Source organism: Monodon monoceros, unplaced genomic scaffold (genome assembly GCF_005190385.1).
Source record: "Monodon monoceros isolate NGI ecotype Baffin Bay Population unplaced genomic scaffold, NGI_Narwhal_1 Super_Scaffold_8, whole genome shotgun sequence".
Lineage (NCBI taxonomy): Eukaryota > Metazoa > Chordata > Mammalia > Artiodactyla > Monodontidae > Monodon > Monodon monoceros.
Window position 1 is genome coordinate 54,011,542 of NW_021703785.1, and position 141,177 is coordinate 54,152,718.

A 141,177-nucleotide genomic window follows, 5' to 3' on the forward strand; every position below is an offset into this window, starting at 1 on the left:
AAAGACGATCAGTAAAAAACAACCAGCCCTTGGGGACTTCCCTGGTGTTAAGAAACTTGTGGTGTTTAAGAATCTGGCTTCCAATGCACGTGACGTGGGTTTGATCCCTGGTTGGGGAACTAAGATCCCACATGCTGCAGGGAGACTAAGCCCATTGCCACAACTACTGAGCCCACAAGCTCTACAGCCCATGCGCCACAACTAGAGAGAAGCCCACACTCTGCAACGAAAGATCCCGCATGCCGCAAAGAAGATCCTGTGAGCCGCAACTAAGACCCGACACAGCCAAAAAAAAAAAAAAAAAAAAGTCCTTTTAGCATAGGGAACAAGATTATCATCTTGAGGACTGAAAACCGTGACTAGTTTGCCTGGGTCCTGGTCTCCTAGTTTGCCTGGGTCCAGGTTCACCACGCTTCGAGGGCAGCCAAGATTTCGAGATTTTGACCCATGTTGTGTGAAGTAAATTATGTAAAAATGTGTTTCAATCCATAAACATGGTACAAATCTGAGGAAGACATTCTAATGTCCCCTAACTGATGTTCTCATAAGCTTCTGTGTGCTTTTTTTCCCACCCGCCACCCCAGTGTTACCTGCAGACTCTCAACACCCAGCCACATGCTAACAAGGTGGCCTCTTCACATTAGAGTCCTGAACTAGAAGCAGTGAGGTATTGGTCTGTGCGGCTATCATGCCGTAGCCTCCAGACGCCTTGTGTGAGAACCTCCTCGGAGGCACTGTTAGCTGTGTGACATCCAGATTACACTGAATTTCATTCCCAAGAAGCATGCCCAGGAGACCCAACATTTGAATAATAAGAAATCCAGAAAGTAAGAACTGAGAGGGTGGAAAGAAAATACTATTTTTTTTCAAGAAAATCCCTAAGAAATTAAAAACATATATCTAAGTGGAAATGACTGTCAGTCATTTACAACGACATATACCAAGGAAGTTAAGAACACCAGTAACAAAGAGAAAATCCTAAGAACTTCCAGAGACAAAAATAAGCAAGTCGGGGCTTCCCTGGTGGCGCAGTGGTTGAGAGTCCGCCTGCCGATGCGGGGGACACGGGTTCGTGCCCCGGTCCGGGAAGATCCCACATGCCGCGGAGCGGCTGGGCCCGTGAGCCATGGCCGCTGAGCCTGCGCGTCCGGAGCCTGTGCTCCGCAACGGGAGAGGCCACAGCAGTGAGAAGCCCGCGTACCGCCAAAAAAAAAAAAAATTTAACCTCCCAATAAGCCATCAGAGAGCTGCTTCACCAAGACAGAACTTCGGTGAGTAGTGAAGGGAATCCAGGCTGAGGAGAGAGGTCTCCATGTGACCACAGGCAACAGGCGTGGATACCAGCGTGGACTGGAGCAGGAAGAAAACAGGCTCCACGAGGGAGCCCTCCAAGAAAATAAAAAGTGGGCCTAGTAGGTTCCTGGAGCACTTCAAGTTTTGAGAGGAAATTCACATTTCTTGCAGAGGGCTTAGGGGATGGATTAGTGATGAGTAGCTAGAAAACAAAGCAGCAGGGAATATGAGAGTTATTAACGCCAACAAAAATTATAAAACAGATGGCTCCATTTGGAAAAATACATAGTCTTGTCATGATTGTTAATTTAACTAAATTGTGAGATAATTGTATGGGAGGATGGAGAGGGAGAAGTGGCAGGGCTCGGAGCAGAGGAGAGATGGGAGTGAGGGACAGCAAGAAAGCTAAATCCTCATCTTCCAAGGAGAAGTCAAAAAATAATACCTAAACTCTGATACTGAAAAATCAAGAAATAATAGTTGAGGGAATTCCCTGGTGGTCCAGTAGTTGGGACTCGGCACTTTCTCTGCCAAGGGTGTGGGTTCAATCCCTGGTCGGGGAACTAAGATCCTTCAAGCCGTGTGGTGCAGCCTAAGAAAGAGAAAGAAAGAATAGTTGAAGCAAGTTATTTAGAGATAAGGATTTAAAAAAACAAGAAGAAACAGTATGAGCAGAAAGTAGCGAGTAGGGAGGAATGAGGTGGAGCAAGGGACTGATTTTTTTTTGCTATAATCACTAATTAATCAACAATTTAAGCTATGCTATGAAATACTTTGACTTCTTTAAAAAGAAGCTTGTCCAGGCCACATTCAGCACAGTATGTGTAGTATATCCTGTCATTCTTTTAACCCTATGACAAACACGCACGGAGCACCTACCTGCGAAATGCCAGACACTGTTCTCAACACTCAGGGTGCAGCAGTGAGCAAACTAAAATAGAGCCCAGCCAAGCTCTCTTGGTGAAAAATTAGCAAGTAAGATAGATGGTGATGAGTTCTATGGAGAAAAATAAAGCAAAGAAGGGGGCTGGACATACCAGGGTGTGGGTGTAGGCTTAAGTGTGCTCGTCAGGGAAGGCCTTTCTGATTTTGACAAAATGACCTTTGAGCAGAGACTTAAAGGTGGTCAGAGATGAGCGCTGTGGCTGTATGGGAAAGCATTTGAGCAGAGGAAACCGTCAGCGCAAAGACTCAAGGGGAAGCATGCCTGGTTAAGGTTGCCAGGTAAAGTACAGGATACCCAGTTAAATTTGAATTTCAGATAAAAGAGGCACAATTTTTTAGTATAAGTATGTCCCAAATTGCATTAGGGATATTTGGTGTGGGAAGAGTGTAGTAATCAAGATAGAGAAGGAGATGAGGTCATCAAGATAGTGAGGGTCCAGCTCCTGAGGGACTTCCCAGGACATTGTAAAGACTTTGGCTTTTCACTCTGAGAGAGATGTGGAGCCACTGGAGGATTCTGAGCATAGGAGAGGCATCATCTGACTTGTTCTAGAAAGATCACTCTGACGGGTGTTAAGATTAGACTGTAGGCTGGCCAGTTTGGAAGCGGGGAAGTCAGTCAGCATGCTGCTATAATAATTCAGTCAAGAGATGGTGAGGGCCCAGATCAAGGTGATAACCATGGAAGTAGTGAAAAGTAGACAGACTCTGAATGTATTTTGAAGGTAGAGCCCATGGGATTTGCTAATAAACTGTACATAGAGTGTGAAAGAAAGAAAAGTCAAAGACGAGGCCAAGGTATCAGCCTGAACCACTGGAAAGATGGAGTTATTATTCATTTGTTGAGATAGGGAAGGCTGTGGCCATAGGAATAAATTTGGGGGTATTATTCTTGGGTAGGTGGTTGGATATATGGGTCTGAAATTCAAGGGAGAAGATATGTCTGGTGGTATAAATGTGGGAATCATAGTTCTAATTATCGGAACCATTCCTTTGTCTTCTCCTGAAATGGTTAATTATTACCAAGATAAGGCTGCATAATAAACTAACCCAAAACTCAGTGGCTTAAAATAACTACCATTTGCTTAGTTTAAGCTTTTGTGGATCAGCAATTTAGGCCGAGCTTAGCTGGTCAGTTCTGGTCTTGTTTCATTCTGGCCAGGTTTTCTCGTGCATCTGCGTCAGCGGGCAGGTCAACTGGCTGTTCTAGGATGATCTCAGCTGGAATGACTCACCTCTACTCTGCTTGGTCTCTCATCTCCCAGCAGCTAGCCCAGGACCATTCTGGTGGAGGCAGTGTTCCCAGAGAGAAGAAATGCTCAAGGTCTCTGGAAGCCTAAACTTAGGACTGTCACACTGATGCTTCTGCCACATTCTCATGGTCAAAGCCAGTCACAAGGCTGCAGGTGGAGGGGCGGGCAATAGACTTCATCTCTCTCTCTTTCTTTTAACAAAGAGGTTGTTTTTAAATATTTATTTTATTTTTGGCTGCGTCAGGTCTTCGTTGTGGCATGCGGGATCTTTATTGCGGCACGCGGGATCGGATCCTTTTTGTTGTTGTGGCGCGTGGGCTGTTCGTGGCAGCATGTGGGCTTCTCTCTAGTTGTGACGTGGGCTCCAGAGCACGTGGGCTCTGTAGTTGTGGCATGAGGGCTTAGTTGCCCTGAGACAGATGGGATCTTCGTTCCTCGACCAGTGATCGAACCCGAATCTCCTGCATTGACAGGTGGGTTCTTTACCACTGGACCACCAGGGAAGACCCTAGACTTCATCTCTTGATGGCAGGAGCTACTGAGTCACATTGCCAAGGGCAGGGGTCCTGCTGGGCCATTGGGGCCATCGTTCATTCAATTTACTACATGTCCCAACTCTGAAACATTTTCAACCCAGCCATATTGAAGTCTGGAGTCATCTTTTCTCTCTAAGAAGGACTATAAAAAAGATCTGCCTGTGATAGACAGGAAATAAGTGAGGTTGGTCCAATTTTTGGCTTCAGTTAGAACTTCGGGGGGAGGGAGGCAGTTTCCAAGAATATCAGGACAGAGTGAAGTGAGAACATCTATTTCGAGGACCCAAGCATGAAGAGGAAGGAAACAATACTCTGTAACCCATCATGAGGCCTGGAGAAGCCATCAACCACAGGCTGAAAGGCCACCTGTCACCGCGTGCTTTCATGCAGCACCTTGCCTCTATGAAGGGACATGTGAAAATCTTTCCAGAATGATATCCAGCTTTGCCACATTAATCATCCCATAAAACCTTGTTAGCAAGTCATGTCAGTGCCTGATAGCCTGGTGGAAGTTAGGAAATTCCTCCTTTTTCCTATCATAAATCCCTCTTTCCACAGCACTCTAAACCTGGGTCTCCTTAGATCTCAGATTCTCAGAAAGGAGAGGACAGCAGTATTTGTTGCCTTAAATGTCTTTAGCATTATCCAACTAGGTGTTCATTCTCCGTGTCGACAAAAATTAATCTGTCGATCTAAGAAAGAACTGGAAAATTTTATTCGAGCCAAATTAGAGGATTATAATCCGGAAAGAGATTCTCAGAAAGCTCTGAGAACTGTTCCGCCCATCAGAAGTCAAGATGCAGTTTATATACGCTTTTTGAGAGAGAGGGCTGTGCATCAAATGAAGTATTATTGACAGTTTGCACAATCTAGATCTATTCGCCATTTTGGTGGGTCATTACTCCCACCCCATAAGCTCAAGAAGGAATGTTATCTTTAAGAAGTCGTCAATGCTAGGAGAACGTTTTTCTTTATGGTTGAGCAGGTATTTCTGCCGATGGGAGAGGTTTGGTCAATGCATACTGCAGATACAGAATGCACAGTAGGGGGAAGAGAAGAGGCCAAAGGGCAGAGAAGAATTGTTATGTTTAAATATTTCTCCTCGGGCTTCGCTGGTGGCGCAGTGGTTGAGAGTCCGCCTGCCGATACAGGGGACGTGGGTTCGTGCCCCGTTCTGGGAAGATCCCACATGCCGCGGAGCGGCTGGGCCCGTGAGCCATGGCCGCTGAGCCTGCGCGTCCGGAGCCTGTGCTCCGCAACCGGAGAGGCCACAACAGTGAGAGGCCCGCGTATCGCAAAAAAAAAAAAAAAAAATTTCTCCTCTTGCCACAGAATATGAATTTGATTCCATCAGTCCTTGGACACATATTTTCCATCCTCCTCCCAGTCTGGGCGTCTGCAGGAAGGGCTGTGATCCGGCGTCTCCATCCCCAGGTGCAACAGCATGTATGAGCCTTTCATGCACCTTTCCAGCACTTCTTCTAGAACCAGGCCAAGAGCAAAGGCACTAGCCTTCAAGACTGGGATCAAGTTTGCATTTTTTTTTTTTTTTTTGGCTGCACTGCGCAGCATGTGTGGTCTTAGTTCCCTGACCAGGGATCGAACCCGGGCCCCCTGCGTTGGAACCGCAAAGTCTTAACCACTGGACCACCAGGGAAGTCCCAGGCTCACCCGTTTTAAAGTGACATCTAACTACTTGTTAACCCTGAGTGAGAATCTCGGAGTGGCTCAGACAAGTTTTAATAAAGAAGCAAAGGCTCTAAAGGCTCAGGAAGTATAAATGTATAGAAGATGGAAAGGACCTAATCATCTCATTTTGGATGATGGCTCTGTGGCCTTGAGGGTCTGGGCCAGCACCAGAGCCAGGACTCATGGCTCCCCATCCAGGGTTTACTCCACAGACCTGTGTTGCCAGCCGTCTCCCAAACCACTAAATGTGTGATGGCAAGGAGATTTTGAGTGAAAATAGGGATTGAGGGCGTGACCAGGCAGTATGCATATGAGCTAAAACAATTCTTGAAACATTTTCTCAGGGCTACATAAAAGAGAATGTGAATGGGCATCCTGTATTTTGCACCTGATTCACAGTAGAGACCAGAATTTAAGAATTTCTTATGGTAAAAAGACTCCTATGACAGCCTCCATTTGCTGAACCAGCCAACAAGGTATTAGTCTCCCTTTTCTAGATGAAGATACTAAGGCCTAGAGAAGTTAAGATGTTGCAGTTCTCACAGTTAGTAAGTGGTGGGGCTTTAATTAGAGCCCAGATTTCAAAACGTCACCACCGCACTCATCCTACACGCTTTCTTCCAGAATTTGAAGTAATGACTTTTTTCTTTTTTTTTGACATTTTTCTTATGTTTGCCAAATGGATGCAAAATGGTATCATCTTTCATTTATTTTAGCAGAGCTAAAATGGAATTTAAAAAAAAGAAAAAAGAATTAAGAAGGAAACCGTGTACAGCACAAATCAGATGCTGAAACATCTGGTGTGCAAAGTGAGAAAATATTATCACAATGTCAGTTCCTGCATGTGCAGCCAAAACCCAGCTGCACCCGTGTCTGCGTGGAGCATACCTGGCTTGCAGCGGCAGTCATGAAGAAAGACTTAGGAGTTTCAGCTGGTAGAAAGCTCAAAATGAGTCACCTGTGTGATATTGTTAACCGCACCCCGCTCCAAATGTAAGTTTAGGCTTCATTAAAATATTATCGCATTAACATAGCATGTGAAAAATGAGGCCAAGCCCCCTGCAGAAATGCAAAGCTCTCAGGGCACCTTGGTCAAGATGGCTGTAGGTTGAGGGCCCTGAGCATTGGGCAGGAGCATTTGTTGACTTTTGAGACTTCTTTCCACTCTGGTGCTTTATATTTTGTTCCAGCAAGAGGGTGGGAACCGTGAGCCAGCTGTGTTGGTTGTTTCCCATTTGGTTATCTAATGAAGTCATTTCCTGCCCATAGTTCCTGCTACAGGAGTGATTCCTTAACCCCTAACTGGTGGCAGAATCTCCAGAGGGACTTTTAAAATGTAGACATTCTGATTCAGTAGGTTTGGTATGGGGCTTGGCATTGTAAAAAACTGAATTCATGGGCTTCCCTGGTGGCGCAGTGGTTGGGAGTCCGCCTGCCGATCAGGGGACACGGGTTCGTGCCCCAGTCCGGGAAGATCCCACATGCCGCGGAGCGGCTGGGCCCGTGAGCCATGGCTGCTGAGCCTGTGCGTCCGGAGCCTGTGCTCCGCAACAAGAGAGGCCACAGCAGTGAGAGGCCCGCATACCTCAAAAAAACTGAATTCATTTAATGAGTAGGTAGCACATTATTCAAAAATTACAAAATGTATGCCGTGAAGAGCCTCCTTTCTGGAGTGTTTCCAGTTTCCTTCCAGAGATTTTCTATCTTTGTGTATCCTTTAGAGACCTTCTATGCCCATGTTAGCAAATAAGTTTTTTTTGTTTTCCTGAACACACTATTCTGCACTTTGCTTTTTCACATAAAAATATTTTTTGGTGATTATTTCGTAGCAGTACACAAAGAGTTCTTCATTCTTATGGCTGCATAATATTTCAATATACAGAATATTTCAATCTACATAACACCTGCTATAGATTGAATGTTTGTGTGTCCCCAAAAATCATATGTTGAAATCCTAACCCCCAATGTGATGGTATTAGAAGTGGGCCTTTGGGAAGTGATTAGGTCATAAGGGTGGAGCCTTCATGAATGGGATTAGTGCCCTTATAAGAAGAGACCCTAGAGAGCTCTCTCACCCCTTCCACCGTGTGAAGACACAGTGAGAAGCTGGCTGTCTACAAACCAGGAAATGGGCCCTCACCAGAACCCAAATATGCTCCAGCCTCCAGAACTATAAGAAACAACTGTGTTGTTCAAGCCACCCAGTTTATGGTACTTTGTTATAGCAGCCCAAATAGACTGAGACAATACCATAATTTATTCAAACAGCCCTCCATTGCTATCACAAATTATACTTCAGAGAACAGCTTTCTGTACACATTTGTTCATTTGCAGTGATTACATAAATAGATTAAATTCCTAGAAGTGGAAGGACCTGGTCAGTAGTTACATGCATTAGTGACGTGATGTCTGGGGGTGCTTGTTTCCCTGCAGCCTCCACAGCAGAGGGGTAGCAAAATGTTTTATCTTTGCAATTCGATAGATCAGAAATTATAACAGAGTGCAATTTTAACTTGTATTTCTTGTATTCTGAGTGAGATGGAGACTTTTTTCTGTGAACTCTCTGATTATACCCCTTGCCCATTTTTCTATAGGATTGCTGTTCTTTTTCTTATTGGTTTGCAATGTTGGAAAACAATTCTCCATGAATTTCTTTATTTTTAAAATTTTTTAATTTTTAACACCTTTATTGGAGTATAATTGCTTTACAATGGTGTGTTAGTTTCTGCTTTATAACAAAGTGAATTAGCCATACATATACATATATTCCCATATCTCTTCCCTCTTGCGTCTCCCTCCCTCCTACCCTCCCTATCCTGCCCCCTAGGTGGTCACAAAGCACAGAGCTGATCTCCCTTGCTATGTGGCTGCTTCCCACTAGCTATCTATTTTACGTTTGGTAGTGTATATATGTCCATGCCACTCTCTCACTTTGTCACAGCTTACCCTTCCCCCTCCCCATATCCTCAAGTCCATTCTCTAGTAGGTCTGTGTCTTTATTACCATCTAGCCCCTAGGTTCTTCATGACCTTTTTGGTTTTTTCTTAGATTCCATATATATGTGTGTTAGCATACGGTATTTGTTTTTCTCTTTCTGACTTACTTTACTCTCTATGACACTCTAGGTCCGTCCACCTCACTACAAATAACCCAATTTCCTTTCATTTTATGGCTGAGTAATATTCCATTGTATATATGTGCCACATCTTCTTTATCCATTCATCTCTTGATGGACACTTAGGTTGCTTCCATGTCCTGGCTATTGTATATAGAGCTGCAATGAACATTTTGGTACAACTCTTTTTGAACTATGGTTTTCTCAGGGTATATGCCCAGTAGTGGGATTGCTGGGTCGTATGGTAGTTCTATTTTTAGTTTTTTAAGGAACCTCCATACTGTTCTCCATAGTGGCTGTATCAATTTACATTCCCACCAACAGTGCAAGAGGGTTCCCTTTTCTCCACAGCCTCTCCAGCATTTATTGTTTGTAGATTTTTTGATGATGGCCATTCTGACTGGTGTGAGATGATATCTCATTGTAGTTTTGATTTGCATTTCTCTAATGATTAATGATGTCAAGCATTCGTTCATGTGTTTGTTGGCAATCTGTATATCTTCTTTGGAGAAATGTCTATTTAGGTCTTCCGCCCTTTTTTGGATTGGGTTGTTTGTTTTTTTGATATTGAGCTGCATGAGCTGCTTATAAATTTTGGAGATTAATCCTTTGTCAGTTGCTTCATTTGCAAATATTTTCTCCCATTCTGAGGGTTGTCTTTTGGTCTTGTTTATGGTTTCCTTTGCTGTGCAAAAGCTTTTAAGTTTCATTAGGTCCCATTTGTTTATTTTTATTTCCATTTCTCTAGGAGGTGTCCATGAATTTCTCATATTCCTTTATGGTCTGGGTCTTCTGACAAAAGGGCATATTTGGTGGGGTTTTTTTTTTTAATTGAAATATAGTTGATTTACAATGTTGTGTTAGTTTCAGGTGTACAGCAAAGTGATTCATATATATTTTTTTTTCTTCTTTTTCATATTCTTTTCCATTATGGTTTATTACAATTACAGAATATAGTTCCCTGTGCTATACAGTAGGACCTTGTTGTTTATCTGTTTTATATATAGTAGTTTGTATCTGCTAATCCCAAACTTCTAATTTATCCCTACTCCTCCCCTTTCCCCTTTGGTAACCATCAGTTTGTTTTCTATGTCTCTGAGGCTATTTCTGTTTTGTATATAAGTTCACTTATATTAGTTTTTAGAATCCTCCTATAAATGATATCATACAATATTTGTCTTTCTCTGTCTGAATTCATTCAGTATGATAATTTCTAGGTCCATCCATGTTGCTGCAAATGGCATTATTTCATTCTTTTTTATGGCTGAGTAGTATTCCATTGTGTGTGTGTGTGTGTGTGTGTGTGTGTGTGTGTGTGTGTGTGTGTGTACACTGCATCTTCTTTATCCATTCATCTGTGGATGGACATTTAGGTTGTTTCCATGTCTTGGCTATTGTATATAGTGCTGCTATGAACATTGAGTGCATGTATCTTTTCAAATTAGAGTTTTCTCTGGATATATGCCCTGGAGTGGGATTGCTGGACCATATGGTAACATTTTTAGATTTTTAAAGAACCTCCATACTGTTCTCCATAGTAGCTGCACCAATTTTTTACATTCCCACCAGCAGTATAGGAGGGTTCTCTTTTCTCAACACCCTCTCCAGCATTTATTATTTGTAGACTTTTTTTGAAAGGTTTAAATTAGTTTTCTTATTTATTTATTTATTAACTATTATTTTTTGGCTGCATTGGGTCTTCATTGCCGCACATAGGCTTTCTCTAGTTGCAGCGAGCAGGGGCAACTCTTCGTTGTGGTGCATGGGCTTCTCATTGAGGTGGCTTCTCCTGTTGTGGAGCGCGGGCTCTAGGTGCGTGGGCTTCAGTAGTTGCGCCATGCAGGCTCAGTAGTTGTGGCGCATGGGCTTCGTTGCTCCGCAGCATGTGGGATCTTCCTGGACCAGGGCTCGAACCCGTGTCCCCTGCATTGGCAAGCAGATTATTAACCACTGCGCCACCAGGGAAGTCCCTGTAAACTTTTTGTTTTGTTTTGTTTTTGTTTTTGTTTTGTTTTGTTTTGTTTTGTTGTTGTTGTTGTTGTTCTTTTTTCTTTGCGGTACGCAGGCCTCTCACTGTTGTGGCCTCTCCCGTTGCGGAGCACAGGCTCTGGACGCACAGCCTCAGCGGCCATGGCTCACGGGCCTAGCCATTCCGTGGCATGTGGGATCTTCCTGGACCGGGGCATGAACCTGTGTCCCCTGCATTGGCAGGTGGACTCTCAACCACTGCGCCACCAGGGAAGCCCCCCTGTAGACTTTTTAATGATGGCCATTCTGACTGGCATCAGGTGACACATCACCATAGTTTTGATCTGCATTTCTCTAATAATCAGTGATGTTGAGCATTTTTTCATGTGCCTATTGGCCACCTCTGTGTCTTCTTTGGAGAAATGTCTATTTCAGTCTTATGCCCATTTTTTGATTGGGTTGTTTGGGTTTTTTTACTATTGAGTTATATGAGCTGTTTGTATATTTAGGAAATTAATCCCTTATCTGTTGCATAGTTTGCAAATATTTTCTCCCAGTCCATAGGTTGTCTTTGTTTATGGTTTTCTTTGCTGTGCAAAAGCTTTTAAATTTGATTAGGTCCCACTTGTTTACTTTTGCTTTTATTTCTATTGCCTTAGGAGACTGACCTAAGAAAACATTGTTACGATTTTATGCCAGAGAATGTATTGCCTGTGTTCTCTTCTAGGAGTTTTATGGTGTCATGTCTTATATTTAAACCTTTAAGCCATTTTTAGTTTATTTTTGTGCGTGGTGTGTGGGAGTGTTCTAACTTCACTGATTTGCATGTGGCTGTCCAGCTTTCCCAACACTACTTGCTGAAGAGACTCTTTTCTCCATTGTATATTCTTACCTCCTTTATCAAAGATTAATTGACCATAAGTGTGTCGGTTTATGTCTGGATATTTTATTCTGTTCCATTGATCCATGTGTTTTTGTGCCAATACCATGCTGTTTTTATTACTGTAGCTTTGTAGTATTGTCCTAAGTCTGGGAGGGTTATACCTCCAGCTTTATTCTTTTCCCACAGGATTGCTTTGGCAATTCTGGGTCTTTTATGATTCCATATAAATTTTAGGACTATATGTTCTAGTTCTGTGAAAATGTCATGGGTAATTTGATAGGGATTGCATTAAATCTGTAGATTGCCTTGGGTAGTATGGCCATTTCAGCAATATTAATTCTTCTAATCCAAGAGCATGAGATATCTTTCCATTTATTTGAATTATCTTCAAATTTGCAAAGGATATATTTAAATAACACACATCCTTGGAAGCTACAGATAAGGTATCCCTTTGAAGAGATTTAGAGATGTACCTCCTCAGAGACACCTCAGAGCAATAAACTAGAGATACCTTCCCTTTTTCCCCAGAGATTTGCCTACATTCCAGGTACATGAATAATGTGCTTATCCAGAAGGAAGGATGGGCAGATGTGTTAGCAGCCTTGTAAGCTCAAAGTTTCCTAATTTCAGGGTTCCTCTGCTATAGTGCTCCCACTGCAAGTGCAGGAAGCATCTGGCCCTCAGTATGTCACCCTGTGGGGGGTGGTGGTGGGACCCAATGCAAGATGCTGCTCTGGCTGCTGTTTTTGCTGTGAGGTTATCTCTGACCTAGAGGTCTTATGTCTTCTCATAAAAGGTATATGGAACTATGATAAGCTAACTTGTTAGCTTGAAAATAGGATAAAATCTCAGATTCTTTACAGTTTCTAACTTGACATATAAAAACTCCTCTGTCTGTAATGTGGTGTGCAAAGAATTCCATCTGTATTTTTAAAAATCATACCAGGTAATTCTGAAGTGCGACCAGGGATGAAACAAGGGTGTTACATTTTTCCAAGACTCAGCAAAAGGCCACATCTCCCACCATGGAGTCGCACATCGGACATAACTTTGGAATCTAGAGTAGGATAAGAAAAAGCCCATCATGCAGTGGCAAATGCAAAGAGCATTACAGTTAACTCTAGACCCTAGAGAAAGCTAAGCATTTACAGACATGAGGTGCTCTGAAAAAGAATCATTTCACCATTAAGGCAGAAGAGAAGCATTTTGCATTCTTTGCGATTAGGTACCTCAGCCTTTGACTCAACTAGCAAACTGCCGGGACCGGTGACTCGTGCGGAAAGCACTTCAGGTAGAAGATACTGCTCTCTTTCAGACCAAACATTTTTTTTTTTTTAACATCTTTATTGGGGTATAATTGCTTTACAATGGTGTGTTAGTTTCTGCTTTATAACAAAGTGAATCAGTTATACATATACATATGTTCCCATATCTCTTCCCTCTTGCGTCTCCCTCCCTCCCACCCTCCATATCCCACCCCTCCAGGCGGTCACAAAGCACAGAGCTGATATCCCTGTGCCATGCGGCTGCTTCCCACTAGCTATCTACCTTACGTTTGTTAGTGTGTATATGTCCATGACTCTCTTTCGCCCTGTCACAGCTCACCCTTCCCCCGCCCCATATCCTCAAGTCCGTTCTCCAGTAGGTCAGACCAAACATTCTTGTCTGGTTACCCACTTTTCCAGAATTAGAGACTGCATTTGAAAACAGGAGCGGCACAGGGAAGTGTGGTTCAAAGTACTTCAGGAACTCGTGAAGGCTCACGATTTACTCCATCAGCAAATCCATACGGAATGCCATCGGCAAAGAAGGAAGACTGACAAAACCCCGCTCCTTGCTTTCAGGAATAACAGTGACGCAAAGAAAAGGAATTCAGTGACTTCAGTAAAGCGGGAGAGGGTGGATGCAGAAATCAGTAAACTCTTCCAAGATGAAACGCAGCGCAGTCCTGTAGAAAAGAACGACACTTTCGTGCAAAGAGTCAGAGTCACGCCACCTGCGTTCCCCCTGGCAGCTGAGGGAGGATGGGAAGGAGAGGCAGGTAAGCTTGAACAGGTAAGCAAGTGGCCCAGCTATGAAAGGTTTTGTACAGAATTTCCTTAAAACTTTATGTTGAAGGAAATAGTGTGTTCCTTCAAAAACAGCTTTCCATTTGCACCTTCCCAAGTTCTACACCCAGATACAAAGTAGAAAGAGTAAATGCACAGTGGCCGGCTGGCAATTTGGATACACCCTCTTGGTGAATAACCCTATTGAAATTCCCCATTGGTTATTCCATCAAATGGGTCATTCCTGGGTTGTGTGCTCACGGGCCTTAGCCATGATTTAGCAAAAACCAAAAATCTGTGTCTGGGATGTGAAGGCCGGTAGAGTGTGCTCAACCTCTAAAACCCTCCTGTTCCTTGTAAGACTGCAGCTATTCTCACATTTCTCCCTTGGAGAAGAGGCACATGTCGAAATCCACCTAGTCAAAGCTCACATTTGCACTTTTAGTCCACAGAAGCAAATTTGATTATATGTTGGTCAGCTGCCTATTATGTGCACAAGAGGACAAAATTCACTGGGGCCAACAAGCCGCCTCCATTTCTCCCGACCAGCTTACCCTGCTCCGCTTGCCACCGATTACCGGCCTCTAACAGTATACTCGCCTCTCCCTTCCGCCCAGGCATGATTACAGGCAGATCGGGTGGGGGGAGTGGGAAAGAGCTTCAGACAACCTGAGGGGGTAGAAGAGAATATTCAGCAAGATTACCAGAGGATATTGACAGAGGAAGGCTAGCAGTAGCTGCAAGGGGTTTTGCACAACTCTCATCCCCATGAACCATAGGGTTTAGTAACTCTCTCCGAAAAACAAGCCTCCACGTGGCTCTTGGGATGCTAAAATCTCTGCTGCTCCCACATTCACACCCAGTCCTGCCCCCGCTTGTCTGTGGAGCAGAGAACAGGTGGCACATTACTTAACCAATTTTCAAAAGCTTAGTCACTTCTGCTTTTAATAGGTGCCAGCAGTTGGTATTTACCGTCCCGCTGATATTACAGCAGCCATCAAGGGTACTGCCACCCAGCCCGTGTTCCACTTGACACAATCCATCCATGTGGAGTTAACACAATGGAGGAAGCTTAGGCAGGATGGGGTGCTTGCCCGGTGATGGAGAAAGACATTATAATGCATCACACCAAGAGTTGAGTTGACCTGGCTTCCAGTTTTATACTTGCCATCTGCTGATAAACATTATCTCACCTCCCTGAGGTAGTCAAAAGGGGCGTATGTTTTCTTTCTTTTTTTAAAAAAATTTATTTATTTATTTATCTTTGTCTGCATTGGGTCTTCATTGCTGCGCGTGGGCTTTCTCTAGTTGCGGCTAGCAGGGGCTACTCTTCGTTGGGTGCGCGGGCTTCTCATTGCAGTGGTTTCTCTTGTTGCAGAGCACGGGCTCTAGGTGCGTGGGCTTCAGTAGTTATGGCACATGGGCTCAGTAGTTGTGGCTCACGGGCTCTAGAGCGCAGGCTCAGTAGCTGTGGTGTACGGGCTTAGTTGCTCCGCAGCATGTGGGATCTTCCCGGACCAGGGCTCGAACCCGTGTGCCCTGCATCGGCAGGTGGATTCTTAACCCCTACACCACCAGGGAAGTCCCGTATGTTTTCTTTTTAACTTCATGGGCAATAATTGTCCTCCTTTCACTTGCCAGTTTTTCCCCCCGGGTTGAACATCAGTTTGGGTATTTGACTCAAACTATAAATTGGCAGTTCTTGAGGGAGACTTCCAAATTAATGTACTCAAGGAGAAGGAAATTACATGTATAGCTCTGTTTTGAATAGATGTCCACCAAATACCAACTCTCTGTGATTTGCCAAATTTCTACCAGCTGCTCAGGGAATGGAAGGTTATGAACTTGGTGGAATAATTTTATAACCCTGCACTGTAGATGAGGCCATAGCAAGCTGCGTTTGATAATGAACTAGGGTTTCCTGCTGTCTCTACACGTGAAGAAAATGGCCAAGTACACGACTGGATCTCTAGCGTCATACTAAATGTTAGAAACTCAGGACTGAATGACATCTAGTAGCTCTGTGAGGCTATTTAAAATACTATAATCTTTATCATTTTTTAAAATTAATTACTACTGGAGTATAGTTGATTTACAATGTTGTGTTAGTTTCTACTGTACAGCAAAGTGAATCAGTTATCCATATACATATATCCACTCTTTTTTAGATTCTATTCCCATATAGGTCATTACAGAGTATTAAGTAGAGTTCCCTGTGCTATACAGTAGGTCCTTACTAGTTATCTATTTTGTATGGTGTATATATGTCAATCCCAATCTCCCAATTTATCCCTCCCCCCGACATCCCCCCTTGGTAAGCATAAATTTGTTTTCTATATCTGTGACTCTATTTCTGTTTTGCAAATAAGTTCATTTGTACCATTTTTTTTTAGATTCCATATATAAGCGATATCATATATTTGTCTTTCTCTGACTTATTTTACTCAGTATGACAATCTCTAGGTCCATCCACGTTGCTGCAAATGGCATTATTTTGTTCTTTTATGGCTGAGTAATATTCCATTGTATATATATAAATTTTAAAATTTTATTTATTTATGTTTGGCTGCATTGGGTCTTCATTGCTGTGCACAGGTTTTCTCTATTTGCAGCGAGCGTGGGCTACTCTTCGTTGTGGTGTGCGGGCTTCTCATTGTGGTGGCTTCTCTTGTTGCGGAGCACGGGCTCTAGGCACGCAGGCTTCAGTCGTTGTGGCATGCGGGCTCAGTAATTGTGGCTCGTGGGCTCTAGAGCACAGGCTCAGTGGTTGTGGCGCACGGGCTTAGTTGCTCCGTGGCATGTGGGATCTTCCCAGACCAGGGATTGAACCCGTGTCCCCTGCGTTGGCAGGCGGATTCTTAACCACTGCGCCACCAGGAAAGTCCTCCATTGTATATATGTACCACATCTTCTTTATCCATTCATCCGTTGATGGACATTTAGGTTGCTTCCATGTCTTGGCTATCGTACCGTGCTGCAATGAATATTGGGGTGCATGGATCTTTTTGAATTATGGCTTTCTCTGGATATATGCCCAGGAGTGGGATTGCTGGATCATATGGTAGCCCTATTTTTAGTTTTTCAAGGAAAATACTGTTATCTTTTGACTGTCCTCTCCCAGAGAACCCCTCAAGTGAGTCACCTAGTGTTTGAATTCTCATTTCTCCTAAATGGTGACTCACACATAAAGAAGCACTGCATATGGTGTCCCCCTGTCCCCCAGTCTCCTGGTCCCCACTCTACCTCAAAGCTCGGAAAAGAGCACCGTGCATTTATAAACGAAAGCAGATGTCAAGTGTATCCTGGAGTGGGAGGGGGGAGGTCAGTCATTGAGGGAATCATCGAGCAAGCAATTACTTTGGAAAGAATCCCCACCCAGGCTCATAGTTGGCAATTTTCTCACTGAATTGTGTGGACTCCTGCAAAAACCACATCCATGTGAGGCTCTCAGGGCTCAGCGTAAGGAGAAATCTTAAATGTACGAAACCACGTATAGTAGCACAAATCCGCAATGTACAAGCTCTCAAACAAACTGGAACGTGCTGGTAGTTGAAAACATGCCCGCACAGTAGTGGAAATCTGCTTTGGACAGCCAACAAGCATGCAGTCCAACGTACCACCGCTGAACTAAGGGATGGACTTGGAGGACTTCAGTGGGATAAATATAAACTACCAGCATTATTATCATTTTTAACTTTATCTGCAAACTCTAAGTTTAAAGAACCTATCCTATTTGAGATGGCTGTCATAACAGCCGACTTCAGAGGGACTTCCCTGGTGGTCCAGACTCCGTGCTTCCAATGCAGGGGGCGCGGGCTCGATCCCTGGTGGCGGAACTAAGATCCCACTTGCTGAGTGGTGCAAGGTATCTCTCCAGGTAGATAGTGTCAGAACTGAGTTGAATGGTAGGACACCCAGGTGGTGTTGCAGAGCTGCTTGGTGAGGGGAAAAACATACACACATTTGGTGACCAGAAGTGGAGTACTGAGTGTAAAGGAGACACACAGGAGTGCTTTTCCTTTATTTATTTATTTTTGGCCGTGCTGCACGTCCTGTGGGATCTGAGTTCCTAGACCAGGGATCGAACCCACGCCCACTGCAGTGGGAGCGTGGACTCTCAACCACTGGACTGCCGGGGTAAGTCCCTCCTTTAAGATTTTTAAATTCGCAGCCAAAAAAAAAAAAAAAAAACAATTCAATGAAAGGTGTAGAGCATCCTTTACTTGTGTATGTTAAAGTATTTCAGTCAAGAACTTCTCCTTTGGAATAATGCAATATTAAATGTCAACAAAAGAACCAAATATACAAAGAAGTAGCTCCCGTTTTTATGCAGCATCAAAAGAAAACTTTTTCAATGAAGTGATTTTTAAGTATGGTCCACAGCCCCAGAGGACCATAATCTACCCAAAAACCAGCAAGTTCGGCCCTCAGTTTTTATGGACCAAGTCTCTGGAAACACTCACCAGTTCCTGCAAAATGAGCTTTTGCAGGAATGTTTGTGGCCCATGAGGGCGTCGTTAGCCAGACTTTTACCATAGAACTAAGAGTTGTATAGTATGACCTACTAAGTGCAAGTCACCAGTCACTAAGATGTGGTCTCTATTAGTTCAAGTCCCCCTGGCTTCAGTTCCATTTTACTGAGAGTATCCTGGCTACTAGCCCAGGTCACAGCCCCGAGCACATGCGCACACAGATGCTCAGAACTTTACAAGGAGGTTTTGTTGTCAGGCTTTGTTCAAGTTGGTTAAGGTTTTTGCTACTCTTCTTGCAATTTTACCAGTATAGTTTGTAGTTATTGGATAAACCCTGCAGTTCAGATGGAATTTACTGTCCGTGCACTATTTACTAGTGATCTGATTAGATTTTAAGAAAAAATGTCTGATGGTTCAAATGAGTCATTTACACTGTTGCTCAAGCAGATGCACACGTATCTTGCATCTTGACGTTTCATGGGCAATATGCTCCCTGTGAGTTTGCTGTTCTCGAGCCGATCTTAATCAGGCTTTCTTCCCTACAACTCAAACCAAACACCTGTCGAGTCCACCATTCTCGGTGCTCATCTTACTTGACCTGCTCACAACAGGTAACCCTGTGGACTTGCTTGCTCCTTCCGAAAATGCTGTCCACTTGACCTCCAGGCCTCTCCCTTGGTTTTCCTACCTCAGGGGCAGTTCCCTCGTAACCACTCTGTGGGTTCATCGCGCTGACCAATCTATGTTGGAGGGCTGAGTCCATCCTGCCTAGGTGACCTCACAGTTCTAGCCTCAGATGTCATGCATTGTATCTTCCCAGCAGATATTCTTCACTTTACACCACTTCGCTTTTACAAAAGACCTAGCTACACTGGTACTTGATCCCGCTAATCAAGAGAAATCCGAAGAGAATTTTCCCTTTTACGAAAAAAGGGCGAAAATTGAAAACGGCATTCACCATTTCTTTTGCAGTGAGGCCTCAGAGGCAGCGTGCACCCCAGGCAGCTTCCCCAGAACTAGTCAGCATCTGTATGAAGCTACCGTAGCTCTGAGCTGTGTCTGAGCATCTGTGTTTATCTCAGTTTATTTTCTGTATCCATTAGCAAGATGTGTCCCTAAGGTAATTGCTTCTTTGCTTTATACCATTTCAGCTTAAGAAAGGTTTCATAGGAAGGTTCTTTCAGATGCTGGGGAAACCTGTATCTCTTAAATTCTCTAATTCTCCTCCTGACTGCTTACCTAGTTCACTTCAGTCAAGAGTCAGCATCTCAATTTAGCTTATCCAAAACTGAACTCTTGATTTCCTATCTTCAGTCTTCCCCGTCTCAGTGTTAACTCCTTTCTTCCAGATGCTCAGGACAAAACACTTGGCATCACCCTTAAATCCATTCTTTCACCTCATTCAACACATCAGCAAGTCCTGTTCTCTAATTTCCAACCACCTCAAGTATCACCCTAGACTAAGCCACTATCATCTCTCACCTAAAAATATTATACATCATTGTTCTCTTTGCTTTTACAGTTACCCAACAGCCAAAATGACCTTTTAGGTCAGATCATGTCACCCTTCTGTTCAAAAGCCCTCTGGTGGCTTCCCTGCCTGATCTGGTTTCCTCTTTTCCTGTGTACTTACCTCAGCTTTTCCTCTTGCCATCTTGGGTCCAGCATACTGGCCACCTTTTCAACTGAACATGTCAACCACACAACTTCAGAAACTACATTTGCTCTTTGGCCTGTAATGCTCTGCCCCCAGATATCCACATAACCTCCTTCCTTGCTTTCAGCTTCCTATTCAAGTTATCACATTACAAAAGCCTTCCTCAACAATACTGTAAGAGTCCTTTCTCCACCTGTTTTACATACATGTAGCCCAGAGCTTCAAGTCCACTAGGAACGTACCTGTTTCAAACTAGGCAGCAGTGATACAAACACATGCTTTCTGAGAAGTACTCACCGCCTGTTATTCTTGCACAAAATACCTTAACCTGGCTCTAACTGGGAGTTAACTAGACAAAGATCCAAAATAAGCATTCTTAGGCAACTACCAGAACCTACTCCCTATATGAAGCCTCTGCATTGCTATTCCTGTTCTTCCAGTCCTTTCCACGCGAGCTCACTGAATCAGGCTGCAGCTTACCTCAAGACTTCTCCCACTACGAGATTATCCTCGCCTCCACAGCACTGACCACTGCCTGAAAATTCTCTTCCGATAGTATGTTTCAGAGGCAGGCAAGTGGCCTCCTGGATCACTGGTGCTCAAAACCACCCTCAGCATGAGTGCAGTTTCCAGTAGTTGGGTATGCTTTCACCAGTCACCAGGGGGCACTACCAACCTGATGAGCATTTGTCTTAGGCTCTGAACCACACCTCCGTCTCTTGAAGTCACTGGCTGCACCCTGGGTTCACATAAAAGCATCACTGGCTTGCCTTTAGACTTAACCCTTATGCTTTTAAGAGTGAAATCAGAAGGCAAGGGTGTAGGGGAATAATTTTCCCGCATTTTTCTTGTAAACTCTTATGAATTCTTCTTTGGAATCTTGGAGGCTTTTACTGTTATTTGTGAATTGCGATTTTCTCCCTGTATTCTCCCTTTCAACCTGAACTGCCACAACCGGACAGAAAGTGCAAGGACTTCTTTCTTGCATCTGTATTGGAAACCTTAGCAGACAGTAACTGCTCCAGGCATGTCAAATAGATGCATTTTCATATCCTTGTTCTGATACCCACAGCCTTTTCAGATACAATTTGACTAGTACCTGCTTTTCCTCTGCCCACCAAGTATCCCACACTCCATCTGTAATTTTATCTTTAAAACAGGGGCCAGCAAACCTTTCCTATAAAGGGCCACATGGTTATTTTAGGGCTTGCAGGCCCTTAGATCTGTCACTAATCTCTGCTCTTGCAGTGTCAGAGCCAGCCAATACATAAACAAATGGGCATGGCAGTGTTCCAATAAAACTAGACACAAACTGAGATTTTGTATTTTTTCACATCCCGTAAGCTATTTTGAACCACTTAAAAATGTAAGCACCACCTTAGTCACACAAAAACAGGTGGTAGGACAAGCCAGTTTGCCAACCCTGTTCCAAGAAGTTTGACACAAGTATTCCAGGAGACGTCTAGATTTCTCTAGAACTTGGCTCTACTTGCTTTGTAAATAAGCTGAGACAATACTTTGCTTCCAACTGTGTTAAGTCTCTTTTTATTCTTTTGGCAATTTCTTCCAGAGTTAACTACTTCCATTTGTAGGTGATGAAATGTGTAAGACATCCACTTCAAATGTTGGCACTGCTATGAACATGGTCTTTCCCCTTTATTTCAACTCAATTACTGTTGATTCTTGTTTATATTCCAAGTCCCGGAAGTGGTTTTCATTGCAGAAGTTATCTGAAGATGGTCTTATGCTTTCTAGTAGTGGTCTACAACCAGGTTCTAGCTTCTCCAGGAAGGCTACACAGGATGGATTCAGATATTACATATTAAACTAAGAGGCATTCTCTCAATTGAGTTTAAATGCATTTTATTTTTAGACAACCTACATGACATGTTTTTTTTCCTCAAAAACAATGCCTCCGCTCCAAACAAATCAACATCAAAACGAAGAGCTCAAGATGACATCAGTCCCATTTGTCTAAGTCCTGGTGTTGTGTGGATGAAAAGCAGCAGCCAGCCAGTTATGACGAGCAGGTGATAGATCCAAACAGCCAAATTTGTTACTGTAAAAACAAGGAAGACCCCATTAACACCTTTCCAATATGAAAATATTTAACGTTTCTAGGCTGCAAATGTATTCCCCTATTCAATCTGGGCTGCCACAAAGACAGACAGAAAGCGCAGGGATTTTTCTTTTGCATCCTAGTGCAAACCAAAAGAACAACAGCGGATTGTTCAAGGTCTATCAGTGGATGCGGAAATGTCTCATTCTGAGAAAGTTCCACTCACTTTGTTCTAACAAAAGCCTCACACATTCTTTGAGTCCCTTTAGACATTTTTGTTCATTGCTGCCCCAATCCTGTTTAGTGTAGCCTTAAATTTATCTTACTAATTACAAAAGCCCCCGAAGGCTAGGATAATGAATGCCTTCATTTCTATATTGCCTCTCGCAATTCCTTCCATAGCAGACGTTCAATTTTAGTAAAGCAATTGGCATACTGGATCAGCAGCCAACTCTAAACTGTACTTACTAAAAGCTAGTAACATCAAGGCTTTCACGACCAGCTGCCAATTATCAGTAAATAAGGGTGAACGGTTTCTTTACAGAAAGGTTTTAATACTCATGTATATGTGCAGCAAAACAGGAGAAAGGCAGTCTGATTTCAACAAGCCATTTCTATAGGGAAGATAAACAGAGTGTTATCTCTGATCTCTAGAGCTCAGGATTTAAGCTATGCTTTGTAATGTCACCTGTAAGTTTTCTGCAGATAAAGACTCTAAGCCTTTCTGTACCATAAAAATCTTTTACATGTGAAACACCCTCTTTATGCCCCTAAGAGAATTAAGACCTAGAGCCTCAGTTAAAAAGGATCCATTTTAACTATCCTAGTGGCAAAACAAGGAGGATTATGCCTAGGATATCTCCATTTTTACATTAATGATTCAACCCACTTCTTTATACTTACACATTTTTCCATTTCTAGACCATCCTTAAAGAAAATCATATACGGGGTCACACCATCCTCACGGTAGTCCAGCAGAGCAACCATGCCATCTGGATTCATGTTTTCACCAATAAAGAACTTAGGAAGCAAACAAATACTCAGAATTAGATTACGCACGGATGTGTTGTATCAAAACAATAAATCAAAGGATGATTCAGAACACCGCTATTTAAGTCAAGGGATTTCAGCAACTAAAGGCTCTGATGCCTAGGAGAAAAAATGCTCACTAATCCAACTTCAGTTCACTCAAAGTACTAATAATAACCAAATAAAAGTACAGAGCAATCCAGGGACACAAGGCTTTCAGGAAACTTACTCAGCCCCACACATCCATTTCCAAACCCTACAAACAAGGCTTTTTACATAGTCAAGCACAGGGAACATAAAGCTAGCAACGAGAGCATGTAACATGAGAAGTTATCTTATGGCCAGAGGATGTATGAAAACCGGAAAATTAAAGAGCCAGGTTGTGTTCATTTTTTTTCTTAGGAGTAAAGGAAAGTCACTGAAGTTTCTCAATAGGACAAGCTCAGATCAGAAAGGGCTTCAGCGGCAACAAGACACACTGGAAGTGGAAAGAGAAAACTGGAAGACCACTTGGGAGTTAACAAGCAATTCAAGAGAAAGAACTGGGAAATGTATGTTATCTGAGTACAGATAAGATTCTGGAACCAGAAGACAAGATCTGGAAACATGCTTAGGAGCAGAGAAAGCTATTTCCTACAGCCTAGACTACTGGAGTTGAATCTATGAAGTATTTAAACTGTTCAAAAGACCGAGAAAATAACCACAGCTTAATTACATCAGAGATTCATCAAGCAACTCATTTTTTGCTCAGTTAAAATTGTACAATCCTTCGGTCCAAATATTTAAGTTATTTACCTGATAGTTTTTGAAATTAGCAAGGATATGCTTGATTTGTTCTGCAGCCCCTGTCATAAAAGGTTTTACTCTTTCTGGTCTCTGTTCTTCAAGCTTCCCTTTGATTCTAAAACAACATTTTATTGATAGGTTATTCAGTTCTGAGCAAAATATATTTTCATTAAGTAAAAATTACAAACTGAAACCAGCTGTCACTGAGCAAAATAACGTGGCGCACGCAATCAAGAAATTACTAGTTCACAGGAGGGATGTTTTAATCCACAAGACTGTTTCTAACTTGGAATTTCATGTCAGCTTATCTCCACAGTACTATTCTAAAAAGGTAAAACCAACCACATGCTCCAGTATGCTCACATTATTTTACTTATAGAAAAACAACCACCCTTCTGAGCTCATTAATAAAAAGACCTCTGACAAGCACGCCTGCCACTAAAAATCTCAGTTAGCCAACCCCTAAATCCTATAGGATTTTCAGACCTCGACTGGGGTGTGCCGGTATCACTTACGACTTCATGTAATCTTTGATGTACTTCTTGTAGGCTTCTTTTGTGAAGCTGGTTTCCTGCAAGTGATGGTTCATGACAATATCCACACCAGTGATTACCGTGCTTTCGGTACCTTCGCCCTCGGGGCCTTCAGCGGAGGCATTTCCACCAATGAGCGAGTCATCAATGTTACCCTCTGTCCTACTGACCATCTGCATTAACAAAAAGTTTAGTTGGTAACACATACTCGACTTTACCGTAAACGCATCCAAAAAATCTATGCTGGCACCTCATGTACCCGTCATCCTTCCACCAAACATTTAGTTCTTGTCGAATACCATGAACACGTTATGGGGGAAAAGATTCTAAAATCGATTTCCTTAAACACCTCAGCTCAACAATTCTTTGTTGACCGTAACGGAAAGAGGGTCATTTACAACCCAGTGGAAGTTTTGCGTGGGCTGTCGGGTTGAAGAGCCAAGTAGGGATAAGGCAAACGCCGAAGGACTTGGGGCTCCCAAACCGGAGACAACCTGTCCGGGACCGCCTGGGAGGAGGATGGGCGCCGAAGCGGCGGACCTATTTCCAGGCTCAGCTCCGCCTCCACTTTTCTAGAAAAACCCGAGCCCGGAAAGAGCGTCTCCTCCGCCAGGAGGCAACGGCGAGGATTGCACAACCCCGGGCGGGGGAGCGGCGGAAACCCGAGCCTACCCGGCCCCGCGCCGCGACCCAGCCGACTCACCTTCCCCTCCACCTCCAGACACAGCCCGTCCGCGACCTCCCGGATCTTGTAGATGTCGGAGAACATCTCATCATCTGTTCGGGGACATATACCCGCCGGTCACGGTACGCCCGAGGCCCGAGCGGGCGCCATTTCCCGCGCCGGCTTGCCGCACGCGGCCCCCGCCCCTCCCCGGGCGCTCGAAACCCCGACGCGCGCCCCAAGCACCGACCCTCCTCGCTCCCAGGAAGGCGCCGGCGTCCCCCAGGCCCACGACACGGCGACGGCGGCCGCCTCCCCGCCCCCACCCACATCCCCGTCCCCCGTGCGCGGCGTTAGGGGCAGTGCAGTCCCGACTCACGGCTGATGAGGTCCCGGTAGATGATCATGATGGCGACTGGAGAGAGACAACGGTGGCACTAGCTTAGGAGCACGGAGCTCAGAGCGAGCGCGGTGCAGCCAGAGCGGCGCTCGGGGGGAGGGGGGAGCGGGCGGAAAAGGCCGACTCTGTCGCTCCCCAACCTCATATAGAGGGCACGTCCCCCTACGTCATCTCCCGCTGCGCCTCCGGAAGCGCCGCAAGCGGTGACGTGGCACGCAGAGCCACGCGGTGGGCAGGGCCACTGCGCGGGCCGAGGGGAGGACAGGCGGGCATCCGGGGACTTGGCCCCGGGATACAATGCTGCGCGTTCCGCTGGGGCGCGGGGCGGCCGAGGGAGAGGAGGCGGGGAGGAGAAGGGAGAGGAGGAGGCAGAGGGAAAATGCCTGAGGGCTTGGCGAGGCGGGGGGATGGAGGGGGAGGAGCGCGCGGCGGAGGGAGGAGGAAGGGGGTCCCGGGCCCTTAGTGTTGAAGCGGCGCCTGGGGCCCTGCCCGTCTCGACACTTCAGGGTGGCTCTAGAAGGTGCTGGGCTTAGGTGAGGCTTAGATGAAGTCTCTTCAGGTTTCCGCACCAGGCTTCGCCCAGCGCAAGCTCCCACCCTTTCTGGGAGCAAAAGTGTCCGCTGCTGTAAAGAACTTTGCATTTACGGAAGGTCCCCTCGACGTCTGGAGACCGCGAGGCTGTCCACGAGGATGCGGTCAGGGGACTGGGCTTACGATCAGCCTCTGTGATCTTCGAGGGCCTCGGAGAACTTTTCAGCGTTTGCCCCCAGGGCTCCCCCACCTCGAGTTTTCTGACGCCTTCTGGGGCAGAGCCGAGTCCGAGTTGTGGGATCCAGGTCGTCCCGCCTGCCCCCTGGGAATAATCGTAGGGGGCGTAGAGTCTGTGGGAAGGGACTTGAAGAGGAAGCAAGGTGTCAAGGGAGTTTGCACAGGTTTCCCTTCTCAGTTTGGTCCCATATTTGGAAGTTTGCCGTTCCTAAGACAGCTATAAAATCTTAATGTTTCTGTTTTGCACTTGGTTTAGAATTAGGTCCTTTGTTTGAAAAAAGGGTATGTTGTCACTTTAAGGTGAAGTGGAAATTATAACCCAGGCGCTAGAGGGTTAAATATAAAAGGAAGGAGCTTCTCACCGGCCGAAATTTATTCGGGCTTTAGACCCAATTACTCGGTATAAAAAAAAAAAGCCTGGTTTAGTCACGTCTTTGGTTTAAAGGCAAAGATATATGCCAGTATGAAACCGGAGAGCTTGTTCCGTTCCACAACTGTATTTGTGCTCTACTGTGTCCCTAGCACTGGGTTTTGCACAGAGGTCCCAATTGTGAACAAGTTAAATCCAGTCCTACCCGCACAAAAAATTTCATTCTAGTAAATCAAAAACAGGCAATTACAACACATTAACAATTTACCCCAGATCCAACAATAAAGCATTGCACACAATAAGAGAGCGCAACCCTTGTGAAAGAGCAGGGCACAAAACAGTGAATTGAGATTGATGGAGAAGTCAAAATGAAAAAGAGCCCGGAAACGGGATCCTCCCTGGAAGATGGGGTGTGGGGCTGTACTGGACACCCCAGGAGTCACCGGATGACTGGAAGGAAGCTAAAAATGGGATGAAGAGGATCTGAAAACAAATGGACGTCTTCTGAGAGATGGTCAACTAAGGATCGCTCAAACCTTTTATTTCTGGGATGTGTGAATGAAACATTATTATCCCAGGCATATCACAATTTAGTTATTTTCCTCAACTTGAACATTTTCAAATTATTCAGAAATCCTCCCATCACCCATGCAGTACTGTCAAACATTATTCCCTCGACTCCTCTCCAGTTTTATGTTCAGTTGAAAACTTTTTTTCAAGTTTTATAAGATAGGCACAGTGAAAAAGAGTACTGAAGTTAGAATCAAAGCACCCTAGGTTGAAATCTTGGCTTTATCTGGTACTAGTCATGTGACCTTGGGAAAGGCAGCCTCCCTAAGCCTAAGTATAAAATGAAATTTTTGTGAGTTAAAAGGGTTTTGGGGAGTTAAATAAGATAACGAAAAAATGCCTAGCATCCTCAATAGGTTATCAGTAAATATTAGTTGAATTTGGGTGCATAATTCTCCCCAAATTTTAATACTTTTCAAAATATTCCTGAAGCTATTCCATTAACTCTCTGTTATTTGGAAGTATTTGGAGGATTTAGTTGATAGATACTGTACTAAAGACGTTCTTCTATTTAATCACAACGCTCATAGTGGATCCCTGAAAGAATTCAACTTGTTTCCTTAAAAGATTTCTGTCTCAGGTTCATATTTGATAGCTCACGATAATTCTGTGACTAGACATCCTAAAAATAAAATCTTAGGAAAATCTGATTTAAATTTCAGCGTATTTCATAAACTCTATCTTGTGGTCTAGAAAATCTGTGCTGTACCTTGAAAATATCTACTTAGAACACAAGTGATAGCAATAGCTGAGGGGACAATAGTCACTGCTTGCAAGCCACTGACAAAATTGCAAGGATTTGGCTTTTATCCAGGCTGATTGACTTTTACTTAGGAATCACTTGAATATTTTTATTACATTTCTTTCCTTACAGTCATTGATTTCTAACAAAATCTAAGATTGTCCTAGATTTTACAGCTGAATATGACTTGGTATCTCTTACAATTAAAGAGATTTCAAAGACAGTGTCTTCTGGTCTCTTCACACACAAGTCCTCACATGAGAAAAGCAACTCAGGTGGGCTCTCCATTTTATCAGTTAGGGATTGACTACATGGCTTAAACACATAAGGGTTTATTCTCCCTTATAAAAAGAAATTCAAGGGTGTCGACTGAAAAAAAATGCACCACCTAATAGTTGAGAATTAGGTTTTATTTGGCGAACAAAACTGAGGACTTAAGCCTGGGACACAGCCTCTCGGACAGCTCTGAGGGACTGCTCCGAAGATGTAGGGGAGGAGCCAGGATATAAGGAGTTTTTGCAACAAAGACCCGGGTAGATTTCTGTTAGTTAAAGAAGCCATGGATCTCAGGTTAAGGAATATAGCGCTTTTCTATGTATGGGAAGATGCAAGAGTCTGGGCTCACTGAAATCATTCCTTTGATCTGCACCTCAGCTCTCTGGGGCCAGTATCCTCAGTACCCTCTGCTTTCTCATCCTGAGTCTCCTCAGGGTGTATCACTGGGGAGGGAGAGCGGGGTTGGAGGGCTGCAGTGACTGAGAGCTTGGCAGCGGGCAGCCCGTTTGTCTCCATCCTGAGTTCCCTCTAGGCTCACCGTCCAAGGTGGCTGTAGTGGCTTGATGGCTGCAACATCCTTTGTTTACTGATGTGGCGGGCAGCATTTTTTCATTGATGGGGGATGCAGTCAGACGGAAGCTATGAAGCCGTGTGACTTCATGGGCATCGCAAACCCAGGATCTTCCTTTCTTCTCCATCATCCGTGAGATCTGTAATAGATGCTGGAATTCCAGCCATCACATCCATCTTGCAGACAGCCAGAAGAGGGGAAGGACCATAGGGGTGCATTCTATCTGTGTGTTTCCTTCTAAAGAGCTATTCTAGCAATTACAGGGACAGCAGCAAACTGTAGTCGGCTTGTTCATTGAGATAGGCTCATTACCACCCTAGTAATAAAATCAGGATCTTATTACTAGGGATGAATAGAGGCAGCTAGAAGCCCCTGTTGTACCCACAGTGCAAAGGGCCTGGTTCTCAGCCTAGAAGTGTCCACTTTGCTCACTGGGGGTCAGGTTCAAGCTCATAACAGATTGATTTGCCACCCAGAATACTGTTAATTTAGGATGAGAAATTCCTCGCTGGTTAGGTGTAGTGTAGAAAGTAGTTATGTTTCAGAAAATGTGGTTTGATCAATAAGGAATTAAGCAGAGGGGGTTGGAATGCAGCACATGGTTGTGACAGAAGGTGATTAGGAAAGAACCAGCCAAGCTGGACTGTTCTTGGTGTGTGTGGTCTGAACCCCTTCCTCTGGAGATGTGTTAATGAATTCTTAGTGCTCTTTTTTCCTAGTCTTCATACTCTGCTAACAAATCATTGCTTTAGTCAAGTTACAAGGCAAGGTTCTTTGCTTTAGAGTGGAGCTGTCCAAAAGAACTTTATTGGACAAGGAAATGTTCTATATCTGCTCCATCCAACACCGTAGCCACTAGGCCACAAGTGGCTATGTGCACTTGAACTGTGGCTAGTGTGACTATAGAGCTGAATGTTTATTTCTATTTCGCTTTAATTAATTTAAATTTAGGTATCCGTGGCTAGTAACTTTACTGGGCAGCAGAGCTCTGTAATGTAAGTTCTACGAGGTCATTTGACACGAGGTCAGTGACACGAGGGATGTCATTTTGTTAACTGCTGAACCCCAGGAACCAGAACAGGGCCTGACTTAATAATTATTGATCAATAAGTGGAAGAGATGACGTTTTCTTCATTTCTCTTAATTAGATTAAGTCTAATTCCATCTCAGTTGATTAATTGGATTTAGCATACTGTATATCCAAAACCTGGTATCACAGTGCTTTTCAAACTGAGAATTTAGTGAATAGTGACTAACTTTATTAAAAATGAAATAGGATAAAAAAAGAACATAGACTCACGTGTGGTAAAGATGAGTATTGTTTCATGAAGCTTTTGTCTTAGATCTATACGTGTATATATGCACTGGATCTCAATGTAAGACGTATTTCTTCATGTGGCTCTAGGCCCAAGAGGTTTGAAATCATTGATTTAGGCAAATTTTCTCTTCAAATCTATTTCTTGGCAGCATCAAATGTTCACTTTGAGTGGAATGCGCCCCAAGATTCAGTGAACACTTATTTTTGACTTTGTTGCCCTTTTGGACAAGGTTCTTGTGGCCTTATGTTCTGTGAGATGTTTATGCTCAACAGGGGAATACCAAGGCCAGCTCCTAGCAACGTCTAGGCCTAGCTCAGAGTACAGGTTCCTATCCTCTTAAGTGAAACCAAGCAACATAACTAATGTACCTTTCACTGGTGTTTTTGATGAATGTAAAGTGATCACTAGAATCTAAGATGTTTTCAGATGTTTGAATATTTCTTTTAGCTTTGAAAAATAGGATGTTTTTCTGATTATAAAAATAATAATACACATTATAGAGTATTTATAAACCATAGAAGAAGCCACCGATAACTAGTATTGACGTCTTAATATTCTCAGTTTGTAGATTTATAAAAAGGGGGTGTGTGGAATCCCGCTGATGTTAAAGCGACTTCTCCATCATAAGACTTTAGGGCATTGGTCTGTTTTGTTTTAGGCTTGCTCTAAGAGGAGAGATCTATGAACAAGCCAGTTCAAAGATCTCTTGGTTGGGGGACTTCCCTGGCCGTCCAGTGCTTAAGACTCTGCCCTTCCAATGCAGGGGGCACAGGTTCAATCCCTGGTCAGGGAACTAAGATCCCGCATGCTGTGCAGCATGGCCAAAATATAAATAAACAAATTAAAATTAAAATTAAAATTGTCCCACTTCAAAGATCTCTTCTTTGGGACTACTTTTAATTACTTTTAGACTGAAGTTTTTAATATCTCTAGTAAAAGATTATTAGGCAAATCAGTGAGCTGGGTAGGTAACTCCAGCTTTCCCATTCTAAATCTCTCTTAGGTCTATCAGAAAATTGCTCAGGTATTTTTCATTTATTATGAATATTTTCCCATATCAGTAGCTCTTCATCTAAAATGCCATATAAAGTTATTATAAATATTCCAACTGATGAATGTACTATAATTTATTTTTAAATTATACATCCAAAAATTGGGAAACAGAGATGCACAAAAATTTTTTTTAAATATATATTCAGATACCCACCAACCACAATAAATAACTGCTAACATTTTTTCATATTTGCTTAAAGTTTTTTTTTTTTTTTTTTTTTTTTTTGTGGTACGCAGGCCTCTCACTGTTGTAGCCTCTCCCGTTGCAGAGCACAGGCTCCAGACGTGCAGGCCCAGTGGCCATGGCTCACGGGCCCAGCGGCCATGGCTTACGGGCCCAGCCACTCCGCGGCATGTGGGATCCTCCCAGACCGGGGCACGAACCCGTGTCCCCTGCATCGGCAGGCGGACTCTCAACCACTGCACCACCAGGGAAGCCCCAAAGTTTTTTTTTTTTTTATAAAAATATTACAGGGCTTCCCTGGTGGCACAGTGGTTACGAATCCACCTGCCAATGCAGGGCACATGGGTTCAATCCCTTATCCGGGAAGATCCCACATGCCGCAGAGCAACTAAGCCCGTGTGTCACAACTACTGAGCCCGTGTTCTAGAACCCGCGAGCCACAACTACTGAAGCCCACGCGCCTAGAGCCCATGCTCCGCAACAAGAGAAGCCACTGCAATAAGAAGCCCGTGCACCGCAACGAAGAGTAGCCCCTGTTCTCCGCAACTAGAGAAAGCCTGCGCGCAGCAACAAAGACCTAACACATACAAAAATAAATTTTAAAAAATAATTACAGATAAAATTGAAGTCTACTTTATCCTCCTTTATCTCCTTCCAGAGGTCCTTCCCCCTCCCCACCAATACCCCCTTCAGGTAACCACATTCCAGTAAGAAAGGAATAAGCAGAAATCGGAGGGTCTACTCCTTCCCTTTGGGTCCTGACCCAGCAGTTGCACATATCACTCACTTCTTTTATCTTATTTCCAGAACCTAATCACAGAGCCCTCAGCTCCGAGGGTGGCTAGGAAATATATTCTTTATGCTGGTTGGAAAATGGATAGGGAGTTGGAAGAATGAGCAGTCTCAAACATAGCCATATTGGCACTTCCGTGTTCTGTGGCATACGGGAGGAGAAACAAACAGCACAGAATTAAGTCAGAGGAAAATTTAATGGTTATGAAATAGTGGCTGACTTTTCCCTCAGTTTTTCCATCTTGCGTCACAGAATTAACGTTGGCTATAGAAGTACTTTGTCATCATGAATGAATGAATGAATGAACAAATGAATAAACAAATAGTAGAGTTATTTCCATACTTATTGCTGTCTCCCTTCCAGATCACTAACTTGTTGTCCGGCTTACTCCTCTTTTCATTACATGACCTCTCCTTTCCTGGTGCATCCTGCCTGTCTGCCCATCCCTCCCCATAATAGTCATGGAATTCAGCACATAGTAGGAACCCAATACCATTTTTTTTTTTAATACCATTTTAGAATATCAAAATTTGGGATTTTGAAATAAAGGGCCTGAAGGTAGTAAAATCTCATTATGAGAACAAAATAAGTTACAGAGTAGTATAAATAGTATCAGTATCCCTTTTAGGAAAAGAATATCTCTTTGCACCTGTATAAAATTTTTCAGGTGTTTCATATTAAACTATTAATAGTGATTACTATGGGAACTGTGATTGGGATTAATGTGGAGAAGAGTTAGAGTTTTATTTTTAATTTTATACCCAGTAGTACTCTTTGAACCTTTAACATGTATATGTGGTACTTTTATAATTAAATTAAAATATTATAGTGCAGTGCTTCCCAAACTTTGGGAGTTTATGTACCAATAACATTTCCAAGGGATTCCCTGGTGGTCCAGTGCCAGGACTCGGCACTTTCTCTGCCATGGCCCGGGTTCAGTCCCTGGTCAGAGAACTAATATCCCACAAGCTGCACAGCACAGCCAAAAAAAAAAATTTCCAAGAAATTTGAGTCTCCATATAAGTTTGCCAATAAAGCCATTAAAAGTATAACCACGACTGTGGTCTACAATTGCCATTTTATGAATCAAAGGGCATAGTCTCTAAGTAATGGGTAATCCTCTAAATTGAATACACTTAATTCTGTGAAAAATTCATTACGTTGTCCTTATTTTTCTCATTTTTGCTTTGGATCTTTTAAAAAAACTTTGTAGTTTGGGTTTCTTGACATTTTTATACTTGGCACAGATAGGACGAGTGATTTGCCCAAGGACAAACAGCCAGTGGATAGCAGAGGGGAGGGATCCAGCTTTATGGACTTCTGGCTCCCAATGGAGGTCCTTCTGGTTGAATAAACAAATGAATAAATGCTTGAATATGGCTAGACACTCTGAATTCTGACACCAGAATTCAAGCTTTTTAGAATGAATTAACTCAACACTTGTATTAGGAGAAGGGCAGCAATGAAAAAAAAGTGAAAATCCAAAACAGGATGTTTTGGAGACAGTATTTAACTGGTCTAATTCATATTTGAAATTTATCACATAGTTGAGACAAACGGGGAAGAAAACAATAGTAGACCTCTTCATTAAGCTGTCGGCATGGCAACAGTAATTTTTCAAGGCTGCCTTAGCTGGGGTCACTGGAATGTTAACAATGAAATGAAATTAATTTTTTCTTTAGAGCTCATAGGGCACACTAAGGCATAGTAATTTATAAGTGCTTTTAGAGCAATTTAATGCTATTTGAAATATCAGATATGTAAAAATGTATTCAAAAGTCCAAGAACTAAAATTATAGAAATGTATATAGGAATATATATTATGTTAATATAATATAAATATATTTTAAATATGTAACCTAAAATGAAATATTATAAAAATAAAATAAATATATCATATATATTCCTATACATAAATTATATATACAATATAAACATATTTATAGAAATATATATGACCATGAATATATAATTCTTTATTGGCCCATTTTTGTCCTACCCTATATTGTATATCCGTTAGTATAGGTATAGAAGTTGACACCATTCTCAAAAACTGTTCCAAAATGACGAGAATTAGATTTGTAACAAGTAATTCTATGTTGATGAGGAAATATACTTGCAAGTAGTCTTTCTCATCACAGTTCTGTGAAGGTGTCTAGGGGAAAACACACTGTGTTTTCCTTTACCCTTATATACAATACTTCAGACACCAGATGTGTCGGGTTTTTCCCATACCAACCAATTCTCCAACACCAGCAGGATGTCCTACGGTTCCGTTCAATTCTGACACTAACTATCCGGGTCCCACAAGTTAAGGGCTCAGTACCACAGGACTCAGATGCACCCCCCTTCAGATGCCAGTTGCAAGTAGTAGGGCCCCAAGCTACCCACAGCTTCTGTGCAAATTGGCTACAAATTGGAGGTTCCCATGAACCGCTCCTTGGGTTCAGTCATTGGCTAGAACAGCTCACAGAACCCAGGAAAACAGTTTACTTACTCTTGCTGATTTATTTACTCTCAAGAAAGGTGTGAAACCTAATTGTCGTCTTTATGACTCTAGAGTGCAATGAAGCACATAGTAGCTACTCAAAAAATTCTTTTGTGTGGTGATCATTTTGAAATGTATTGAAATATCAAATTACTATGTTGTGCACCAGAAACTCACATAGTGTTGTAGGTCAATTATACTTCAACAAGCAAACAAACAAACTCATAGAAAAAGAGATCAGATTTGTGGTTACCAGAGCTGAGGGTCGGGGGTGGGGGGGAGATTGGATGAAGGTGGTCAAAAGGTACAAACTTCCAGTTATAAGATAAATAGGGATGTAAAGTACAGCAGGATCAATATAATGAACACTGCTGTATGTTATATATGAAAGTTAAGAGAGTAAGTCAAAAGAGTTCTCATCCCAAGGAAAAAGTATCTTTTTTTTCTTTTATTTTGTATCTGTATGAGATGATGGATGTTCATTAAACTTACTGTGGCAATCATTTCATGAGGTCTGTGGGTCAAATCATTATGCTATACTCCTTAAACTTATACAGTGCTGTATGCCAATTATATCACAATAAAATTGGAAGAAAGCAAATTCTTTGGGGATGAATTGACATTTCAGCCAAGTAATTTCCACAATAACCATTACCAGTGCAGCACTCCAGTGTCTTTTTGAGGACATTATTAAAGACGATACATATTTCAAAAAAAGATAATATATTGGGAAGCACTTTGCAAAAATGTGAAGTAATGTACCAGGAATTAAGGAATAATTAGTAGTAGGAGCAGCTGCCTGATTATAGGACATCTCAGTCTTAGTTTCTGGCTGAAGTAGCCTTCAATTGGAAACCTGTGGTCATTTGTTAAACACTAGAGCCAGTGGCCTGTAAAACAGTGGTTCTCACCCCTGGCTGTACGTTAGAATCACTTGGGGGACTTCCCTGGCGGCGCAGTGGTTAAGAATCTGCCTGCCAGTGCAGGGGACACGGATTCGAGCCCTGGTCCTGGAAGATCTCACATGCCACGGAGCAGCTAAGCCCGTGTGCCACAACTACTGAGCCTGCGCTCTAGAGCCCGCAAGCCACAACTACTGAGCCCGAGTGCCACAACTACTGAAGCCTGTGCTCTGCAACAAGAGAAGCCACCGCAATGAGAAGCCTGCGCACCACAGCGAAGAGTAGCCCCCGCTCACTGCAACTAGAGAAAGCCTGGGCAGCAACGAAGACCCAAAGCAGCCAAAAATAAATATAAATACATAAATACATAAATAAATTAAAAAAAAAGAATCACTTGGAAAACTTTTTTTTTAATTTATTTATTTTTTGTTTATTTATTTTTGGCTGCATTGGATCTTCATTGCTGCATGTGGACTTTCTCTAGTTGTGGTGAGCAGGGGCTACTCTTCATTGCGGTGCACGTGCTTCTCACTGCAGTGGCTTCTCGTTGCAGAGCATGGGCTCTAGGCACACAGGCTCAGTAGTTGTGGCACACGGGCTCAGTAGTTGTGGCTCGTGGGCTCTAGAGCGCAGGCTCAGTAGTTGTGGCGCACAGGCTTAGTTGCTCCGCGGTATGTGGGATCTTCCCGGACCAGGGCTCGAACCCGTGTCCCCTGCATTGGCAGGCAGATTCTTAACCACTGCGCCACCAGGGAAGCCCTGGAAAACTTTTTAAAAATCCCGATGCCCAGGCCATTCTCCAGATCAAAGAAATTAGGTTCTCTGTGAGTGGGACACAGGCGTCAGAATTTTGTAAAGCTCTCCAGGTAATGCCAGTATGCAGCCAAGGCTGAGAACCTCTGTCTTAAGGCATTTTAATAAGAGAGTTTTTCAAAATAATGGTCAAGAGAAGCAAGTTGATATCTTTTAAAAGTACAAGTGCCTGATAAAGGAAGCCAGAAGGAGAAAACAGCTAAGTGGTTTTGGAGCTTGCTGTCTGCAGGCTGACAACAGAGTATGATCATCCTGACCCCTCAGAAGAGAATTGCTCAACAGTCAAGTTTTGGAGGGTGAGCCAACCTTGGGAGGGCTGAATGATGAGAAAGAGATTGCTGAAAATGCCTCACTTACTCCTTTTCTCTCTCGCTGAAAAAGAAGCTACTAACTAACTGTCTACACAAATTAAAGGTACAATTGGGCTGAGATTGTCACCTTCTCCACAGGCCTTCCAAAGGCCACCCTGTTTAAAATTGTAATCTCTGATCTCCTCTTGGAAATCCCCATTCTTCTTTTCTCTCTAATTTTTCTCTGTAGCACTTATCAACAACCAACATACTATTTCTTTTAATTGGTTTTTATCTTCTGCCTGCCCTCAGGACACCAGAGCGATAGAGCTTGCCCTTTTTGCTCACGGATGTCTCCCCAGTGCCTAGAACAGCGTAGACACCCAGTCAATAATTGGTCAAAGAATGGATCTCAGATCAAGACTAATAATAGTAACTAATATAGGTCTAGTCTTATATTCCAGCGCAGCAGCCCTATGAGGTAGTCACATTTCTGTTATCAGCGTTTCTGAATCCCTTTATGACCTGCAATTTAGGTTTTTGGCAGCGCCATTGACAAAAGATAAAGATGGAAGAACAGCAGCTAGTGGCTAGAGGAGGCTGTTTGGATAAGTTAACCTAGAAAAGAGCTCTTCCCTTGAAGCAGGAAAAGTGCTCTAAGACATACCGTTCGGGGAAAAATGCAAGCGGTAGGAGAGCAGGACATGTGCAGCAGAACGCACATTTAACACCCAGACGCACATAATATACCCAGCACATTGCTATAGATACGTGCATGTGTTTGCAAAAGTGTAGATGACAGTCCAGGAGGATATGCAGCAAACTGATAACAGTGGCTAACTTTGGGAGGCATCGGGGTGGAGGAAAAACACGGTTAAGGGGAGCTTTGGTGCTCATTGTGTTGCTTGGATTGTAATGTACCACAAGAATGTTTTCACATATAATTTCACATTTAATTTCTAAAGCATTCTTTGTCTCCTAGATACCAAACATAATGATACATTTGTATTATTTATTTAAAGTATGGGGGAAATACTTATATTATTTATAGACAATGTATGATGAAAATGCATTACAGAAAGAAGAAGCATATGTACCTAGAAGAGCTAAGGGCTCTCTATTCCTGAATTGTGCAGCGGGAGGCAGTGCGTTTTCAGATCACTTAATAGGCATAAAGCGTGTGTCTGTGTGTGTGTGTGTGTGTGCGTGTGTCTGTGTGTGTGTGAGGGTGCGTGCGTGCGTGCATGTGCTAGCCTGATTTTGATCCAAAAAATTGACCCATAAATTACTTTGCTAAAAAACGGCAGCAAGGGGCTTCCCTGGTGGCGCAGTGGTTAAGAATCCGCCTGCCAATGCAGGGGACATAGGTTCGAGCCCAGTTCTGGGAAGATCCCACATGCCGCGGAGCAACTAAGCCTGTGTGCCACAACTACTGAGCCTGTGCTCTAGAGCCTGTGCGCCACAACTACTGAAGCCCGCGCACCTAGAGCCCGTGATCTGCAACAAGAGAAGCCACCGCAATAAGCCCATGCATCGCAACAAATAGCACCCCTCACTCGCCGCAACTAGAGAAAGCCCGTGCGCAGCAACGAAGACCCAACACAGCCAAAAACAAATAAATTAAAAAAAAAAACAAACCCGGGAGCAAGTACTTATTAGGGAGCAGTGAGGGAGGGGTGGGTGGAGGCTTGTCAACATGCTGCAGGAGGAAGATAGCTTATCTCTGGCTTTCCATTCTTTCAAGCCAAGAGCACACTGGCGTGGGAATTAGAGATAATATAACTTGGAGAGTAGATTCATTTCTTTTCCTTACACTTTGACCTGCTTGAAAAATTACCAGTAGCAGCTTGTAGAGTTCTGTGTAGCACACAGCATCTTTAAAAATGAATGAGGCAAGGGCTTCCCTGGTGGCCCAGTGGTTGAGAGTCCGCCTGCCGATGCAGGGGACACGGGTTCGTGCCCCGGTCGGGGAAGATCCCACATGCCGCGGAGCGGCTGGGCCCGTGAGCCATGGCTGCTGAGCCTGCGCGTCCGGAGCCTGTGCTCCACAACGGGAGAGGCCACAGCAGTGAGAGGCCCGCGTACCGCAAAAAAAAAAAGAAAGAAAGAAAGAAAGAGGCAATAAGTGCAAACAGAAAATGAGAGTAAGACAGTAAGATGAAGCCACGGGTAAGGATGCTGTCAAACTGAGTGTCAGTCATCAAGCTCTGTACAGTCATCAGAGGTGGCCTCAAAATTTGGTCAGGAGCTTTTAGCAACCAAAAACAGGATGGAGGGAGAATCTAATTAGTTATAAGATCTACCATCATTTTTTAAAATTAATTATTTATTTATCTTTTTTTTGGCTGTGTTGAGTCTTCCTTGCTGCTCACGGGCTTTCTCTAGTTGTGGCGAGCAGGGGCTACTCTTCGTTGTGGTGGTTTCTCTTGTTGAGGAGCATGGGCTCTAGTTGCGCAGGCTTCATTAGTTGTGGCACGTGGGCTCAGCAGTTGTGGCTCGTGGGCTCTAGAGCGCAGGCTCAGTAGTTGTGACGCACGGACTTAGTTGCTCCGTGGCATGTGGGATCTTCCCGGACCAGGGCTCGAACCTGTGTCCCCTGCATTGGCAGACAGATTCTTAACCACTGCGCCACCAGGGAAGTCCTTCCACCATTGTTTTTGTATTAAAAAAATCATTTTTTCTAGGAAAAGACTTTTTTTTTTTTTTTTTTGCGGTACGCGGGCCTCTCACTGTCGTGGCCTCTCCCATTGCGGAGCACAGGCTCCGGATGCTCAGGCTCAGTGGCCATGGCTCACGGGCCCAGCCGCTCCGTGGCATGTGGGATCTTCCCGGACCGGGGCATGAACCCGTGTCCCCTGCATCGGCAGGCGGGCTCTCAACCACGGCGCCACCAGGGAAGCCCAAAACCTTTTTTTTTAAAGCGTCCAGTAATGAGACACACAAGGCATTTCTCCCATGAGTCCTCATCAGTAAATATCCCTACAGTAAATCAGTACATGTAGTAATGGGTTATTCATATGGTTTTTGTTTGTTTTATTTTTGCCACACCACGTGGCCTGCAGGATCTTAGTTCCCCAACCAGGGATCGAAACCGGCCCCGGCAGTGAAAGCGCAGAGTCGTAACCACTGGACTGCCAGGGAATTCCCTATCGCTTATTTCTTATAGCCTCCTTCAGTGCAGTCCTAATGTTCAAACTCAATTCAGTAGAAATAATTCTACTAGCAGGTGGAACAAGGGGATCCCGCCTCTCAGCTTTCTGAGGTCTGGACTCATTCAAAGATAAAATTATTGTATGATCTGCAATGGACAGAATATTCTTCAAGCAACTTACCACACGTATTGTTTCTGTAACACATATGTCTGCTGGGATCCCCTGTCCCCAGGAAACCCAGATAAGGCTGGCACGTACCCTCTGAGGAAATCCAAAACCCTCCCCAAGATTTCTGGCGATGTGTATATCATCCTCATAGTCACTGGCAAAATGTAGGGGAGAAAAAGGGTGCATGACCTCCCAGCACTGCAGCTTCAGACTACACTCTGGGGGTCTCTGTTGTTAAAATATCCTTAGCCACCCACTCCGACTTCCCTCATCCCCCAGCACAGACCAGTTCCTGGCCCTTCTCTCTTCTCCACCCCAATCCCCCACTTCCGGCATCAGAAGAGAAAAGAGAGAGAGAGAGACAAATCCCTCGTTTTCTCAGTCAGAGGCAGCTTAACTATGTCTTTCTCCTTCTTTCAATGTCCCTCACTCTTATTACAAGACGATTTGTTAAAGTCTTTTCCCAAAGGCAGTTCTTTTCCAAGAGGAAAAAAAAAAATTATTAGCATGTGAGCTTTTGGGGAGACTCAAGTAGTATTAATTTTTTATTTGTTCATTCAGCACATGTATATGGAGCAATTACTCTGTGCATGGCAGGCAGCTACCTGCTAGATGGACCACGTGAACAGGACAGAGTCCTTGCTCTGGAGGAAAAGGGGGGCAGACAGGAGATTAAACATGCAAATTGTAATAGTGTCCTAAGCCTCACTGTAGGGGAAGGTCAGAATGCTGCTGACAGCATCTAACTCAGATAAAAGTCAATCAAAATAGCAATTGGAATTCCCTGGCGGTCCAGTGGTTAGGACTCTGCGCTTTCACTGCCGAGGGTGCGGGTTCAATCCCTGGTCACGGAACTAAGATCCCGCAAGCGGGACTTCTCTGGTGCGCAGTGGTTAAGAATCTGCCTGCCAATGCAGGGGACACAGGTTCGAGCCCTGGTCCGGGAAGATCCCACATGCCGCGGAGCAACTAAGCCCGTGCGCCACAACTACTGAGCCTGAGCTCTAGAGCCCGTGAGCCTCAACTACTGAAGCTGATGCGCCTAGAGCTCGTGGTCCGCAACAAGAGAAGCCATCGCAATGAGAAGCCCGCGCACCGCTATGAAGAGTAGCCCCCGCTCGCCGCAACTAGAGAAAACCCGCGCGCAGCAATGAAGACCCAACACGGCCAAAAATAAATTATTTATTTAAAAAAAAACATTTCTTTAAAGAATATCAGAACTGTCTGCAGATAACACTCAAAGCAAAGTTTATAACTTTTAGACTACGTTTAATAACTGTCTTTTAGCAGGGATCTAGAATTGCTAATATTTATCTATGTGACCATGTTGGGATCTTTGAGGGGGCACAGTGATGATGCCCTTCTACCTCATTGGGGTTCAGCATCAATTAAGATGTAAAGTCAAGGAGTCAGCAAGTGGAGACCAAAATGTCACCTTTATTGCTGACAAAGGCCCAGTTGGAGGTCAGAGATTCTGTCTGTGGGAGAGAGACTTCCTAATACTTAACCCCAAAATGAGGCCAACTTGCTTATAAACCACACTACGTAGAGAAGACTGGTAGGCCAGGTTCCAAGAGGAAAAAAAAGAGGAAGGGGTTGGACCGCATATGTCCAGTGTACCCTTCCAAACTCACCAAGTGGGTGAGAAGAGGGAGAGGCGGGGCAAGACGATTCCCACAGCAAACAGAGTATGCCTTTTGGTCCCTTCCAGCAGGGGTCCCCAACTCCTGGGCCGCTGCCCAGCACCAGTCCTCGGCCTGTTAGGAACGGGGCCGAGCAGCGGGTGAGCAAGTGAAGCTTCCTCTGCCATTCCCCATCGCTCCCCACCACTCCCATTACCACCTGAACGTCACCCTACCCCCCCAGCCCCCCGTGGAAAAAGTGTCTTCCACCAAAGCGGTCCCTGGTGCCAAAAAGGTCAGGGACCGCTGCCTTACAGGATGTCTGTGAAGTTAGGGTAGCTAGTGCCATATCTGAAGAAATTTGACTTGCCACTTTAATTTGAATTGGTTTGAATAAGAATGCACGTGGGATGAGAAGGGAGCTAGTTGGTACCCATCCCTGGGCCTGTGGTCAGGGAGGAGGCCTAGGGTGACTGTGCTACATATGCTGGGAGTGGTCGGCGGGATGGATATTTTTGTTCTTGGGGATAAATCCGCTCCAGGTGGCCATGAACCTACTAAGTGTGAGCCTGGGGTGACAGAGGTTGGAAGCAAGCAGAGGTCAGCTTTTGAGATAGGGCATGGGTGGTCTTAGGTCAGATCTGTGATTCTTATCCTTTATTCTTTTGGACACCTGCTTGTGTTTCCAGTTGCTTAGAGACCTTTGCTTGGCTGTAGAAGGAATGCATCCTGTTCAGAGAATATAGATCCTTTCCTTGGTGTGCTTTGGGAAGTTATAACATGGTGATGGGAGCCTCACCCACAAGCTCTCGTACGAATTCACATTTAATCCTTGCCCCATAGGCCCAGAGTCTGAAAGAAATTAGCCAGACCATGAAAAACAAGGCTCTGCACCTATGAACATTTTAATTAACATTTTAAGCATGCTATGTGTCTACCACAGTGGCTCTCAAGGTGTGGTCCCCAAGATCTTTTCAGGAGTCTAATACACCAAAACTATTTTCATAATAATGCCAAGCTGTTATTTGCTTTTTTCATTCTCATATTCTCACAATGTTCCATAGAGTTTTTCAGAGGCTACATTATGTGTGATATTGGAATAGATTTAATGCAAAAGCAGGTATGAACTCAGCTGTTAAAGGTATTTGAAAAAAATGTAAAATAATGCCTCTTTTCTCACTAACTTCTGTTTTGGAAAATATAGTTATTATTCATAAAATGCTATTTATCTTAACATGTAATGGGCTTATTATTGTTATTTTTTTAAATATTTATTTATTTGGCTGTGCTGGGTCTTAGTTGCGGCATGCAGGATTTTTTTAGTTGCAGCATGTGGAATCTTTTAGTTGCAGTGTGTGGGCTCTTAGTTGTGGCATGTGGGATCTAGTTCCCTGATCAGGGATGGAACCCGGGCCCCCTGCATTGGGAGAACAGAATCTTTTTTTCTTTTTGAAATAGAAGTACCGGCACACCTTGTTTTATTGCACTTCACTTTTTTTTTTTAATAATTCTTTTTTAATATTTATTTTTTGGCTGCGTTGGGTCTTAGTTGTGACACGCAGGATCTTTCGTAGCGCGTGGGCTCTGTAGTTGCGACACACAGCCTTAGTTGCCCCGCAGCTTATGGGGTCTTAGTTCCCCGACCAGAGATCAAACCCACACCCCCTGCAGTGGAAGCACGGAGTCTTAACCACTGGACCACCAGGGAAGTCCTGTTATTTTAATACTTTATTTAATGTATTCTATTTAATGTATTTTATTTTAATGTATTTAATGTATTTTATTTAATATATTTTATTTAAATACATATTTTAAAATTTCAACATCTAATATAGTAAATATCCAAAGATATAATCTGCATAAACAAAGGCATTCAGAGTCCTCAATACTTTTTTTAATCGAAGTATAGTTAATTTACAGTATCATATTACTTTCAGGTGTACAGCATAGTGATTCAGTATTTTTGCACATTATACTCCATTATAGACTATTACAAGATAATGGCTATAATTCCCTGTGCTATACAGTATATTCTTTTTGCTTATCTATTTTATACATATTAGTTTGTACCTGTTAATCCCATACCCCTAATTTGTCCCTCCCTCCTTCCCTCTCCCCTTTGGTAACCACAGTTTGTTTTCCTCAATAATTTTTAAAAGTGTAAAGAGTTAAGTTCAATGCATATTGTATCTTGGAACAGAAAAAGCACATTAGTGGGAAAACTGATGAAATCCAAACAAAATCCATAGTTTAATTAATAGTATTGGATCAATTTAATTTCTTAGCTTTGGTAAATGTATTGTGGTTACATGAGATGTTAACATTAGGGAAAGTTGGGTGAAGGTTATATGGGAACTCTTTGTACTATCTTTCTATTCTTCTGTAAATCTAGAATTATTTCAAAGTAAAAATTTTTTTTTAAAAAAGTGTAAAAGGATCTGAAGACCAAAGAATTTGAGAACCACTTACTTACCACATGCCAAGCCCTGTGCTGGGATCTGGAAATATAAAACTAAATAGGGGGACTTCCCTGGTGGTGCAGTGGTTAAGAATCCACCTGCCAATGCAGGGGACAAGCGTTTGAGCCCAGGTCCGGGGAAATCCCACATGCTGCGGAGCATCTAAGCCCATGCGCCACAACTACTGAACCTGTGCTCTAGAGCCTGTGAACCACAACTACTGAGCCCATGTGCCACAACTACTGAAGCCCGCACACCTAGAGCCCATGTTCCGCAACAAGAGAAGCCACCGCAATGAAGAGTAGCCCCCGCTTGCTCCAACTAGAGAAAGCCCGTGTGCAGCAACGAAGACCCAACACAGCCAAGAATAAACTAATTAATTAAAAAAATTTTTTTAATAAAAATAAAACTAAATAGGTTACTGACTATGCACTCACTAACTGTGCAGAAAAGCAGGGTTTAATAAAAGCTGACTTGTGAGGAACTAGTCTTTTGTGTATGGACAACGTCTTACAACTGTTCCTGTTTCCCTCTTCACTTTGACTACTAGGAAGCTCAGAGCCAAATTTGGGCTTATTTCCAGCAATAGGATCTATGGGAATGCTTTTATGTTCTAACTAGTTCCTGTTTACACCCAATTTCCCTCCTTTCATTTTCCCTTTGTCCTGATTTCCTCACTTTGTATTTTGAGGATTTTTCTTGTGTGTATTGTAGTTGATGTACTACCATATGCACCTCTGCAAGCCTCTTTTGAAACAAGGCAGGACACTAAAAATAAATATTTAAGGTTAGGGTCCATGGCATTTTAAATCTTTTAAAAAATGTATTTTAAAATCTTGAGGGTGTGTTAGATACCATCTCTGTCTTTGATGAGATTACAAGCTATTGCCACATATGCAAACAGCTACTAGAAACAATAGAATTTGATAGGTTACAAAGGTAGTACAAGCAAAATAGGAATTCAGGAGAAGAGAGGCCCATTCCTGTCTTTATGGGAAAGTTGCGGTCCCACTAGTCCTTGAGGTATGGGTAGGCTTTGAAAAGGTAGGAATGGTGGGCCTGTGTAGAACAGATATATATGTGCAGTGTCTATACATATATGAAATTTGAATACTCAAACATATACACATATATGGTGGAAGAAAAGCCACAGTTGGAACATAGTTTACTAGCCTTTTGGGCATTTTTGATTACTTTAAAGCGAAAATGAGTTGAGCTTTCACTATCTCACTTTGTTCTTTGGGCCACTGCTATTTCTGGACTTTTATCTCCCTTTGTAAACTATTCCAGATTTACCCCTGGTTATCCAGTAAACAGTAGAAACTTTAAATGAGTACCTCAATGAATTTTAACTTTGTCTCAGAGGAAAAAGTGTTTCTAATTCTAATTTTATGGCAAACTTGAGTAGAAAACACTGTAATTGGAAAATGGCTTGAAGAGAAATTAAAAACTGCATATTATCAATACTAAGGTGATTTTTTTGTGTGTGTGTTTTTGTTTTGTTTTGTGTTTTTTCTATTTTTTATTTTTATTCTTTGTGGATTTTTTTGTTTGGTTGGTATTGAGGTGGGGATGGGGTTTTTGTGCCTCTTTTTTTTTACTTTATTTTTTTTTTAATCTTTTTTGGGGGCATCTTTTTTTTAACATGTCTGATATTGAGATGCATCTTACAGTATGTCATGGTACATGGCAGCATTTTTTTTCTTTCTAAGTGATACGTAAAATAATGATGCTTCTTATGATTGATGATGAAAGCCAGTATTAATCCAAAGTAAAAAAGGATATACTGTCGATAAATTACGTGTGGCAGGCAGGCTGAAGGGAGACCATCACCCGTTGAATGGAGAGCAGCGAGGGCCAGACTTACGGAGGAGATGAATCCCTTCAGCTTCCACTTCTGGGTTGCAACCTCCAGCTGCCTCCACCTCAAAGACTGTGCCCGGCTCAGGAACTGGGGCAGCCCTGCTAACGCTTTATCTGACTCTAGAAATATTCTCACCTCCCAGGCCACCTTGGCTTAGGGCTGAAGAAATCTCTTCCCCTTTCCTGTGCAAGGCAAAGATTGACATTTTTCAAAAGTAACTTAACCAGAAAACAAAGGAAAAACAAATACAAAGAAAACACAGCAGCGTGGGAGCATGACTTTCCAAGCAGACTTAACTTTCTTACCCTCAGGGACGTAAGGTAGAGACACAGATTTGGTACAGCTAATAGAGATTCCTGGCACCTGTCCCTTCCCCTTGAACCTGTCAGGGAAGTAAAGGTGCAGAGCGGGCTGTTGGCTAAGGTGGATTTGGGATGGCACTCGGACAGACGTGCTGGAATTCTGGGTCCTGCCCAAACCACGTGAGGTCCCCGACCGGCACTTTGCTACCTGGGTCAAGCTGTCTCCAGCCGCCTTGTTCCTGAGGCCCTGGAAGGGGAGCCAGCTCCCCGGCTGGTCCCTCAGATTCCTCCCCGGCTCCCAGCTCTGATCGCCATCCTCCCCGCAGGATCCGCCTGTAACTGCTGAAAGGCCGGTTTTCACCCATTGCCTCTTTTCCTGTGCTTCGTTCACTTGCCTGAACAAAACAAATGTGCGGTCGCGGTTTCTCCCTGTAGGCGTGGCTTAGTTTCCTCTTCGGCTCTTGTCAACTAGAATCAGGGATAACCTTACTAGTAGTCACGTGGCCTGTGGTGGCTGCTCCGTCTCCTGGAACATCTACAGGCAAGGTCAGCTCTGGGCGGGGTTAGCACATACTTCCTGGGGCAGGCAGTGCGGTCTAATGGAAAGAAAATGGGTTTTGGAACCAGCCAGGTGTGTTTTCAGATCCAGGCTCAGCCACTTACCAGTCACGTGACCCATGAAGCCTGTCTGAACTTTAGTTTCCTCGCCAGTAAAATGAGGTGTGACTTTCTGGGTGATTGTAAGGAATGAGTGCTTTCAAAGCAGGTGGAAGCGTCTACCTCACACCCAACTGGATGGCTCTGCTATAATAAAAAAAAACTGAAAATATGTTGGCGAAGACGTGGAGAAAAACTCTTGTGCATTGCTGGTGAGAATGTAAAATGCTGCAGCCTCTGTAGAAATCAGCGTGGTAGTTCCTCAAAAAATGAAGCATGGAATTACCATATAATTCAGCAATTCCATTTCTGGATATATATCCAAAGGAACTGAAAGCAGGGGCTTGAACAGATATTTGTACATCAATGTTCATTGCAGCATTATTCATCGTAGCCAAAAAGTGGAAACAACCCAAGTGCCCATTGACAGATGAATGGACAAACAAAATGTGATACAGACAGTTAATGGAATATTATTTAGCTTTAAGAAGGAAGGACATTCTGACACAGGATAGATACAACATGGATAAAGTTTGAAACCATTATGCTAAGTGAAATAAACCAGTTCCAAAGGATAAACTCTACATGATTCTACTTTTTTTTAGGAACCTAGCAAATTCATAGAGACAGGAAGTAGAATAGAGGTCACCAGGTGCTGGGGGTAGGAGGGAATGAGTAGCTATTATTTAATGGGTATGGAGTTTTAATTTGGGATGATGAAAAAATTCTAAAGATAGATGGGGTTGATGGTCGCACAGCAATATGAATGTCCTTAATGCCACTGTACTGTACACTTAAAGATGGCTACAATGGTAAATTTTATGTTATGTATATTTTCACACACACACACAGCTACACAGTGAGTGAATTTGCATCTTTGGATCATCCACTGTTTCATTTTATTGACTAGCATACAAAGGAACAGCGCACATCATCCAAAAGGTGCTTTGGTAAAGCTCATTTGTAAAGTTACAAACACTGAGGTGCCTTGAGTCTTGTACACTTTCATGTCTTTCTCCCTTTAAGTTGCTAATTCTGTCCTCTCCTTCAGTAGAACCGTTTTCCAGAACATCATATCTATGGTGGAATAATGCTTCATAATTACAGAGAGGCAATTTTTCACAGGGAAGGGACATCGTCTTCTTACAGGTTACTTGTTTGACTGAGAGACAAACCTCGAGAGACTTGGTATTTCCAAAGTACTTTCTGGCCAGGGAACTGGAGCAACTGAACCAATATTCCCAGGGAACAAGAATCACCCCTTCCTTTCCAAGCAGCCTGCTTAGGCTTTAGGAATCAAGGATGGTAGTTACAGTAAATCCCATTAGGTAAATACTTCTTCCAGAGCATCTGTAATCTCAGAGTTAATAAGATCAGAACGTTTAAGGTGAAATTCCATTTAAGTGCTAGTTTTCCTTTCCATTAGGTCAATAAAAAATAGGGTGATGTATGCTTTGTGGGAATACTGGAGCCTATAGCTCAAAGATCATTATTACAACAAGCATGAGGTAGATACCCTTTCATTTACATTCTCTTCAATCTCCCCTCTTCCTCCTCCCTCCATTTCTTTTTTTTTAAAATAAATTTTTTAATTTTTATTTAATTTTGGCTACGTTGGATCTTTGTTGCTGAGTGCAGGCTTTCTCTAGTTGCGGCAAGCGGGGTTTACTCTTCGTCGTGGTGCGTGGGCTTCTCATTGTGGTGGCTTCTCTTGTTGCAGAGCACGGGCTCTAGGCGCACGGGCTTCAGTAGTTATGGCTCGTGGGCTCTAGAGCTCAGGCTCAGTAGTTGTGGCGCACGGGCTCAGTAGTTGTGGCTTGCGGGCTCTAGAGCGCAGGCTCAGTAGTTGTGGTGCACGGGCTTATTTGCTCCGCGGCATGTGGGATCTTCCCGGACCAGGGCTTGAACCCGTGTCCCCTGCATTGACAGGCGGATTCTTAACCACTGCACCACTAGGGAAGCCCTCCATCTCTTCTCAGAGTGTGCTATGGGTGAGATTTCCTTCAACTCCCGTCTTGGATCCATTCATTGGAATCCAACTCAGCAGTCAGCAGCCATGGCTATTCTCGGATCCCAGGCCGTGGGCCAGGATGTGGGTGCTCCCAGGCCCAACACGTCAGAGTTGTAGTCACCACGGTCTCCCTCACCAGTCAGGAACAGGCGAGCTCATGAGTCAGGTCTAATTTCCTTTCATGGATAATTAATGAGTGGAAAGGACTGCGATTCCAGTTCTACATGTCGGTATTCATTCTTTTAATTTTAACAACCTAAATAAGGATTGGGGAATTCCCTAATGTAGAATCTTAAGAGCAGAAGCAACTTTTTTTAAAAAAATAAATTTATTTATTTTTATTTTTGGCTGCGCTGGGTCTTCCCTTCTGCACGCAGGCTTTCTCTAGTTGCTGCGAGCGGGGGCTACTCTTCGCTGTGGGGTGCGGGCTTCTCATTGCGGTGGCTTCTCTTGTTGCTGGGCATGGGCTGTAAGCGCGAGGGCCTCAGTAGTTGTGGCCTGCGGGCTCAGTTGTTATGGCTCGCAGGCTTCGTTGCTCCAGGGCATGTGGGATCTTCCCAGACCAGGGCTCGAACCCGTGTCCTCTGCATTGGCAGGCAGATTCTTTAACCACTGTGCCACCAGAGAAGTCCCAGAAGCGACTTTTAATTTTTTAGAAATGTTTTTGTTAACATATAATATACATGCAGAAACATGCACATTTTATAAGTGTACAACCCAATAATTTTTCAGAAATGGAGCACCCAGATCTATAAAGAGATTGTTACCAGCCCTGAAAAGCCCCCTTTGTGTTCCCAGAAGGGCCTATGAGAAGTTATTTTATACATTCACCTGTCTTTAAGTAGGCCCACGCCTAAATCCACCTACACAGATGAGCAAACACTCTACCTTTTTATTTTATTTATTTCTAAGTATAAAACCACATCTAATTCATTTTAGGAAACGCATAAATGTTGCTGTATCATATGTGCTTTTTGTGTTAGCAGAATGGTTTTCTTCTTTTTCTTGGTTCTCCCCTCCCCGCTCCTCCTCCCTGTGCTATGGTAATCTCAGCAAGCTGCGCTGCGAACACCTTCCTAATCACAGGAACTAGAAGAGTTTTGAGCCACCCCAAAAGTTGCCCCTTGTGCCCCATCCTCATCATTTATCCTGCCTTTCTATAGGAATCCTACCCTGGCTAACCACATAATAGATGCGGGAAAGTGTCTTTTTATGAAAGGGTTCCAGTAAATACATTTTTTTAAAATAAATTTATTTTTGGCTGCATTGGGTCTTCGGTGCTGCGCGCGGGCTTTCTCTAGTTGCGGCGAGCGGGGGCTACTCTTCGTTGCGGTGCGCGGGCTTCTCATTGTGGCTTCTCTTGTTGTGGAGCACGGGCTCTAGGCGCGTGGGCTTCAGTAGTTGTGGCGCACGGGTTCAGTAGTTGTGGCTAGCGGGCTCTAGAGCACAGGCTCAGTAGTTGTGGTGCACGGGCTTAGTTGCTCCGTGGTATGTAGGATCTTCCTGGACCAGGGCTCGAACCCGTGTGCCCTGCATTGGCAGGCGGATTCTTAACCACTGCGCCACCAGGGAAGCCCAGTAAATACATTTTAAATAAGAAATGGTAGAGTTTCTGTTTGGGATAATACAAAAATTCAGAAATAGATAGTGGTGATGGTTGTACAGCATTGTCAATGTGGTTAATGCCACTAAATTGTACACTTAAAAATGGTTAAAATGGTGAATTTTATCTATGACTATTTTTACCAACATAAAAAAAGAAATGGTAGGATAGAAATCACTATTTTGCAGCCCTCAAATTAATCCTATCCCACCTCGCCCCTGCCTTTTCCGCAAAGTAACCACTCTGCTGATTTTGTAGTGATCACTTCCTTATAGTTTTTTATAGTTTTATCAGCCAAATGGCATGCTTACACATAGTCTTGCATTTTAAAAAGATTTGATGGGTCTTCTAAAATTTTTTTTAACCTATAAGTTCTCCTCTGTTCCTTTCTTTTTTTTTTTTTTGTTTTTGCGGTACGCGGGCCTCTCACTATTGTGGCCTCTCCCGTTGCAGAGCACAGGCTCCGGACGCGCAGGCTCAGCGGCCATGGCCCACGGGCCTAGCTGCTAGGCGGCATGCGGATCTTCCTGCACCGGGGCACGAACCTGTGTCCCCTGCATCAGCAGGCAGACTCTCAACCACGGAGCCACCAGGAAAGCCCTGTTCCTTTCTTTTTGTCTAACTCATCTGTTGGCAAATTCAGATCGTTCGACCTTTTTCCTTCTATAATAATTTCTCAAGTTGATCTTTCATTTTCACGAATTCTGTTCTTGGCTGCATCAATTTTATCATTTATCCCATTAATTCTGTTGTTTATTTCAATATTATGCTTTTCATTCTGATTTTTTCATTTGAAGTATGGTTTCTGGCTTTTGTTGGGGGTTGGAAGGAGGGGTAGTGAGATAAATGAGGGCAGATACCCCTAGGGTGGAAAGTTCCAGGCACAGAGGACTACAGTCTCACTCCTGAATCAAGATCAGGGCTTTCCCTTAATCCTCCCAGGTAGAGTACTGAGGGTTTTTTTTTTTTTTCTTTTAAAGCTTTATTTATTGATTGATTGGTTAGCTGCATCGGGTCTTAGTGGCAGCACGTGGGAGTGTGCAGGTTTTTCATTGCAGTTCATGAGCTTCTCTCTAGTTGTGGCACACGGGTTCCAGAGCACCTGGGCTCAGTAGTTGCGGTGCGTGGACTTAATTGCCCCGCAGCACGTGGACTCTTAGTTCCTCAACCAGGGATCGAGCCAGCGTCCCCTGCATTGCAAGATGGATTCTCAACCACTGGACCACCAAGCAAGTCTCTACTGAGAGCTTTAGAAAGAGGCTTCCCTTAGACTATAATCCCCCATCCTGTCCCTGGATGGGAGGGTGGAGAAGTGAATCCCTAGGTCTGATCAGTCCCACCTGTTGACACAGCGTTTCACCCACACCTGCCTCTTGCCCTGCATGGATTTTCCTCTTGAGCCTGAGGATCCCTGTGTCTAACTCACCTGATGAGGAGGCAAAGTATCAATTGTCTCAAGCAGGACAAGACTCCTTCCCCAGCCACCCTCTCCCACCTGTACTCACAGTTCCAAACCACTTCCTCCCTCCCAGGGGCTCCTTGCTGCCTGTTGTGATCTGTTACCTCTCTGGCTCTCTGGGTGACATTGAGGAGGAAGCCAGGAGTCCTGAGCTACTTCTGCGTGGAGCTACGAATGGAAAGCAGAATGTCCCATTTGAGAAGACAAATTCACAGTTGACTTGTATTAACCTAGTTATTTTTTGTTTCTTTGCTGTATCCATGATATTCAAAAGGTGGCTTGTTTGCCAGCCACACCAGCATCACCTGGGAGCTTGTGAGAAATGCAGCATCTCTGTGGCCACCGCAGACCTCCCAAATCAGAAGCTGCGTTTTAACAAAATCCCCAGGTGATTCATATGCTCATTAAAGTGTGAGAAACCAATTCTACAATAAATATACATTTATAATTAAGAAAATGACAGACTTTTTTTAAATGGCAGACTTCCCCAATGACTTATTTACCCTGTTTCTGGGCTGTCAGGCTAGAAGCTGGAGACTTCTCTGCACAGAATTGCACCTCCCTGTGCGATTGTTGGGCCTTAGGGTGAAGAGTTATCTTTCTCCCTACTATGGGGACAAAAACCTCTTAAACATTTAGAGCAGCGATTCTCAAGCACCCAAAAGGGATGTGAAAGAGAAAAATTTAATCAGCATATTGATGAATGAGGAGATTATTATTACCATGGGATTATGGGGATGAAATGATTGCTAAAATCATAATGGCTTCTCGGGGGGGATATAAAAAAGCAGAAAGAGAGGTGGGTGAAATTAGGGTCAGTGGCAGGGAAAGATAAAAAAAGGAAAACCACCGCAGGAAATGACAAGACTATGACTCATAATACCTTAGTCCCACCCATCCTGAATGCTTCTCCCAAAGGTTTGTGGGCACCTGCACCTGAGCTGGCACCCTGTCCACTCCTCTGTGTATCCCTGTGAGCCCAACAGGAGACTGAGGGGTTACAGGAAAGTGTTGAGACATCTTTCTATTTCCCGGTGTACTTACTACTTCCTAGTATAGAGTGATGGATGGGCTTAGACAAGCCTATGGCGCCCTACAAGCTAGCCTAGACTTGGTACTGACCGCTCTGAGTCTGGGCCAATTCCTCCCCTTGTGTAAGGAAACAGCAAGGAGGTGTCTCCCTTTTTCAAAGGATCTAGGCTGTGAGTCCTAGGCTGCTTTTGTTTTGTAATTTCATCCTTCCAATTGGCTCTCTTTCCCTGTCTCTGTCTCTCTCTCTCTCCCACCTCACCCCCTTCTTTTCTCAGATCCAACCTCCAAACGTTGGAGTTTCTGAAAGTCTGGTCCTTGGAACTCTTCTCTCCCAGGGGAACAGCATCCATTTCTAAATAGCACCTATTAGGCTAAAGACAACACATTTCCATTTCTAGCCTAGATGTCTCCTCTGAATTTCAGAATGAGGTAAATGAAGAGTTCCCTTTTACACACATTAAGTTTGAGAGGCCTGTGATTTTTCCCACTTGACTGTTCACTTAGATGCATCACCGCCATCTCAAACGTAATGTGTGCAAAACTGAACCCTCCTCACTGTCCTAAACATGCTCCCCCTTCCGTGTCAGTTAGTGGCCCATATTCCAGTTTACTGAGCTTGGGCACAGTCTTTCACCGCTTCCTGTCCCACGGCCCACACCTAGTCTGTCCCCAGTCCTGCCACTTCCATAGTAAGTCCTCTCCCCTATCTCCACTGCTGCCCACCTTGTCTGAGCCACCTTTGTCCCTGAAGGGGGATGGCTGAATGACTGAACCTGTGTCTTCCATCTTGTCCTCTTTCTACTCTTGCCTCCCAATCATCCATTATCCATTTAGCACAATCTTGTTAAAACAAAAGAGATCGCTCAGAACCCCTGTTTAAAAGCTTACACGGAGGGCTTTGCTGGTGGTGCAATGGTTAAGAATCCGCCTGCCAATGCAGGGGATGCGAGTTCGAGCCCTGGTCCGGGAAGACCCCACATGCCGCGGAGCAACTAAGCCCGTGCGCCACAACTACTGCGCCTGCGCTCTAGAGCCGGCGAGCCACAACTACTGAGCCCGTGCACCCTAGAGCCCGTGCTCCGCAACAAGAGTAGCCACCGCAGTGAGAAGCCCGCGCACCACTACGAAGGGTAGCCCCCGCTCAACGCAACTAGAGAAAGCCTGCGCACAGCAACGAAGACCCAACACAGCCAAAAAAAAGCTTACAAAGATGTCTTGTTATACTTAGAATAATAAAATTCAAGCTCCTTTATCAATGCACAGAGGCAGTAGAATATTGAGGCTGGGTGAAGCTGTACCGCTGTGTTTGCCGCCTACTATCTACAGAAATAGATACCTCATCTCAACTCACACCCTCACACCACGCCCTTACTCAGGATGCTCCTGGCTTCCTTTGCCTCAAATGGGAGCTCCTTAAGCCACCTGGAATCCCCTCCCTGCTTTGTGTGGCTCATTCCTTCTCAAATTTCAGATCTTAGCTTCAAGTGAGCTCCAGAGAGGACTTCCTTGACCATCCTTCCTAGAATAAGGCTCTCAAAACCTAGTTCTTTCCTTCAGAACATCCACACCATTTGTAAGTAGATATTTATGTTTGTTTATTTCCTTAATACCTGTCTCCATCACGAGACTATAAACTCCACGAGCAGAGAGTTGTTTATTTATTTATTTATGTCTTGTTTTGTGCTAGAAAAGTGCTTGGTATTTACTAGGCATTTAATACTTGTTGGGAAAGATTAATGAGTAAATGAGTCAAGTTTGGGCAACTACCAGGGAAGCAACTCTTTACCAGTGGTGCCCAAAACTACTGAATAAACCATGTATGTACCCGCCTCCCCTGTCCGCCCCCCCTCCACCAAAGCATGTGGTTAGTATTGTTCTAACTAAAAGCAAATTCTTAATTCATTTGTTCATTCATGAATAGAATATGATCATTATGCGTTTTCTCGGTCAGCTGGTATTAGTAGTACTCACGTCCACATGACGGTGGGGAACTGCATTACATTTTGTGATATTACAAAGGGACTGGTGAGCGCACCTGGAGCCCCTGTATACATACCCCTAGGGTAGTTGGTTGCACTTTAGATTTTTACCGCGTGTCCAGCAGAAGGCGCTGCGGAGACACAGCTGCCGCGGGCGCAGGCGCAGCCCCGAGGGAGGGGCGGGGCGAGAGTAGAATGACGTTCTAAATGACGACAGTGAGAAGCGTTAGCAAGGTCTCCGGAGGCTTTCTGAACTGCTGGGCGGCCAGTATCATGCAGCGGTTTCCGAGTCCGGCTGCGTATCACTGGTATCCGGAGAGATTTTGAAAAATATCTGATTTCTGTATGGCCCTCCCAAAAGTTTCTGGTTCAGCACGATCTGGGCGGACTCAGGACCGTCTTGAAGATGTTCCCGCTGATTTTGATGATCAAGAGATTTGGGACCCATTGGTGGGCATTCCCTGGGCCAACTCGGGGAGCCGAAGGGGTAAGGAGGAGACAAAGCCGGTTTCCACGCCCAGCCCTGTTGCTTTTTAGCTGTGACCTTTCAGAGTACTCCACCCCCCTTGTAAACTGGAGTTAATAAAGATGGAGTAATAATGCATACTTTGTAAGGTTATTTTAAGGACAAAAGGATATCCAGGTGTAAAGAATGCTAATAATAAGTGTTCAAAGTAAGGTAGTCTCTGCTCTGAGTAAAAGGCAGAAGAGGCATTCTGGTACCTCTCCTGGGTCTTTCCATCGGTAGGAAGGAGGAGACCGAGCAATTTAATCATTTGGGAACTGACTATAATATTTGGCTCTAGAACCTCCAGGCCACCTCTGTCTCTGCCTGTCTTTAGTTCATTCACTTTTCCTCCAGAAAGCAGGCAAGAACAACCTATGAGGAGATGAAGGACGATGTTTCTAGAAGTTAGAAGGGATCTTATGCAACATTTAGTGAACCCCTGTATTTCTCAGATGGGGAAACAGGTTCAGAGAGGTTGAGAGACTTAACCCAAGGTCAATAGGGTCCTTATTACTGACTTATCCAACAGATCAGATTTGCAGCAAAAGAGGAATGATAGTAATAGTGATAATAACAAATGCCATTGTTAAGTTGCCTGACACCCTCCAAAAGCTTAGGCACATCATCTCATGGAATGCTCATCTTATCCTACTCATGCATTCATCAACGACTGATTAAGACTTCAAAGTGTTTCAGGCATGGGGGTACCACAACGAGCAAACAAGCTCCCTGCTCTCGTGCAGCCTGCATTCTGCTGAGAATTGAGAGAGACTGACAAAGACAATCACACATCTAAGATGATTTCAGAGAGTGTTGAGAGCTTTGAGAAAACAGAACACGTGATGTGATGGAAAGTGCCTGGGAACCAGGGAACTGAAACTGAGCAGGACCCTGCGGGGCCCTCCCCCATACAAAAGCCCCTCTGTGTCCCTCACCCCCCTTCTTGTTTGTAGAAAAAGGCTTAAGTTTCCTAGGCCTTCTGGGAGTTCCAAAGAGCACACTCAAGCACTTACTAATTAGAGTGAATGCAGAAACAGAGGGAAAGCGGTCAAGAAATGATAGCTCAGGGATAAAACCAAGTCCTAGTTCCTCCTCAAAGGGTATGCATAACAATCTGATACAGATCTTTGAGTTGTTTTTCAGGGACTAAGGCCCCCATCCAGGTGGAGGATGGTAACTACCTGCTGAGACCCTAGACTGGTCAGAACCAGTAGGTTCCAATTGAGATTCCTGGTCACCTCACCACCAACCCGAAGAAAGTCATGCACCCTTCAGCCCTCACCCCAAATTTTGCCTTTAAAAAGTCTTCCTTGAAGCCATTGGGGAGTGCAGGTCTTTTAAGCCCAAGCCACCTGTTCTCCTTGCTTGGACCTGCAATAAACCTTTCTCTGCTCCAAATTCCATCATCTTGGTTTATTTGGCCTCACTGTGTGTCAGGCACATGGAGTTGGGTTCAACAACAGAACCAAAGGCTTGTGGGTCCAGAAAAGCCTCTCCAAGGAGGTGACATCTGAGCAGAGCCCTGGACAATGAGAAAGAGCCTGCCACGCTAAGGTCTGGGAGGAGAGCTTGCCGGCCAGTGAACAAGGCAAGTCATCAAAAGTGGCTTGGTGTGTTCATTGACCTGGAAGGAGGCGGGTGAGCAGTAACAGAAGCCAACAACAGCTGGAGGGGAGATGCATCTGGAGAAGGTGGGGAGGGCAGCTCTGTGATGGTCCAGCCTGCCTGTCCAGCCCCTGCCCCAGGACATACCCTTAAGCAGGTAGTTACTTCCCTTCCCTTGGGAAAAATAGTGCAGGGAGGACTTTGGGGGAGGGGTAATGGTAGGCTTTTGGAAAATAGTGGCATAACTTTAAGAGGTGAGTATTATTTAACTTGTTTCACACAGGAGGCCCTGAGCCAGGGCAGGTTGAATGATGGCTTCTGTTTCCTTCCAAACCGTGCCTCTCATTTTCTCTCATCCATGCCTTTCGGTATACGAGAGGCTTACCCTCCTCTCAGCCCAATCCTGCCCCTCCCCAGCTGTCGCAGGGCCCCCCCCTCCTCTTTGAGCCTCTCGGAGCTCAGAGCTGAGCTCTCAAAGGGACTCTGGTAGTCGGCCTTGTTCTCAGGTCCCTGTTCCTATTGGAATTAAAACCCACTTCCTTTCGTGTACATGTCTATCGCTAGTCTATGCCGAGGCCCTTTCTCTTCTCTGTTTATTAAGTGACACCATCTGTCTTCCAGGTTGTCTCTGGGCTCATGCTACCCCCTTGAAGGCTTCCCGAGGGGCTGCTGGGGATGAGGGAAGGGCCTCCTCACCTTCCCAGCAGCCTATATAGTGACAATAGCCAATTAGGAATGTATTTCACTCTGGATTTTACAAGTAAATGACGTCAGCTTTGGTTTCTAAAGGAAAGAAACGCAAGACACTTCCCTCTGGGACTTGGTTGATGGTCATGTCCCTCACATAGCTTCCTACTCTCAGCCTGGGAAAAGAATTCCCTCATCCAGTCATACATTTACACAAGCCCTACTACATGCCAAGCCCGGGGACTAGAATTCAGCCTTTGAACTTCATGGAGTCACAGCAGAATAATAATGTCGGGCACAGTCTATAATAATGTTACCCTGTGTTCCTTCATTTGATGGTCATAATCACCCTTGGCGGGTGGGGTAGCTGTGGGTATGGTGGTCTCCTTCTGTGTGTTGTCCAAGGTCACAGCAGGTTCCTGCAAGAGCTGGGTCCAACCCAGGCCTCTCAACTCTGTTTTTATTCCCCTGGAACCTTAATCCTTTCGACTTTAGAATGGGTGAATTCAGAACATTGGGGGTTAGGTTTCAACATACGAATTTGGGGGAGATGAGCGTTCCGTCTACACCACCATCTCCCATCACTCCATTTCTAGCCACACTGGCCCCCTCGCTGTTCCTCAAACAACCGCAGCACACTTGCCTCAGGACCTTTGCACTTCCTGTTGCCAGTGTCTCAAATTCTTAGGTGCCTTCTTCCCTTTGCCCTTATCCCAGATGTGTGCAGCTTGTGCTCTCATTTCATTCAGTCTCCTCTCAGATGTGCCTTTGCCTGGCCATTCCATCTCCCATGGCACCCCAGCACACCCCCACCATCATTCTCTCTCTCTCCATCCCGCTTTACTTTTCTTTGTGACATGGCTCACCTGACATTACTTCCTTGTATGTGTGTTTATTATCTGTCTCCTCCTAAGCATAGTTAAAGTCTGAGCGGGTAAGGATTTTGATTTTCCTCACTGCTCCACGCACTGTGCCTAGTATAGTACCTGGCATATCAATAAAATTAATATGGGTCAACAGAATGGAAGAACTCACATATCATCTGTCTGAAAGAATGTATTTTTTGAAAATACAACCAAATGGATGCCTTAAAACCAGGCTGTCATCACAGGGTTTGTTGTTGTTGTTTTTCCCATTCTACATATTTAAATTGATTTAAATCAAGAATAAGATTTTATGAGGGCTTCCCTGGTGGCGCAGTGGTTGGGAGTCTGCCTCCCGATGCAGGGGACACGGGTTCGTGCCCCCGCCCAGGAAGATCCCACATGCTGCGGAGCGGCTGGGCCCGTGAGCCATGGCCGCTGAGCCTGCGCGTCCGGAGCCTGTGCTCCGCAACGGGAGAGGCCACAACGGTGAGAGGCCCGCGTACAGCAAAAAAAAAAAAAAAAAAAAAAAAAAAACCACAGAAAGTTATTGCTTCACAACCAGGTGGGCCTCGCCAGCACAAAAGGAAGTAGAGATTGGGTAAAATAAACATCCTGTCTAGATAAAATCAGGGCATCTGACATCCAAATTGGTCACATTATTTAGGTAATTGCCTAATGTCTATTTCATGTTGTGACAACCAGCTGAGCTCGCAAAGGCTCATTTATTCAATCAGTGAGGGCATGGGATAGAATATCTGTGCAAAATAGTGATGAATTGTAAACTTGGCCTTTTATTTAAAAAGGAAACAAGGGCCTGACACTGTCGTAGAAACTGACTGCTGAGAACTCTTTGAGAGGTGACTGGTTTGTCACAGTTGGGGGTGAATATACGTATGGGCGCAAAACGACTGTATGTGCTGTGGTCAGCTGAATAATGGACCCACAGATACCCAGATCCTAATTCCCAGAACTTGTGCTGTCAACTTATATGGCAAAAGAGACTTTGTAGATGGGATTAAGTTAAGCATCTTGAGATGGGCAAGCTACCCTGGATTATCAGGATGGACCCTAAATGTAAATCACAAGGATCCTTGTAAGAGGGAGGCAGAGGGAGATTAGACCACAGAAGAGAAGGCGGCGATGTGACGGTGGAAGCAAAGCTTGGAATGATGTGCTTTGAACATGGAGGAAGAGGCCACAAGCCAAGAAACAGAGGCCATCCCTAGAAGCTGAAGAAAGCAATGAAACAGATTCTCCTCTGAGAGCCCCCAGAAGGAACCAGCCCTGCTAACACCTTGATTTCAGCTGGCTGGAGCTGATTGCAGACTTCTGACCTCCAGAGCTGTCAGAATAAGTTTGTGTTGTTTTAAGCCACAAAGTTTAAGACCACTTGTTACGGCGGCAATAGGAAATTTACACAAGTGCGTTCTGGGAATTCTTGGCTTCGGAGGAGTGGGAACCGGAGCATCTGAATCAGAAAGGAGCTTCCTAGATGTGACATGTGCACATTGGCCGCTACGTTAGCAACAAGCAGAACCTGAGGCTTTTAGGTGTGCAAGCCCCAGGCAGTGAGGGAAGTAAAGCAAGGAAGGAGGCGTAGACTCGCTCTGAGATATGTTACCGCCTGGCCTCTGCTCTACAGTGAGCTGTGAAGAGACACAGCGGGTTGTTCAATGGCACATCAGGGTTGCAAAGAGGAGCTATTCCTCAGAGTAGTCCACAGAGAGAGGAAGGAGAGAAAATGTCTGACTGTCTTGCTCAGGTTTCTCATTCCCAGTTGGTCAAGGTTCATCCATGTCGGGGTGGAGGGTGGCGTTAATGCCCTGGAACTTGGAGTTGATTCCATCCAGCCCTCAGAGGCTGCCTAGGAAATCCTATCCTAAGCCTCAGACTCTGTTGATTCTTTTACATCCGAAACTGAAGTTCAAGTTCACACTGTGGTTGGGTAAGGATCCAAGAGACTGAACAAAAGCTGGAAGCTTCTTGAGGCCCAGCCTCGGAACCCACACAGCGCCTTTCCAGCACATTCTAACCGTCCAAGCGGCCACAGGCCAGTCCAGACTCAGCGGGTGTGGAAATGGATTCCATCTCTTGACGGGAGAAGCTGTGGAGGACCTGGCTGGCAAGAGGGGAAGGAAGGATGGGGAGTTTTTTGCAAATAACTTACCACAGGCAGTTAGCAGAGGAAAGGAGTGGAGGGGGCCGGGCGGGAAGAGCACGGAGCTTGGACACTGGGAGGCAGAGGTACCGCGGGTGTGACCAGAGCTGAGACCAGCTTAGCGGCCGTGGCGCAGAGGAAGATGGGCGGAAGCCGAGAGCCGCATCACGAAGGGCCCCGGGTGCCGAGCCCGGGCGTTCGGATTTTGTTCGGAAGGCAGCAAGGAAGCACGAAGGAGAGGGAGACCCGCAGGCTTTCCGTTCTGAAAGCTCTTCCGACTGGGACGCAGAAGGTAGGTCATCCAGGCAGGCCTAGGGGCCGGGGGCCGGCAGCACGGGAAGGAGATGACGGTGGCCTGATGGAGGGATGTGTGGAGGGGGACACAGTGGATGTGTGGCGGGCATATGGAGGAAGGAGATGCACCGGGACGTGACGGAGGCGATGGAGGTCTGGTCAACGTAAAGGAACAGGAATGAAGGCAAGATGCTGGACCGAGAAATGGGTACCACGGTCAATAGTTAAGGAAAGGAGGTAAAGAGTAGGGTATTCAGACAAGGGAAAGAGCCCCACACTGGTCCGGAATGACTGAAAGATACCCTTCCTGTTCAGCTGGATACCAGGCTGAGCGTCAGAATTTCATTATCCTGTATTATCCAGGAAAGGGAATGGGAGTGGTTATTGCCACCCACCAGCCCTCAGAAACCACTATTTTATGTTCTTGATGCTCTTGAGCACAGTCCATTTCCAAGTGTATTTGTGTGGTTCTAACAGGCCTTTGAAGAAAAGGTGGGGTGGGGATGGAGCAGGGGCCTTTGCTGTGGCCGCCACTTCCTGCTTTGTAAAGCTTGCAAACAAACTCACAGGAGTCTGATATAGAAAACTCAGAATGTCACTTCCCGTATGTTAAGTGAAAAATACAGAGTAGATGTGAAACTTGTAGTCACTGCCCAGAACATTTTCCCCCAAAGCAAAGCTATACAGGAAGTTAAGTGATCGTCAGGGTGCTTGGTAAATCCATCTCCTGAGCCTCGATTTCTCTGTCTAGAAAATGGGGGTAATAATTCCTACTTCCCATGGGTTGTTACAAGGATTAAACAAAATAATGTGTGTCACACACAGCACATAAACATGATTTTATAAACCTTGAGCCCAAAAGTCAATTGCTGAAATAAATTTAAAAACTGACTATATATAATTTTTTAACTAATGACAATGTGAATAACCATATCCTATTAGTTAAGTGAATTCTTGGCAATCAGACCTGTTTGGTTCAGAAGTTAGAAAGATTGGACCCTTACTACAACGGACCCCAAGTCTGTGTCCCCTCAAAATTCATATGTTGAAATCCTAACCTCAGTGTGATGGTGTTAGGAGGTGTCGCCTTCGGGAAGTGATCAGGTCATGAGGGTGGATCCCTCATGAATGGGATGAGCGCCCCTATGAAAGGGACCCTACAGAGCTGTCTTGCCCTCTTTCTGCCATGTGGGGACACAGCGAGAAGACGGCAGTCTGTAACCCAGAAGATGGCTTCACCGGCACCCTCATCTCAGAGTTCCAGCCTCCAGAACTGAAAGAAATAGATGTTTATTGTTTATAAGCCACCCAGTCCATGGTATTCTGTTAGAGCAGCCCAAACTGACTAAGACGGTTACCAAGGTTAATTCTGAATTATCTAACAAAGGCCACACTTAAGATGCAGGGTGGTAAATGCTGTGTTGCACAAAACTGTCCTATAAAATCCCCCTCAAGGCAACATTTTGCTTGGTGTTATGTTCGTATTCCTGGTATCAAGCCTTTAAGACTGTATGCTTTCGCTTTGCTTTCTGGTAATTCCCTGGAAATCTTTAAAAGTATAGCCTCCGTAGATGAATTTCACTGTAGCTTTTGCACTTTACTGCCTTTGTCAGCTCTAACTATGTCCTTTATCAAGGTCACCTCCCAGTGAATAGTGTCTCATGATCCTGTTTACAGTCCAAAGTAGTTATTTGGCCTCAGGACTTTTTCAGTTTGGAAGAATTGTACTCAGCCGGATTTTCCTGTCACCCAGAATGTTAGCCCAGGGAATCTTAATTCCACTTAATTGCCCTCTCTGAATCCTGCTGTTTTCTCTTGAGTGTTCTGAGTTTTTCTGGAGATGAGAAATTTTACTAGAGGAAAGTGTTTAAAGTCAGAGGACAAACAGGTGCAGAGTAAGGATGAGTCCAAAAGGAGATGAGGGAGAGGAAGCCCTTTGGTAAAATTCTAGATTCTTTGTCAGACAACAAGTGTCATGGAGCAGCTATTATGTACAAAACACTGTGCTCATTGATGGTAAAGAGAAGCATAAAGACGTGATATCAACACTAGATTTGAGAGATGAGATTTCAACTTATGAAAAGTTAAATAATATAAGAGAGGGACTTCCCTGGTGGTCCAGTGGTTAGGACTCCACACTTCCGCTGCAGGGGGCACTGGTTGGATCCCTGGTCAGGGAACTAAGATCCCGCATGCCACGCAGGGCGGCCAAAAAGAAAAATAATAATAACAATACAAGAGAAATACCAAGCTAGGCTGATGGCCGATGCAATTAATTAGTGCAGTAATAGCATCAGCAGAGTCATTCTTTCACAACGTACTTGGTCCCAGCCACTGGGATGTAATAGTGAACAAGCCACATGGTGAGGCATCCTGGAGGACTGGCCATCCATTCCAACTCAAGTGAGGAGAGAGGGAAATGACAGTGTGAACAGAGGCACTAAAATCTGGGATGGATTTATGGGACCAGGAGTAAATCATTTGAATTATTTCTTCCAAAGCACAATAGCTGACATGAGAGAAACTTGTTAGGAGGCTTAATTTTTTTTTTAAGAGAATTTTTAAAAATTCATTTATTTATTTTATTTTTGGCTATGTTGAGCCTTCGTTGCTGTGCGCGGGCTTTCTCTGGTTGCAGCGAGCGGGGGCTACTCTTCGTTGCAGAGCGTGGGCTTCTCATTGCAGTGGCTTCTCTTGTTGCAGAGCACGGGCTCTAGGCACGTGGGCTTCAGTAGTTGTGGCACACAGGCTCAGTAGTTGTAGCTCGTGGGCTCTAGAGTGCAGGCTCAGTAGTCGTGGCGCACGGGCTTAGTTGCTCCGTGGCACGTGGGATCTTCCTGGACCAGGGCTGGAACCCGTGTTCCCTGCATTGGCAGGTGGATTCTTAACCTCTGCACCACCAGGGAAGTCCCGAGGCTTAATTTTTGATAGAGCAGCTCTGAGCTCTCCTCAAATTAGGTCAGTCACTTTCACTTTCTGGTCAGAAGAGGCCCTGTTGTGCTGGAACCTGGCATGACATGCGGGATAAAGGTCTAGGACAAGCTTGGGGCACAGTTCTGAAAGATGGGAGGAAAGTGGGAGCTGACACACCTGTGCTTGAACCCAAAAGGCCTGGGACCTGCGCCAGCGCCCTGTTACACTCCCAAACTCCCTGTGTTCTAACTCCGGGCATCAGTGGCCCTGCTGAGCTGGGGCAGCTCTTCCTGTTCTAACCAGGGAAGCAGGGACTCCAGGGTTCTCTAGGGTGGGAGACCCCTGTGAGTAGACCTGTCTCACCTACCGCAGCACCTGGTCTGATTCCATTCCCTGGGACTCAGTGGGACCCTTTGAGGAGGAACTGGAGAAAGGCTAGGACACCATTTGCATTAACAGAGTCCGTCTTAAAGGAGTAAGGAAACTTTGAGGTCGCCCAGGTTCACGTCTTTGCTGAGAGATGGTCAGACGCAGCTTGTTAGTGACGGAGCCGACCCAGAGCTCCACCACGCTTCCCGTCTTTTGTGGGAAGCGTGATGTCATTCAACTCCTGGGCTAGTGTGTCACCAGCTGTTGTAGGTAATCTCAACTCCCATGTGTCTCTGACACTATTATTTGCCTTTTTCTTCGTCTCTGAGTCCTCTTTTTATCCTCCCTTGGTTCTTCACTTCTTTCTCAGAAGAAAAGGTAGTATCCTCCACCCCAGAGTTTATCTCATTTGTCCTTTGGTAAGTGATGGGTCGGCCATTCCTTCCCAGGGGCACTGCCCCCTCGCTGGCTCTCTGGCCCGTGGCTCCATGTTGGCCTCTTTGGAGGTGGCTTCTCAACCATCGCTCATCTCACTGTCCCTGGGAGCCCACAGCCAGAGCTGTGGCCTCCCCTGCTGCTTGTATAACTTCAGTTAGTCTACATTCATTTCTAGCTCCTACTTATTTCCTGAGCTCTAGAGCCGTGTAACAAATTGACTTAGACACTTCCATGTAAAGTCTCTCAGACACCTTAAACCAGCATACCTCAAACAGAAGCATCTCCTTTACCTCTAAGCTTTTCCCCGCAGTCTCTGCCCTGAGTGGCACCACCAGACACCTTTGGACACAAGTCAGGAACCCAGGCGTCTGCCTCAACTACTTCTCCTCCACCTCCATGGTGACCAGTCAGGCTCTGTGCATTCTGCCTTGCTCACCTCCCCAGTTCCCACTATCACTGTCTTATGTAGCTCTTCAACTGGGAAACCTACATTGATTCTTCAAGACTTGGGCATCTCAAGTGTCATCTCCCCCAGGAAGCTTTCCAAAAGCCTGTTCAGACCATTAAATAATTGTTAGGTTCTTTTTTTTTCTTTTTCATTAGACCATAAATCTCTAAAGGCAAAGTCTTTAAAGTCTTCTTTCCCCTTGTACACAACATGGCACTTAATCAGTGATGGTTCAGTCCATGAATGCATGAGTATATAAATGACCAAGGTGAGAAAATAATTCTTATTTTCCATAGCTGCACGTAGGATTCATGGTCGAATGTTGGTGTTTCCATTTTTACCTACCACTGTCCACAGGTTTTATCAGTTTTTTTCCTAGGCATGTTTTCTCTTGTTCTATTTCATTCTCTGCTTTTTACTAAATACAAAGGGAAATAAGACTCAAGACTCAGGATACACACTAGTGGCTGGAAATTCAATTCTGCTTTCCTGGACCAGAGAATTAAGTGAATGTAAATCTTCAAAGGAAGTTAAATTTGCAAACCACAGTTAGACCAAATTAGCAATCAGAAACCCCACTGTTCTACACAGGAGAATCTTTTTACATCTCTCCCAGGGGCTGGCTGTGGAAACATCACGGTTAGACAATGTACCTCCCTCCTCTTCTCGTGGGATAGTTGGCTGTTATGGTTCATTTTAAGGTAAAGTGTTGTTAGGGAGTGAGTGCAAATAATAAAATGTGAACTTGGAGACATTCATTGTGGATAAGCCCTGGCGGTATTCTTGTGATATTCTCACAGAAAACGGAGGCCAGAAAACAACTGTCAGCCTGCTCTTGAGAATTTCCAGATTGGCGTCACTGATTATAATTTACCTAACACTTATTAATTAGTCACATCTTGCTGTGTATCATATAGTCACAACTGGGAAAGCCACCTGGCCATCCCACCAACATTTTTTCTTTACAGCATAAATGGAAAGCGAACAGTGAACATCACACAGAAACCATCCTTAGTTTTTATTTTTCCATGAATTCTGATTAAAGGAAACATATTTGGGGAAAGGGTCATCCTGTTTGTTTATATAGGACTTTTTTTAATTTGGGAAAGAGACGGCTGAGTCAAAGTGTGGAGGGCATTCTCTTGAACTGATCAATAGACCTCACCTAAGGTAAGTAGGTGAAAGGGTAACAGTGGTAATGTGTGTCCTTGTCGCTCTGGCTGTAGAATTTTCTCCAGGCTGCTGGAAAATCTAAATTAAGGACAGGGGCTCCTGGTCATATATTTAGGGACTGCTATCAGTTCAGAGCCCCTGTGTGACGTTAGTGGAACAAGTCTGGCAATTGTCCACTCTGAGAGGAAGGCATGTTCATGGAAGGCATGTTCATGGGACTCAGCCCGTCAAGTGAGAACCGGCCTTGACCTGTGGGGACGGACGGTGATGATGAGAGAAACCCGACCCGACATTATCAGTTTCAACAGAAGCGTGGGGTGGAGACGTGGCTGCTGCTTGTTCCACAGAGGACTTTGTTAGTTAGCCAGCCCTGGTTGAGTGTCTGCTTGATTTAGAGTTCCTGTTATGTGGGCTGCCTAAAGGATGTGCTCTTCAACTCATAAATACAGTGAGCATTTTGAATAGACAATGTGTGTGTGGCTTGTATCTCTCTAGGAACCATCCGCTAATTATTTTATGTAGGGTTGCGTCGATTCTGTGATAGTTGTCTTTAACGTAAGCAGTGATCAGGTATGCTTAACTGCGTCAGTAATTCGGTTCTTCGCGTTCTTACTGCATGAAACCACGTCCAGCAGCCAACGTGAGCAGTGTCTGTGTAAGAGGCACATTCAGACATAAACTATTCCCTTTCAGATGCCTCCGCAGAGCCTAGGCACTGACCTGTGCAGAGGCTGGGTCCCCTTCGTGCATCTCCTTAGCAAAACCCAACGTGATGTTTAAAACTGGAGATTGTATAAGGAGTTGTTGGAACAATTGGATGCCTCTGTGGAATGAATAATGTGCAGTTTTTAGAAGTGCACTTAAGGAAATTATAAATCTATAAGACATATTTTGTTATTAGTTTTATGTATACACTAGTATATGTGTTAGTGTTACCACATAGGAAATCTGCAAGTAATAATGCTTGCTTAAAGTGATACTTTTCTCATAGAACCAGAAGTCTGGAGGTCAGAAGCGGCAGGCATTGGCGTAGCTTCCCAACAATGCCAGTAAGGACCCTGACTGTCTTCCGGTCCTGCCCCTCTTAGCACGTGGTCTTTTGTTACCATGCTTGTCATTTTGTGATCGGCTGCCACAGCTCCGGGTACCATGTCTGTATTACAGGTGGGAGGATGGGGAAGGGCAGTGCCTGTGGCTGCTGCTCCTGGGCCTGGCCCTTTTATTAAAAAGTAAAAGCTTCCTCAGACACTCTCCCTTCCCCACAGGAGCGACACCTTTGTCTCTTTGGCTGGAACTTGTCACTTGGCCATGCTTAGCTGCAGAAGGACTGGGAAAGGAAGTATTACGTTTCCCAGCTTCTGTACTGGAGGATGACAAAGCAGAGGAGGGTTAGGGAGAAGCTGTCCTACCAATAACATCAGAGAGCAGCCCATCAGGGAAGCAGCGAGTGGCCAGAATCCTTTGGGTTGCTTCCTTTTGTGGCACTTAAATCATATTCTACCCAGTTTCAAGTCAAGACACCTCCTTAGGTGACTTCCACTTACAGGCTCCACAGGGAGGTAAAGGAAACGGGAAGACACTGGAAGTTGTCTCAGGCTACACCGTCAGGCAGAGTAAGACGGTCCCACGTGTAGTCTTTGCTCCATTACTCCGATAGCAGCTCTGGTGACACCGTCACAACAATGCCTGGTAGGCGACTCTTCAGAATGGGGTGCTGTGGATCCGTGCCTTTGGGCTCTGCCATGATGGTGACTCAGATATTTTGCCTCTGAACCTGCTACTTCTGCCATTTCGAGCACTTTTCCTGTGTCTTCTGTCAAATGTCCCAAGAGGGAATCAGCTGGACAACACTCACTATTCACTGGAGGCACCCCTATGGGGCGGGTGCTCGTTCAAGGCCACCTCAGGCCTCTGGCTGGCTTGGCAATGGCTCCCTTGGTCTACTAGTGTGACCGGGGTGAAGGATTGCTTTTCACCTACCAGTCTTGGTCATCTCAGGGGTGACCAAGGGGACCGTGGGGGAGGGAGGCTCCCTGAGACTTTACAGGGGAGGTAATGAAACTGTGGCTGGTCCTGGATTCCTAGTTCTAGGCTATTTGCTAAGCTGTGTCAGACTGGCCTTTTGTGGGGGGTGGAGGTGGGGATTGGAGCTGTTTTACTATTTACAAAGAGTTATCTGCCTTTCTAGCTTCATTTGCTCAAAGTTAAAGCCCTAAAAGTTTTCTGCATTGACTACCCAGAGTATCAGAAATCTAGAATAAATAAATAAAACATCAACAACAACAAAAAACCCCTACATTGCTCTGGTGGTATGTATTCCTCCGTTTTTTTTCCATTAAAAATAATTGAGGTGAGGGACTTCCCTGGCGGTCCAGTGGTTAGGGCCCCGCACTTCCACTGCAGGGGGCGCTGGTTCGATCCCTGGTCGGGGAACTAAGATCCTGCATGACGTGCGTTGTGGCAAAAAAATAAATAAATAAAATAATTAAATTGAGGTGAAATTCACAGAAGATAGACCTAACCATTTAAAAAGTGTATTTAGTGGCATTTAGTGTATTTACAATGTTGTGCAACCATCCAGACCCAAAGATATGTTTTTTGTTTGTTTGTTTTTTAACATGTTTATTGGAGTATAATTGCTTTACAATGTTGTGTTAGTTTCTGCTTTATAACAAAGTGAATCAGCTATAAATATACATATATCCCCATATCCCCTCCCTCTTGCGTCTCCCTCCCACCCTCCCTATCCCACCCCTCTAGGTGGTCACAAAGCACCGAGCTTTGTGTCACAAAGCACTGAGCTGATCTCCCTGTGCTGTGCGGCTGCGTCCCACTAGCTATCTATTTTACGTTTGGTAGTGTATATATGTCCATGCCACTCTCTCACTTCGTTCCAGCTTACCCCTCCCCCTCCCCGTGTACTCAAGTCCATTCTCTACGTCTGCATCAAAGATACGGTTTTGAACAAGTGATCACGAATGCTGAGGATGATCTGGTCCTCTGTGTTGAAAAGACTGTTGGCGCTGCCCGCAGACTCACTCCAGGAGCCATGCGCTTATGGATTCGGTATAGACTTTAATGAAAAAGCTATCTTTCTGACTGTTACCGGACATCTGTCCCAATTCTCAGAAACCTCTCACTCTCCCCCTTTCAAACATCCCTCAGCTGCAAAAGTTGCAGTGAGAAGCTGTTTGTTTGCTGAGGATTTGTTGTTTAACCACTTTATGGTGGCTTAGATAGCAGTTAATTCACAGCAAAACCAGCAAATGATGACCAAAGTGAGTCAGGTTCAAGGCCATGGGTGGACTTGGTGTGACATGAAAATAGAATCTCTCCTTTGATTCACCCACTGGGAGAGGAATTTTCCAGGTTAAGTCCTTAAGATGAGTTATCGGATGGCCAAGTCACTATTCAACCTTAACAGCGTTTGTCGCAGAGCCCTTTCCCCTTCTTTGGCATACTCGCCGAGTCAGCTCATGGGATCCTCACGGCAGTCCAATGAAGGAGGCAGGGCAGATGTTGCCATCTCGCGAGAAGAGGACCCTGTGCTCTGAGAGCATCGCCCGCAATCAGACAGTGGTTGCCTCTCTTCTAGGCACTCACCTCCTCTAACTGTAGAGATGGGAAAGGAGGGCTGCAGAGGCCCCTCTAATTACAGAATAACTCGGAGAGAGTATGATTTGATTTGACTTTTATAACCAGTATTTTTCAAACTGTGGGTTTTCCATTTAGTGGGTTATGAATAGTATGAACAAAATGAAAGAAAATAGAATAATACATATCAGAGTGCATTGTAGTCATAGTAAGTATTCTTTCCTGAAATGTTTGCCTCAGTCGCATGTGTGTGTGTGTGTGTGTGTGTGTGTGTGTATGTATGTGTACGGGGTCATGATGTACAATGTGTTTCCTAATGTGGGTTACAGTTTAACAAATTCAGATTTGAAAGCGGTGGACAGAAATGGCTGCAGTCCCTTCAGCACTGTTCAGATCTGAGCACTGCCAGCCTCAGGCCTCGCCTGCTGCCCAGACCCTCCAAATATTACCAGGATGGAAATGTCATGTGTGTGTTCAGAGTACTGTGCTCTTTATCAGGGGCAAAAATTTAGTGTGACCATCTGCCCCAAAGGCAAGTTCCAAGAACCAAGATCATGACTGTCACTGGTTATACAACTTTTTGACTTTCCAGTGGTAAAAACAGTGTCAGTCCTGGCTTTGCTGTCCCCAGTTATTTTGTGAATGTCCTCGAACATTCTAGGGCATTTCTTTTTTTTCTTTCTTTTTTTTAAATTTAAATTTAATTAATTTTATTTTATTTTATTTTTGGCTGCGTTGGGTCTTTGTTGCTGCATGCGGGCTTTTCTCTAGCTGTGGCTAGCGGGGACTACTCTTTGTTGCGGTGCGCGGGCTTCTCATTGCGGTGGCTTCTCTTGTTGCAGAGCACGGACTTTAAGCGCGTGGGCTTTAGTAGTTGTGGCTTGTGGGCTCTAGAGCGCAGGCTCAGTAGTTGTGGCTTGCGGGCTCTAGAGCACAGGCTCAGCAGTTGTGGCTCACGGGCCCTAGAGCGCAAGCTCAGTAGTGGTGGTGCACAGACTTAGTTGCTCTGTGGCATGTGGGATCTTCCCGGACCAGCACTCGAACCAGTGTCCCCTGCATTGGCAGGTAAATTCTTAACCACTGCGCCACCAGGGAAGCCCTCTAGGGCATTTCTACAGTCGCTGGCGAGCGCACAGACCTCCCTCCCGGCCCCAAGAAGCACGCTGCAGGGAGCCCTGGCTAAAATTACCCTGCAGAGGCTACCTGTTAACCTCCTTTTATCCTGTGCCTCGCGGCATCAGGCGGCCCGGATCACTTACACTTCCCCAAATACTTTTTTGTGGAAAAAGCCATTTATTCTATCCACTGGAGATTTCAGTTGGCCCCTTTATTTTGCTTCTGATAAACTGAAGTCTGATAGTTTCTCAGGCAGTGTCTACGTGAGGGCACCCAGAAATGGAGTAAAATATTTAACCAAATGATTGACTTAAAGAAATGCAGGGGGCTTCCCTGGTGGCGCAGTGGTTGAGAGTCCGCCTGCCGATGCAGGGGACACGGGTTCGTGCCCCGGTCCGGGAAGATCCCACATGCCGTGGAGCGGCTGGGCCCGTGAGCCATGGCCGCTGAGCCTGCGCGTCCGGAGGCTGTGCTCCGCAACGGGAGAGGCCACAACAGTGCGAGGCCCGCATACCGAAAAAAAAAAAAAAAAAAAAAAGAAATGCAGGACTTCCCTGGTGGCGCAGTGGTTAAGAATCCACCTGCCAATGCAGAGGACACGGGTTCGAGCCCTGGTCCAGGAAGATCCCACATGCCGCGGAGCAACTAAGTTTGTGCGCCACAACTACTGAGCCTACACTCTAGAGCCCGTGAGCCACAACTACGGAAGCCCGCGCGCCTACAGCCTGTGCTCTGCAACAAGAGAAGCCACCGCAGTGAGAAGCCCGCCCATTGCAACGAAGAGTAGTCCCCACTCCCTGCAACTAGAGGAAACCCGTGTGCAGCGACGAAGACCCAATGTAAATAAAAATAAAATAAAATAAAAGAGAAATGCAGACAGGGACTTCCCTGGCAGTCCAGTGGTTAAGACTTCGTGCTACCACTGCAGGGTGCGCGGGCTCAATCCCTGGCCCTGGTAGTGGGAACTAAGATCCCACAGGCCGCTGGGCACCGCCAAAAAAAAAAAAAAAAATGCGGACAATTCTAATTAAAGCCCAGAATGATTTTGGGGGGGGGGGGCGCGTTGAATTGGCTAATTTTCATAGCGTTCCGAAGATATGACTTGCCATAAGAGCAAGTAAGTAGCCATTTTGGTTTCTGTTCCTATTACATTTTTGAAGCTGTATCACTCAATAAAAATTAATTGGAAGTGCTGAGTGTAAATCTCAGGACAAAACCACTAAGAAACATGAAAGGCTTTAATTTTAGACTCTTACCCTGTTAGCAATACTGGTTTCACTTAAATGGAGTGGGCCTTTTTTTTTTTTGGCCAAACAGGGATTGAAGCCAGGCCCTCGGCAGTGAGAGCGCAGAGTCCTAACCACTGGACCTCCAGGGAATTCCCAATGGAGTGGGCCTTTTGTATATAACATGAAAGAGTCATTTGGAATAATGACAATCATGATGACGGTAATTCTAACAGTGACAATAGTGATGTTGATTATATGCAAGGCACTGTGTTCACGATTTCATTTATTTCCTTCAATTCTTATAAAAATCCTCTGAAGAAAGTATGTTTATGATTTTACTTTGAAGAGAACTGAGAATTATAAAGAAGATAAATAACTTTTAAAGTTCTCCTGAGTTGGATGCCAAATCCCCTCCTTTGTGGAGGCAGAGAAATTCGCCAGGCATGTGGACCCTTTGAGCCATTTTCATGGAGGTGTTTATACTTTTTTGTTCCCCCACCTACCTGACTGTTCTGCCTGTCAACTCACCAGGTGCAAAACCGGAGGGGAGGGAATTCCCTGGCGGTCCAGTGGTTGGGACTCAGCGCTCCCTGGTCGGGGACCTAAGATCCAGGCAGTGGGGGGCCGGGGGTGGGGGAGAAAGAAAAAAAAAAAAACTGGAGGGGAAAACTTCAACACATTCCTGAGTGTTTATGGAGAGACCGGGAGAAGTGAAGGTCAGTTCCCAGGAGAGGTCCCAGAAGACCCAGGCATTGACCCGCCAGAGATCCAGATGTGCAAGGGAAGAACAGAGGTCTTGTTGGGGAGGGAGATTAGTTGCAGACCCAGCTGACATGGCAGGGAGATGAGGGTGGTCAGGGGAAGAGTCAGCGAGCATGGGTTAGCGTCCTATTGCTGCTGTGACAAATTACCACAAACTTGATGCTATAAAACAATAAACATTTATTATCTTTTGTTCTAGAGGTCAGAAGTCTGGACTGGAACTCATTAGACAAAACTCAATGGCGTTTCAGGGCTGTATTCCTTCTGGTGGCTCCAGGGGAGAATCAGTTTCCTTGACTGATGGGGCAGCTTTGGGCGCTGCCCACCTTCCTTGGTTTATGACTCTTTTCCATCTTCAGAGCCGACAATGGCAGATAGAGTTCTTCTCACATCAAATCACTCCAACCTACTTCCACAGTCATATTGTATCTCTGACTTTTCCACCTCCCTCTTTCACTTATAAGGACCCATGTGATTACATCGGACCCACTCACTGTCTCATTATCTTGGATAATCCCAAATAACCTCCCTACCTGAAGGCCAGTTGATTAGCCACCTTAATTCTACCTGTAATCTTTTTTTTTTTTTTGGGGGGTACGCAGGCCTCTCAATGTTGTGGCCCCTCCCGTTGCGGAGCACAGGCTCCAGACGCGCAGGCTCAGCGGCCATGGCTCACGGGCCCAGCCGCTCCGCGGCATGTGGGATCTTCCCGGACCGGGCCACGAACCCGTGGCCTAACATAGTCACAGATTCCAGGGATTAGGACGTAGAGTTCTTTGGGGCTGTTACTGTGACTATCACAGTGGCCTCTTGGATGAAGCAACATTTGTCTTGAGACTAAAAACATGGGTAAATGTCAGGTTGTGAAAAGAGGGAGCAGGACGGTAGTATTCCAAGCAGAGGTGACAACCTGTGCAGATGAAGAAGAGCTTGGCACAGTGGAAGAACTCACGTCATGCTGGCCTCCAAGGCTGGCATAAGGATTTGGGGGCTAATGCTAAGTACAGTGGAAAGCTTTTAGGCAGCAGGAAGACTTGATCCAGGTCACTGTGCTCTGTGGAGATGGATGAGGGAGGCAAGAGTGGACATGAGAGGCTAGCTATTATCATATACCTTCCCTCCTGGAAGTACATTCTGCCAAATTGGGAAGAGATTCACCAGATATTCACCAAAATCCATTTTCTTTTCCTAGATATACAATTAAAGCACACTTCCCAGCATCTTGGTATTTTAGTAGGGCTTTGGGACTAATTCTTGCCTATGGATTGTGACCAGAGGCAGTAAAGAGCAGGTGGGCCTTCCCCATGCTCTTTTCTTTCTCTTTTTAAAAAATTAATTTTTGGCTGCGTTGGGTCTTTCTTGCTGCGCGTGGGCTTTCTCTAGTTGCGTTGAGTGGGGGCTACTCTTTGTTGCGGTGCACGGGCTTCTCATTGCGGTGGCTTCTCTTGTTGTAGAGCATGGGCTCTAGGCACGTGAGCTTCAGTAGTTGTGGCACGTGGGCTCAGTAGTTGTGGCTCGCGGGCTAGAGCGCAGGCACACTAGTTGTGGCACACGGGCTTAATTGCTTTGCGGCATGTGGGATCTTCCCGGACCAGGGCACGAACCCGTGTCCCCTGCATTGACAGGCGGATTCTTAACCACTGTGCCACCAGGGAAGCCCTCAGCTGTTTCTTCTGGCATTTACCTCCTTGATTTCTAATAAGCTGATTTATCTGCCATTTCCTGATTTTTCTCCTTTGATATCTATAGACTTCCTTCTTCTGAAGACAAAGATTTACGCCCATCCACACTCACTGTCACACCTACTCACACAGACACACAGAGCTCTTCACTATCCTCTAATTACAATTATATCACCAGTTTTGGTTAAACCAATATATAGTTTGTTTTTTTTTTATGAACATTTTTCTTTAGCAGTGCCTCACGGCTTGCAGGATCTTAGTTCCCAGACTAGGGATCGAACCCCTGCCCCCTGCAGTGGAAGCATGGAGTCCTAGCCACTGGACCACAAGGGAATTCCCAATATGTAGTGTTTTAATTACTCTGACTTTGTAAATGTTATTCATAGCTGAGCCATGTAGTATACCATGATTATGTTTCCTCTTTTTATGACCTCTGGTTTTCCCTGGAATTAAAAATTGTCATCATTTAAAAGGTTTTCAGGGACTTCCCTGGTGGCACAGTGGTTAAGAATCTGCCTGCCAATTCAGGGGACACGGGTTCGAGCCCTGGTCCGGGAAGATCCCACATGCCGCGGAGCAACTAAGCCTGAGTGCCACAACTACTGAAGCCTCCGTGCTTAGAGCCCGTGCTCCGCAACAAGAGAAGCCACCACAATGAGAAGCCCACGCACCACAATGAAGAGTAGCTCCCGCTCGCCGCAACTAGAGAAAGCCCGAGCACAGCAAAAAATAATAATAATTGGGCTTACTTTTCTGGGTGCCTATTTCAAATTCATCCCCAAACTCTCTCTTTGTAGTTAAAGCCCCCTATCACTACTTTCACAAACATCAGGTGATTTATCAGTCTCAGTTTTTCTCTGCAATATATTTCCAGGATCTCTTTGTATCCCTGCTCTGATCTAGGCTGGTTGCTGTTGTCCTGAGGTTGATTTTCACCGTCATCTTAGGAAGTCCTTTCCCCACCCTCCTGTGTTGGAGCTCCTATTTCCCATGTAAACCTTTAAAAAAAGTTTATTCCTTAGTTTTGAGGAAATATATCCTTTATTAGCTTTTCTGAGGACACATACAGGAGAGGCTAATTCTTTGAGACCTTGCACGTCTGTAGCTTTTAAATTTTTTTGGTTAGATATGGTGTTACAGTTCGGCAATAATTTTCCCTCACATTTAAGGCATTGCTTCGTTGTTTTCTAGCTTCCAGTATTGCTGTTGAGAAGGTTGAAATTGTTAGTATTCTCAATCCTTTAAATGTGACTTGCTTCTCTCTCTCTCTCCACCTAAATCAGGCTCTAAAACAAACAAATTGGGTTTGCTGAGGGAAAATGACCAGAGATGAAGATAGAGAAACAAAATTCCAAAATGAAAGGCTTAGACTTGGGGTCCCTGCTACGTATCAGATACAGCTCCTCTGTAAAAAGGGAACACATAACTGGAGTGTATCTCACAACACTTCAAGATAATCTTATTGATGTCCTGTTTTTTTTCATTATCTAGTTACTCAGCTGACCTGAGCTAGTAAATCTGCTATTAGTTGGGTACATTATTATATGATTATATAACCCCGAGAAGGTTTAGAATTAAATATAGCAATGGTGAGCTAAATCAAGCCCATAGTACTAATATTTTTAGTACTAACCTTGAAGTGTAACACAACCCTTACGTGTCTGTTATTTATGTGCAGTGTCTGTAATAAAAATAGAAACTATACTCTAGAGAATCTGACAGAATACCTTGTGATTTCAATTTGAAGTGTGTAATTGATTTTATATTTATGATTTTAAAGTGAAGGTGCAAGAGAATTTGGTTAAGTGTGTAAACTGCATTGATTGTATTAAGAGAATCATGGTACAAATCTGTCCTGTCAGGTGCCAGGGGTCTTTGTGAGGGTCTCATGATAGTCGGTTCTGCTACCATCAGCTGTCACAAGGCTGTGCTCTTCCCCCTTTACCAAATGAGCCCCAACAGGCTGATGACACAATAGCCAAAGCACAGCTGAGACCAGAATGGAATATTTAAACGCAAATATGCTAAAGGATAGAGCAGTGGTCAGCACGCTTCTTCTGTAGAGGACCAGATTGTAAATATTTTGCTCTTTAGTCCAGGAGGCAAAATTGAGGATATTCTGTAGGTACTTACATAGCTATTCAAAATGTAACTATTGGGTATTCCCTGGCGGTCCAGTGGTTAGGACTCTGTGCTTCCATGGCTGGGGTCACGGGTTCGATCCCTGTTCCGGGAACTGAGATCCCACGTGCCATGTGCGGTCTGGCAAAAAAAAAAAAAAAAATGTAACAACCATTTCTATGGCTATACAAAAACAGGCAACTGTCCGTATTTGGCCCATAGACCATAGTTTGCCAGCTCCTGGGCATAAAAATTAAAAGGCTACTAAAAGGATACTAAAAAGGAAAACAATGCAGAGAGTAGCGTAAAGGTAGATAAATGAGATCTCCAAGTACAGCTCACCAGAATTCATGTGAGATTCTCTGCACTATTCTTCCATTTTCTCTACTGAAGCACAACTAGGGAAGCTTTGATCAAACAAAACACACAACTGATATCAATGAGAGGAAGACGGGGTGGACCATTTTGAAAAGCCTTTCATCTCTCTGCCAGATCCCAGATTATGTAGACTCTTCAAATGTGTGTATATTAATTGACTGCCTACCACATCAGGTGCTGTACTGGGTACTAGGAATACAGTAGTGAGCGAGACTGCATCCCCACCCCGAGGAGCTTACTGTCTGGCGGGGAGACTGACAAAGAAAACGTTAATTCTACTGAAGTGCCGTGACTGTTCTGATTGCAGGATGGGTGTGCATGGGGCACCTACTATGCCTAGATTTTAGGAATCAGGAGAGACTTCCTGGAGGAGATGATGTCCAAACTGAAGCCTGAAGGATGCGAAGAAATTAGCAAGAGAAAGAACTTAGCAGGTGCAACTTAGCGTGTGCAAGGTTCCAGAGGTGAAAGGGAGCAATGGCATGTTCAGGGAGCTGCAACTATTTTATACAAATGAACACTCACAGACTTATGCAAAAGATGTGCTCTCAAAAGAGCACCTGTAACCAAGAAAAACATACGCCAAAAGCAACATTCCTACAAAACAGGATTTGTCAAACCTCAGCCCTATTGCTGTTTTGATAGTTCTTTGTTGTGGAGGCCTTTCCTGGGCATTGTAGGATGTTTAGCAGCATGTCTCGTCCCTACCCAAAAGATGCTAGTAGCCATCACTCAGTTGTGACAACCAAAAATGTCTCCAGGGACTTCCCTGGTGGTGCAGTGGTTAAGAATCCGCCTGCCAATGCAGGGGACACGGGTTCAATCCCTGGTCCGGGAAGATCCCACGTGCCACAGAGCAACTAAGCCCGTGTGCCACAACTACTGAGCCTGCGCTCTACACCCTGCGAGCCACAACTACTGAAGCCCGTGCACCACAACTACTGAGCCTGCGCTCTAGAGCCTGCAAGCCACAACTACTGAAGCCCACAGGCCCTAGAGCCTGTGCTCCACAACAAGAGAAGCCACCGCAATGGGAAGCCCTCTCGCCACAACTAAAGAAAGCCCGTGGACAGCAACGAAGAACCAACGCAACCAAAAAAAAAAAAAAATGTCTCCAGACATTGCCAAATGTCCTCTGGGGGGCAAATCTGGTTGGTATCCACTGCTGTAAGAGGTGAGGATAAAGAATTTCACTGGCTCATTCCCCGAGCATACCGGCTGGGAACACTGCCTATCCAGCTGTTCTTGTTAGGAGTAGCTATCGCTCATTACTGCTCCACTTTGCCAAGAGCAGGGGAAGGTGACCAGATGTCTCAGATACAATGTTCTCCCCGCCACTGATCACTGAAGGCTACCCTAAAAGTGGTCTGATTCAGGCCTTTCATTCTGCATCCAGAAAAACTCAAGAGACTCCTTCCTGACAAATGTAGGGCCATATTACAATCTATCAATATCATTCCTGTAGTTTAAGTTAGTTGCATACACACTTATTAAATTCTAGCTGATTCCAAGTCATTTGTTCTTCATCACAGTACAAATGTAACTACCGAGATGATGAAAACCAAGATGTGGGTGAGGAATGGTTCTTGCTGCCTCCTCATGAGGCCTGGCATAGCCCAACTTATAGACTGTGACTTGTTTGAGGACCTTACTCTTCTAAACAGTGGCATACACAATGTGCTAATGAAGGGCCGAAATGGAAATACGGTGAAGAGTCCAGCTCCTTGAGATGGCCAGACTTTAGAACGCGGGGTTGAGAGGCAGATGAACAGGGGAGGATGGGAAACTGACTCCTGTGACTGGAAGCTCTAAAAACCACACGGGGAGGGGCTTCTCTGCCAGGCTAAGGGCTTATCCTTGATTCTGAGGACACTGGGAAGACAAGGAAGAATTTTAAGCTCATGAGTGACATAGCCAGATGAATTTAGAAGATATTTCCACAGCACCTACATTTTACAGAGTGTGTTTTTGCACACATCACCTCATTTAACATTCTGTAAGGGAGGTATTGTTTGCATTTTGCAACTGAGGACTTAGAGAAATTAATTAATCAAGGTCGGAGAGCTAATGCAGTTTGGCCAAGATTGAGTAGAATTTAGGTCTTCATTTCCATATTGCCATCTGGGTGTCTTGACTGTAGTCAGCACATACGAAGGGCTGTTGCGGGGCAAAGGTGAGAGCAAAGAATAGGTGAGAAATTAGCTGTGTTTAGCAGGGACTGGCACTGAGTAGTTAGTAGATTTGTTTCTTGACTTACCATTTCTTTTTTGTTATTCTTGTTGTTTCAAAACTGGTTATGATGATGTAACCATGTTACTATTCCCTAGAGCAGTGATTTCCAACCCGTGGATCAGGACCCTTGGGGGAACCCAAGGTTGTTCAGAGGGTCCTCAAGTTCGGTGTGAATTTTCTTGATAGATGCTGAAAGTACCACCATCCATTTTATAGGGACTCCAAGATTTTTTTTTTTTTTGTCTAAAAGACAATTCACTGTACACATTTTATTTATAGTTTTGTACACTGTCTTAATATGAATGGGGCCGCTTTTCTACTTGAGCCATTTTTTTTTTTTTTTGCGGTACGCGGGCCTCTCACTGTTGTGGCCTCTCCCGTTGCGGAGCACAGGCTCAGCAGCCATGGCTCACGGGCCCAGCCACTCCGCGGCATGTGGGATCCTCCCGGACTGGGGCACGAACCCACATCCCCTGCATCTGCAGGTGGACTCCCAACCACCGCGCCACCAGGGAAGCCCTTGAGCCATTTTTTAACCAAAGCAAAATAACCTAAGTATAACAAAGTGTTAAAATACAGCATAAAGATACGAAAACAGACATACTAATTCTAATTAGGAATGTAATTATGATGTTACATTTTTTATAATCCACAATTATGTTTAGGAAATCACACAAACATAGATCACTGATTTGAATGAAATGCATAAATTTGTAGCAAAGCTTTGTAGTTACAAAAAAAAAGAAATTACCAAAGAATGCACAAAATTAATGTTTATTCCACCTTTGTGTCGTATTCCTGGATCCTTCACCAATGTTACATGAGGAAAAAAAAAGCAAAACAAATGAAAAACTGAAATCAGAATCACTAATGTTATCAAGTAGGGAAACAAATAAATTAAAATCTAGCAGCCATCGGCAAGAGTACAGCACAGACAATGCTGTAAAAAGAAACAAAGAAAATTGTTAGAAAACTGTATGCATCATACTCTTTCAAACCAGCAACATATGCTCCTGCATACAATGGAGCATAAACAGAATCGTTCTCTCGTAAGGTATAGAAATGCAAATTCTTTAATATTGCAGATGGGTCAAATGTCTTTGTAAATCGGTAATTCCTTTAAGCTATTACAGAGTGGGCCAGGAACACATTTATGGATTCTGGGGACGATGTGTACTGTAATTCTTTGATTGGGATAGCGGACACTCTAGCCAAAATTTAAAAAAAAAAATATGAACACAGAAGTACAAGACAAAGGCGAATGAGACGTCTCTTATATCTTAGCAACATTTAGATGGAAATCAAATTTAAATGCAGTCCACTCTGCATTTGAAGAGGCTTTGGTTCAGCTCCCAAATCTCGATTGCTTGACGCAGTCTCCTATGAGAATACTCAGGAGTTGTCTTCTTAAACAACAAACCTAGTTTTAGTGGTGGAGCCGCTCTTAGTAGCTGTGTCTGCGTGGGACTGGTAAACAATCACTATACTTGGAGGAAGTCCTCACCTTTCCTTGTCTACCCTCCCTATATGTGTAACTGCTTCTCTGTTTTCACATTCATTAGTCCATATTGCTATTTTATCACCTTTAGCTCTAACATTAACCACAGCTCCACATACGTCATCACTGTAGTCATCAAAAGACTCTCCAATAAGACACAGCAGTGTCTCTAGCCAAAAGCGATGGAGGTCACTTCGTCTCTGCTGTTTGTTCAATGTAATTAGCCATCGTCCTCCTCGTTTGTTTTTCTCATCTTCCCACATAGGCACAATACCATCCTTAAAAAGTGAGTAGTCACAGCCAGGCATTAAATTACTAGACAACTGGATATGGTTGTACAGAGCCCAAAAGTCTTCAACAGTATCAAACTTAGAGATCAGCCGAAGGTTTGCTTGCCAACTTTTGCTTTTATTTTTATTTTATTATTTTTTTTGTGGTACACGGGCGTCTCACCGCCGCGGCCCCTCCCGTTGCGGAGCACAGGCTCCGGACGCGCAGGCTCAGCGGCCATGGCTCACGGGCCCAGACGCTCCGCTGCATGTGGGATCCTCCCGGACCGGGGCACGAACCCGCGTCCCCTGCATCGGCAGGCGGACTCTCAACCACTGCGCCACCAGGGAAGCCCTGCTTTTATCATTTTTAAAAAAACCAGAGTGCCCATCTGTTCTGTAAAGGATGTTTAATATAGTGTTCTGTGTTTGCAACCTCCTGATTAGATTCTGTTTTCTCTTCTTCTGTAGGTGGGGGATTAGGAGTAGGGGTGGTTTCCGGTTCCACAGTCGCCATCTTAGATCGATCTGATCGCACAACCCAGGGACTCCAAGATTTTTAAAAATTTAGTTTGTATTACAGACGGATCTTTATTCTTGAAAGGGATCTTCATACTAAATATAAATTACTGGATATTATCTGTGTATTACTAAGGATGATATGCCTACTAGCAGAGGCTGGTGGGGCACGGGAAAATAGTGGAGTTTGGGTGTCTAAAGAATCTATAGGAAAGGGTGTGTCACACAGTCATGAGTCTGGAAAGGACTTGGTGAGGTGAGAGCTGGGGTAGAAAAAGTCATGTTCTTATTTCCCTGCCCTAGAAAGGAAAGCATTCCAATGACTTTCTCCACAGCCTGGGGATTACATTTGGTTTTTTGTTTGTTTGTTCGTTTTGTTTTTTTCAGGAACTGGTATTTATTATCAAAGTCATATTCGATGTCAACAAGATGCCACAACTACAAAAAACAGTGTGCACATTGCAATCTCAATGCACGCGTACATTTGTTTTTACGGCAGGATTCACGTGAAACCTCAAACAGGTCTAAACTGTACTGACATCAAAACAGTGAGTTGACAAAACTCCAGGGTCTCACTTAGAGCTCAAGTTGGAGAGCGGAAATTGGGGTTGTTTAAGCCCAGCCTGGAGCCTGAGCTACAGAAACTGGAAAAGGGAATGAGAGAGAGGGGGCTTTGGTCTCTGGCTCTGGTATAGACCAGTTACCTCCTGAAACCTCAATTTCCTCATTTATAAGATGGAAATAACACTTTTTTTGGCTTGAATGAACCATTGAATATAAAGATTCCTGGAGGAGCGCTTTGCATCAATAAATGCAGGTTTTGTACACATGCATTTGCTTTTTTTTTTTTTTTTTTTGCGGTACGCGGGCCTCTCACTGTTGTGGCCTCTCCCGTTGCGGAGCACAGGCTCAGCAGCCATGGCTCACGGGCCCAGCCGCTCCGCGGCATGTGGAATTTTCCCGGATCGGGGCACGAACCCGTGTCCCCTGCATCGGCAGGCGGACTCCCAACCACTGCGCCACCAGGGAAGCCCGCGTTTGCTTTTTGACCCAACAATCCCACTTCTGGGAATTTACCCTGAAGCTATACCTCCTCCAATGAACGCAATATATGCAAAAGTTTCTTCATTATCTCACTATTTGTCATAGCAAAAGATTGCAAACCAACTCTATGCCACATTTATTCGTTTTCTATCGCTGCATAATATAAAACCACAAGTTTAGCTTCAAGTGACACCCATTTGGTAGTCGATCAGAAGTGTGGCGTGGTGTGGCTGGGTTCTCCACTCAGGGTATCACAAGGCTGAAATCAAGGTGCCGGCTTGGTTTAGTTCTCATCTAGAGAACTCAGCAGGATGAACCTGCTTCAGAGTCATCCTTATTGCTGGTAGAATGTAGTTTCTCGTGGTGGCAGGACTGAGGATGCTGCTCCTCGTGGGGTGTCAGCTCGGGACGCTCTCAGCTCCTAGAGGCACCCTCATTCCTTGCCGTGTGAAGCCTCATTGTCAAGCCGGTGTGTCAAATCCTTCTTGTGATTTGAAGCTCTGACTTTCCTTCTTTGACCAGCTAGAGAAAATTCTCTGCTTTTAAAGGGCTCATATGACTAGGTCAGGCCCACTAAATAATCTCCCTATCATAGGGGCAACTGACTTGGGACTTTATTTTTATTTTTTAAAATTTATTTATTTGGTTGCACCGGGTCTTAGTTGTGGCAGGCAGGCTCCTTAGTTGTGGCATGCATGCGGGATCTAGTTCCCTGAGTAGGGATCGAACCCGGGTCCCTTGCATTGGGAGCATGGAGTCTTAACCACTGTGCCACCGGGGAAGTCGCTGGGACTTTAATATACATGCAAAATCCTTTCACAGACTTACCTAGATTAGTGTTTGATTGAATAACTAGGAGAAGGCACATCAGAGGCCAAGAATTTTAGGGGCCGTCTTAGAATTCTGCCTATCACACTACAAGAAGCTAACTGTTAAATAACCTGGGTCCATCCACATGAGGGAGAACTATGCTGTAGTAATGAAGGATGAGAAAGGCCTCTGGGAACTGTCTTTTTTTTTTTTTTTTTAATTGGAGCACAGTTTATTTACAATGTCATGTTAGTTTCAGGTGTACAGCACAGTGATTCAGTTATACATATACATACTTTTTCAGATTCTTTTCCCTTATAGTTTATTACAAAATAATGAATGTAGTACTGGGCACTGCTTTTGTTTCCGAGTCAAACTTGGGTCACCTGCTTGCAGTAAAGCCAATCTACTGACACAGGGTTGTGGTGAAGGAAATTGCAACATTTATTGCAGGTGCCAAGCAAGGAGTCCAGGGCAGCTAGTGCTCAAAACACCCGAGCGCCCCGGTGGGTTTCAGGAAAACATTTTTGTTTATTTATTTATTATTTATTTATTTTTTGGCCGAACCACACTGCTTGTGAGATCTTAGTTCCCCAACCAGGGACTGAACCTGGGCCCTCGGCAGTGAGAGCACGGAGTCCTAACCACTGGACCGCTAGGGAATTCCCGGGAAAGCATTTTTAAAGGCAAGGTGGGCGGGGGTGGTGTCACAGGGTGTGTGATCAGTTCGTGCACAATTCTTTTTTTTTTTTTTTAACTTATTTATTTTTGGCTGCATTGGGTCTTCGTTGCTGTGCGCAGGCTTTCTCTAATTGTGGAGAGCGGGGGCTACTCTTCGAAGCCTTCGTGGTGCACGGGCTTCTCATTCTGGTGGCTTCTCTTGTTGCGGAGCACAGGCTCTAGAGCGCAGGCTCTAGAGCGCAGGCTCAGTAGTTGTGGCGCACGGGCTTAGTTGCTCCGCGGCATGTAGGATCTTCCTGGACCAGGGCTCAAACCCGTGTTCCCTGCATTGGCAGGCAGATTCTTAACCACTGTGCCACCAGGGAAGCTCTTGTGCACAATTCTGATTGGTTGATGGTGAGGGCGGTGTCACAGGGGTCAACAGGATCCATCCTTAGGCGCCAGTATGTCTGGGGGCTGTGTGCTCATGGTCATCATGTAGTTAAAGTCTTCTATTTGGTAGGGGTTTTAGCATCTGTAAAACAACTCAGGAAATGTGCATCAGATAACTGTTATCTAGGTGCTTCAGGGAGGAGCTAAAGCAGAAGATGGGGGAGGGGTCTGTCCTGGGAAGGCCCCATAGGGTCCTGCTCAGTTATACTCCAGAGTGATTTCCAGGATACATTATCTATTGTTAAACAGCGAAAATAGCAAGGAAGAATAAAATGTACTACCTTTCATGGAAGAAAAAAGGGGAAGTAAAATAAAATATATAAATCGTGGCAGGCAGGCTCTGAGATGGCCCCCCTGATCATTGCCTATTGTGTAATCCTTTCCCCTTGAGTGTGGGCTGGACTTACTGACTCTAGAAAAGCAAGTAAAATATAGCAGAAGTAGTGGGATGTCACTGTTAAATAATGTTACAAAAAGACCGCGCCTTCCATGCTGGAATCTCTCTCTCTTTTTTCCTTTTTCTCTGTAGTGCAAGCAAGCTGCCATGTTGTGAGTAGTTTTACTGAGAAACCACGATGCAAGAAACTGATATTTTCGGTGGTTGTGGGTTGAATTGTGTCTCCCAGAAAGACATACTGAAGTCCTAATCCACCTGGTATCTGTGAAGTGACCTTATTTGGAAACAGGGTCTTTGCTACTGCAATCAAGTTAAGCCAAGGTCATACTGGATTAGGGTGGACCCAAGTACAATGACTGGTGTCCTTAGCAGCAGGAAATTTGGACACAGACACACAGAGACACACACACAATGTGATGTAAAGGCAGAGGCAGAGACAAAAGTTATGCAGTTACAAGCCAAGAACACCAAGGATAGCTGGTAACTGCTGGAAGCCTGGAGAGAGGCAAGAAAGGATTCTTCCCTGCTGACATCTTGATTTTGAACTTCTAGCCTTCAGAACTGTGAGAGAATAAACCCCCCATTTTTTTTAACATCTTTATTGGAGTATAATTGCTTTACGGTGTTGTGTTAGTTTCTGCTGTATAACAAAGAACCCCCCATTTTTTTTAAACCATCCTGTTTGTGGTAATTTATTAAGGCAGCCCCAAGAAACTAATTCACTGGCTGACAGCCAGCAGTGACCTGAGATCTGCCAACAGTCAAGGTAGCTTGAAAGAGGATCTTCTGAGGCCAACTAACAGCCAGGTTGAGTGAGTTTGGAGGCAGATCCTCCCCCAATCCAGACTTGAGAGGATTGTAGCCCCAAGTGCCATCTTCATTGCATTCTTGGAAGAGACCTGGAGCCAGAGGTAGCTACCTAAGCCCTCTTGAATTTCGTTATTTTCTTTTTCTTAAAAATTTTATTTATTTATTTATTTTTGGCTGTGTTGGGTCTTCGTTGATGAACGGGGTCTTTCTCTAGTTGCGGTGAGCAGGGGCTACTCTTCGTTGCGTTGCGCAGGCTTCTCGCTGTGGTGGCTTATCTTATTGCAGAGCACAGGCTCTAGGTGCATGGGCTTCAGTAGTTGTGGCACGTGGGCTCAGTAGTTGTGGCTCCCGGGCTCTAGAGTGCAGGCTCAGTAGCTGTGGCGCATGGGCTTAGTTGCTCTGCGGCATGTGGGATCTTCCCGGACCAGGGCTCGAACCCGTGTACCCTGCATTGACAGGTGGATTCTTAACCACTGTGCCACCAAGGAAGTCTCTTCTTGGATTTCTGATGCACAGAAACTGTGAGGTAATAAATGTTTGTTGTTTTAAGCTGCAAAGCATAATTATACAGCAATAGATACCAAACAAATAAATAAATATTCTTAATTTTGGGGGGGGAATGGGAGAATAAACTAGAAACTAATGACAATGGTTAGTGATAGGAGGTGAGTGGGAACAGGGTGCAGGAAACAGGAAGGGAGAGCTTCCTCTGAATAAAACATTTGTAAGATTTGATTTTGAACCAGGTGAATGCTTTATACATTCAAAAAATAAAACTAGGGGCTTCCCTGGTGGGGCAGTGGTTGAGTCCACCTGCCGATGCAGGGGACACGGGTTCGTGCCCCAGTCTGGGAAGATCCCACATGCCACGGAGCGGCTGGGCCCGTGAGCCATGGCCGCTGAGCCTGCGTGTCCGGAGCCTGTGCTCCACAACGGGAGAGGCCACAACAGGGAGAGGCCCGCGTACCGCAAAAAAAAAAAAAAAAAAACTAGATAAGAAAGATGAAAAAAGCAAACTAAAATTATGCAAATAAAAATAACAAACCTAACAATATATCACATATATTGCACATCGTTGAGAAGGGCCGTATTTATAAAGATAAAGAGAACTGCAAAGAAATCCTGAACTTAAAAGTTTTGCTGCTGGTATTAGTACTGAAGTCTCAGCTCTTTTGTGTATATCGTAGGATAGAATAAATGAGTAAATATATTGATGCTGATGGGAACCAGCATTTTCCTGCATTTTTACCCCTGCCATGTTTACTGTTTTTGACATCATATTTCATATCTTTTTGTTAGTAACCAGGGTTACTTTGTGGTAGAAAAAAGATATAAATATGGAAAGAGGAAGACTAGAATGAACCTCGCGGTGTTGAAGTTTTAATTGGGGTTATCAGTATGAACTCATGATTTTAAAATATATTTGGGTAAAGACTATACTGTTTACTGTTTTCTTTTTCTTTTTTCTTTCTTTTTTTTTTTTGCGGTACGCGGGCCTCTCACTGTTGTGGCCTCTCCCGTTGCGCAGCACAGGCTCCGGACGCGCAGGCTCAGCGGCCATGGCTCACGGGCCCAGCCGCTCCGCGGCATGTGGGATCTTCCCGGACCGGGGCACGAACCCACATCCCCTGCATTGGCAGGCGGACTCTCAACCACTGCGCCACCAGGGAAGCCCTGTTTACTGTTTTATATCTATATGAATACATATACACTTGGTCCACTGAAAGGGCCTAGAAGAAATGACATCCCAGTAGCAAACACTCAGATTTAGTTTTCCAAGTACCATTTCCTACTAAAAGGAACTAAGGTTTCTCTGCATAAGGCAGAGAAGATGCAAGGAGAGCTTGGGAGGTCCTGGGTCAGAAAGCAAGGTAATGTTCAAAGACTGATAGGATATATGTAAGGAAAAAGGAGGCGGGTAGGGGGCTTCCACAGCTCACAAAAGGGCAATTTGAGCACCACAAATAATAATGGTATTTGATTACAGTAATTTAATTAAATTGAATTTTAAAAGAATGCCAGAGTTCACAGTTATTCAGAAGAAGGTGGGGGAGGGGAATTGTGAAGGGGAGGAGAAACAAAAAAGAAAAGGAGAAAGTGGGGGGCGGGAGTCCTCTTCTTTAGAAAGGAATGCCAGCTAATAAATGGAGAAGGAATGATAGAATTAGAAAATCTCCATTTTATAACGTTTGCACTAAGTGTTTGCTACCCCTATTGGGTGAAAATACTCATCTGGTTTCAGCCTAGCATTGCAGATACCTGTTGCAGAGGGAGAGACGATCTTTGTGGAGAGAACTACCAGACCACCCTTGATCAAGTGATCAAGCTTGACATCACGGATAATAGGCCAAAAGGATACCGTGCCTGCTGATGGAAGTACAGAGCATCACCTCCGACTTTTCTTACTAAAGAGTTTGACTTGAATCTAACCATGAAGAAACAGTTCAATAAACCCACACTGATATAGTCTACAATTGGCCTGGACTTTTCAAATATGTCAAAGTAATGAAAGTGTAACAGAGCAGGACCCCATGGGGCCTTCCAGGGACAGGCCTTCCCCCATCTCCTCTGTCCTGGCTCCTCTCTGAAGAACCTAGATAATAGTATTTGATGCACACTTCCTGAGTTGTTTGCAGAAGTGAACACCCCCTCCCGCCCCCGCCCCCCAACAAATGGAAGATGTTAATTACTTGACAACCCCTGTGAGCAACTAGCCCCAGGCCTCCTGGAGCCTGAGGACAGATACTGTTGACCCCTGTGACACCACCCTGCTACCTCACCGTCAGCCAGTCAGAGACTGTGCACAAGTTAATCACATTCCCAGCGACGCCCCCTCCCTCACCTGGCTTTTAAAAGTGCTTTGCTGAAACCCTTTTGGGGAGTTCGTTGCTTTTAGGGCGTGAGCCGCCTGTCTCCTTGCAATAAGCTTTTCTCTGCTCCAAACTCTGATGTTTCAGTTTGTTTGGCCTCGCTGTGCCTCCGCCCACGAACTTGCGTTAACAAACGATTCTTTTTAAAGTGAGAGTACTAGTACTAGGGTAGTAGACTAAAGGAGTTTGTACAGAGAGGCATGAAATCAAGTGCAACGAATCCTGGGTAGATCTCGAACTGCAAAAAAAAAGTGTGTGTGAGACCTTTAGGGACAACAAAGGAAATTTAAATATGGACAGTATATTGGATTTGACTGAAATGGTATTTAATTTCTTGCATGTTCTAATGCCGAGGTATTTTGGGGGTGAAGCAGTGTTGTTTGCAACTTTCCAATGGTTCGGGGTAAAAAAAAAACTATACACTGAGAGAGAACGCAAATACTGTGAAATGTTAGCATTTAATTTAGTGCAGGGTATACTGTTCAAGTCTTCAGTCGGTTTATAAATTTTCACACTAAAAAGCTGGTTTTTTTAAAAAAAGGAGTGCAAGTTTACTTCCTTCTGACTTCAAAGGTTCACGTGAACAAAAAGAATCAGCACCCTGAGAAGGCTCTTCCGTGGCTCTTAAGTTTCCCTTTCACCACAGAGTTGACCTCGAGGCCGTCGGAGGCGTCACCGAGTCCGGGCAGCTCCTACCCCCGCCAGCGGCGAGCCGGAGTCCCGCAGGCCACTCCCTCTGCGGCCCCTCTCCGCCGGCTGCCGGGCGCGCGACCTGGGCGTGGCCTGTGCCGGGAGCGGCCAATGGGAGCCAAGGCTGCGGGCGGGGCCGCGCAGGGCGGGGCGGGGCTGCGCGCGGGCTCTTGGGCCGCCCCCGCCGCTCCCTAGCCTTTCCTCCAGTTCCCGTGCGGCCGCTGGAGCCGGCTGCTGCTGCGCCTGGGGAGTAGGAGGTGCAGGGCAGCCGCCACCCGGTAAGTGTCTGACTTCCCGGCTGGGGCCGCGCTGGCCGCTCCGCGCCTGCTCCGGATCGCCCCTACTCCGGCCCGCCCTCCCTTGCCCCCCGGTGTCCAGAACCACTGGCGCGGAACTCCCGGCCCCAACGCGGCGGCGCTGCCCCCCTGGTCGGCCGCGGTCCCGGAGAGCCCCGGCGCCGGCGGCCCTACCCAGGGGCCACCTCTGCTCTCCGGTTCGTTTGCGGGGCCTGGCTCGGTGGGGCGCGAGGTTCCGGCGTGGGCCCTGCTCCTCGGGCTGCAGCTGCCTGCGGCCGGGCCGGTTCTGCAGGAGAGCCGGCTCCCGGCCCTCATCACTCGGTGGCGTAGGGGGTGATTTCTCTTCCAGCGTCACCGAGATCAGGCGTGAGGCCCGTCTGGCATCTCGGCGTGTGTGCCCTTGCCGCCGAGGTGCGTTTCTCCTGCCTCTGCATCCCTCACACCTGCGGTTCATTCAAGAGCGTGCAGCCCGGGCATCCGTGAGCTGTCTACTATGGGAAAAGGCTTTCTGTACTTTGAATTGCTCCTGGAACACACCAGGCTGGCTCACGTTAGCAAGGACCGGTTGAATTCATTTGCTCGGAAAGTTAATGCAGCTCTGGATTTTAGCGTAATTCTAGGTGTGAGTAATTTCGTGTAAAACAGTTGAAATGGCATTGTTCCTGCGCAGGAATAGCAAAACGTGTCGAACTGCCCTGCAAGAGTCGAGATTCGGCCTCCTCTTCTGGCGAGGAAAGTTGAAAGGCATGAATTCTGTTCTTGACTTTGCTGCTGCCAAGCTCTGTGACCATGGACTCAGTTAATTCACATGAAATAAGATAAATTTCTAAGATTCCCTTCAAATCGCACGTGTCATTAGTCGGATGAGCTTATTTTTCGCCCCGTACCTTTAAAAAGAATGAGAAATAGGAAAAAGCCATGAAAGGCAGCCCTGCGAGGAACAAAGATTTATGAGCGCGCAGAAGTTTAGAGACTGGATTGGGGTTTAAGACTGGGGACTGAAAAGGGAGCACAGTAAAAGTGAAAGAACTTAGCCAGAATTGATTATATAAGAGAAACTTGGAAAGCTTTCGGAAGTTCCATCAGCAATTACTGTTTTTAATTCCCTCTCTTTGTAGCTGTATAGATGAGGTAAGGAGAAAATAAATGCTGTTATAGAAAATGTAGTAGAGAGGAATGTAACTTTAGCATATATCTTAGGTGTAGGGAGAATCCTTTGTAGTTCTTAATTTGTATAGACACTTCTGCTCAGAAAACACTTTTTTTGGTTGTTAAATAGATAAAAATTTTTGTACATCCCGCTCAGGAAAACCCTACCTGTATTTTGAATATGTCGATTAACAACCCTCCCACCCACCGCTTTTTATTGTATTCTTATTATTTGCGCCAGTATTTTTAACAGCCTTTGGTAAATAGCGTTTGGCTTTGTAGTACATAGAGGAAGGATCAGCTTTCCCTCAGGAAGAGCTCAGTTTGAGTACTTCATAGCTGTGTGACTAGGCATAGTCACTTTCCCTCTCTCAGTCTTTCCTCAATTGTGAAATGAGATAATGATACCTATTTCATAGGGTTGTGAAGGTTAAATAAAATCCTTCATGTGGAAGACATATAGCAGTGCCTGACATGTCAGGTATGAATAATGACAGTATTGTGTTCATAGTCCAGCACAGAGAAGTGGTCTCCGGGTTTTAGTTTGGCTAGAAGGTAGGGCCCCAAGAGGAGAACAAAGTAGCAAGCGATCAATAGCCACTTCCGTGCCGGACGCTGGAACTTTTGCAGGTTGTAAGCCCTTCCTTCCCTGAGTCTCAGGCTGAGCTGCTGCTCAGACACTAGTGATCGCTAAGGGACACATCAATCTCCCTGACTGTGTTGGCCTGTTAGTCTTGACACTTGAGTAGCGTTGGGATTTTTCCCAAAAATTGAGCTAGCAAGTTAAGGAATGTGTGTGAGGAGAACCCCTCAAAGAGCTCAAAAACAAAGAAGTGGTTTAGTTTACTGAACAGAGAATTCAGCCCAAGATAACTGAAGCCCTTCACCGCTTGCCCTGGCCAGTACAGCTTACTTATTCTTTATTTGACTCTGCAAACAGTAACCTGGGAAGGCACGGTAGTCTTAACTGCTCAGGAAGCTAGTCCTAGCTTTGGGAAAGGAAAAGAGAAGAGCCCCAAAGTTAATTTACCCTCGTCTTAGTTAACTTTTAAACATTGTAGTGAATAGACTGTACTTTCTTACAGTTTAACCAGGGATACTGGAGGGGGGGACCCTTGTTTGTGGAAGATAAGTTATTGTGGGGTAATATCTGAATAGGAACTAATGGATGTGTGCTTCATCCCATGTGATTCAAAACCCTGGGAGGCAATTCCACAACAAGGTCGAGCTCTACTTGAGTAGTTGCATGTGAGTATAACCCAGAACCTCTGGGTTTTAATATTATAACTAACTAAAAATTTAATATCAAAACCAACAGAAGAAAAAGTAGCCAGATCTCATTAAACTTAAACTGGCAAAAGTATTGGCAGGAAATCAGAAAGTTAATGGGTGAGATGGCATGAAGTCACATGACAATGTAGTTTGTTTTTTTTTTTAATAAATTTATTTTTCGCTGCGTTGGGTCTTCGTTGCGGTACATGGGCTTCTCATTGCGGTGGCTTGTCTTGTTGCGGAGCGCAGGCTCTAGGCTCACGGGCTCAGTAGTTGTGGCTTGCGGGCTCTAGAGCACAGGCTCAGTAGTTGTGGTGTATGGGCTTAGTCGCTCCGCGGCATGTGGGATCTTCCCGGACCAGGGCTCGAACCTGTGTCCCCTGCACTGGCAGGCGGATTCTTAACCACTGCCCCACCAGGGAAGCCCCCCGACGACATAGTTTCTAAAAAATGTTTTGTTTCTAATTAGAGATCAGAAGTTGTAATCCCATTCCGAATAACGTTTTTGCTGACATTTTAGAGGATATCTTGTGTGTGTGTGTCTATTTTGTACATATACATTTATGTATACACTGTAGGAAAAAAAATCTCTACTAAATAAGATGAATGCCAAGAAGAACCGGCTATAATGTCAACACTACCTAATCAACTACCTAATTTTAAGTGATACGTATTCCAAGGCCATCATTTATTTGATTCACTGATGCTTGGGATTTCCCTCATTCAGTGGCCGGGGCCCTGTGTGTCTACTTTTAAGAAGCTCCTCAGCCAGGTTAGGAACTACTAATAAGGAGTCCTGTGTTCCACAGAGATGCTTGATGCATGTATAGTATCACAGCCAAGAAAATAAGAATCATAGAGGCTAGGGGGAGGGGGAATGGAGAGGAACTGCTTAATGGTTTCCTTTTGGGGTGATGGAGTATTTTGGGGCTAGCTAGAGATGGCAGTTGTACAAAATTAGAATGTACTAAGTGCCACTGAATTATTTGCTAAAATGGTTTATTTTTGTTTGTTTGTTTTTGCCTGTACCGCGCGGCTTGTGGGATCTTAGTTCCTCGACCAGGGGACCAGGGATTGAACCCTGGCCCGGTGAGTGAAAGTGCCCAGTCCTAACCACTGGACCGCCAGGGACTTCCCTGGTTTATTTTGCAGTACGTGAATTTCACCTCAGTAAAAAAACTTTGGGAAAAAATACGAATACTATCTTTGTATACTGTGTATTGGAAAAATTAATTATAACTGTTTAGATTGACTACCTTCTGAATATATATTTTTCTCTTAAGACTTTTCTCTTAAAGCACATTTTCATTGTTTCTAAGGTACATCTTATCAGTCATACCTTTTCCAAGGTGCTTGGTAATATTTTCTCCTTAATTAAAATGCCATCACTCCTTTTTGATCATGTACAGCCTCAGGTGGTAGCAGAAAGAACACTAAACTTGGGATCAAAGCATTTGGGGGTTGGAGGTCCACTTCTGCCCCATCAGCCATGTGGCCTTGGACAAGTTGCCTTCCTGAAACTGGGTTTCCTTGTCTCTTTTTCTGTCCTATCCCAAACTTGAGGGGGGATCCACTGAAATCATTTATGTTGAACACTTTTGTAACGGCAAGTTACAGTGCTTCCAGACGCTAACGTTATGTAGTTATTTTGCTTTTTTTTTTGCGGTACGCGGGCCTCTCACTGTTGCGGCCTCTCCCGTTGCGGAGCACTGGCTCCGGACGCGCAGGCTCAGCGGCCATGGCTCACGGGCCCAGCCGCTCCGCGGCATGTGGGATCTTCCCAGAACGGGGCACGAACCCGTGTCCCCTGCATCGGCAGGCGGACTCTCAACCACTGCGCCACCAGGGAAGCCCTGTTTTGCTTTTTAACTTGGACTCGGCAAAACCCAAGAATGGGTTGAGGACAGTAATGAATTATTGGATTTATTATTAATGTGTTTTATAGTCTGTAACTTATAGTGTTAATCGTTCCCTTAGTTATGAATTTAGTAAGGCTAAGAATTAAGTACAGATATTAAACTTTTTCAAGGCTAATAGTGAGATGAGTTTTGGGGAGCAGGACTTGTTCTTTGGTACTGAAATACATAAAACATGATGATTTTTTAAGTTCCATGCTCAGGGAGCCTTCTACCTTAGTCATTTTAACCACTCTGAATTTGGTTAATGTCTGTAGATGAGGAACAGGTATCTGTATGTCTGTTAGGGTCCTTTTTGAGTTCCTTTGTTTTCTCTTGGTGTAAGGAAGCCCCTTGGCCATCTTGTGAAGTGACGTTCTTGGCAGTGGTGACTTGTGGTAGGTCTCCTGGGAAATACAGACTTGGGAACACTCCCAAACGTGCGAAGTAAAAACATTGGGCATATTGCTTGCCAATGACTATAGTAAATTAGGATTTTATTTTAAACTGACAAGAATTAGAGTTGATAGTATATACAGAGAAGTGTGCTAATTTCCATGTGTCTCCTGTTTATTGGCGCAAGGCCAGATCTGCCGATGGAAATCGCATAAAACTGCAGAACACGGAATGAATGTGGGGGGCCTGGCTGTGGCAGGTGCGTGCATATATGTCACAGTGAGTGAGGACCTATACAAGGAAAGGAGGATGGAAGGCAACATTTGTGTCTTTTTTTTTTTAATAGATCTTTATTGGAGTATAATTGCTTCACAATATTGTGTTAGTTTCTGTTGGACAACAAAGCCCATCAGCCATATGCATACACATGTCCCCATATCCCTTCCCTCTTGAGCCTCCCTCCCACCCTCTCTATCCCACCCCTCCAGGTCCTCGCAAGGCACTGAGCCGATCTCCCTGTGCTGTGCTGCTGCTTCCCACCAGCCAACTATTGTACATTCCGTAGTGTATATATGTCGATGCTACTCTCACTTCGCCCCAGCTTCGCCCTCCCACCCCGTGTCCTCAAGTCCATTCTCTATGTCTACCTCTTTATTCCTGCCCTGCAACTAGGTCATCAGTACCATTTTTTTTTTTTAGATTCCATATTATATGTCAGCATATGGTATTTGTTTTTCTCTTTCTGACTTACTTCACTCTGTATGACAGACTCTAGGTCCATCCACCTCACTACAAATAACTCAATTTTGTTTCTTTTTATGGCTGAGTAACACTCCATTGTATATATGTGCCACATCTTCTTTATCCATTCATCTGTCGGTGGACATTTAGGTTTGTTCCATGTCCTGGCTGTTGTAAATAGTGCTGCAGTGAACATTGTGGTACATGACTCCTTTTGAATTACGATTTTCTCAGGGTATATGGCCAGTGGTGGGATTGCTGTGTCATATGGTAATTCTATTTTTAGTTTTTTAAGGAACCTCCGCACTGTTTTCCATAGTGGTTGTATCAATTTACATTCCCACCAACAGTGCAGGAGGGTTCCCTTTTCACCACACTCTTTCCAGCATTTATTGTTTCTAGATTTTTTGATAATGGCTATTCCGACTGGTGTGAGGTGATAACTAATTGTAGTTTTGACTTGCACTTCTTTAATACTTAGTGATGTTGAGCATCTTTTCATGTGACTCTTGGCCATCTGTATGCCTTCCTTGGTGAAATGTCTATTTAGGTCTTCCGCCCATTTTTTAACTAGATTGTTTGTTTTTTTGATATTGAGCTCGATGAGCTGTTTGTATATTTTGGAGATTAATCCTTTGTTGTTTCATTTGCAAATACTTTCTCCCATTTTGAGGGTTGTCTTTTTGTCTTGTTTATGGTTTCCTTTGCTGTGCAGAAGCTTTTAAGTTTAATTAAGTCCCTTTTGTTTATTTTTGTTTTTATTTCCGTTACTCTAGGAGGTGGGTCAAAAAAGATCTTGCTGTGGCTTATGTCAAAGAGTGTTTTTCCTATGTTTTACTCTTAAGAGTTTTATAGTGTCTGGTCTTAATTTAAGTCTTTAATCCATTTGGAGTTTATTTTTGTGTATGGTGTTAGGTAGTGTTCTAATATCATTCTTTTACATGTAGCTGTCCAGTTTTCCCAGCACCATTTATTGAAGAGTCTGTCTTTTCTCCATTGTATGTACTTGCCTCCTTTGTTGTAAATGAGGTTCCCCTATGTGCGTGGGTTTATCTCTGGGCATTCTATCTTGTACCGTTGATCTATATTTCTGTTTTTGTGCCAGTACCATACTGTCTTGATTACTGTAGCTTTGTGGTATAGTTTGAAGTTGGGGAGACTGATTCCTCCAACTCCATTTTTCTTTCTCAAGATTGCTTTGTCTATTCGGGGTCTTTTGTGTTTCCATATGAATTGTAAAATTTTTTGTTCTAATTCTGTGAAAAATGCCATTGGTAGTTTGATAGGGATTGCAATGAATCTGTAGATTGCTTTGGGTAGTACAGTCATTTTCGTAATATTGATTCTTCCAATCCAAGAACATGGTATATTTCTCCATCTGTTTATGTCATCTTTCATTTCTTTCATCAGTGTTTTATAGTTTTCTGAGTACAACTCTTTCGCCTCCTTAGGCAGGTTTATTCCTAGGTATTTTATTCTTTTTGTTGCAGTGGTAAATGTAAGTGTTTCCTTAATTTCTCTTCCTGAGTTTTTGCTGTTGGTGTATGGGAATGCCAGAGATTTCTGTGCATTAATTTTGTTTCCTGCAACCTTACCAAATCCATTGATTAGTTCTAGTAGTTTTCTGGTAGCACCTTTAGGATTTTCTATGTATAGTATCATGTCATCAGCAAGCAGTGACAGTTTTACTTCTTCCTTTCCAATTTGTATTCCTTTTATTTCTTTTTCTTCTCTGATTGCCGTGGCTAGGACTTCCAAAACTATGTTGAATAATAGTGGTGAGAGTGGACATCCTTGTCTTGTTCCTCATCTTAGTGGAAATGCTTTCAGTTTTTCACCATTGAGTATGATGCTTGCTGTGGATGTGTCATATATGGCCTTTATTATGTTGAGGTAGTTTCTCTGTGCCCATTTTCTTGAGAGTTTTTATCATAAATCTGTGTTGAATTTTGTCAGAAGCTTTTTCTGCATCTATTGAGAGCATATGTTTTTATTCCTTAATTTGTTAATGTAGTGTATCACATTGATGTGTGTATTTTGAAGAATCCTTGCATCCCTGGGATAAACCCCACTTGATCATGGTGTATGATCCTTTTCAGGTGCTGTTGGAATCTGTTTGCTAGTATTTTGTTGAGGACTTTTGCATCTATGTTCATCAGTGATATTGGTCTGTAATTTTCTTTTTTTGTGATATATTTTTCTGGTTTTGGTATCAGGGTGATGGTGGCTTCGTAGAATGAATTTGGGAGTGTTTCTCCCTCTGCAATTTTTGGAGGAGTTTGAGAAGGATCAGTGTTAGCTCTTCTCTAAATGTTTGATAGAATTCGCCTGTGAAGCCATCTGGTCCTGGGTGTTGTTTGTTGGAAGATTTTTAATTATGGTTTCAATTTCATTACTTGTGATAGGTCTGTTTATATTTTCTAATTCTTTCTGGTTCAGTCCCGGAAAATTGTACCTTTCCAAGAATTTGTCCATTTCTTCGTGGTTGTCCATTTTATTGGCATATAGTTGTTTGTAGTAGTCTCTTAGGATGCTTTGTATTTCTGCGTGTCAGTTGTGATTTCTCCTTTTTCATTTCTAATTTTATTGATTTGTGTCCTCTCCCTTTTTTTCTTGATGAGTCTGGCTAAGGGTTTATCAATTTTGTTTATCCTCTCAAAGAACCAGCTTTTAGTTTTATTGATCTTCGCTTTTTTCTTTGTTTCTGTTTCATTTATTTCTGCTCTGACCTTTATGATTTCTTTCCTTCTACTGACTTTGGGTTTTCTTTGTTCTTCTTTCTCTAGTTGTTTTAAGTGTAGGGTTAGATTGTTTATTTGAGATTTTTCTTGTTTCTTGAGGTGAGATTGAATTGCTGTAAACTTCCCTCTTAGAACTGCTTTTGCTGTGTCCCATAGGTTTTGGGTTGTCATGTTTTCGTTGTCATTTGTTTCTATGTATTTTTTTATTTCCTTGATTTCTTCACTGATCTCTCGATTATTTAGTAGCACACTGTTTAACCTCCATGTATTTGTGGTTTTTACAGTTTTTTTTCCTGTAATTGATTTCCAGTCTCATAGCATTGTGGTCAGAAAAGATGCTTGATACAATTTCAATTTTCTTAAATTTTCCGGGTCTTGTTTTTGTATCCATGCAGTCAGTCTGTGTCTTTTGGGACATTTAATCCATTTACATTCAAGGTTATTATCGATATGTTTGTTCCTATTACCATTTTCTGAATTGTTTTGGCTTTGGTTTTGTGTGTCTTTTTCTTCTCTTATGTTTCCCCCGCTTAGAGAAGTTTCTTTAGCATTTGTTGTAAAGCTGGTTTGGTGGTGCTGAATTCTCTTAGCTTTTGCTTGTGTGAAAAGCTTTTGACTTCTTTATTGAATCTGAATGAGATCCTTGATGGGTAGAGTAATCTTGGTTGTAGGTTTTTCTCTTTCACCACTTTAAGTATATCCTGCCACTCCCTTCTCGCCTGCAGAGTTTCCTCTGAAAAATCAGCTGATAACCTTATGGGGATTCCTTTGTATGTTATTTTTTGTTTTTCCCTTGTTGCTTTTAATATTTTTTCTTTGAATTTAATTTTTGTTAGTTTGATTAATATGTGTCTTGGTGTGTTTTTCCTAGGGTTTATCCTATATGGGACTCTCTGTGCTTCCAGGACTTGGGTGACTATTTCCTTTCCCATGTTAGGGAAGTTTTCGACTATAATCTCTTCAAATATTTTCTCAGATCCTTTCTTTTTCTCTTCTTCTTCTGGGACCCCTATATTCCAACGTTGGTGCGTTTAGTGTTGTCCCAGAGATCTCTGAGATTGTCTTCCGTCCTTTTCATCCTATTTTCTTTATTCTGCTCCTTGGCAGTTATTTCCACCGTTTTGTCTTCCAGCTCACTTATTCGTTCTGCCTCAGTTATTCTGTTATTGGTTCCTTCTAGTGTATTTTTCACTTCAGTTATTGTGTTGTTCATCTCTGTTTGTTTGTTCTTCAGTTCTTCTAGATCTTTGTTAAACTTTCTTGTATTTTCTCATCCGTGCCTCCATTCTATTTCTGAGATTCTGGATCATCTTTACTCTCATTACTCTGAATTCTTTTTCAGGTAGGTTGCCTATTTCCTCTTCATTTATTTGGTCTTGTAGGTTTTTACCTTGCTCCTTCATCTGTGATATATTTTTTTGCCGTCTCTTTTTTTTTATGAGTGGGACTGTGTTCCTGTCTTACTGGTTGTTTGGCCTGAGGCTTCCAACACTGGGGTTTGTAGGCTGTTGGGTGGAGCTGGGTCTTGGTGCTGAGATGAGGACCTCCGTGAGACCTCACTCCGTTGACTGTTCCCTGGGGTATGAGGTTCTCTGTTAGTCCAGTGGTTCAGACTTGGACCTCCCACCGCAGGAGCTTCCACCCAACTCTGGGCTCGTGAACCAGGGTCCCGCAAGCCGCCTGGGGTGGCAAAAAAAAAAAAAACCAAAGTAAAAAATAAAATTCGACTAGGAAACTAACAGACACGTTAGGAAGAATATAAAAATAAAAATATAGATGAATCAACAACCGGAAGGTGCATCTTTACCATAATAATAAATAAAGAGGAGGAGGGAAAAGAAAAAAAGCAAGTGTGGGGGAAGTCCTTGGCTGTGGAGGCGGGGCCTAAGCAAGGGCGGGGTTTGGGCGGGGCCAATGCTCAGGACGCACAGGGCTGGAAAAGGGGGGCTGTGGGGAACAGAAGGGGCCTAGGCGTGCCCCCCAGCCCTGGTCTCAGAGGGCAGGGGACCTCACCTGGGAGCCCCGCAGGCTCCCCAGGCCCGAGTGGCTGGGGCAAGCACCCTCCACTCCTCTCGCTTCTCTTGCATGGCCTCTTCAGCCTGCCTCTCCTGATCTCCTCAGCCTCCCTCCTGTGCCCCCAGGACCCACGTGGCCTGGATGGGGTTTGGCGGGGGGGGGGGGGGGGGGGGGGGGGGGGGGGGGGGAGATACCGGCCTGGGAGCTCAGCAGGGGGCCTGAGTGGGTGGGGCGATCGCCCTCCACTCCTCTCCCGCTGCTCCAGGAGAGTCCCTCCTGCCTGCCTCTCCTGATCTGGCCTCAGGGGCGCCGATCTTGTCTGGCCTCCGCTCCTTCTCTCCCCCTACATCCTACTGGTTCACTTTGGGGTCCCTCCCATCTCCTTGAGCGTCAGAGTCTCCAGGCAGGCGCACTAATTGTGGGGAGACGCTAACTCTGCGTCTTCTCACACCGCTATCTTGACTCCACCTCCCATGAGTGTCTTTTTTGCATTTAATTTCCACAGTAGGCATGAGTAAAGGTGTGGACTCTACCCCTGATTGGTTGTATTGGCTGCTTCAACTATGATGACGATGATGGAGAATTTAAAAACCTAGAGGTTAACAGGAAGTTTACTAGGAAGGGGGTGATGAGGCTCTGACTCCATAGTCTGCCTCGTTCCTTCATCCCGGGCCGCCTCACAGCTAGTAACATAACGTGAGTAAGAGAAGAGAGCTAACATTTATAAACTACAGGTTCATTTTGGTCATTTTAAGTAATTATCATTTTAGCTTGTGACACTGGGTTGCAACATTTTTCTGCTTCTGTGTATCTGAAAGACTCCAGTACCTCCTGGGAGGGACTCACTAAGACAGTGGCAAGCAAATAGCAAATATTTATTAAGTGAAGAACAGATTTAAGATAACATGGACTACCCAGCAAATCACCTCCATTGTACTACACTAATCAACGCATATCAAGATACCAATATATCGGCTTATTTAAGGCCTGGGTTAGAATTAAGGCAACTGATCGAGTGATTTAGCGTTTAGGAAATAGGGGTGCTTTCCTTTATAAGGTGAGGATCATCTTGGGAACCGTGCATGTGTGGGTGGGGGCAGGGTTCAGGGGTAGCATCTGGTAGTGCTCACTCCAAGTGAAACACGAGCTTAAAGAAACTGCCTGGGGCTTCCCTGGTGGCGCAGTGGTTGAGAGTCCGCCTGCCGATGCAGGGCACACGGGTTCGTGCCCCAGTCCGGGAGGATCCCACATGCCGCGGAGCGGCTGGGCCCGTGAGCCATGGCTGCTGAGCCTGCGCGTCCGGAGCCTGTGCTCCGCAATGGGAGAGGCCACAGCAGTGAGAGACCCGCGTACCACCAAAAAAAAAAAAAAAAAAAAAAAGAAGAAACTGCCTGTGTGAGAAGTTACAGCATTGAAACACCTTACTTTTGTGTCCAGGAAAAACCGTGTTGGAGGCTATGCGTCTGTGAACAAAGGAGAAGGGACAGCGGTGAGCATGTCAGCCCTGAACTGGAAGCCCTTCGTGTACGGAGGCCTGGCCTCCATCACAGCGGAGTGCGGTAAGGAGCCCAGGGCGAGGCCGGTCAGCTGCCTGCTGTACGTGATGAGGCTGAAACTTATGGGTGTGATCGTTGGGTGTCATAAGACTTATGGTGTGAGTGTAGTTCAGGCACAGAATGTGAGCTTATGAAACACTGAATCTCAGGATTCACAATTTCTTTCTTCCTTTGCGATACTTTTAAGACAAAATAGTGACTTTGGCTGCTTATTAGCAGTTTAGGGTTGAAAGTTCAGTGGGGAGACAGTTGGACCTGTTGCTCAAACGGAAGTTTCATGAATCATTGTTGGATGCCATCTGTCCCCGTTCTCCTTGTCCTTTTCCCCGCTTCATCACTGTTAACACATTTGGCTTTAAAAGAGGTTTAGGGAGCCCCAGGGCCTTCCTGAGCCGGAGGTGAGTGACTGTCATCGTGTCATCATGTTCTAATCATGCCTGTTGTTCATGTCCTGCTGGTGACTTCCTCATCCGCTCAGCTCCAGTCAGATCCTATTTGTTCCTTTGTTTATTCCCCGGATCATTCATTCAGTGCATGTTGATTGATGGGAATTCCCGGGCATCAGTGGTTAGGACTCTGCACTTTCACTGCCCCAGGGCCTGGGTTCAATCCCTGGTTGGGGAACTAAGATCCCACAAGCTGTGTGGCGTGGCCAAAACCAAAACAAAACACATGTTGATTGAGATGCTGCCAAGTGCCAGGTGCTGGGCTGAATCGCTGCTGTCCTGGGACAGAGGCTGCCCCTGAGGAGCCAGTGGGGACCTGGGCTGAGGGGTTGAGGCACATTAACCACCGAACACTGGCTTAGGCTCCCCGTGTAGATTCATCGACACAGTGACTCAAGGTTACTGTGTATGGGTTTATATGTTTGGATGGACTATCTCTTAGGTACTACATTAAACGTTTTTACCTACATTAACAGAGTCACTTTTAGGCTGCAACACACAGGTGAGAAATTCCTTTAGAAAACGCATTTATCTCCGTTCATGTTGAACCCCGTATCAGCCTTCACATGTGTGAAAAATAGTAACTTACATTTTATTTTTATTTTATTATTATTATTATTATTTCTTGGCTGCACTGCGCGGCCTGCGGGATCTAAGTTCCCCAACAAGGGGTTGAACCCAGGCCCCAGCAGTGAAAGTGCCGAGTCCTAACCACAGGACTGCCAGGGACTTCCCAGTAACTTATATTTGAAAGTGGATTTCCTGTTTGTGTAAATCATTCCATGTACCTACTTTTGATAGCAGTGCAGCCTCCTCAAATCCTAGGTAGAATAAGATGGGACATAAATAAAAACGTACAGAAAACACAGTTATGCTTTTTTTTTTTTTTTTTTTGCAGTACGCGGGCCTCTCACTGCTGTGGCCTTTCCCATTGCAGAGCACAGGCTCCGGACGCGCAGGCCCAGCGGCCACAGCTCACGGGCCCAGCCGCTCCGCGGCATGTGGGATCCTCCCGGACCGGGACACAAACCCGCGTCCCCTGCATCGGGAGGCAGACTCCCAACCACTGCGCCACCAGGGAAGCCCACACAGTTATGCATTTTTAAAAAGATTTTAAAAAATCTTTTGGTTCCTAATTTTTTTTTTTAATAGGAAGATTGCAGAGTATCTGCCATTTCTTATTTCTGTTTCTTAGTTTACGTTATAGCCTGAATGTTTCCTCAGTAATGTATCCCTGTGTATCCTTTGTTTAGTGAAATTTCTTTCTATTAAGTGAAACATTTCCTTCTTAAAAATTTTAAGGTACTTTTCCAATTGATTTAACCAAGACACGGCTCCAGATTCAAGGCCAGAAGAATGATGCAAACTTTAAAGAAATCAGGTATCGAGGAACGTTGCATGCGTTAGTGAGGATAGGCAGAGAGGAAGGCCTAAAAGCACTGTATTCAGGGTAAGTAGACCTTCGTGTGTTTATATTTCAGTGTTGAGCTTTCAAATGAACAGACTTCACACTAAGACTTCATAGAGAAAAAATACAAGTTTGGGGTGTATTCAAGAGCAAGTAGCAATCGTTGATTTTTTTTTTCATTTTTCATTTCAACTTTATTTTCTATATATGTGTTTTAATGTAGCGAGTGTTGTGGTGAAACTGTTTTCATTATATTCAAATACAGATAATAATACAAAAATTACATTTGTTTTAATAGCCCTTCCCCTGGGTTATTCTGAATTATTGAGGTTTTTGCTATAATGAAAATGATATGATATTCTCCATAGGTAAGAGTTGCAGTGAACAGCTTTTCTTTAATCCAACATTTAACGACCAGTGTACTGAGGCACTGGATAGGAAAGTGAGTAAGGCGGGGTCCTGCCTATGTCAGTCAGAGGCCCTGCAGGAAACAATGTGTTCGGGTGGTTTAAATGAAGGGAGATTAATGAAAGGGCTACTTAAGGGTTAAGGGAACGAATAAAGGATTTTGAGGTACCTAGAAACTAGCAAAATGAGAAATTGTTACCAACCCTAGGACCAGAGAGACAAGGACAGGAATCATGTTAGCAGAGCCTACTAGGGCTGGAGCCTTGAAGGACCCAACAGGAGTTGTTGAGAGATGCCTTGCTAGTGCCCAGGGAGAGGAAGAAATACCTCCACTTCTTCCCCCTCTCTCCCTCCCTCCCTCTCTCCCATCTTCTACTGGCTGGAATCAGCTGGCAGGGAAGCCGGGTGGTGTCATCCATGGCACCAGCCTCGGCACAGAGCAGCACGGAGAGGGGCGAGACTGGATCTGGGTGGACACACGGGAATCGGCAGCAGCCCCCTGCCCTGAAGGAACTGTGGTTGAGTGGGGACTGCAGATGTGCAAACGGGATTACAGTGGCGTCTGCCGAGTACTAGACTCTGGTTGAGGCAGGGCATCCATCCCAGACTAAGAGGCCCTGGATCTGATCTTGAAGGACCAGGTCCAGATCCCAAACTGATGTCTCACAGCCCTCCCACCCGCGGGTCCCCAAAGGTTTTTGTCTTTCAGTCGAGCCAGTCTTTTAAATGCGAGAAGTTGAACATAAAAACCGTTCGATCTTCTCAAGAAAGCTAACATCTGGGCCCACATTGGGTCACTTATGATAATAGTAACTGGTGTTAAGGATGCTTTCTCTGGTTTACCAAACCTCTGGCACTCACATAGCGTAGGTGTGCAATTAGACTCAGCCCGCTTCACGCTTTCTTAGCATCTGCCCGGTACCTGTAAATGTGTGAGTTTACTATACCTGTGGCAGACAGAAGCCACTGAAGGGTTTTGAGTAGAGGGACTGACATGATCAGGTTTCCGTTGTAAAAAATTCCCGCCTGCCATTGGGAGAAAGAGAGACAGTGACAGTGGAAGCAGGCTGGCACATAGGAAGCAGAGACAAGGATCTGACCTGAGGAATTGTCTTGGGGATGGAGAGAAAGAAGGCAGGCTGTTTAGGGCAGAGGATCGACATAGTGTACGACCTCATACATGAGGGGTGGTGGGCATGGAGGAGACAGGCTAGTGTCTCTTTCTGGTTCTGGCCAGTGTGCAGATGGAGGTGCCATTCCTTGGTCTAGGACACAGAAGAGGAGAGCGGATTGTTTGGAGAGGGAGGATAATTAGTTGGGTGAGACACTTACTCTGGTGGTAGGTGTAGGACATGTGAATTGAAAAATCTGGGAAGCAGCTGGAAATGCATCTTGGGATCAGTGTTGGAAACATGAATTTAGGAGTCATCACTCTTTGGACAGTTGAAGCCATGCGAGTAGATGAGCTTATCTGGGGAGTGTGTGGAGCCGTGAGAGAAGAGAGGAAGGACAGAACTCCTGGGCCCCTCAGAGGACAGAGGTAGAATGTACAGAGAAAGAAGAGGAATTGGAGAGAGTGAAGTTATGGCAGCTCAGGGAGGAGACGGCTGCAAGCAGGACAAAGAGTGGACCATAGCAAATACTGGAAAGACAGAGAGGCTTTATAAGATGATGATTGAAAAGCATCATTTAATTTAGCTACAGAGATGTCCCTTGGGCCCCTTTTGGTGAGGGGGCTATTGATGAAGAGGCTGGAAGGAAGCCGCACTGCAATCTGAGAAGGAGGTGGGAAGTGTGGCAGGAGAGCCTGCGAGTATGAATGCCACAGGGTGGTTTTGGGGTGGGGAGGGTCCTGGAGGAGGGAGAGGGAATAAGTGGAACAGGGCCCCCAGGGAGGTGGGAGATGAGCTCAAGCAACCCTGGAGGATGCTTACAGAGGCCAGATTTCACCAGGTGCTTTGTCCTGAGAAAGGAAAGCCCTCCCATTATAATGTGAATGGGCAAATAGAACTCCGTGTGTTTTCATTGAGGATAAATATGAGGGGCTGAGCTATCACTTAGGGAACTAATAACTTGCACACATTTAACTGAACCCATATACACACACACCACACACACACACACACACATATACATATATTTTATTTTTTGTTCCACTGTGTGGCTTGTGGGAGCTTAGTTCCCCGACCAGGGATTGAACCTGGGCCCTTGGCATTGAAAGAGTGCCTAGTCCTAACCACTGGACTGCCAGGGAATTCCCAAGAACCCACCTTTTTTTTTTTTTTTTTAAATTTTGTTTATTTATTTTTGGTTGTGTGTGGGCTTTCTCTAGTTGTGGCGAGCCGGGGCTACTCTTCATTGCAGTGCGCGGGCTTCTCATTGCGGTGGCTTCTTTTTTTTTTTTGCGGTACGCGGGCATCTCACTGTTGTGGCCTCTCCAGGGTCCGGACGCGTAGACTCAGCGGTCACGGCTCACGGGCCCAGCCGCTCCGCGGCATGTGGGATCTTCCCGGACCGGGGCACAAACCCGCGTCCCCTGCATCGGCAGGCGGACTCTCAACCACTGCGCCACCAGGGAAGCCCCGGTGGCTTCTTGTTGCGGAGCACGGGCTCTAGGCACGCTGGCTTCAGTAGTTGTGGCTCGTGGGCTCTAGAGCACAGGCTCAGTAGTTGTGGCGCATGGGCTTAGTTGCTCCGTGGCATGTGGGATCTTTCCGGACTAGGGCTTGAACCCATGTCCCCTGCATTGGCAGGCGGATTCTTAACCACTGCGCCACCAGGGAAGTCCCTATTTATTATTTAGTTTGTTTATTTTTGGCTGCGTCGGGTCTTAGTTGCAGCATGCAGGATCTTCGTTGAGGCATGCTGGATCTTTCGTTGTGGCGCACGACACGGGCTTCTCTCTAGTTGCAGTGTGTAGGCTCCAGGGCACGTGAGCTCTGTAGTTTGCAGCACACGGGCTCTAGTTGAGGCGCAAGAGCTCAGTAGTTGTGACACTAGGGCTCTAGTTGAGGTGCGTGAGCTTAGTTGCCCCACAGCCTGTGGGATCTTAGTTCCCTGACCAGGGATTGAACCCACGTCCCCTGCATTGTAAGGCGGATTCTTTACTGCTGGACCACCAGGGAAGTCCTCCACCTATATTTTTGCTGGATTTTAAACTCTTAAGAAATCTGTCTTAGTGTAGTTTGATTGTGGAAGGCAGATACGTGATTACTTCTCCTATGTGTGTCTTCTAGAGGATTTTAAGTGGTTTCTTAGAATTTTTTTTGTCCCTTTGTCCGTTGGTTTGGCAGGATTGCTCCTGCGATGTTGCGCCAGGCTTCCTATGGCACCATCAAGATAGGCGCCTACCAGAGCTTGAAGCGGTTATTTGTCGAGCGCCCAGAAGGTGAGTGGGGAATTCTTTTTCCACTTACGGACAGGAGGTGGGTTGTTTGTCTTTTTGTTCAAGTGGTTTGGGATCGATTTTCTTATTTGTGTCTTTACTACTGTGGAGGAGAACTTTGGGTTGGGTGTAAAATCTAAATGAATTATACTTGCTTATATAAATAAGCAAGTCGGATATCAGCTGAATTTAGGGGGGCAACAGAGCTATCTTACAAACATCTTAATGAGTTGTCCTTGTTTCCGCAATGTCCAGACTAGAGGGTATGTTGTTGTAGTTCTAGCCCACTTAAAATTCTCTACAATCATAGGAATTATCACCTATTTTTCAGGAAAGCAGTGACTACATTTTCTTGGTATTAAGAACTCTGAGTTCTGATATTCTCTTGCTGGTTGGATTATTCGACTTTGCTTTAATCCCTAGAAGTTTCTGTCTTTTTTACAAAGAGATAAGCACTAGTCACTGTTCTATGAGAGCAGTGAGCCAGGAGCAAAGATGTTTTAAAAGTGCTTCAGTATATTTCAAATTAAATATGTATGATGTGCTTTAAAATTTTATCTCCACCTTATCTCATAGGAGGGTATCTTTTATTCTCCTACCAGTTGGTGTATGACCTCATCTTAATTACAGTGGTCTGCACTTACACACAAATGTGAATTATGGTTCACTTCCATGATGATTCACATGGTTACTCTTGCGTGATAATTCACATTCCTTTTTAGGTATCAAGAAATTTTGCTAAGCAAAATCCCTTCAGCCAGCAAAATCCCTAATCCTTTGAAAATTACTTGATTCATTAAGCATGTATTTCTTTAGTCTCTTAAATGAACAAGTGATGTGTAAGTGAATTACACCTATACATGAGTTACTCATATGAAGAGCCCTGTACGTATGAAGAATCAAATAATATGTCTTTGTTTGCAGATGAAACCCTTCTGATAAACGTGGTCTGCGGAATTCTCTCTGGAGTCATATCCTCAACCATTGCTAATCCAACTGATGTTTTGAAAGTAAGCAGTGCTATCTGTGTCTTACAGGCACACTCTGCATTTTCTTATTGCAATCAACGTTCAGATAATGAAAATCTGTGAATATAACATATACTATGTATGTGTGAATCTTTACAGTTTTAGTGCCATGAAGACTCAGAAACATACACTAGGTGGATTTCCCACTGATACAGATAAGCTCACAAGTAGGGCCCATTTTTGGAGACTTTGGAGGTTTTGGTGATTAACCAGAAAAAAGAAAATTAGGCTTAGATGCATTTGAATTTCATTTTTCATTGAAAATCTCCCTTGTTTTTATTGGTTCATTAAAATAGATGGGCTGTTGGGAATTGCCCGTTGGTCCAGTGGTTAGGACTTGGCACTTTCACTGCTGAGGGTGTGGGTTCAGTCCCTGGTCCGGGAACTAAGATCTCGAAAGCCACACGACACAGCCAAAAAATAAAAAATAAAATAAAATAGATGGACTGCAAGTTTTACAGCAGTCTAGGCAGCTTGTTGATGACCGTTTCTGAAGGCGTTACGTTTTCCACTAATTTGATTTCAGGGAATAGTAATGAAAATATTTACATAACTACAATTAGACATAACGCATTAGATGACCTTATCAACAATACCAGGGATACAGCCTCCTTAAATCCTTTTTGTAATAAGGCAAGGGACTAACTAATTAAAGAAAATCAAAATTAGTTGTGAGTTATTGGTCACACCCTCTGAAGATATTCCTTTCCTTCCCTCATTCTTTTTCTTTTCCCCATTATTTAAGCAGCATTCACTGTGCTTCTACCTTGCACCAGTTGGTGTACTATATGCTTAGAATCCAAAAATGAGTCAGGCAAGGACCCCCACCTTCAGCTTTCAATCTAACAGGAGATTCCGACAACATCAACATTGCATGCAGCAGGGTGTTGGGTGCACTACAGTTACACGCGGTGTGAATAGAAGGACCAGGCCCTTTTGCCCTGAGTTTACCCTGTGCTGGGGTAGAATTGCTGGAGAAGAATACCCGCACTCCTGTTAACCTCTTAAAGCTATATCAGGGCTGTGGAAAGGCAGTTCCTGCATTTTGTTTTCTCACGTTAGCCTGGCAGTAACAGTTCCCTGTAGAATTAGAGGGTAATGCATGTGCTCCCTAAACCAAAATAAGGTACCAGTTTCTTAGTGAGAAGTCCCTTTTTATTCTTAAAAATGCAGAGCTACATCAAACATTATTTTTATGTTGGAATATTGGTCATGTGAATTCCATGGCGGTTGTGAAGTTCACTTGTAAGTTCCCGTGTAACAGAGTGTGACGGACATCACACGGCCATCCTTTGGCCAGCACGTCTGTGTACCTTACGGTTTGGCTGGTTGGAAATAATAGGGCTTGGAGTAACTAATTTAAGAAATGTGCTTGTCAATGCTTGGTGCTGCCAGGTACACTGGATACTCATAAATTATGTTAAATCTTTAGAATTAACCATGATATTCTCTCTTTCCTACTTAGTAACCTAGAGGGAGATATGCCATTTTCTTTCCTTTTTAAAAGACTATTTAAAAAAAATTTCTTTTTGACACTTAATGAGCTACTGCATGCAAGACTGGACTCTACTAGATGCTTTTTGTTGATTCTAAAGTGCCTAAGAACCGATCCTGATAAATTTAAACTAGCATTGTAGTAATATTTATATTACAGTTTTTTTCTTTTAATGATTACTAAACAACAAATTGAATAATTTTTTTTTTTTTAAGTCTGCATTTGGGGAGAAACATGCTAGTTTCTTTCTCACGTTAGTCTTTAATTTCTAGATTCGGATGCAAGCACAAAATAGCTCCCTTCAAGGAGGAATGATAGGCAACTTCATTCACATTTACCAGCAAGAGGGAACAAGAGGACTTTGGAAGGTAAGCTTCAAAAACAGACCCAACTGACTTAGTTCTTCCCATTTTTAAAAAAATTTATTTTTCCTATTTTTATTATTTTATGTAATCCAAATGGTATAATGGAGTAAAGGAAGAAGAATGACATCTGCCCTTGAAGAGATCTTCTTCCTTAATTTCCTTAATCTGTAAAAGTGAAAATGTCATGATTTTACATAAGGAGTATGTCGTGATTTTAAAGTACCTTTCGAAAAATTCATATATAAGAAATTCTGTGAGGGTTGAATACTTGTTTTGTTTGCTTTTTTTCCCCCTGAGTTCTTATGGAGAAGAGGTTATAGTTACATTGGATTTTTTGATCTGTATGGTTTCATGGCTCTTAAGTGAAGACTGTTAGGCAAGCGCTGGTATGGAATGCTATTTTCTAGTATTCTAGGGACTGTCATCTCATAGATTAGACCCTAAAGGTCATCCAGCCCGATCCTCTCCATGCATACAAGGAAACCGGAAGCTCTGAGAGGTGACTCGTCCTGGTCAAGGTTGTACAGTTAGTGCCAGAATCAGAATTAGACTTTGGGGCTTCTGACTTCTTACCGTCTGCATTTTTCTACTCTTTCACTCTACATTTCTACCTACCAGCAGGAAAATGTAAAAATTGGCCATAGTTTGTAGGGGAGCCATATATGACTTGATATTATTGATCTTTTTACCCAGGGCGTGTCCCTTACTGCTCAGAGGGCCGCTATTGTTGTTGGTGTGGAGCTGCCGGTCTACGACCTCACCAAGAAGCATCTGATTCTCTCGGGCTTGATGGGAGACACTGTGTATACCCATTTCCTGTATGTTTATGGATTTTAAAAAAATTAATATTTTAGGTATGCATGAGCTTAGGGTAGAACTTTGCTGCAAATTTAGAGACATTTTAAAGAAAGTTTATTATAAAAGTATTATATTCTCATATTTGAAAAATTATGATACGGAAGTAAACCAGGAAAAAGTATGTCCTTACCCCTTTACGTAGGTAGCCATTGTTAACTGTTTGATTATGTACCTTCAGGTGTTTTCTATGCATATGCAAATATGTCTACAAAAGTATATTACACGTGCTTTATTATACAGCTACAATCACGCTTGGCATTCTCTTGCTTGCTTTTTATTTTTATATTTTTTTATTTTTCGGCTTTATTGAGGTATAATTGGCAAGTAGAATTGTAAGATACTTAAAGTGCACAATATGGTTAGATACACGTATGCATTCTGAAATGATTACCCTCATCGAGTTAATTAACACATCCATCATTTTACGTCTGTGTGAAAACATTTAAATTCTACTCTCGTAGCAAATTTAAATTATGTATAATACTGTGTGGTCAACCATAATCACCGTGTTATACATTAGATCCTCAGACCTTATTCATCTCATAACTGAAGTTTTTGTACGCTTTTACCAACTTCTTCCCAACCCCAAGCTCTGGCAACCACTTTTTGACTCTGTTTCTATGACGTTTGGCAGTTTTGGAGACTGTTCTGATTCTTATGTGCTAATGACATCTACTGGGTGGAGGCCAGCGAGCTGCTAAACATCTTACGATGCACAGGACAGACATCCACAACAAAGAATTCTCTGTTCCAAAATGTTAGTAGTGCTGAAGTTGTGAAACCCTACTCTGTGTTAGTTGATACCAGGGCTGGTCTATGGTAGTCTTGTGACTGAAAGCTTAGTAGAACCCAGGGCCCTGGTGGGCATCACATTACAGTGAGGAAATCTTCTCTGATCTCTAAGAGCAGTGTAGTTATGAGATGGCTAAAATTACTCTGATGCCTATTTGTAGGTGAATAGATAGATGAAATAGATCGTCCTTGGAGGACATTCCTTCCTGTTTCTATGATTCGTTGACATTCCAGAACCTCAAAAGTATTCTTAGCCGAGGCTGGAATTTATAAGCCAGTGTAAACAATGCTGGTGTTTAAGAAGTCTGTGCAGCTCTTTAGATAAGGGCCTCATTCTCATATATTCCTTTTGTTACCTGTTACTTTAACCTAGTTTGGGAGGAGGCTGTTTCCTGCCCTTGATAGTAGGGGCTGCAGCTCAGGGGTATTAAACTTTTTATTTTTCAAATGGTCTCTTCTTTATAGCTCAAGCTTCACCTGTGGGCTGGCGGGGGCCCTGGCCTCAAACCCTGTTGATGTGGTGAGAACACGTATGATGAATCAGAGAGTCCTTCCAGATGGCAGATGCCCTGGCTACACAGGTTCCCTGGATTGCTTGTTACAGGTGAGCGGGGACGTCCATCTGTACGCTGTTGTTGAATGCCTTTCGTGGCTCATTGGCTTCCATGTTGCCTTCTGAAGAGTTTCTTTTCAGGATTTAAAAACACAAGGGTTTAGAGCCTGACGAACCTGTGATTCTGTCATTTGTAATCGTGTGACTTTGGTCAAGGTACAGACTCTGTACACCTCGGTTTCCTCACAAGTGAAATGGGACAATAAATAATAGCACCTACATCACAGGATTATTATAAAAATCATTGAGATCATACCTACAAAATAGCACAGTGCCTGGAATAATGTTAGGTAGAAACATCATATACATTTATAATAATAAGTATAGACATAATAATAAAACCTTGTTAGTATAATAATAAGGGACACTGGTGAAGTAAGCACATTTATTTAAGTTAGTCTTCAACATTCTAGTGGATTGCTTTAATCCGTGAAACAGCCCCCCAAATATATATTTGTATTTATATTTATTTAACCAAAGGAGTATCTGAATTTTGAGGGCTAATATAACTAAGACGAGTGATGCTCTAAAGTCTTGAGATGGTACAGAGTTTTTGCCACACAGGGGCTAATTTTTTAAATACAAAATCTAAATGAATATTTAGAAATGAAAGTTCATTTTTCTTATATCTCTGCTCTGCTGTGAAGCGTGAGAAAATAGTCATATTTCCTGTGATTGTAGCAGAACTGTGTCTCCTTCCAGAATGTATCACCTTCCTGTTGAGTCAAACTGGAATGAACATCCTTCATTCAGACATCTCTCAAAGGAACACATGAATCTTACCTTAATTCTCAGTTTAAATAATTGGGCCTACTGTTCCTGCGTAGATGAAAGTTTGTGACTGTCTCCCCTGCTGGGTTGCCAGCAGCCAAAGACGAGGGACCACGTTTGTGGTTGCTGTTTACCGGCATGATGCTGGCACATCCCTAGACTTCAAATATTGCTTTAATGAAGCAAAGATACTTAATGTCATCTATCCAACAACATGAAATAGTGGTACTCTGAATTATGTCTTTGCTGCCATTGCCTCCTTTTTTTATTTCTGACCTGCTGTAAGCCCACATGGCAAGGAGGCAGAAGACTCTAGTTGGAATTAAATCTCATTTCTTATTCATCCAACTGCTGTTTGCCTTGGATGTGGGATAGTTTGGTACAGAGCCTTCGTCTTCACCTATGCAGAAACCTTTAAAGAAAGAAGAGAGGCAGTGGGCAATGATTTCTTAGATAGTCCTTCCAAATAGAATTTTGTTTTTAAGAAAAATATATCAGTTCAGTCTGGCTACTAATTATTAATGCATATTTGACATAATTGGAAAGTTGGACGTTAACTTTTTTTCCCCCCTCCCTTATAACAGACATGGAAGAATGAAGGGTTTTTTGCTCTATATAAAGGGTTTTGGCCAAATTGGTTGAGACTTGGTCCTTGGAATATTATTGTATCCTTTTCTTTTGGAGTAGATCTGAAAAAAGATACATCTGAACAATGTTGTTTATATAAACTGTCATGTTATTAATTATAATTTAGAAGTAGGTTCTTCTTCTGTTAAGTTCCTCTGATTCAAGAAATAACTATTCAGTTTCTTTTTCAGGAGGTATAAAGTCTCTGCTAGGCACTGTGAAACTTGGTTTCATGGTGGTGTTATTGAAAGGCAATGGTAGCAATAAAAACTTTTCTTTACACTCTGCTCTAGGAGCTGAGTGTGTATGATTTCCGAGAGAGGAGAGACAAGGATTTATTTGTTTGTTTATTTTTTCAATCCCTAGCCACCCTTGGGAAGGATGTGGCTTGGCAGCCATGTTCTAGAATGCTTATTTCAGAGAGTGCCTGAGGATAGACAGGAATCAGCTCCAGAATTATTTGGCTGATTAGCACTTTTCCCTCTATGCCAAAGTGGGAGGCAGGAAGGAAGAGACAGTTTATTAGAAATGAAAGGACAGAATTGTAAAGCAGGGGATGTCAGTTTGCACCACCCTTGTTTATCTGCGCCTCCCTCCCAGGCAAGCTTGCCTACCGGCAGCCCTAGAGGAGAGCTCCCCGGGGTCGCTCTCTTTCTCTTTCTCACAGAATTTACTGTTCTGTGAAGTATTCCCAAAAGTTCAGAAAAGCTAGCAGTGTGGACGTAATCTTAGAAGCTTTTGGAGCTGATGCAGGGGATTTATGTGTCTCAGTTGTGGTCTGTCTCTTCCAAGCTGATCTTGGGAAGGTTAATGGGGAGATCTCTTGGGGTGGTTGACGGTGGAGCCCCTCATGTTTAATCATGTCCACGGCGTGTGGTCTGCCTAGAAATATTTGTTAGGAGGTGTGCTATTCGTGGGTCTGTTTCGATGCGTTAGGGTTAAGATGGCATAAAATGTCAGCCTTAACTAATACCTGCAGTTCTTTGTGACATATGAGCAGTTGAAGAAATTGGATTTGTGACAAGTCAAGACTGCATGAGACATCCTGCTGAAAATGCTCACGTCTGAAATAGCGAAGCTTCCTGTCTTTCCCACTGCTTCTCACTGCTTGGCCCGCCACAGATTCTGAGGTGTGAGCAACAGGTGAAGACTGGGTTAGCTCGGATTGCTGTGTCCTGGCATTGGACGCTCTGCACCAGGTGTTTAATGGCATAGACTGTAACATCCAGACACTAGTCCTTACCATTCAAGTGCCCTTCGACATCAAAGATAACATGAAATGCATGTTTCTTGCTAAAGAAAACTTGCATGAAGATCAGGAATTGTGGACTGATTCCCTCAGGGGAGAATAACTCCTGATGCATCTCAGCTCATAGCTGAGACTCCCAGACTGTTCGAAAGAAGCTCTTCGGAACCATGGAATGAATAGAGCCTCCAAGAGGGTGTTATTGTTCCTGAACTTCTGGGGGGCCTTTGGCTTCGTGTCTGCTGAAGAAATTCACACATGGAGACCTGGTATACCCCAGGCATAAACAGTGCAGGATATAGATCCCTGGAATATTGCACTGCTTTCTAATTTCCAGTTTTGGCAGGATCTTTCACTTATAATAAGTGATTTTTAAGCCTTTGACCACTCGACCTTTGTGAGGAATTGTTACAAAGCATTAATATCTAAACTCATGATGGTGTGATAGGTTGGCTTGGAAGGTGGCAAAGTCTGTGCTGGTGGGAGGTGTTATTAATCTACTTGGGTTCTGTCTTAAGTAATGTTTGTAATTTGCTTTGTGATTTTAGCAAAGTTTCTATTTCCCAATCTGTAAAATGGGGATAATAACATCTATTGATATTGAGGGTCAGGTGAAGAAGATAGTAGCTGCTACTACTTGACTTGTAGGATTAGTGTGTTTACATCATGCTGTCATACAGCCATCATCCCAGAATAAATGGTCCGTGTGTATGGAAGAGAGTCATTTTATCATGGTCTTCTCCTGAGTGAGATCCTTTGTTAAAAGCCTTGTGCAAGAAAGAGGTTAAGGTTTCATTAGGTTTTCCATAGCAAAATGTTGCAAGTGAATCAAAGAGTTGATTTTTTTCCAGATTTCCCGGGTTTTACTTTAGTTCTGGTCACATTTGTCAAAATACTTCCTGTCTTGGACTTCCTAATCAGTTTGGAATGAAAACACTTGCTTGAAATTCGAAAGGTGATTTTTTGTGTGTGTGCCTGTTTATCTGGAGTCTGATAAGAGGTATATAATGTCTTCCTTCTTCTAAAGACAGGATATCATTCTTCTTTTTCATCTTCATCTTATTCTTTTCAAAATAAAAAGTGATTCTCAGAGCCCCACGATCTTTACCCTTGTAGAAGACAGCCCCAGGAAAGGGACGATACTGAATATTTACTTGGGTACCTTCGGTTCCACTCTTTGAGAGTAACATTAAATACATACTCCCTGTGGCCTCCAGGACAGACACCTCTGCAGTATATGCAGGTTCCCAGTGGGTCCAGCCCCTGGGCTGCTTCCTCCCTTGAAGCAGAATGGAAGGCACGCATGTTTTTCTTGGGGATTGGGCAGTTTTGCTCCCAGTCACCTTGACCTTGCCTTCTTTGAAAAAGATTTTGTGAAGCAGAATTTTAGTTCCAAAAGTAAGAGCTAAGTCAAGAAAGGAGGAGGTCGGAAGGGCAGGTAGGTGTTGATTGCTTCAAGGCTCAGATGGAAGCCCAGTTCTCCCTGACCAGTTCTGGACATGACTCTGGAGAGCTGAGCCCGTTCAGGCCTCGCCCCTCGTACTAAACCATATCTTCAGAGAGCAGATTATTCTTCTTCTTACTAAAACATTCCATTGATATGGTAAGGGCTTTCTACAGAAAGCCTTTTTCACTTTTGAGTTCCTTGAGTTTAAAGGATGACTTTTTATGAGCCACTCTTTTTTTTTTTTTTTAACGTAGAAAACATGTTAAGTGTACATATAATTCCTAAAACAGTAGAAGCAAGTTCATTTTGAAGACAATGTAAAGATTGAATGTCATGCAATATTGATTATATCACTTTATTCAAAAATGTACATGTTCATACCAGGATGAAAGGAAAGCCAAAGCTCACTGTAAAAGGTAAGTGTGTGTTTGTTTTTTTTTTATAAACTTATTAATTTTATTTATTTAGTTTTGGCTGTGTTGAGTCTTCGTTGCTGTGCGCGGGCTTTCTCTAGTTGTGATGAGCGGGGCCTACTGTTCATTGCGGTGCTCGGGCTTTTCATTGCGGCAGCTTCTCTTGTTGTGGAGCACGGGCTCTAGGTGCGTGGGCTTCAATAGTTGTGGCACGCGGGCTCAGTAGTTGTGGCTCGCGGGCTCTAGAGCTCAGGCTCAGTAGTTGTGGCGCATGGGCTTAGTTGCTCCGCGGCATGTGGGATCTTCCCGGACCAGGGCTCGAACCCGTGTCCCCTGCATTGGCAGGCGGATTCTTAACCACTGCACCACCGGGGAAGCCTAGTAAGCATGTTTTTAAGATGAAAATATAGTATTTCTTCAGTGCAGGTTTATTAAATACCTTATAGAACAGAGTCTTAACTTGTTTTGATTTTTTTTCTGCTTCTTGAAAGAGTAATGCAGTTGTTGAAGCTTCTAACCAAGAAAGAAACTTGAAGAACTGGGAGACTTGGTCCCCTTGTTTCCAGGGCCGTGACTACAAGTCATCCATCCCCTTGGGTATTGCTACATGTGGCAAAGGGATTTTTAGCTTTGAAAACCAAAATGACGAAAGTGGATTTTTTTGTTTGCTTGTGGGTTTGTGTAATCATTGATGCTAAGTGTTGGCTGATTGTTATATAAAAAATGGCTTCTTTTCTCCATATTTATTCATGTACTAGAAATAGTCTATATTATATAAAGGCTATAAAAGTTTTCATAAGCCTTTATATTTTGAGCTCTTTATATAAACATTGTTGGAATATGTGGCATAAACTGGTTTCAGTATTTAATAAACTGGAGTGATATATAATAGTAAAAAATGCTCCGTGGTTATTTCAGATGGATAGAAACGTTTAAACAGAGATAAGCGGCAAAGCGTCCGGGAGGCTGGAGTAGAAATAGCATTCGTGAAAGTGGCTACAGACATTTCTCTCTGCTTAGAGAAGTTGTTGGGATCATCTTACTAATTGCCTAGAGACCTGTGTGGCCTCCCAGTCTATGAAACACTCTGCACCTCAGTAGAGGCCAGTGAATTCGGTTCGTGGGCTTGCTGGGCAAGGCACCTTGGAGATTCAGAACACCAGTGGTACGCCATCAGTGCCTTGACATTTCAGGACCCCTCAGTCCTTCTTCTAGCGTCTGGTGTTGGCTAGAGGCGGAGCCGGGATCCTTGGTTAACTGTGGGCCAGGCAGAGACACCTCTGGTTGGTATAAAACAGCCAGTGAATGAAATGCAAACCTGGTTCATTATTTTTTTTATTTGTAAATGTTTTCAAGGTTCCTGTCTTAATATTTGAGTTAAACACAGTGGTCTATTGAAAAAACAGAATTGGCAAAAAGAGGGAGTCTTAAATGCCTGGAGAACTCATGTCCCACTGGATCAGGGCACCTGTTAGAAGCATTGGGCATGAAATCCAGGCTACTTTTTTTTTTTTTTTTTTGGCCACGTTGGGTCTTTGCTGCTTCGCATGGGCTTTCTCTAGTTGCGGCGAGCGGGGGCTACTCTTCATTGAGGTGCGTGGGCTTCTCATTGCGGTGGCTTCTCTTGTTGTGGAGCATGGGCTCTAGGTGCATGGGCTTCAGTAGTTGTGGCTCGTGGGCTCAGTAGTTGTGGCTCGAGGGCTGTACAGCGCAGGTTCAGTAGTTGTGGTGCACAGGCTTAGTTGCTCCACGGCATGTGGGATCTTCCCGGACCAGGGATCGAACCCGTGTCCCCTGCGTTGGCAAGCAGATTCTTAACCATTGCGCTCCCAGGGAAGTCCCAGGCTATTTAATTTTAAATGGACAGCTGAGAAAAACTGATGGTAAAGTTTTGATAGATTACAAGTATCTCCAGCCTGCAGCAAAGCATGGGAATATAAGACAAAGGCATGGATAAATCTGTTCATTGAAAGCTTGATGCAAATCATGTAACCAAGAGCAAAAAACTGGAAACTCCCTATGTCTATATGTCCCTTGCTGAAATAATAATCTATACAGTGGCTTATCACATGGCTCATGAGAAGAATGAGTTACGTCTCAGCCTGCTGACCTGCGAAGATGTCCATGATATGCTATTACGTAGGAAAAAGTTGAGATGCAAACTTCTTGGTGTATCATGAACGCATCTCTTAGGGAAAAAAAAGCATAAACTTCTGTAAGGAGGGAATAGATATAAAGGTTGTGTATTAGGGTTCTCCAGGGAAAACCAGATCAGTGGGCTGAGTGTGTGTGCCCACACATGATTCACTTTACGGAATAGACTTATGTGATTGTGGAGGCTGGCAAGTCTAAAATCTGTAGGGCAGTTGGGCCAGCAGACTGGAAACTCAGGCAGGTGTTTGTCTTTGTTGTTTTTTGGGCTGTGCTGCATGGCTGGTGGGAATTTTAGTTACCCGCCCCCCCCCCCGCCCAACCAGGGAGCGAACCCAGGCCACGGTAGTGAAAGTTCTGACAACTGGACCGCCAGGGAATTCCCTCTCTTTTAGTCTTGAGTCAGAATTCCTTCTCTGGGAAATCAGTTTTTCCCTCCTAAGATCTTTAACTGATTGAATGAGGCACACGCATATTATGGAGTGTAATCTTAAAGTCAGCTGATGGTAGATGTTATTCAGGGCTAGCAATACCTTCATGGCAACACCTAGACCTGTGTTTGCCATACAACTGGGCACTGTGGCTGAGTCAGATTGACACAAAATTTTGCCATCACAGGATAGAAAATTATTACTATTTTCTTTATGCATAATTGTATTGGTTGGTTTGAAAACTGATATTCTGCTGTTGAAAACAAAATCTTAAAAAGGACTAGCTTGGAATATAGATGTCCAAGTTACATCTAAGTGAAGGGAATTGGGGGGAAAGTGAGAGTTGCAGTATATATAATATTCTACTTATATTTTAACTATACTGTGTTTCTAAAAGTATACTAAATGTCAAACATAAAATTGAGCTGAAAGTTTAAATGGGAAACTTTTGCTGTTTATTTCAGTTTTTAACTACTTCTTTAGTTCCTCAATGAACTTAATACTTCTATAATTTAAAAGTTTTTTAACTTTTTTTTTTTTTGACAGTGAGGAGAAACCTCTAGAAGAGTGGTGTATCATGTGGAATACATACTTAGCCTCCGAACTCCTGGAGTATTTTATATAATTATTAGTCTCCCTCTTACATACTGATTTTCAAATTATATTTGTTTTCATTGCATCATGTGGTAGAGTGACAACTACATTTTCATTTAAGAGGTTTTGCTTCATCAATTATAATCTTGCAAATACATTTCTGAAACACCCCACAATTCTTTACGGAAAGAGAAGCTGACTAAATATAAGCTGTTACCTCTGTCCACTGAATGTATGTGTGAGAGTTCCAATGATTCTAGACTTAAAAGGAGTCTGCATCTTACAGTTAATGCCTGGGTTACGAACATCCAAAAACTGCTTTATCTTGAATTGCATCCCTATTTAACCTCTTTTTTTTGGCCTGTGCAGCACGTGGGATCTTAGTTCCCCGACCAGGGATCGAACCCGTGCCCCCTGCAGTGGAAGTGCAGAGTCCTAACCACTGGACCGCCAGGGAATTCCTTCATCACTTTTTTAATTTGCTGCACTGCTTTGTGCTTTTTTAGCATAATAATTTGGGCAGAGTAGATAATACCAAAAATACTTGCCGTGTTAAATGGAAGCAACTTACTAAGATTTGCTCATTACTTCTGGGGTTCTTATGGAATAAATGTGATCTTAAGGTCACCAAGGAGTCTGAGAATTGGGTTGAGAGCACTGCGTGTAGTGTTTCCTACTGACTGCTTTATTTACCCAGTTTCTCATGACACTCAAAATCTCTGTCAGCTAGTGTTCAGTTCAGGCTGATATTAATTTTTTTTTAATTGTGGTAAGGTATTCATTTAAAAATTTACCATTTTAACCATTTTTAAGTGTACAGTTTTGTGACATTAAGTGCACCACCATCTATCCCCATAACTTTTCATCTTGTGGGACTGAACTCTATATCCATTAAATAAGAAGTCCCCGTTTTCTCTCCTCCTCCCAGCTCCTGGCAACTCCCATTCTACTTTCAGTCTCTAGGATGTCCTCAGGGTTCATCCATGTTTTAGCGTATTGCAGAATTTCCTTTTATTTAAGGCTGAATAATAATTCTGTTATACCTTTATGCCACAGTTTGCTTATTCATTCATCCGTTGGTGGACACTTGGGCTGTTTGCATGTTTTAGCTGTTGTAAATAATGCTGCTATAAATATGAGTGTATGAATATCTCTTTGAGACTCTGCTTTCAGTCCTTTTGATCATATACCCAGAAGTGGAATTGCTGGGTCATACGGTAATTCTATTTTTAGTTTTTTGAAGAGCTGCATACTGTTTTCCACACCGATCGTACTGGTTTACATTCTCACCAGTGGTGCGTAAGGGTTCCACTTCCTCTACATCCTTGCTAACACTTGTTTGCTATTTGATAGTAACCATCCTAATGTATGTGAGGTGGTATCGCATTGTAGGTCTGATTTGCATTTCCCTAATAATTAGTGATGTTGAGCATCTTTTGCTGTTCTTATTGGCCATTTGTATATCTTCTATGCAGAAATGTCTACTCAAGTACTTTACTTGTTTTTTTAAATTTATTATTAATCCCTCTAGTCATTTCCTTTTTTTTAATATTTCTTTTTTTTTTTTGGCTGCGTCGGGTCTTAGTTGCGGCAGGCAGGATCTTCATTGTGGTGCTTGGGCTCCTCGTTGCAGCACGTGGGCTTCTCTCTAGTTGTGGCGCACGGGCTCCAGAGCGTGTGGGCTCTCTTGTGGCCCACGTGCTCAGTAGTTGTGGCACTCGGGCTTAGTTTTCCTGAGGCATGTGGGATCTTAGCTCCCCAACCAGGGATCGAACCCACATACCCTGCATTGGAAGGTGGACTCTTAACGCCTGGACCACCAGGGAAGTCCTGTTAGGAGATTTTTAAATTACTGATTCAATCTCCTTACTAGTAATAGGTCTATTCAGATTTTCTATTTCTTCCTGACTTAGTCTTGGTAGGTTTTCTGTTTCTAGGAATTTGTCCATTTCATCTAGATTATCCAATTTGCTGATGTACCATTATTCATAGTAGTCTCTTATAATCATTTTTATTTCTGTAGAATTGGTAGTAATGCCCCTATTTTCATTTTTGATTTTAGTAATTTTAGTCCTCTGTTTCTTTTCTTAGTCCATCTAGCTAAAGGTTTGTGAATTTCGTTAATCTTTTCAAAGAACCAAGTTTTGGTTTCATTTATTTTCTCCATTCTCTATTTAATCTATCTCTGCTCTAATCTTTATTATTTCCTTCATTCTGCTAGCTTTGGGTTTAGTTCGTTCTTCTTCTAGTTGCTTAAGTTGTAAAGTTGTGTTTCACTTTTATTTATCTCTAAGAATTTCTAATTTCCCTTGTGCCTTCTTTGGTACGTTGGTTGTTTAAGAGGCAAGGCTAGGAAACCAAGTCACCAGAGCCTAGTGCAAGTTGCAGTTGTGGAGGAGGGGCCATTGGGCTGGAACTGTGATCATAGAAGGACACAGCTATGGCCAGTGACACAGCAGAGAAACAGGGAGAGCATGAAAAAATACCCTGTTCTCTCTCCCTCTCCAATTTCCTGCCGCTATTTTCACTGAATAATCCAACTGGAAAATAGAAAGTAAAGAGACCTGAGTAATCCAATCCACATTCAAGGAGCCATCACCCAAAAGCATAGAGCAGGGTGTAGATGTAGTAACTCTGGGGGGGTAATGGAGACTCACCACCTTGACCATGGTCATAGATTCAAGACTTCCAGCCCTGGTAGTACAAAGGTACTGTTTGAAGTCTGAGTGGTCAGATTTTCTTTCCCTCCCATTTATTTTCCAGTGACACTCCTAACTGGAGCTGGCACACTGCAGCAGTCCACTTCTGGTTGGTACCTATATATTGTTCAGAACCATCTATAAACCAAGCTAAGTTGTTTCTTCCTCTGTCAGCTGGCCATAGGGAAATCCCAGTGATGCCATAGGTGTGGTTTGAGGGCAAGGCAGTAATGCAGTAGAACTACCTGCCATGGGAGCCTGAGCCCCGTACTCATGCCTTTAGGAACGGCTCATGCTTGATGCTTTCTGTCTGTCCCACACCACTTCCATTTGCTGCCAGACACCCTGACCCCTCTCTGGGCATTTTATTTCAATTCAAGTAAACCTCAAGCCCTGTGGATTTTATCTTAATATCTCTTCTGTTCATCCTCCTTTCACCATCTCCATTAACACTCCTGAGTTCAGGCCTTCTAGATGCTGAAACAGCCTCCACTCTATGTCCACACCTCTGGTCTGGCCTGTCAATACACACGTCACCCTATCAAGGACCTTTCTGCAGCCAATCTGACAGTGTCCTCACTACCGAGTCTCCTCAGTGTAGAGGCCAGGCTCCTTAGCATGGCACCCAGGGGTTTCCTGGTCTCGTCACTGCTGACTTCTTTGGCTTCCTGCCTCATCACCTTTCCACCTGCAACTCCAAATTCCAGCCATATTGTAAAATTTTTGACTTCCTAAAAATGTGGTATATTCTCAGTTCTAGGCCTTAGCTCACCTGTTTCCCTCTGGCTTAAAAGGGTTTCTCCTTCTTTGTCCTATTTTCCTTCAGATGCCAATTCATTCAAAATACACTTATTGAGCATTGACTATATGCCAGACACTGTGCTTAGAGGTCCCTTCCTCTAGGACACCTACCCTGATCTTCCAAGAATGGATTCAATGTTTTTCTTCTGTGCTTTCTGTAATATGTAATTATGCTTATTCCAGTGGGACTGCACCTCAAATCGTAATATACTTTCCAGCATTTGTCGGCTTGTCTTACTAGATTGTAAGCTTCTAGAAGGCACGAAATGTTCTTATTTAGTTTTGAACACTCAGACCAGCACACCACATGGCACCTAGTAAGTACACACCAAAGATTTCGATAAGTGGATGAGCTAATGAATAAATGGGTAATTGGTTATGTTTTGATATCCCTAATGCTAAACACATGCCAACAACATAAAAATATATAGGAATAATTAATATATGCCATCATTATAAGTAACACATAGTCATTTAAAAAAAAATAAAAACAAAAATACCAGTAAAATTTAAACAATTTAAAATCACTGTCTTAGTAGGCCATCAAACCAATTTACCATAGTTCTATATGTAAATTGCTTACAAATGTTTGTTAGTAGCCTATGATGAACAGCTTTCTGCATAAAGCTTTTTTATTTTTTTTAACTTAATTTATTTTGTGTGTGTGTGTGTGTGTGTGTGTGTGTGTGTGTGTGTGTGTGTGCTCATGATTTATTGAGGGTGGGAAGGAAGGAAGGGAGGGAAGGAAGCAAGATAGGGATGGAGAAGTTGCTGCACGGGAATGTGGTGTTAAGTTCTGCTTTCAACCTGATCTGGAGGGGAGCTCTGGAGGGTAAGCTGAACTGCAGAGTCTGAAGCTTTTTAAAAAAAATATTTAAGGGCTTCCCTGGTGGCGCAGTGGTTGAGAGTCCACCTGCCGATGCAGGGGACACGGGTTCGTGCCCCGGTCCAGGAGGATCCCACATGCCGAGGAGCGGCTGGGCCCGTGAGTCATGGCCGCTGGGCCTGCGCGTCCGGAGCTTGTGCTCCGCAATGGGAGAGGCCAAAACAGTGAGAGGCCCGCGTACCACCAAAAAAAAAAAAAAATATATATATATATATATATATATATATATATATATATATTTAAGATTATCATTTTTGAAAGAATCCCAAAGAAGGAGTAAAAAAATGAATATTATAAAGCTAATGATGTTTCCAAAGATGTTTTACCAATGTTGCCGGTGTTTATTTTTATCACTGTAATGTAATAATGCTTTTTATTCCATTTCTTTTCATTTTCTTACTAGCAAAAATGCAGTTCATAGCTTTTTGAGGTTGAAATCTTGACAGGTAATTATGCCTTTCTTCAAAATATGCCTTGATTCAAAATATCCTAAATTCTAAGCTGAGGGACCATTTGTCTGATCTAAGGAAGCAATTCTTCTGTTATGAAATAGAGCCCAACGTACTATTTAAATAAATTGTCAAGATTTAAAGTGATTTATGCAGTTCACTGATGTGTGAATGAGAAATTGATACAGTAAGTAAGCAAGGAAGTAATTTGAAAAGGGAAACATCTTCAAATACTTGATGAAACTATAAAAACCAACACCAAGAGAAGTGATTCTGATAATAAGTTGGAGGATCGGACATGAAGAAATTCAGCAATTTCAAATTAACATGCTCTGAAAATTCAGGAGGGAGTTGCAGACATGCAGGTGACATAAGAATTTTTTTCTTTTAAATCATTTCATTTTGCGACTTCATTGTAAGCAATGAAGTGAATTGAAGCATGATGGGAGAAGCCTGATGTTTTATCTTTCCTCCTCATCGATGCTATGATTTAGTGTTTTGGCGCTTGAACTACTCCTGCCTTATAGTAGAACAGAACCTATCAAAGCTTCAAGCCTTTTCCTCTTAGAGGCATTCCTTCAAGCCTGTAATGCTCACCCTCGGGGCTCATGCTTGCTAAAATGCCCTATTACAGAAAAGCACTAATGGGTTTAAATGTCCATCTTCATGTGACTCCCTTTCATAATATTAGTGTAAAGGAGAAAGAGAAAGTCTTGTCAGGAATCCTGGTTCCAATGACATGTCTGCCCTTTACTAACCATTATCCTGAACAGGTCACATACCTTCCTGGGATTCAGTTCTTCACTCATTAAATAAAGATAATAGTAATAATATTCACCAACTTCCTCCTGAGTTAGAATTGAGTGGGGCTGACTGAGGTGAGACTTGAAGTACGCATTGGAAGGAGTTCTTGGGATCCCGATCTCCATCTCCTCCCAGCCCTGACCTGGAACATCCTTGCCTCTTGTCCCTTAGGGCATTTTTTTCACAGGCGTATTCTTTTTTTTTTTTTTTTAATATTTATTATTTATTTGTTTACTTTGGCTGTGCCAGGTCTTAGTTGCGGCACGTGGGATCTTCATTGTGGTATGCGGGATCTTTTACTTGCAGCATGCGGACTTCTTAGTTGTGGCATGCATGCAGGATCTAGTTCCCTGACCAGGGATTGAACCCAGGCCCCCTGCATTGGGAGCTTGGAGTCTTACCCACTGGACCACCAGAGAAGTCCCCCACATGCCTATGCTAAGACATTAATAGATGAAGTCTTAAGAAGCAAATTCATGGCTCTGGGGACATTTACAGAAGGTAATAGGGAAGTTTCACCACTATCTTTCTATGCCTTTAGGGCAGCAGGATATAATGTGCGGCATTTCTAAAACCAGAGCCTGTGGACAGTTTTTTAAGTATGTATTTTCATTTCATATACTTAAACATATATATGTATATATATATATATATTTTTTTTTTTTTCTGAATCATCGACATGATTGTCTTAGGATTGCCACGTGATTTCACCTTCCACCCCACCACCCTCCTTATTTGTGTAGTTAGACTATTTTAATTAAGCTATTAAAGAAGAACAGGGATTGATTTATATGCAAATGGTATGTACAAGCCCATTAAAGGCAAAATGCTGCTAGAGATACAGCCTGAGTGAAGGCTTCCTGGTGATTCGAATGTCAGAGGATTGAGCGTGTTACCGGTGTAACATAAGTGCGTGAACCCCAAAGCAGCTGTGTGGTAGCAGTCAGCACCATCTTCGTGCTGCCAACAGCAATTTTGTTTTCCAGCAAGACGGTATCATCCATCCACCTCGTTAATTTGAATATTGGTTTTATACTTCTAGTGATATGTAACTTATAAATCCATTTTAATGTAAACATACAAAGCTTAGGTCAAGTTTTCTTTTTATACTTGAGCAACATAATATAGTTATTTACATCAACATTGGGGATCTGCAGTTTTTTAAAAGGGCTTTGTGCATTACTCAACTTGGGAGAACTCTGGGGTCGTACAAAGAGCCTCAGCCCCAGAAGTCAGGTTATCTAAGCTCTAGTCCTAACTTTAACAGTAACCACCTGTAGGACTTTGGACTGGTCACCTCGTCATCTCCTCTCTGTACGCCTCAGTTTGCTCATCTGTAGAATGAAAGGTTTGATTATAGATTGATTATAGATTGATCTTTAGATTCTCTGCCAGTTCTGAATTCTCTTCTTAAAAGGTCAAAGCCCTTATTTGGGAACACAGCCAGGCACTGGTTTGTGGTATTTGTTCCCTGGGGATAAAGCCTGAAGTCACTGTGACCTTAGCTGGAGACTGTCAAGATCACCACAAAGCTGCTTCTAGCTGCTCTGACCCCATGGAAGAGTAGAAAGGGGTCTCCTTAACTGTTGTTGGCTCAGACACAAGGCACACGCTTTGGATGTCCCTGCTGTATGACAACGATTCCTTATGGGGCCTGGGGAAGGTGGTGTGTCATCAGAATCAGGGCTTCTCAATCCAGCGAACTTCCATCTGGAGCCCCACCCAACCTGAGAACCAGGTGGAAATAGACCCCTGGAGCTGCTGGCAGTGGATCCAATCGTCTGGGATGTGGCACAGAAAAATGGTTGGAAAGCAGCTGAGGAAGTTGTCCTTGGAACGTGCTTGATGTTTCTTAAAGATCCCCACAGGCAGAGGTACAGCTGCACTCAAGTCCTAGAGACTTTGGAAGATCAGCCTGCAGAATTCCAGAGGGATTAAAATCTAAACTACTTGAAAGTTTCTCCTCCTAACTCTCTCCCTCTTCTCCTCCCCACTCTCTTCCTCTCCAATACCTTACTGAGCACCTACCCTGTGTCATTCTAGGGCTTTCACACAGATCATCTTGTGCTATCCTCACCACACATCCAAAGGGCAAGTACTTTTATTATTTTATTCAGTGCACATTTTCACATCAGGACACTGAAGCACAGAGTTTCTAGTTGCCCATGTTCACCTGGGGAAGGTAAGCAGGGTACACCCTTCGGTGGTTGGGCTCCGGGGCCGGGCTGTTAAACACTGTTGTCAGCACCAACACGTGGACAGGCAAAGGCTGGTGAGTACCCTGGACCACTGACCCTGGGGCCAGCGCCTCATGGATAGGAACAATTCAGCCCAACCATCACTTGTGGAACGAATAAACCAAAGAGGCCCTAGGCCAGGGTGCTGACTGCTGTCTGCGTTCTCCAGCGGGGAGCCGGGTCATGGCTGCCTGGGATCTGCCTTCTGCGACAGGGACAGGAGTGACCCCAAGCAGCCTGTTCCCAGGTAGGTGGGGCCCGAGTCGCAGCTCCAGCCCGGAAAGGACTGGGGCTCTGCGGGGCTGTTGCGGTGTTGCGGTGAGCTGGCCACAGGCCCACTAGCACCTGGCGCCCGCCCAGGTGTGCCCCCCCCCCCCCGGTGTCCTCCCGGAGCCGCCAACCACAAATGCTCACACTTGGGGAAGGGCGGCAGGAGGGAGGCTAGGATCCAAGGCCATAGAAACCATGGCAACCCTGGTCCTGAGGCTCACCCACAGTTGTTCTTTAGCAAGCTCACATCCCAGTAAGGAAGTGAGAAAAAAGGAAGGAAAAAGTTCAGAACATTTTTTTCTCCTCTTTCCCCTGTTTAAAGCTGTCGGTTGGATTCAACAAAATGCCAGTCACACCTGATAAAAATCTGCAAATGAAAATTTTAAAATGCAGGATCTAGGTTATTCCGGGGGAATGCCCGTTATGCCGTGACATAAACGTGAAAGCTATTTAATATGAAAAAGAAGAGAGATGTTTTTGCTTTTTGGTGGTTTTGTTTTTATTCATCAAAAACAAAACACCCCTCATATACCAGACTGTTAGTTTTAAAACAGAAGTCTGGAAACCCTGTCTTCACCCAGAGGAGACCTCCAAAGGTGACAAATACCTCCTCTCCCTTCATCCCAGCCAAGAGGAGAAGGAAGGAGGGGGGAACCACTTCAGACCTTGTGTCAGGGTTTGTTTATCTTAGATTTACTGCTAGTACATATTCATTTACATGTTCTATAAGTGTAACCTTCTGGTTCCTGGCAGGAGGTCGCAGGCTGAATGAGCACCAAGTGGGGAATTAATACCAGCAGAGGCCAGTGGACTGGTTTCCAACACTTGGTCGATCCCCTGAAGTCCTCTGTGCCTCTAGCTTTCCTTTCTTTCCTCTACAGTTGGCCCAGCTGTTGCTCAGTTTCCAGGCTCCTGTGATGTTTACACTCATGTTCTTTTTTTTTTTTAATTTAATTTATTTACTTATGGCTGTGTTGGGTCTTCGTTTCTGTGCGAGGGCTTTCTCTAGTTGCGGCGAGCAGGGGCCACTCTTCCTCGCGGTGCGCGGGCCTCTCACTGTCGCGGCCTCTCTTGTTGCAGAGCACAAGCTCCAGATGCGCAGGCTCAGTAGTTGTGGCTCACGGGCCTAGTTGCTCCACGGTATGTGGGATCCTCCCAGACCAGGGCTCGAACCCGTGTTCCCTGCATTGGCAGGCAGATTCTCAACCACTGCGCCACCAGGGAAGCCCTACACTCATGTTCTTAATGTCAGCAGTCACAAATCCCTGTCAGGAAAGCTCCTTTCCTCTACCCTTTTCTGAAAGGCTCCTCAAACCATTGCAAGATTATCTGTCTATCCTCACAAGATATATTTTTTAATATATCCCACAAGCAAACTTTTCTGTTTATGACAGGTCTGCAATAATAGTTGCACATACGTTGTAAAACATTATGCATTCTTAACGTAACATTAAAACACAAATTAGGGAATTCCCTGGTGGTCCAGTGATGGGGACTCCGTACTTTCACTGCCGAGGGTGCAGGTTCAGTCCCACGTGGGGAGCTAAGATCCTGCAATCCAGGCACCTCAGCCTGAAAAAAAGAAAAATGCTGCCCATTCTTAACTACTCCCTGCATTAAGAAGTGGAGTCAATGCTTCCCCTTGAATCTGGCCTGACTATAGTGACTCGCTTGGTGGAGTGCAGCAGAAATGACCTTCTGTGACTTCTGATGCAAGGGCAGAAGAAGTGGGAACAATCTCTTCCTGCCCTGAGCCACATCCAAATACTCTGAGGTCTTCACACTTAAGAGACCCGGTGGACCAGCTCTGAGATTTCACGAGGATGCAGAGATGCACAGCCAGACCCCAGCTGTCCAGCCTGCAGCCATTTGTGTTTCCCCAGCTGTGGCTCCAGACATGGTGAGCAGGGAGGAGTCTTTTCTGATGTGCCCTCTAGAAATTCCTGACCTGCAAGATTATGAAAGATAAGAACAAAGTGGTGGTTCGTTTAGGGCATGATTTGGGGGTTAGTTTGTTAGGTAGCAATAAATAATAGAAACTAAACCATTTCCCCATTGAAAAACATTTAGGTTGTGTCCACTTTTTCTCCATTGCAAACTATCCTGTGCATGTACTACTATTTTTTTTAATATGTAAATTTCTCTAGGATAGATTCTCAGATACAGAATTGCTGGATCAAAGAGCTATCCTCTCTCCATTTCTCTAGCCTGTGTTTTTGGTTTTTTTTAAACATCTTTATTGGAGTATAATTGCTTTACAATGGTGTGTTAGTTTATGCTTTATAACAAAGTGAATCAGTTATACATATGTTCCCATATCTCTTCCTTCTTGCGTCTCCCTCCCTCACACCCTCCCTATCCCACCCCTCTAGGTGGCCACAAAGCACCGAGCTGATCTCCCTGTGTCTAGCCTGTGATTTGATAGGTGTTGGCAAGTTTCCCTCTAGAAAGAGTGTAGAAAAGTGGTCTTTTCCTTCACTTTCCCGAATGTTTTTGATGTCTCACTTCATCATCCTGTGTTTCATTTGCTTAAATCTAAATGGGAGAATAACCTGCCTTACAGGGTTTCAATCAAGAGATCAAAAGGGAAATCTGAATAACACCTTACAAACAAAACGTCATCTACTATGATATGGGACCTTGATCACTTGGGGATGAGACTCCTCTGACCTCATCTTCGTCCTTTTCCCGAGATAGCCTATGCAATCCTGTCTTCTCATTTCTCTCTCTTTCTCTTTTTTCACGCACACACGATATGAATACATGTGTGCCTTATATGTACATGCATATGTACAGATACATGCTATATGAGTGTTTACTATATCAACTTGAACATTTCTATGGGAACACTTATAAATACTTGAATCAAATAAATAATATTGTTAAAAATTACAGTAGAGGGAGTTTCCTGGTGGTCTAGTGGTTAGGATTTGGCGCTTTCACCACTGTGACCCAGGTTCAATCCCTGGTCGGGGAACTGAGAATCCTTGAAGCCGTGAGGTGCGGTCAAAAAAAAATTACAGTAGAAAATTAAAGCTGCAGTTGTATTTGTCATGACATCTAGTGCTTCTGGGAATAAGCTAATCACCAGCTGGAAACAGGAAGAAATTTGACTTGTAATACAGAGTATAAAAGTGGATCCATTATAGGAAATTTGTACTTCTTCTGGGGATGGGGCACACTAGATAATATTTGTCCATACAGAAAAGAGCCCTAGAGTCTGAAGCAGAGTTCAGCATATTGTATACTACCCTTTCCACTGTATTTTGAGCAACAAGTGCATCGTTTAAATATATATACTTCTATGCTAGTGTTCTGCAATGAAAACACCCCAGGAACACTGCAGTTACTGCTTCATTGCTGTTGTCTGTCCCCCACCCTGCAGGGCCAGCTGGTGACTGCTGGATCTTTGCTGACCTCCCTTAGTTCCAGTTCTTCAATTCAGGAATAGTCCAGGCATTATTGTGTTGAATATCTACCCTTCTCTCCCTTCATTTGCCCTCACAGCATCTGATTAGACATTCAGCCTTGTCCCAAATCTTCTGTCAGTGCCATGACCTGCACTGCATCCCTTTAGCATCATGAATCACCAGTTGGTAAAAATATTTTAAGAAATTAAACATAATGTTTAGAAGAAAGTATTATGATTATAGGTTTAGGGATATCTGCAGAAGAAGCACATTTGTGAGAGAAGATGCTTATATTTGGCCCTTGAAGGATATTTGGTGAAGAATTATCATCACAAAACTCAACAGGATCAATTTCGTTTCTGAGATTTTTGGAATCAGCCTGGCCTGAAGAGGAGGAAGTGTGTTTTAGGTATACCAGTTAAAACGAACAAACACCCTTATGCTTAGATGCAAAACTCATTGAAAAAAAAAAAAAGAAAAGGAAGAAAATAATTATTAGTAATTCTAACCATCTATGAATATTTTGGAAGTGTTTCCTTTGGTCAATAGGATGATACACTGTTTCATTCTTCTTAATTATATCATTTCTCCAAGGAGATAAATACTTTCTACAACATGAGAATTTTAACTCTTGACTTTGAGATAATTTTAGACTTTAGAAAAGCTGTAAAAGTATTACAGAATTCAGATATGCCCTTCATCCAGCTTCCCCTCATGTTATCATCTTACATAACTATATCATGTACAACAATCAAAACTGGGAAATTAACTTTGGTACACTACTATTGTCTAAACTGTAGACCTTATTTGGATATCTATATTTTATTCTATAGTTCTCCCTTTTCTGACCCAAGATCCAATCCAGGCTCCCACATTGCATCTACTTGTCATGTCTCCCTCATTCCCAAAATGTAACATTTCCTCGGTCTTTCCTTGTCTTTTATGACTTCGACACTTTTTTTTTTGACTTTGACACTTTTGAAGAGTACTCGTGAATTGTTTTGTAGGATGTCCATCAGTTTGAATTTGTTTGATGTTTTCTCATAATTAGAATGTGGTTTTGCATTTCTGGCAAGAATATCACAAAAGAAATATTGTGTACTTCTTGATATATCGTATTAGGAGTTTCATGGTGATGATGCTGACCTTGATCATTTGGTTAAGGGGGGATGTCTTCCAGGTTTCTCCACTGTAAAGTTAACAGCCACCCTCCCCTCCCCCCATTAATAAATATCTTGGAGAGATGCCACGCAAATTTCTGTTTCTCCTCAGACTTTCACCCACTAATTTTAGCATCCATCCTTAGATTTTGCCTGCTATAGTCATTACTGTAGTATCCTTAATGATTTCTTTCCCCTCATTCTTTCTACATTTATTGATTGGAATCTTTCAGTAAGGTGGAGTTGTCTCTTCTCCCCTATTTATTTATTCAGTCATTTATTTATATCAGTATGGACTCATGGGTATTTCTTCTACAGGTTATGACCCAATACAATTATTATTTATTTTGTTGTTGAAATCTACAACATGATTTAAATGGCAGAACAGTATTCCAATTACACGTCTGTGATATGAATTATTGATCCAGTTCTTCAATGTTGGACTTTCAGGTGGTTATTTGATACTATTTATGATGTCTGATATATATAAATCTTTGAGTTTTTATGTGTTTTCATAAATTAGATTTCTAACAGCGGAATTATTGATGTTTGAAAAGTTGTGAAAACTGGCAACATGGAAATCAGTCCACACACCTAACCCAGACTACCAGGCTGTGAGCAGAAAGAAGCAGTAGATGCCGCGGCTCACGAAGGCCCCTGCCGGCAGGGTCACTGAACACAGTTGTCAGTAACAATATTAACAATAAAGTTATTGATGTTGAGGAAGGGACTTCTGGTAGGGGCATGTCTATTTCCGTTAGGGCCTATATCCTTCGCCCTCTCCGTTTACATCCCAACCGGAAATACTTGTACCCCGTTTAAAGCCACGTCAGTCCTGGCCTCAGTCCCGCCCACGCGGGGGGAAGCGTTTCCGGGGTCAGGGTATTCCGGTTCGCCCCGCCCCGCCGCCGGTGCAGTGCTGGAAGACCCGGTTCTCCCGGAAGTGCCCCGGACATCTCTCTGTCGGGGTTCCCACCTACCCCCCTGCTGCTGCGGGCCGCTGGGGCGGCGGCAATGGCGGAGGCGGCGCTGCTACTGCAGCCGGAGGCGGCGGCGGAGCGGGACGCTCGGGAGAAGCTGGCTCTTTGGGATGGGAGACCGGACACGACAGCGCCACTGACCGACCGGCAGACGGACTCGGTGCTGGAGTTGAAGGCGGCGGCCGAGGACCTGCCCGTACCCGCCGAGGTGAGGTGACGGGCGGGAGCTGGGCTGGGCTACTCCGCGGGCGCGCCGGCGGACCCCGACCTTGCAGACCCTTGTCCAGGGTCTCTCCTCTCCTCCCCATCACAGTGTCGGCTCCGGTGGGAGAGGCCCCTCACCTTCCCGGACTGTTAGGCCTCACGTTGTCCCGGACCGCCGACTCTCCCCTCCGGCGTGGGGACGGCTGCGGGGGCGTCCAGCGGCTGCTGGCCGCCGGCACCCATCCCGCCCCCTGCGGCGTGGGGCGGTTGTCCGGGAGCCTTGCCCCGAGCATCTTGCCCCGGGTGTCCCTGGTGTTAGCGAGGTATAGTCCTGCTGCCCACCCTCTCCCGGAAGGAGAAGGCACTGAACCCGAAGTGCTTTGCTTCAGCACAGCCTCCTGTTGGTATTTGTTTACCACCTTAATGAATAGCCCAGCTTCCTTTTTCCATAGGGGCACTTGGGGAGACCAAAGTTGATTCCGGGTGACAGCTTCATTGATCGCACATTGAGCAATGAGCTCTCGATCAAGTGCAGGTTGTGGGAGATCCGATTTATATTTGACTTATAGCAAAGCAATAAAAATTTTTCTTTGAAAGCTGGGTCAGTACATTATTAGATAATGCTGGTTGTCGGTTTTAGTGTCAACGTTTTTAATCCTAATTGCCATTGGGATATTATCCCTAATACTGCTTGTGTGATTCAATTCAATTAGTTATAATAGCAAGAAGTACATTTTATAAGTAGTCAGATGTTTGACAAACTTCTAGTTTTGAGGGCTAGGTTTAGGCGGTTATTATTTTATTAGCGCTGATGGTTACTTTTGATGTTGGAAGCATTCTCTTTACACGGTTGTGTCCAAAGGCAGACTGAGTTTAGAGACTTAAACTTTTTTTGCCCTCACACTTCAGAGGTTAAGAACTTTGTTTTGAAAGTTCTCGCCACTTTTCGCCGTTGCACACTCTGCCATAAAGTACAGGTGTTCTTTCTTGGGTTTCTCTGTCCACCTCTAGGATTCTGTGCTGGAAGTGTGTTTGAAATAAATGAGGAAGCAGTTGGAAATTTGTTTTGGCGTGGCTATCAGAGTCTTTTATGCTCTGGGCAATAGAAGTTGTTTGCTCTATAAATATTTCAGTCTGTTTATAATTGATTTGGCCTCTCGCCAAAGCAGGATGCTTGGGCATCACAGTACCTGTGGTGAATGTATTCCATAAGCAAAGTAACCCATTTTATTTTTAATGTCTTGGGCCATAAAATATTATTATTCCCACTGAGCATGAAGGAAGGGGTTTGGAGTGAAGTAAAGGAGATCTCTTCATTTTCACCCCATTATTTGATATTTATGCAACATAATACCTACCATTAGCCCCATGCAGTCATTTAACATATATTATGTGCTTACCTGGGGCTAGGAATGGGGGGACAGAAAGATAAAAACAAGATCCCTAGCCTCAAGGAGCTGACATAATTATGGTGATTATGAGCATGTGAAAAAGAACAAAGAAGGTAAGTTCAGACAGTCCTCCAGGATATAAGGAAAATCAAACAGGATGGTATGACACCAAGGAATGAGGTGTGCCCTTTTAGATGAAGAGGAAAGGCCTTTCTAAGAAAGTAACCGCCTCAGGCAAGAACTCATGATGGAAAACAAGAAGCCAGTCTTGCAAAGACTAGAGAAATAACCTTCCAGCTGGAGGAAAAAGCAGTGCAAAGCCCTGGGTAGGGGATGAGCTTGACAAGTTCAAGGGTTCAGTGAAGGTTTTCTGGTACATGCAGCCTTGGCATTGGATTGCTGTGAGAATGAAATACCAGCCTGTTATTTATCCATCCTGGAATCTTTGAGGGGGAATTTCTCATTGCTCTTCAGCTTTCGACAGCCCTCTTTTTCCTTTATATGTCTGATGGGAAAACTTTGGAATTGAATTTTTTATCCGTTACCACTCTTTTAACACCGGCACTGAGAAAGAATGCCTCAAGTTTTATTTGGTCCGACCAAAATAAAAACCTGTAAAGGATTTTCTATAGTGTTTCACAATTTTCAGGAGATAAATTACATCCTGAACAACTGGAACTGGGCAAGTTAGTTGAATAGCAAGAGGCCAGCTAACTCTGAGCAAATATCATGAAGCTGTTTATAGCTTTCCTTTTTATTTAGGAGAACTAGTCTTATATACCTTTTTATTTGGTGTTAGATAAGAAAATTTGCAGTAGAATATTAAGTAGACTGGTTTCTTGTAGCCAGGGCACATTTTTTAGTAGTGAGGGCCTTTTTCTTTCTGCTGAGTTTAGTAATTCTTGATAAAATGCTGAGATAATTTATCCTGAAATTTACCTGTAATTTACTGTTACAGTTGTTGTTTTCCTAAAGTTTGTGTGGCCTTAGACATGATACGTAACTTCTCTGAACCTGTTTTCTTCTTTATAAAATGGGGATTATAATAGTACTTGCGTCACAGGGAGTTGTGAGAACTAAATGAAGTATATAAAGTGCACACAGCAAGCTACCTGCCAGTATTATATTATTCATGTGCTTTTCTCCCCAAATGATTATTACCTTAAAATAATAGATTAGAATGTTATGATCCTGAGCTGGTACTGTGTAGGTGTCACTCAGACCAAAGGTAAGAAAAGAAGAGGTTAGGTGCCTGGAGGAAGGTTCTGAGACTCCATCTATACCTCTTCAATGATTTGCTCCAAACAGAGTAGGTAACGTCAGGTTTCATTTATGGAATGAATTTATTAGATTGATTACAGAAGTGATTTTCTCCAACCCAGAACTGTGCAAGAAGTAAAGTTTGGGAGAGTAAGGTATATTTGCTTGTTTTTTCCTGGAGCTGCTCAGCTGCTCAGGCAAGGCTTGATAGTTTATTGTAATTAGTATTTAATATGTTAGTGTCCCCATTTGTGTAAGCTGTACAGTAGCTATCCAGGACCAACCAGGAGCCTAGGTCTCTGCTCTTCTCTTTCTGGTGGTAAATGTCTGCTCCATCTGGAAGCCAGGACAGTGCGAGTAAGCCAGAGGCATTCGGTCAACATCTCTTCGGGAGTGAAAGAGTAGTCAGAACAGGAAAGTTTGTGACACCAGCACACCCTTTTTTTAAATAGTTCTACCATTTATATTATATTATTTTATTTTTTTAACATCTTTATTGGAGTATAATTGCTTTACAATGGTGTGTTAGTTTCTGCTGTATAACAAAGTGAATCAGCTATGCATAAGCATGTATCCCCACATCCCCTCCCTCTTGTGTCTCCCTATCCCACCCCTCTAGGTGGTCACAAAGCACCGAGCTGATCTCCCTGCAACACACCCTTCTTTATTTGCCATTCTCTTCCAGCTGCTTTGAGAAAAGAAGACAGCTGGGCAAATGTACCTAATGGGGGCATCTTCTCATAAGCTTTTATTTTTTTAATTTTTTTTATTCTGGCTACGCTGCGTGGCTTGCGGGATCTCATTTCTCCGACCAGGAATTAAACCCAGGCCATGGCAGTGAAAGCGCTGAGTCCTAACAACTAGACCACCAGGGAACTCACTCATAAGCTTTTAAAAAGCAGCTTTAAAAAAAAATTATTTATTCATTTTGGCTGTGCCAGGTCTTAGTTGTGGCATGCGGGCTTCTTGGTTGTGGTATGTGAACTCTTAGTTGCGGCATGCATGTGGGATTTAGTTCCCCAACCAGGAGTCTTACCCACTGGACCACCAGGGAAGTCCCCTGATTTGTGTGATTTCTGATAAGTCTGCTTTAATTCTTATTTTTGTTCCCCTGTATATGATGTATCTTTTTCTCTCTGACTGCCTTAAGGTTTTCTCTTTGACTTTTGATTTTCTCTCTGAGTTTGAATGTGATGTGTCTAGGGGTGGTGTGTGTGTGTGCACACGCACACATGCATGTGCATTCTGCTTGGGATTTTCTGAGTTCAGAATTGTAGCTTTGTGTCTTTCATTATTTTTGGAAACTTCTCAACTATTATCTCTTTAAATATTTCTTCTACCCTGTTCTCTCTCTCTCTCCTTATTTTGAGATTCAGATTACACATATATTAGATCATTTTATACCATCCCACAGTTCTTGGATGTTGTGTTCAGTTTTTATTTGTCTACTCTGTTTCTTCTTTATGTTTAATTTTGGGTGATTTTTATTGACCTATCTTCAAGTTCACTGATTCTTTCCTTAGCTGTGTTGAGTGTACTGATGAGTTTATTGCAGGTATTCTTCACCTCTGTTACAATAATGGTTATTTCCAGCATTTTTGTTGGACATGTATAGTTTTTATCTTTCTGCTTAACTTCTGCATCTGTTCATTCATTTTATTTATATTTCATACCAGAGCCTTTGACATATTAGTTGCAGTTATATAGTTCCAATATCCAGATCATCTCTTGAGTCTGGCTCTGTTGAGTGCTTCGTTTCTTGACAATGAGCTGGGTTATTTTCCTTGCTGTTTAATGTAACTTTTGGTCAAATACTGTACATTGTATGCAGGACATTTGAGAATGAGGGAAATAGTGTGAATGCCTGGAAATGAATACACTTACTCTGTTAGGTCATTAGTGTGGAGGTTTGGGTTAGTGGGCTAGGTTTGGGTTTTGTTTTTGTTCTGGTTGCTTTTAGTTTACCACTGGCTTCAGACTTCTCTTTCATTACTTTTTGCCTAGCATTGGGGCTGGGCTGCTGCGGAGTCTTCTTAACCTTCCTTCTCAACCCTCAGCTTTTGGTGTGCTGTGCGCCTGTGTCTCAGAGGGTGTCTGTGCTCTTGCCCCTCCCACAGGAGAGCATTGCTGGCGCTCTATAGCCTGGTGGTGGTAGGTGGGCGTTTTCTGTCATCTGCGTCCAGCCTCAGTCTTAGGCAGGCCTTTTGCCCCTGGGACTCAGGGGTGGAGTTTCTTACTGACTCTGCCCTCCTCCGGCAGTAGGAGACCTCTGATGTTCTGGGTCTTGGGTTCTTTCTTGCCTCTCCTCCAAGGGTAATGGTTGTTTTCTTTTCCCTTTCCCCGGCTGTAGTGTGTTCTCCCCTGTGCCCTAGGGTTGATAGGGCTTGCTGCCCTTTTTTCAGTGTCTTAAGATTTTGTTCCACTGGGGAGAAGGGTCTGGATGGGGCTTTGTGCCCCACTTTCCCCAGGCCCCTCCTCTTCTGAGCCTGCACCACCAGTCCTCATTCTTTCTCATGAGCACCTGGTGGAGGTCCGTGAAGACCATGTGAGTGGGTGCAAATTCCCCTTGTGTCTGTGACTTCCAAGCATTCTGTACTCACCCGTCCTCTAGCATTTAGTAATTTGAAAGAAATTTTAGCCTAATTCTTACCTACTTGTGTGGCATTTGTCATCTATTTTTCCATAATCTGCCATGGTAAGCCCGTGCTCTCACTCTGTCTCTGCCTGGAGATACCCATCTTTTTCTAGATTTTAAGCTACTTAGTTACTCTGGAACCTCAACTCTCTGATGGCTTCAAGAACCTGATTTTGTAGATTATTTGTCTTTTTCTTATTATTAAGGTGCAAGCAACACTCTGTCTAGCATTCTTTTAGCCTAGTCTCCATGTGCTTTCTGGTATATTTTTCAAATCTGTACCTGATCCATGTCTCTCTCCCTTTTCCTCCTTAGGTATCGTGTAAACAGTGCTGATAGAATTATGTGTTTGAATTTTGTCATGATCTGTTCATATATAGCTAAATTTTACTACTAATAAACTATAATTTTGTACAGGTAACTTAGACGATTCTGTTCCCAAGAAGCAGTATAGATTCTGATTTGTAAATTTACTTACTGTAAAAAGGGAACCCTCCTACACTGTTGATGGGAATGTAAATTGGTGCAGACACTATGCAAAACAGTATGGGGGTTCCTTTAAAAGACTAAAAATAGAGCTACCATTTGATCCTACAATCCCACTCCTGAGCATGTATCAGGAGAAAACTCTACTTTGAAAAGATACATGCATCCCAACGTTCAGAGCAGCTCTATTCACAATAGCCAAGACATGGAAGCAACCTAAGTGTCCATCGACAGAGGAATGGATAAAGAAGATGTGGCACATATATACAATTACTCAGCCATAAAAAAGAATAAAATAATTCCATTTGCAGCAACATGGATGGACCTAGAGATTATCATACTAAGTCAGTCAGACAGAGAAAGAGAAATATCATATGATATCACTTATGTGTGGAATCTAAAAAGAGGCACAAATACTTATTTACAAAACAGAAACAGACTCACAGACATAGAAAACAAACTTATGGTTACCAAAGGTGAAAGTGGGGAGGGATAAATAAGGAGTTTGGGACTAATAGATACAAACTACTATATATAAAATAGATAAACAACAAGGATTTACTCTATAGCACAGGGAACTATATTCAATATCTTGTAATAACCTATAATGGAAAAGAATCTGAAAAAGAATATATACATATATATATATATACACACACACACACATATTTCTGAATCACTTTGCTGTACACAAGAAACTAACACAACATTGTAAATCAACTATACTTCAATAAAAATAAATAAATTAAAAGAAATAAACTTACTTTGTTACTACTAATAAGGAGGAATAGTAATATGATAAATAGAAGCGGCTCTGGTTGATTATGTGTGTTATTTGGCAGGCATTATGCTGAATACACGTAGCACTGTCTCCGAGGAGACAGCTTGTTGGTAACTCGCACAGAGCATGAGCAGGTAGGCTTAGCTCAGCTCAGCTTCCTCTGTCCTCAGAACCTCTGGTGGCAGCACACAGCTGCTGGTGACACGTTAGAGTCAAGATAGATTCTCATCAGATTTCAGAAACTTAATTCTTCCTGCCCAACAGTCCTTTTCTCTTCAGGGATTGTGTCACCATTCAGGAAGAGTTTATGTTGAAGAATGATGCCCTTAGTAAGACGTATCTCTGTACATCCAGGACCCTGCTGGGAGAAAGCAGATTGAGGACCTTTCTGAACACTTTTTTTCTGTCTGCAGCTTCCCAGTGGTCAAAGGAGCCTGTTTTCTTACACCTGTGTTTTCTTCATTTCACAATGGCCTCATGATACAGATAATGTAATTCCTGTTTTACAGAGAAGAAATAGAGATTTAGAAGCATTACGTGATTTGCCCGTTATAACACGCTTATTAAGTGAGCAGGGTTCAAACCAGGCCGCACTGTGATGTGCTTTACCGCGCCCGAAGGTGCAGCCCCACTTTAACCCAGACACAAAACTCCCTCCCTCCCTCCCTCCCTCCCTTCCTTCCTTCCTTCCTTCCTTCCTCCCTTCCCTCCCTTCCTCCCTCTTCCCTCCCTCCCTCCCTTCCTTTTTCTCTCTCTCTCTCCCCTCTCCTTCCTTCCTTCCTCCCTCCCTTCCTTCCTTCCTTCCTTCCTTCCT

At 44.0% G+C, this 141,177-nt stretch overlaps 4 protein-coding genes and 1 non-coding gene across 8 annotated transcripts in view; 2 read left to right on the forward strand and 3 right to left on the reverse strand.

The window, feature by feature from the left end:
• Positions 1 to 21,705: 21,705 nt before the first annotated feature.
• Positions 21,706 to 25,508, reverse strand: TPT1 (tumor protein, translationally-controlled 1). Its single transcript, XM_029210072.1, has 6 exons — positions 25,310 to 25,508; positions 24,970 to 25,043; positions 24,249 to 24,439; positions 23,743 to 23,848; positions 22,822 to 22,938; positions 21,706 to 21,918 (listed from the first exon to the last, which is right to left on the reverse strand). The coding sequence occupies exons 1-6, from the start codon at positions 25,335 to 25,337 to the stop codon at positions 21,916 to 21,918; spliced, it is 519 nt and encodes a 172-aa protein (XP_029065905.1). The 5' UTR covers positions 25,338 to 25,508; the 3' UTR covers positions 21,706 to 21,915.
• LOC114888468 lies at positions 21,986 to 22,113 on the reverse strand. The gene has a single exon (XR_003791801.1). It is a non-coding gene; the product is annotated as a small nucleolar RNA SNORA31 (small nucleolar RNA).
• SLC25A30 (solute carrier family 25 member 30) lies at positions 25,037 to 116,859 on the forward strand. 3 transcript variants are annotated; one of them, XM_029210070.1, is made up of 10 exons: positions 25,037 to 25,073; positions 101,314 to 101,435; positions 103,181 to 103,328; positions 106,988 to 107,082; positions 108,004 to 108,089; positions 109,875 to 109,970; positions 110,661 to 110,785; positions 112,083 to 112,221; positions 113,586 to 113,666; positions 114,608 to 116,859. In XM_029210070.1, exons 2-10 carry the CDS (start codon positions 101,372 to 101,374, stop codon positions 114,647 to 114,649), a joined length of 876 nt encoding a protein of 291 aa, XP_029065903.1. In that variant the 5' UTR covers positions 25,037 to 25,073; positions 101,314 to 101,371; the 3' UTR covers positions 114,650 to 116,859. The 3 variants fall into 3 exon arrangements, with proteins under 3 accessions (XP_029065903.1, XP_029065902.1, XP_029065901.1); XM_029210069.1 differs by lacking the exon at positions 25,037 to 25,073 and adding an exon at positions 89,590 to 89,648 and having other exon boundaries at positions 114,608 to 116,858; XM_029210068.1 differs by lacking the exon at positions 25,037 to 25,073 and adding an exon at positions 91,522 to 92,063.
• Positions 80,851 to 81,639, reverse strand: LOC114888141 (eukaryotic translation initiation factor 4E-like). Its single transcript, XM_029210071.1, has 2 exons — positions 81,491 to 81,639; positions 80,851 to 81,267 (listed from the first exon to the last, which is right to left on the reverse strand). The coding sequence occupies exons 1-2, from the start codon at positions 81,632 to 81,634 to the stop codon at positions 80,851 to 80,853; spliced, it is 561 nt and encodes a 186-aa protein (XP_029065904.1). The 5' UTR covers positions 81,635 to 81,639.
• A 16,637-nt stretch (positions 116,860 to 133,496) lies between the features above and the next one.
• The window catches only part of COG3 (component of oligomeric golgi complex 3), a 53,137-nt gene continuing 45,456 nt past the window's right edge, over positions 133,497 to 141,177 (forward strand). The window contains exon 1 of one of the 2 annotated variants that reach the window (XM_029210180.1): positions 133,497 to 133,814. In XM_029210180.1, the coding sequence (XP_029066013.1) occupies positions 133,641 to 133,814 (174 nt within the window). In that variant the 5' untranslated portion in view covers positions 133,497 to 133,640. The remainder of the gene's footprint in view (positions 133,815 to 141,177) is intronic. The other variant, XM_029210182.1, reaches the window with a different exon arrangement.

Coding starts and splice junctions, on each gene's coding strand:
- TPT1 (XM_029210072.1), bottom strand. CDS start 25,337: ATGATCATCTACCGGGACCTCATCAGCC. Junction 25,044..25,309: donor CTACCGGGACCTCATCAGCC/GTGAGTCGGGAC, acceptor GTCCCCGAACAG/ATGATGAGATGTTCTCCGAC. Junction 23,849..24,248: donor ATCAAAGATTACATGAAGTC/GTAAGTGATACC, acceptor ATGTTGTTTTAG/AATCAAAGGGAAGCTTGAAG.
- LOC114888141 (XM_029210071.1), bottom strand. CDS start 81,634: ATGGCGACTGTGGAACCGGAAACCACCCCTACTCCTAATCCCCCACCT. Junction 81,268..81,490: donor GATGGGCACTCTGGTTTTTT/TAAAAATGATAA, acceptor AAAAAATAATAA/AATAAAAATAAAAGCAAAAG.
- SLC25A30 (XM_029210068.1), top strand. CDS start 91,984: ATGTGTGCTTCATCCCATGTGATTCAAAACCCTGGGAGGCAATTCCAC. Junction 101,436..103,180: donor CTCCATCACAGCGGAGTGCG/GTAAGGAGCCCA, acceptor AAAAATTTTAAG/GTACTTTTCCAATTGATTTA. Junction 109,971..110,660: donor GAACAAGAGGACTTTGGAAG/GTAAGCTTCAAA, acceptor CTTTTTACCCAG/GGCGTGTCCCTTACTGCTCA.